This window comes from Eubalaena glacialis, unplaced genomic scaffold, assembly GCF_028564815.1.
Source record: "Eubalaena glacialis isolate mEubGla1 unplaced genomic scaffold, mEubGla1.1.hap2.+ XY H_3, whole genome shotgun sequence".
Taxonomy (NCBI): Eukaryota; Metazoa; Chordata; class Mammalia; order Artiodactyla; family Balaenidae; genus Eubalaena; species Eubalaena glacialis.
The window spans coordinates 1,478,827-1,623,005 of NW_026871157.1; the positions used below are offsets into that span (position 1 = coordinate 1,478,827).

Here is a 144,179-nt window from a genome sequence, read left to right on the forward strand (position 1 = left end):
CCAATAGCAGATCTGCATTAGAATGTTAAGAACTGGGTGTTTCCCTGACTATTCCACTGCATCCTTGCTGACATGGCAGTGACATTTCATCCCCATTTTTGTTTCACAGCATTAGCCCTTGTGTCTTCAGAACTGACCTAGCATCTTTAAACCTTTGGGATGTCCAGGCATCAGAGCTGAATCCATCTAAGGCAGCCCATGACCTCTTGAAGGCCTGACTGTAACTATCAGGACCATCCCATCAGTGACAGACGGGAGGACACATGCACATCCATTCAGTCTTTGACCATCCTCATGTCTCCAGCCAAGAAGAAACTGAGAAGACTGCCTGGGTGATCTGAACAGTTGTCCATAACAAATTGGATGGAAATGAGTTTCCTGAAAACTAGGAATAAATCCAGCAGCTGACTCAGGTGGGAAGGCTGCCGGGTGTGTAAATGGTCAGTCATCATTCTCGTCTTGCTGTATAGCCTCAAAGAGATGAATCATTCCAGGCTACCCGGCTCTCCTGGAAGGTGTCCTCTTGGGTGATACCCCAGTGCCTCATTCTGATCTCTGCTCTCCACTCTCACATTTCCTGCATTGACTCTGCAACAAACTTGAGGTCTTTCTCTGATCAATTTCATCAGAAGAAGAGAGGGTGGAAGAAGAGGAAGAAGAAAACCCTGCACACTGACATATTCCATGTTCTTTTTAGAAGAACAGGAGAATATATGTGCATTACAGGATTCAGATTCCTATAACCAATTACCAATGAAACATTACATAACTAAATTCCGAAGCATAAATGTTCTATTTTGACTGACAGTAAATAAAGCAGTCAATACATAGTTATTGTTCTCATTGAAGAAAAGGTTGTGTCTGTAATTTCTCTATTGTTTATTATTTCTACACAAATTGTTTTCAATGGGACTCTGAAAGGGAAGTTCTGTAACCCTATCTCTAATTTCCTTGAACTTCTCCCACAGCAATTCCAATTTAGGAAGACCAATTGTTTTTTACTGTGATAAGTTGTCCAAGTGTTGCTCAGTTGAATTTATGCTATTTAACATGGTGTTAACTTCCACACCACCACTTCACCCCAACTATTCAATAAAATAATTTTTAAAGATTTGAACTTACATCAATATTCCCCTGAATGTTGTAGAGAAAAACACTTTCAAATTACTAAAATCAGAGAATATGAGGGTTGAAAGGAGCTAATTTAATGTTGTTGTTTAAAGAAACTGAAAAATCATCTAATAAATAGAGGATAAGAACCCTCATTTGTAATCCCAAAAGTTGTAGTCTTGTCATTAATTTGCTATTGCCTATGCAATTTACAGTCAACTTAAGCATCACTTAACACTGTTTGTTAAGTGGTAGCTGCCCAAGATGTTACTTTTCTCACTAAATTTAACTGTAAGTAATTTGGGGGGAGAAGTGTTTGTTTTCTTGTGTAGCAGCTGTTTACAGAACACTCAGAGTGGAAAACTAAAAAGTGTGGGAGGAATTTGCAGGCATAAATTCTAAATTCTGTCTCAGCCTGGATAATCAACATTATTTAACTCTGAATTATCCTGATTTTTGGATATGTATAATTAAACTGCTGTCTTCTGGGAACATTGGTGTCTCATATTTCTGGGGACAGATGTCTCCACCGCCTTTTATCATTAATAAAATTTAATTTTTGAACAGAATATAGGAATTTAGAAGCAGACCTTGAATTTGGGTAATATAAAGCATCCCCCTCTTTCTCAGCCATTAATTGGCTGAATAAGTCAATATTCCTCTCTGTGTTATCTGCTCCCTACAGCAGGAATATGTCTGGTTTACCTATCGCTATATCTGTTACTGAGCCAAACTTGGGTTTGCTCACCCATACACCCTACTGACACCAGGTTGTACTGAAGGAAAGTGCAGCATTTATTGCAAGTGCCAAGCAAGGAGTATGGACACCTGATACTCAAAAGACCCAAACTGCCCATTGGGTTTCAGGAAAGCATTTTTAAAGAACAGGTAAGGGAGGGGTGTCCCAGGGTATTTGATCAGCTTGTACACAATTCTCTGGCTGATGGTGAGATAACAGGGTGGTGTCACAGAGGCTAACATTGTCATTCCCCAGGCTCCAGGAGAGCTGGCTTATGGCATGTTAGGAATCCTGCTGGGTATGAAGATTTGTGATGAAGCAGGACTCTTATGGTGCCTTCCTGGGACAAATCCCACCCATGTCCTGCATGGGGTCAATAATCTCACCATGCAAGTCTGTTTATTCCCTGAAGTAGGCAGATTGTCAGACCTCCAGAGGATGGCTGGATCCCTGAAGAAGTGGCTTTGAGGATACTTATTCTTCCGGAAAGTACACCATGTCTATGTCTGGTTTGGCTTTTCAGTTTCCTGGACTCATTCTTTTGAAGAGAGGGAGCAAAGCCTAGCTAAAAACTACAGCTCAATGAAACCTCACTGCTAAATCCCCATTTCAAATGGTTTAAATCATTGAACTCTCCCAACTCTCAGGAATTTCCCTTGGTTCACTGTAGAGGGTGGGTCTTTGAGTCCCAGGAGAATTCTCACATTTTGCTGTTCAACAGCTGTTTCCAGAGGCCTGTTATCCTCACACCCACACAAGACTAGAAATAGCAGAGTGTGCTTCCCCTTACAGTCCGTGCTTTCAAAGGTACAGTTTGCTCAGTCCTTTCTTTCCATCTCTTTCATTTTCCTTTTTGGTAAACAAGGAAGTAGGCTATTCTGCTTAGTTACATTTTCAAAATGCTTATTTTTTATTGAGTACATTTTATTAAACAGCTAGCTCTCTGGCAAAAAGAAGATTGTATTATGAATTTAGAATCACATTAGAGACACCCACGGCTTATTCATGAAGATTTGTGGTATACTAGGACCTAGTTACCACAGTTTCTGCTTCTTTTGAAAGCTTTTTCTTTCAATCCTTACCCTTCCCTCCTCTTTCCCTCCCTCCCTTCCCTCCTTTCTTTCCTCTTTTTTTTCTTTACTTCTTTTTTTTGTAAAGCAGTTTTTTTATTATGGAGAGACACACATATATTTATAAAAGTTTTCCATTTTAACTGTTTTTAAGTGTGAAATTTAGTGCTCTAACTACGTTCACAGTGTTACCCAGCTAGTACTAGTATCTCCTTTCATAGCATTTTCAATCAACCAAACAGAAACTCTGCAATTGTTAAGAAATAATTTTCCATTTTCCCCTCTTCCAGCCTCTGGTAATATGGAATCAACCTTCTTTCTCTATAAATTTCCCTATACACTTAAGTCTTGAACAAAACAGGGGTTAGGGGTGCAGACCCTCCATGCACTTGAAAATCTGCCTGTAACTTTAATGTCTGCTTTGCATACTAGGTTATGCAGTACCGTAGTATGTATTTACTGAAAAAAAATCTGAGTATAAATGCACCCTCACAGTTCAAACCAGTGTTGCTCAAGTGTCAACTATATAGCTATTTTATATCAGTGGACTCACACAGTATTTGTTCTATGTCTATCTTATTTTTCTTAGCATAACATTTTCAAGGTACATCCATATTGAAGCATGTATAAGAATTATACTACCTTTTATAACAGAATAATATTCCATGGTATAGATATAGCACATTTTTTTAATACATCTGCCAATGGACAGTTGGGTTGTTCCTACTTTTTGCCTAGTGTGAATAATGCTGCAGTGACATCAGCAAACAAGTATCTGTTTGAATCCTTGTTTCCAATTCTTTCAGGTCTATTGTTAGGGCTGGAATTGTTGGGTAATGTGTTAATTCTATGTTTAGAGGAACTGCTAAACTGCTTTCCTGTGGTGCACTGGGGCTGCAACATTTTACCTTCCCAATAGTGCTATATGAAGGTTCCAGTTAACCACTTTCTTGTCAACACTAATTACTTTATTTTATTATAGCCTTTTAGGTGACTATTAAGTGTTATCTCATTATGGTTTTGATTTGTATTTTCTAAATGACTAATGATTTTAATATGCTCTTGGTCTTTTTACATCTTCTCTGGAGAAATGATTATTCAAAATAATCATTTTAAAATCAGGTTGTTTGTCCTTTTGTTGTTGAAGTTTAAGAGTTTTAATGTACTCTGGACATTTATCTTTTATCAGATTTGCAAGTATTTTCTGCCATCCAGTAGGCTGTCTTTTTATTTTTTTGAAGGTATCCTTTAATGCAGAAAAGTTTTATATTCTGATCAAGTCCAATTTGTCACTTTTTTCTTTTATTATTTCTCCTTTGGTATCATATGTAAGAATCCATTGCAGAAAGCAAGGTCATGAAGATTTATCCCTATATTTTCTTCTGATAATTTTATAAATTTAGCTCTTCTATTTAGATTATTTATCCAGTTTGAAATGATTTTTATATATGGTGTGATGTAGGTGTTCGTCATTCTTGTGTATGAGGAAATCTAATTGTCCCAGCACCATTTGTTGAAGACATTATTCTTCCCACATTGAATTGATTAGGTAACTTTGTTAAAAACTAATTGGACGTTAGACATATCAGTTTATTTCTGGGTGTTCAATTCTATTCCATTTTTGTATAATTTTATTTGTATACCTATAACACTCTGCTTTATCAAATTTTTATAGTAAGTTTTGAAATCATGAAGTGTACATCCTCCAAATTTTTCTTTTTCAAGTTGTTTTGGTTATTCAGGACCCCTGGCAATTCCATATCAATTTGTGAAATGCGTTCTATGTTTTTCCAAAAATAGTGGTCAATTTTCCATCTAATCTATAGATCATCTTGGGCACTATTGACATCTGAACAGTATTCTCTTCCTATTAATGAACGTATGAGATGTCTTTCCATTTATTTAGATCTTTAATTTCTTTTGGCTGTATTTTGTAGTTGTTAGAGTACAAGACTTTCGCCTCCTTCATTACATTTATTTGTGGGTATTTTATTCTTTTAGATTCAATTGTAAATGAAATTGCTCTCTTAATATCTTCTGATTTTTCACTGGTGGTGTATGTAAACACTGCTGATATTTGTGTATTGTGTACCACACACTTCCCTGAATTTATTAGCTCTAGCAACTTTCTGTGGATTTGTTTGCATATGCTGCATATAGGATTATGCCACCAGTGAACACAGTTAGTTTTACTTCTTCCTTTCCAATTAGGATGACTTTTCTTTGTTTTTTCACATCTAATTTTTCTAGCTGTAAATTCAAGTACAAAGTTATGTACTTGTAATAAAAGCAGACATTCCTGTCTTGTTTCTGACCTTGGGGAAATCTTTCTGTACGTTAGGGTCACTATGACACTAGCTAGTAGTTTTTGATAAATGCTCTGTATTATGTTGAGGAAGTCCCTTTTATTCAGAGTTTTCTGAATGTCATCATGAACTAGTATTGGACTTGGAAAAAAGGGGTTTATTACATCAATTGAAATGATCATGATTTTTTCTTTAACTCTATTAATTTTTTTTTGGATATTTTCCAACAACAACAACAACCTATTCTTTGATTTACTGGACACTAACTGGGTGTCCTATAATTCAGTTCAATTCTGATACTCATTACCTGGAGTTAGCATCAGACTCTACAGTTTAAGGGCTCACTTCAAAATTCTCACTTCAGATGCCAGTCGCAAATATTGGGTCCCCAGGTCACCCACACTTTTTTCCTATGTGGCTATATTGTTGGAGGATTTTCACAACCTGCTCCTCAGGTTTAATAACTTGCTAAATTGTCTCACATAACTCAAGGAAACACTTCACTTATGTTTTCCAGTTTATTATAAAGGCTATAACTTGGAACAGCCAGATGGAAGAGATGCATAGTGTAAAGAATAGGTACATGTGTATGGAACTGCCATTCCCTCTCCAGGTGTACTGACCTCTCAGCACTTCAGTGGTGCTTGTAAGAATTGAAGAACCTCAGTTCAAATCCCAGAACTGCAGAGTCAGAATCTGCTTTATAACTCAATTTCCAGGTAATCTGAGTGTACACTACAGATTAAGATTTCTGAATACAACCTCAAGTATGCTGGTCAGGAAACGATCTCTATAATGAGATGATATTTCAACTGAGACCTAAGGGATGAGAAGTCCCCAGGCATGTAAAGGTCATTGCAAATAGTAGTCCAAGCAATGAGAACAGCAAAGAAAAATGTATTGAGATAGATGAAAGGACATTTCTAATACAATTCCAGGGACAGCTTGATATAGGACACTGTCTGCCAGGATTCACTGCCTTGGTCCTTTGAGGGACCATGTCTATATCAAAGGCCAGTGCTGCCCCTCACCCTTGGAAATAAATGCCATTTTTCTTCAACGGGATTTGGTGCCAATAAATTTACAGATTTGTATGCATTCCCATTCTTTTTAACATTTTCAATATTATTATATCTTAACACCAATGAAGCACATGCAATCTCAGAAGGTATATTATTACTGATTAGTAACTCCAAATCTTTTTTAATTTCCAAAAATAGTCCAGGGTTTCTTACCATAAACTTAAAAAGTTTACCACTCAAATAATATTATTTGATTGTAGATAAATATCTTTTATTGTGAATCAGTCCCAAGTTCTTATGAGTCCTAGTTTCATGTGTCTAGATATACACAGCATTGCATTTTGAAATTGTTTCTCTAATTTATAGCTATACATATTTAAGCCTGGACTCTTTATTTTTCCAAAAAGGTGATTTTTTTTTCTGTTTTCTATAATTGGAGACTTCTCAATGAAAATCTTAGAATCATCTTTGACTTTTGCTTCTGTGTATTCATTCTGTTACCAAATCTTACTTTTTCTCCTTTGACCCTTTCCCTTCAATTCCTACTGCCAAAACCCTAATGCCCAATTTTTACAGCAATATCCTAGACTCCTAACACTTATGGATTACAGCTAAAACTCCAATTCTATGAATATACAGTATAGCTTTATATAGTTTTCCCAGAAATTTTTTTGCCTCTTGAACTTCAGAATGAAATGATCCCTACATTTATTTGCCAGAATAAATAAAATGCTGAAAAATTCCTCAGTTCTATACCTCTAAACTCAAAACAGCATTTTTACAACATGTAACATATGGGCTGATGTCAAATATCATACTTTGAATATAGTAGTCCTGTCTCAGTCAATTCCAAATTTTGTAAATAATATTTAAACTTACTAAAATCTGGAAATACAGCCTTGCCCTTATCTTTCTCTCCAAATACCTGTTCTTTCTGGCAATTTAAAGCCTGATGGCTCCTATGAGCTGCTCTCGACTCTTTGATTTCTGATGTAAACATTTACAATACTCAGAGACTAATGTTTACTAAACTGGTAACTCTGATGTTAAGTCCCATACAATTCATTGTAGCATTTAAGAGTTACTTTAAATATCAATTTCCTTTTTTATATGTATTAAAGACAGACTATTTACAAAAATGACACGTCTGTGGATGTTCAGTGGGAAAGGAATTTTGAAGGATGTAAAACATTGCCCATGATCTTTGACAAAGTCCTGACACAGAAAATGTTAAACACCCAGTCAAATGTTTGAAACTTTCACTTTAGAATGACTTCAATTTTCTGTCATTGTGGACTTTCCACAATTATAATTAACAGTTTTTGTGTTTCTTGTATCTTCTTCTTTCTCCAAAAACTCAAAGTAAATGAAATTTATATCAGTTGTTTCATTTTCCAGATTTTTTGTGTGTGTTCTTGTTCAAGTTGGGTAAAATGTGTACATTTACAGTGGTTTCATTAAAATTTTTGAAATATCTTCTTTTGGTTTGAAATTCAACTTTAAATTTAACCAAATAGTGGTCAGTTTGGTTTCATGATTTAGGAACCAGGGAGAAATGAAGTCTCTCCCAACTATTTCTTCAAGACGGAGAAACTCTACATGGTTGAAAATAAAATGGAGTTTTCAGACCCCAAATCAAGGCTGACCTGGTAAGATATGACATTTGCAATGGGGGAAATAAAGAGTTTATAAATACAATTGGATGAGGGTAACTGCTTTTATCTCTATAACAGGTCTCAGCAAACTAAGGCTAAATTTGGCATATAGTGTATTTTTGTTCAGCCTGAGAACTAGGGAAGATTTCACAATTTTTAATCTTTGAAAAATAATCAAATGAACAATATTTTATGACACTAGACTGTTACATAAAATTCTAATTTCAGGACCCATATGTAAAGTTTTATAAACACATGCCCAAGCCTATTCATGGTTACAACAGAGAACATATGCTTTTGCAGAACCTGAAATATTTACTACGTGGTACTTTACAGAATTCCTACTCCGCAGGCTCTTTTCTGTCACTCTTTTTGTTTTTTTAACCCTGGTGGTCAGAGTCATGAGGTATCTCCCTCTCAGAAGATTTTAAAAATGGTTTATTTGAATGTTAATTTGTGTAGATTTGTAACAGTCTAGGTACTGAGCAGGAGCTAGACACAGCCAGTGGTGAAGAGGTATAAAGCATGGATATTTGCTTCAGGTGCTTTGAGAGAATTGCCAGGGAGAAGATATAGTTTTCAACATTTGTGATCCTGTTTTATTTTATTTATTTATTTGGCACAACAAGCAGATTATCTGAGCCCAGAATGATAAACAGAATCTCACTAGAATAATCTAAATCACTGGAAAATGGGTGCTGACCACCCACTAGCATAGAAAGCAGATGACTATAAAGAAGAACCCTCTTGCAGCACTGTGATGTTGGGTAATATGTAATATGGGACAGGTATGGTGAAACTTCTCTAAGCAGGAAACACAGAGAACAAAAAGACCTACAAAAACAAACCCAAAACAATTAAGAAAATGGGAATAGGAACATACATATTGATAATTACCTAAAATGTGAATGGATTAAGTGCTCAAACCAAAAGACACAGACTGACTGAATGGATGCAAAAACAAGATCCATATATATGCTGTCTACAAGAGACCCACTTCAGACCTAGGGACACATACAGACTGAAAGTGAGGGGATGGAAAAAGATATTCCATGCAACCAGAAATGAAAAGAAAGCTGGAGTAGTAATATTCATATCAGACAAAATATACTTTAAAATAAAGAGTTTTACAAGAGAGAAGGTAGGATCATTATGTCTACATAATGATCAAGAGATCAATACAAGAAGAAGACATAACTATTGTAAATATATATGCACTCAATATATAAGACAAATGCTAATAGCAATAAAAGGGGAAATAGACAGTAACACAGTAATAGTGGGGGACTTTAACACCTTACTTACACCAGTGGACAGATCATCCAGACAGAAAATTAATAAGGAAATACAAGCTTTAAATGACACAATAGGCAAGACAGATTTAATTGATAATTATAGGACATTCCATCCAAAAACAGCAGAATACATTTTCTTCTCAAGTGCACATGGAGCATTCTCCAGGATAGATCACATCTTGGGTCACAAATCAAGCCTTGGAAAATTTAAGAAAATTGAAATCATATTAAACATCTTTTCTGACCACAATTCTATGAGACTGAAAATCAATTAAAGGAAAAAAAAAACTGTAAAAAATACAAATATATGGAGGCTAAACAGTGTGCTGCTAAATAACCAAGAGATCACTGAAGAGACCAAAGAAGAAATTAAAAAATACATGGAAACTAATGACAATAAAAACACGATGACCCAAAACCCAGGCAATACAGCAAAAGCGGTTCTAAGACGGAATTTTATAACAGTATGATCCTACATCAAGAAACAGAAAAAGTCTCAAATAAACAATCTAACCTTACACCTATAGAAACTAGAGAAAGAAGAACAAAAAAACTAGTAGAAGGAAATAAATTATAAACATAAGGGCAGAAATAAATGAAATAGAAACAAAGAAAACAATAGCAAAGATCAATAAAACTAAAAGCTGGTTCATTGAGAAGTTAAACAAAATTGACAAACCTTTAGCCAGGCTCATCAAGAAAAAAAGGGAGAGGACTCAAATCAATAAATTAGAAATGAAAAAGGAGAAGTTAGAACAGACACCACAAAAATACAAAGCATCATAAGAGACTACTACAATCAACTATATGCCAATAAAATGGACAACCTGGAAGAAATGGACAAATTTTTAGGAAGGTATAACCTTCCAAGACTGAACCAGGAAGAAATAGAAAACATGAACAGACCAATCACAAGTAATGAAATTGAAACTGTGATTAGAGGTCTTCCAACAAACAAAAGTCCAGCACCAGATGGCTTCACAGGTGAATTCTAGCTAACACCCATCCTTCTCAAACTCTTCCAAAGAATTGCAGAGGAAGGAACACTCCCAAACTCATTCTATGAACTCACCAAAACCAGGCAAAGATATTACAAAAATAATTACAGACCAATATGACTGATGAATATAGATGTAAACATCCTCAACAAAATACTAGCAAACAGAATCCAGCAACACATTAAAAGGATCATACACCATGATCAGTGAGATTTATCTCAGGGATGCAAGAATTCTTCAATATACGTAAATCAATCAATGTGATATACCATATTAACAAATTGAAGAGTAAAAACCGTATGATCATCTCAATAGATGCAGAAAAAGCTTTTGACAAAATTTAACACACATTTATTATAAAAATTCTCCATAAAATGGACATAGAGGGAACCTACCTCAACATAATAAAGGCCGTATAGAACAAACCCACAGCGAACATCATTCTCAGTAGTGAAAAATTGAAAGCATTTCCTCTAAGATCAGGAACATGACAAGGCTGTCCACTATTGCCACTATTATTCAACATAGTTTTGGAAGTCCTAGCCATGGTAATCAGAGAAGAAAAAGAAAAAAAAGGAATACAGATTGGAAAAGAAGTAAAACTGTCACTGTTTGCATGATACTATACCTAGAAAGTCCTAAAGCTGCCACCAGAAAACTATAGAGCTAATCAATGTATTTGGTAAAATTGCAGGATACAAAATTAATGCACAGAAATCTCTTGCATTCCTATACACTAACCACAAAAAATCAGAAAAGAGAAATTAAGGAAACAATCTCATTTATCGGAAAAAAAATAAAAAAGAATAAAATACCTAGGAATAAACCTGCCTAAGGAGGCAAAAGACCTGTACTCAGGAAACTATAAGATACTGATGAAAGAAATAAAAGATGACACAAATAGATGGAGAGATATACCATGTTCTTGGATTAGAAGGATCAATATTGTGAAAATGACTATATTACCCAAAGCAATCTACAAATTCAATGCAATCCCTATCAAATTACCAATGGCATTTTTCACAGACTAGAACAAAAAATCTTAAAATCTGTATGGAAACACAAAAGACCCCAAATAGCAAAAGCAATCTTGAGGAAAAACAAAAACAAAAACAAAGGAGCTGGAGGAATTAGACTCCCTGACTTCAGACTATGCCATAAAGCTATAGTAATCAAGACAGTATGGTACTAGCTCAAAAACAGAAATATAGATCAATGGAACAGGATAGAAAGCCCAGAGATAAACCCATGTATCTATGGTCAAATAATCTATAACAAAGGAAGCCAGGATATACAATGGAGAAAAGACAGTCTCTTCAATAAGTGGTGCTGGGAAAACTGGACAGCTACATGTAAAAGAATGAAATTAGAACACTTCCTAACCCCATACACAAAAATAAACTCAAAATAGATTAAAGACCTAAAGACACTATAAAAGACACTATAAAACTCTTAGAGGAAAACATAGGCAGAACACTCTTTCACATAAATCACAGCAAGACCTTTTTTGACCCACCTCCTAGAGTAATGGAAATAAAAACGAAAATAAATAAATGGAACCTAATGAAACTTAAAAGCTTTTACACAACAAAGGAAACCATAAACAAGACGAAAAGACAACCCTCAGAATGGGAGAAAATATTTGCAAATGAATCAATGGACAAAGGATTAGTCTTCAAAATATACAAACAGCTCATGCAACTCTATATCAAAAAAACAAACAACCCAATCAAAATATGTGTGGAAGATCTAAATAAACATTTCTCCAAAGAAGACATACAGATGGCCAAGAGCCACATGAAAAGATACTCAACATCACTAATTATTAGAGAAATGCAAATCAAAACTACAATGAGGTATCACCTCACACCCGTAAGAATGGGCATCGTAAGAAAATCTACAAACAATAAATGCTGGAGAGTGTGTGGAGAAAAGGGAACCCTCCTACACTGTTGATGGGAATGTAAATTGACACAGCTACTATGGAGAACAGTATGGAGGTTCCTTAAAAAACTAAAAATAGAATTACCATATGACCCAACAATCCCACTACTGGGCATATACCCTGAGAAAACCATAATTCAAGAAGACACATGCACCCCATTGTTCATTGCAGCACTATTTACAATATCCAGGTCATGGAATCAACCTAAATGTCCATTGACAGATGAATGGATAAAGAAGGTGTGGTACATATATACAATGGAATATTACTCAGCCATAAAAAGGAACAAAATCTGGTCATTTGTAGAGACATGGATGGACCTAGAGACTGTCATACAGAATGAACTAAGTCAGAAAGAGAAAAACAAATATCATATATTAATGCATATATGTGGAATCTAGAAAAATGGTGCAGATGAACTGGTTTGCAAGGCAGAAATAGAGACACAGATGTAAAGAACAAACTTATGGACACCAAGGGGTGGAAGGAAGGGTGGGATGAATTGGGACATTGGGATTGACATATGCATTAATATGTATAATATACATAACTAATGACAACTTGCTGTATGGCACAGGGGACTCTATTTCACTTCGCTGTACAGTAGAAACTAACACAACATTGTAAAACAGATATACCCCAAATAAAAAAAAAAGAGAGAGAGAGAGATGTCCAACTAAGCCTCCCGTTTTGTACAATAAACCCTCTAAGTCTTCACTACTTAGTAACATAAGATTGCCATCACTCTCCCATGAATGCTAACAGGAAATCTGTCATAAAACTAATTTTATTCTATGATGATGTAAGAAAATATTTATGCTTCAAAGAAAAGCAACACATTCAGATCATTTATTTCCAAATTTTCTGATTCCATTCTTTCATTTTATGAGCTATTTTACAATTCTAAGTTGCAAATAACTGATAGTAATGAAAAATCATTTTTGTTTATGGATATGTAAATTTTGTCCACAGAGATTCATTACTTCCTACTCCTCTGTTAGAAAAAGCAAATTTTTCCTTTATTTGCACATTTATTTCAATATTCCTGATCTATAAATGTGTCTGTTCTTTGCATTATCCTCATAGGTTGAACTGGGAAAATACTCCTCTTCCATTTTTGAAAATATATTGAAAAAGATTAATGTTAATTCTCTAAAACTTTGGTAGAATTCACCAATGAAGAAATTGATTAGTGGACTTTACTTTTTGGAAATATTTTAATTATTGATAAATATCTTTAATGGACATAAGTCTATTCAAATTTCTGTTTCTTTTAGAGTAAGTTTTCATAATTTCTGTGTTTCTAGGTTTGTTGGTTTTATCTATGTTATCAAATTAGTTGACATAAAATAATCTATGCTATAACCTTATCATCACTTTTATTAGTATTATTAAGTAGTATTGTCCCAATATTCAAATCTAATTCTAGTTATTTCCTATATCTCTACATTTTTTTTTTCAGTTAAAGTTTTGTCAGTTGTATTTTCTTTCCAAAGAACCAACTTTTTGTTTCATTGATCTCTCTATTGTATTTCTATTCTTTCCTTTGATTATCTCCACTTTCTAATCTTCATTATTTCCTTCCTCTGTTAGCTTTGGGTTACACATTCTTCTTTTTTTTAGTTCTGTAAGATTTAAAGGTAGGTTATTTATTTGACATCCTTCTTCTTTCCTAATGCAACTGGTTACTGCTATAGTTTCCTTCTAGGTCTGTCTTCACTGCATCCCATAAGCCTTGTTAGGTTGTATTTTCATTTTTCATTTGCCTTTACATATTTTCACTTTCCCTTATAATCTCTTCTTTGATCTGTTTCTTTTTAAAGAGCTAATGTTTAATTTCTACATATTTGTGAATTTTCCAGTGTTCCTACTTTTCTTTAAAATTTATTTATTTTATTTATTTATTTTTGGTTGCATTGGGTCTTTGTTGATGCACGTGGGCTTTCTCTAATTGCAACTAGCAGGGGCTACTCTTCATTGTGGTGCACGGGCTTCTCATTGTGGTGGCTTCTCTTGTTGTGGAGCACAGGCTCTAGGTGCGCGAGCTTCAGTAGTTGTGGCACATGGGTTCAGTAGTTGTGGCTCGCAGGCTAAGTAGTTGTGGCTCACAGGCTCTAGAGCGCAGTTTCAGTAGTTGTGGTGCATGGGCTTAGTTGCTCCGCGGTATGTGGGATCTGCCCGAACCAGGGCTCAAACTCGTGTTCCCTGCATTGGCAGGTGGATTCTTAACCACTCCACCACTAGGGAAGCCTTCCAGTGTTCATTCTGTTATTGATTTCTAGATTCATTCTGTTAGGTCAAAAAAGACTCTCTCCATGATTTCAATCTTTTAAAATTTACTGACTTGTTTTTTCAGCCTAACATAGTGTCTATCCTAAAGATGATTCCATGTGCACTTGAGAACAATACATATTCTGCTGTTGATGTGTAAAATACACATATGTACATGTATATACACAGGTATATGTAAAATAGTATTTCTTATATACTATATAAATATAAATAACTACAAATACGTACATATATTTAGATAGATAGATCGATCAACAGATAGATAATAGGCAAATAATCTGTTAGGTCTGCTTGGTTTATACTGTTGTCCATGTCATCTATTTGTTTATTGATCTTCTGTGTGATTGTTTGGTCCATTATTAAAAATGGGGTTTTGGGGGTTCCTCTGTGGCCTAGTAGCTAGGATTCCAGGCTTTCACTGCCACAGCTGGGGTTCAATCCCAGGTTGGGGAACAGAGATCCCACAAGCCTTATGGCATGGCCAAAAAGAAAATTAATTAATTAATAAATAATGGGGTTTTGAAGTCTCCATTAAGCTATTATTGTAGAACTTTCCTTTCTCCCTTCAAAGCAGACTATATTTTGTAAACAAAATATAGTAAACAAGGATATGTTCAGGCCACATATGTTTATAATTGTTAAGTCTTCTTAATGAATTAAACTTTTTAACAATATATAATGTTCTTTTTGACTCTTGTAACATTTTGTCATAAAACATTCTGTTTGTCTGATATTAATAGAGTCAAGTCTGCTCTCTTTTGGTAACTACTTGCTTATGATTGATGTCTACTTTGTCATTTCACTTTCAAACTATTTGTTTCTTTGGTCCTCAAATGTGTTTCCTATAGACAGCATAGTGCAATCATGCTTTCTTCATTCATCCTGCTAATCTTTACTTTCTAATTGTGTAGTTAGAGCTTCCGATTCACCATGTTGGGAAGTGTTAGCTGATATCTTACAATAAACGATGACTTTTATGTTTGTCATTGTGCAGAAATTAGGCCTTCCAAAGTTAACACCACCTGTATGTTTATTAATGATGTAACTGGGAGATTAACTTTGATTTGACTCCTGAATGCCCAAACCATTTAAGTTTTGAGAATGTATCATAGCAGGATGTCATGGACATCATGATGTCATGGACATCACGAACACTGGACTGGCAGTCCAAAATCCTGGTTGCCATTCTGATACAGCCACTCTTTACAACTACTCTCTGCTGCCCTGGGCAGCAGGTTTTGACCCACCTGTTTTAAAGATGATGTCTCTGATACATCCCCACCTACAATTAAATCAGAATCTTAACTTTGAAAGTGTCTCATTTCCTAACACTACTCACATTGATCCTTTGGTGAAAAAATATGCCTTCAAATGCTTTACCTTATCAAAGAATTAGTAGAAATTTTAGATAAATCAATTGGTTTCTGAGTCTCAGGAAACGTGCAGTTATAGTTGAGCTCAAAAATACATGTTTGGGACTCTCAGGAAAACAGATGTTACAATACTTAGGGTGATGAGTTCTGAAATGCATTTTAGTGGTATTACTGACATCCTGGAGACACCCATCACCAAGTTTAGGTCAGGGCTGGTTCAATTCATTAAGAACAATAAGGAACAGGACATCCCTAATTTAGTACCCTCAGACTGGAAATAAAGCTAAAGAATACAGCACAACTACTATAAATACATTTTTCTTCCTTTGAGAGTGGGGTATCTCATGCTGTCTCATTGCTGACATTTATACTTTTGTTATTTTTCTGCATTTCCTGATGTTGAAGGATCCATTCATTAAGCACTTAGTAATATTAGACTTTAGACAACTGCTTATTGTGTGTTCCAGTATCACATTTGAAAGACACATGGTATAGTTTCTAACGGTCCCCTCCTCAATTTATCCTATAGAGACTAAATTAATGTATGCTGTTAAAAAAAATAACTTTGTAAAATGTTGATTTAAAAGACATATTTTGGAAAGCAAAAGTGGTATAAGTGAATGATCAGTAACAGCCACACATGAGCTAGTGATTTCACCAGTTTCCAATATTTGTCCTTTTTAATCATGAAGCCAGATTAACAAAGGGGCTTATGTATATGTCAGATGTTTGACTTTATAAAAACATCTTTCAACAATCAAAAGCATAAGTTATATTCCTTAACATTTGCCTATTTTTTGTTGTCTGTCTTTCCTCGTTTGAGTAGCCTCCTGTCGATGAGGCATTTTACCTAATTCCCTATTCTATTCCATAGTGCCATATCATAACACATGGTAGATTCTGGGTAAAGCTTTGGTGAATAAATGGGGAAAAAAAAATCAAACTTCACAGTAAACCTTGAGCAGAGCCAAACATTTCCATCAGACCTAGGCTTTGTTGTTAATTCTTAACTGAATGCTGAAGCAATTATCTAAAATGTTTTAGTGAGTAATTCATCTTAGTGGAGCCTGTAGGATATTGTATTTTCATAATCTGTAGAAGAATGTTTAACATCAACAAAAACTGTTCCATATTCTGTTTCTGATGGGAAATAATGACTGTATCTGAAAGATTTGTAGTAATTATCATGTCATCTTTCCACCCTACATTTCCAATTATATTTTAAATTCTTATCCTTGCTACAAATGCATGATATTTGAAATGCATTTGAAATTAAGAGTTCAGCAACTTAAAACAATCATATATATATATTGCTATATCAAAAACCTCATGGTAACCGCAAACTAAAACTCTGTAATAGATATACACACAAATAAAAAAAAGGAATCAAAACACAACCCTAAAGAAAGCCATCAAATCACAAGAGAAGAGAACAAAAGAGGAAAGGAAGGGAAAAAAACCCTACAAACAAACCCAAAACAATTAACAAAACGGCAATAAGAGCATACATATCAATAATTACCTTAAATGTAAACAGATTAAATGCTCCAACCAAAAGACATAGACTGGCTGAATGGATGCAAAAACAAGACTCATATATATGCTGTCTACAAGAAACCCACTTCAGATCTAGAGACACATACAGACTGAAAGTGAGAGAATGGAAAATGTATTCCATGCAAATGGAAATCAAAAGAAAGCTGGAGTAGCAATTCTCATATCAGACAAAATAGACTTTAAAATAAACACTATTACAAGAGACAAAGAAGGACACTACATAATGATCCAGGGATCAATCCAAGAAGAAGATATAGCAATGGTAAATATTTATGCACCCAACATAGGAGCACCTCAATACATAAGGCAAATGTTAACAGCCACAAAAGGGGAAATCGACAGTAACACAATAATAGTAGGGGACTTTAACCTCCCACTTTCACCAATGGACAGATCATCCAAAATGAAAATAAATAAGGAAACACAAGCTTTAAATGACACATTAAACAAGATGTACTTAATTGATATTTATAGGACATTCCATCCAAAAACAACAGAATACACTCTCTTCTCAAGTGCTCATGGAACATTCTCCAGGATAGATCATATCTTGGGTCACAAATCAAGACTTGATAAATTTAAGAAAATTGAAATTGTATTAAGCATCTTTTCTGACCACAGCATTATAAGATTAGAAATCAGGGACTTCCCTGGCTATCTAGTGGTTGAGACTCTGCACTTCCACTACAGGGGTTGTGGCTTTGATCCCTGGTCAGGGAACTGAGATCCCACATGCCACACTGACCAAAAAAAAAAAAAAAAGATTAGAAATCCACTACAAGAAAAAAAGTGCAAAAAACACAAACATGTGGAGGCTTACCCATTTGCTACTAAACAACAAATGGATCACTGAAGAAATCAAAGGGAAATCAAAAAATACCTAGAAACAAATGAAAATGAAAACATGATGATCTAAACCTATGAGTTGCAGCAAAAGCAGTTGTACAAGGGAAGTTTATAGTGATACAAGCTTACCTTAGGAAACAAGATAAATCTCCAATTAACAAGCTAACGTTACATCAGAAGCAACTAGAGAAAGAAGAACAAACAAAACCCAAAGTTAGTAGAAGGAAAGAAATCATAAAGATCAGAGAAGAAATAAATGAACTAGAAGCTAAAAAAAAAAAAAAAAAATAGAAAAGATCAAAGAAACTAAGAGCTGGTTCTTTGAAAAGATAAACAAAATTGATAAACCTTTAGCCAGACTTATCAAGAAAAAAAGGGAAAGGGCTCAAATCAATAAAATTAGAAATGAGAAAGGAGAAGTTACAGCTGACACCACAGAAATACAAAGAACCATAAGAGACTACTACAAGAAACTATATACCAATAAAATGGACAACCTAGAAGAAGTGGAAAAATTCTTAGAAAAGTACAATTTCTAAGCAGACAAATTACAAGTACTGAAATTTATTCTGTGATCAAAAAACTCCCAATAAACAAAAGTCCAGGACAGATGGCTTCACCACAGAATTCTATCAAACATTTAGAGAAGAGTTAACACCTATCCTTCTAAAACTATTCCAAAAAATCACAGAGGAAGGAACAATCCCAAGCTCATACTATGAGGCCACCATCACCCTGACAGCAAAACCAGATGAAGATACCACACACACAAAAAAAGAAAATTACGGGCCAATATCACTGATGAACATAGACACAAAAATCCACAACAAAATACTAGCAAACCAAATCCAACAATACATTAAAAGGATCATACTCTATGATCAAGTGGGATTTAGCCCATGGATGTAAGGATGACACGGTACTATGCATAGAAAATCCTAAAGACGCTATCAAAAAACTACCAGAGTTCATCAATGAATTTGATAAAGTTGCAGGGTACAAAATTAATACACAGAAATCTGTTGCATTTCTATACACTGATTAACAAAAAGTCAGAAAGAGAAATTAAGGAAACTATCTTATTTGCCATTGCATCAAGAAGAATAAAATACCTAAGAATAAAACTACCATTCTGTACCCTGAAAACTATAAGATGCCAATGAAAGAAATTGAAGTTAACACAAACAGATAGAAAGATATGCCATGTTCTTGGATTAGGAGAATAAATATTGTAAAATGAGTATACCAACCTAAGGCAATCTACAGATTCAGTGCAATTCCTATCAAATTACCAATGGCATTTTTTAACAGAACTAGAACAAAAACGTTTTATATTTGTATGGAAACACACAAAAAAAACCATGAATAGCCAAAGCAATCTTGAAAAACAAAACGGAAGTGAAGGAATCCCTAACTTCAGACTATAATAAAAAGCTACAGTCATCAAAACAGCATGGTACTGTTACAAAAACAGACACATAGTTCAATGGAACAGGATAGAAAGCCCAGAGATAAACCCACACATGTATGGTCAATTAATCTAAACAAGGGAGGCAATAATAACAATGGAAAAAAGACAGTCTCTTCAATAAGTGGTGCTGGGAAAACTGGACAGCTACATGTAAAAGAATGAAATTAGAACACTCCCTAACACCATACACAACAATAAACTCAGAGTGGATTAAAGACCTATATGTAAAACTGGATACTATAAAACTCCTAGAGGAAACCATAGGCAGAACACTCTTTGACATAAATTACAGCAATATTTTTTTGAATCCATCTCCTAGAGTAGTGGAAATAAAAACAAAAATAAATAACTGGGACCTAATTAAACTTAAAAGCTTTTGCACAGCAAAGGAAACCATAAACATAACAAAAATACAACCCACAGAATGGAAGAAAATATTTGTAAAAGATGTGACAAACAGGGATTAACCTCCAAAATATACAAGCAGTTCATGCAGCTCAATATCAAAAAAACAAACACCCCAATCCAAAAATGGGCAGAAGACCTATATAGACATTTCTCCAAAGAAGACATACAGATGGCCAAGAGGCACATGAAAAGGTGCTGAACTTTGTTAATTATTAGACAAATTCAGATAAAAATTATAATGAGGTATCCCCTCACACAGGTCAGAATGGGCATCAAAAGTCCACAAATAATAAATGCTGGAGAGGATGTGGAGTAAAGGGAACACTCCTACACTGCTGGTGGAAATGTAAGCTGGTGCAGCCACTATGGCGAACAGTATGAAATTTCCTTAAAAAACTAAAAATAGAGTTACCATATGATCCAGCAATCCCACTCCTCGGCACATATCTTGAGAAAACCATAATTTGAAAAGATACATGCACCCAAGCATTCATAGTAGCATTATACTAACCAGGACATGGAAGTGATGTAAGTGTCCACACACAGATGAATGGATAAAGGAGATGTGGTACATATATACAATGGAATACTACTCAGCCATAAAAAGGAATGAAATAATGCCATTTGCAGCAACATGGGTGGACCTAGAGATTATCATACTAAGTGAAATAAGTGAGAGAAAGACAAATATCATATGATATCACTTATAGATGGAATATAAAAAGATGATACAAATGAACTTATTTATGAAACAGAAGTAGACTCACAGGCATGGAATGCAAACTCATGGTTACCAAAGGCAAAAGAGGAAGAGGGATAAACTAGGAGTTTGGGATTAAGAGATACACACTACTATACATAAAACAGATAATCAACTAGGACCTACTGTATAGCACAGGGAGTTATGCTCAATATCTTTGAATAACCTAAAATGCACAGAATGTTATCAAAGAATATAGATGTATATATGTGTGTGTATATATATTGTATATATATATTGTGTGTATGTATATACATGCATAACTGAATCAGTTTGCTGTGCACCTGAAACTATGACAACATTGTAAATCAACTATATTTCAATAAAAAAAATTTTTTTCAGTTACCACTGTGACTTAGTCCTGCTGAGGAATTCTAGGAGACAGTTTTGGACATGTGCCTTAGAGTTATCACCCCTGAAGGGAATGGAAGTAGAGTATTTGTGTCTCCATCAATCATGAGTTGAGGACTTCTGAGTGTGGTGGGCCTCTGCCACTTTTAGCCTACCATATTAACAGGCAAAGCTGGCTCCTGTCAGCAGAGAATGATCTCAAGCATCTAGAAAGGAGGCTGAGCATGCACCATAATGAACTATCAGAAAATATCACAACTCATATCTTGTCACTAGCTGATAAGACAGGGAATTACCTGTGAGGAATTTGTGCTCCTGATGACAAGTTCCAGGGCACATTTCCCACTGGGGACAAGTGGGGCAGGACATGTAGGTCCTAAGATGAGCTCACAAATAATGGAAACAGAGGGAGGAACACTCCCAAACTCATTCTGCAAGGCCGCTATCACCCTGATACCAAAACCAGAAAAAGATGTCACAAAGAAAGAAAATTACAGGCCAATATCACTGATGAACATACATGCAAAACCCCTATCAGTTCTCTGATAAATCTAAGAAGAATTGTTGGTTTTCAATTTATTCAGCTTTGTTTCTTGTTGTATAGACAAGAATGATGACTTCCAAGCTTATTACATGGTAGAACAGAAACCAGAAGTCCCAGGACTCTGTGTTTCAGTCAATTTACATTATTCATTGTAACAGAGAGAAAGTTATTTCAAAACTAAATTAAATGAAAAGTAGAGTTTGTTACAAAGGATCAGGATCTCTTATGAACTTTAGGGCAAGAATTTAGGTAACCCCCTTCAGATCCTGGGAGAAGGGCCTGCAGAGTGGTCAGAAAGCCATTTTCCAAATGGCGGCTTTATTATTCATATTCCCTGTAGGTCTGCTGTCTCTGTGTTGTCAGGTACATACTACTGTGGCTATCCATAATTCCCAAGTTGACATCTCTTTATTTTTGTACATTAGCTAGGCCCTCTTTGTCCCAATTCCAAACTCACAGAAGAGAATCTCATTGACCCAGACAGGATCAGCTTTCTACTCCTAGGTAGATAAGCCATGTGATATAAACATAGCTGGCATACATGAAAAAAAGTAGTCTTCAGAAAAGAGGAATAGTGTCTGCAGACAAACTTTGAATTCCTCCTGAATCTTATTTACTGCAGTATTTACAGCACCTACCACAGTGTGTGCATGCAGTCAATGTGTATTTGTTGAATAAATAAGCATTGAACTGAATTAATTTTAACTTCCTGCATTTTTAAAATCACCTAAGGGGATAGAGAGTGACACGTGTCTATGCTGCAGGCATTGGAAGAGTTTCGGCCAGGATAATGGTTACACACTAACTAGAGAAGTGCCAGTTGTGTTGGCTCCTGATTCCCATGCCCCCTCTCTTCTGACAGTGGACAGGTTGAAGGAAGGAAGCTATCAGTGTTTTGAATGCTGTGTGGAGAATTCACTGCACCTGAGAAAGAATGTATGTTCTATTATGGTTGGCAGGTCAAAATTTTAATTTTATTACTTCAAACTGAAGAATAGAAATTTGCTCACCAGTGGTATATAGATGAAGGATGACACTCCTATTCTCTCTCTTTTTTTTTTCATTAATAATTCTTGTATAACTTAAGCAGTGAACAAATCAGATTTCTGGTATTTCCTCGTGTATTGAAATTTTACCTGACTTAAGGACTAGGATCAAATGTTCTATATTAGTTTAAGAAATATGCTGATCTTAGTTTCTAGGCAAACTGGAAGAGTGTGATATTAATTTGAAATATTAAAAATTATATGTTGTTAAAATTGTATACACATAAATATTTCAATTTAGGTTGAAAATGTAGATACTGTATTATTTTTCCTCTACCAAATTAGGATAATTCTCCACTTAGCATTTGGTAATGCACTGCTTTTCTTCACATTACATGTTATCTATTCTCACTGATTTTTCTTGAAAGGCATTTATAATAGGCTTTGACTTTGATGTGGGTGCTTATTTTATGCCTTTCTCCCTTTCTAGTACAGTTACACAAGAACACAAATGCAATATTGAGAGCAAATCTCTTATTTTGGTCAGTGCCTTGGGGATAATACCACATTTCTGATTATGTATCTGTCATTTAATTGTCAAGTCTCCTGTCACAGAGTTCTGTGTGTTTTCTTGTATCTTTGTAAAAAATAAAAGCAACTTAATTATAGTCATTATTTATTTTTTAATTGAAATATGAATTTATTTATTTATTATTAATTTTTATTGGAGTATAGTTGCTTTACAATGTTGTGTCTGTTTCTGCTGTACAGCAAAGTGAATCAGTTATATGCATATATATATCCCCTCTTTTTTGGATTTCCTTCCCATTTAGGTCACCACAGAGCATTGAGTAGAGTTCCCTGTGCTATACAGTAGGTCCTCATTAGTTATCCATTTTATACATAGTATCAATAGTGTATATATGTCAATCCCAATCTCCCAATTCATCGCCACCCCGCCATAATCATTATTTACTGTACCTGAGACTCACTTCTAGTGGCTCTATGGCACATTTACTTGTAGCTTTTCATCACGGATACCAGAGGTGATTCCTTTTAGACTATGGCTTGAAGTGGGGTACTAACTCCTAGTGCTCATATCAATAAATGTATTATTTAAAGGAAGAAATCATCAATGTATAGCAACCTCTGTGACTGATGCCTTAGGTGTTTACAAAAGAATATAAAAATGAAAATCCTAATTAGAGGAAGAATCAGACTAGTTCAGTGGTTCTTAAACCTTTGGTATATAAAACAATTCATTCAACAAAGGAGGTAGAGACCATGTATTCAACTTGTGTCCTCCTGCCAGCCACACATATCCAACAACAAATATCTCCCAAACTTGCCCTTAGAGGAAAACTCTTTTAACCCACTCTAGACTTACACTGTCAAATGGATTAAATCAGAAAGTAAGTGATACAGAGACCAGACTATATTCAGTTTATTAAGTGCATTTGGCTAGTGTCTAAGTAATGGAATTATTTTAGGAAGGAAGTTTCTGTATTATTTCTTCAGGTGCTCTTAGAAAGCTAAAACCAAGTACAGTCATATACTTCCCTTGCGTTTGAAGCAGACCTTTGTAGAATACTGTTTTGTTTTGTTTTAATTCTTGGATTTCTCAAAGCTTGCGTCAAGTCAACATACAATTCCATATAATTGTTCTTAAGTAGTTGGTATTAGTGTTTGTTCAGATAAATCACTTTCTCTTAACCATGTTTATAATATACAATTTTCAAGTGGTATTTCATTAGTCAGCCTGTAGATTGCTTGCCAGTTTTGGCCATTATACTTGATATTATTTTGTTTTGAAAGTTAATTTGAATATTCATATACTTTATATTATGGAACTTTATTGGTTTTTTTAAAATAAGATCATGATACAGCCTACTTCACTCTACTTTCAATGGATTTCTGTTTTGTAAATATTAACTTATATTTCCAAGGGTAAAGATAACTTTACTGTTAACAGGAATTAAAAATTAGATATCTTTTTATAAAAGTTAAATTCAGTTAAAGTCAAACTAAAACCTAGTTATTATTTATTTTCAAAAGTATTGTACTATATTCTAAATTGTTCTTTTACGCTTGTCAGAAACCGTCTCAAATATAAACCATTTAACTGGTGAATAAAAAGACTAGTTCGTTAAATTCGTTAAGTGAAAATGAGCGCGCAAAGAACAAAGGCTTATTTAAATATTTGGGACCTCAGTACATTGTAAAAGTGAGATCCTTCTATTGGAAAATAAAGAAACTATATCTACTTCACAAAATGTATGAGGTGGCAAGTAAAAGTCCCTGTGATCTCCAAAAACCTGTATCATGAAACCGTGTGCTCAACTCCATGTATAAAGTGACGAATTGAGAAGAGTTCCCCCAATACCGTTTTATCCCATTACCACTTTCTATTTAGGGATAACAAAGGCAGTATTTTAATAAGATTAAAGGGAAATTATAGAAGCTTAATTTCAAACATTACTGTTATTTCACAGTATCACAGCTGTTCTCATTTTCATCTACTCGTTTGTCTATTTGCATATTCATTTCTCAACGTAATCACAGCATCCTGTGATTGTGCTTATGCGATCTGTTTATTTCCACTTTACGTCAACCTTTGAAGATAACTATTATTTCGTGCTCTCTCTCGCGGAAACGCAGCCGTAGGACCAGAGGAATAGCCGACCGGAAGAAAACCCGGGATTTAGCTAGAACTGACAGGCACGGAGTGGGTGAGGGCTGGGCGAAGGCGACCTCGAGGCCCCGCCTCCCCCGGGCCCCCCGACCAGGCCCCGCCCCGCCTTCTCAGGGCTCCTGCCGGCCAGGACCCGCCCTCTTTTCCCGGGCCCCGCCCCGTCGCCATGTTGTTCCCTCGGTGCTGGACGGGAGCAGCTGTAGTCGGACCCGGGCAGTGCCGCCGACGTCTGCTGCCGGCCGCGTCCTCGACCTTCTCTCTTTCCTCACTGCACCCGGACGGGCCGGCCCGGAGCTCCCGGACTTCCTCCGTGTGGCCGCGAGGTGAGCGGGGCGCCGACTCCCCTCGGGGCCGGGTGGGGGCCTAGGAGGGCTGCGCGGGCGTTAGGGTCTGAGAGGAGCCCGCGGGCCGCGTGTGCGGTTTGGGCCTGGGGCGGACCTAAATGTTTGGGAAAGTGAAACTCCAATCTCCATAGACACACACATGCACACCTACGGGAAAGAGAAACGTGCAGTCAAGTTGGACAGAGACACAGACGCCTAAGAGACACACCTGCATTTACAGACCTGTTGAGAGAGACACAAAAATACACAGAGCCACACCATCTTGGGAAAAAGACACGCATGCAGACCTGTGGAAGTACACACATAGACACACACCCACATACCTGGGGAGACAAACATCCAAGGATACAACAGTCACATACTTAATGGAGACTGAGACAGACACATCTCAAGGAAAGACACACACACCTGGGGAAAGGTATGCAGACAAGCACAACAAGTACACCCAAAGACACACATAAAAAGACCAACACGTGTATCTGGGGAGAGATGCACTACAGACACTCAGACACACAAACTGAGACACACACACACACACACACCTGGGAGGAGAGATACCCAAACATCCAGAGACACTAATACACAGGGAAAGACAGATACATTCACACAGGTGGGAGGAGACATGTAGACACCAAAGAGAGAGACACACCCGAAAAAGAGAGCTGCACAAACACCTGGACACACAGAGACACCCAAGAAAAACACATTATCCACACAGACACAAAGATTCATACACACTATATAGAATGACAGACACACATAATAAGTGACTGGTGAGAGACTTACAGACACCCAGGAGAAACATATTCATGCACACACATACCTGGGGAGAGACACACACAGATACCCAAGACAAACTAGTCACATTCACACCTTGGGAGAGAGACATATACCCAGGAGGCACACACTCATGCACACACAGACCAGGAAAGAAAGACACTTAACAGATACTTACTCTAACACATACACACATATGTGCACACTTACGTGCATCTGAGGAGAGATTCCCTAGATTCCAGGAGATACACATATACCTCAGGGAAAGAGACACACATACCTGAGGGGAGAGACACACAGACATCCAGGAAATTTATATACACACACATACCCCTGGCCAAGACATAGACATAAACAAGAGATAAACACACATACACACACCTCAGTATACACACAACCATAGACACTGACAAACCTGGGGGGATAGAACATACACTTAGATATGGGAAACAGATACCTAAGAGATACACACACACACATATAACCAGAAACACACAAATACCCAGAAGTACACTTCATTTTAGGAAAGACAGACACATATAGTCCTGGAGAGAGACACAGATACCCAGGAGATAACACACTTCATTGCACACAGACACACCCCTTCATCTGTGAAGAGAGACAAACAACCAGAGACACACACACTTTGAGTAAACACAGACACAGACCTGTGTAAAAAGATACTCAGACATCTAAGAGACACACAAATACAGACAGCTGGGGAGAGAGACACCCAGAGACACATATTGGAGGGAAGATATATATACACACAAACCTGGAGAGAGAAACACACACCCAAGAGATACATACTCACATGTGCACACACACACTTAGGAAGAGAAACATACAGACTTGGACTCACAAACACATATGCGCAAACACACACCTGGGAAGGGAGACATAACACCAGAGAGACATACATACCCATGCACACACCTGTGGAATAAGACACAAATTCCAAAGAGGCACACACTTGGGGAACAACACACACACACCTGGGGAGAAAGACACACAGAGACACATATGCTTCCAGGAAAGAGACACATATCCCTAGGTAGGGACACACAGACACTGAAAAGATACAACATTTGGGAGAGAGACGCATGCTTAAACTCACAGGGATAGAAGTGCACAATATCCACAGTAGGCACACACATAGACCCAACTACCTGAGAACACACATAAACACAGACACCAAGAGAAAGACACAAGCATCCAGAAAGAAGGGCGTGCACACACACACACACACAAATACCTGGGTGGAGACAGGCACATATACCAGCGCACAGGGAGATACACCTATGGGCAGAACACCAGCAGCGGGAAAGGCACTCTCTCCAACTTTTGAGGAAGCACTCATACATGCCCAAAGCCCTGGAAACACAAACATCCACACAGAAGCACAACAGATCACCTGGGACAAACACACTGCAGCCTTTCCCACCAACACCTAGCACAAACATACACACCCCAGCCTACCCTAACCAAATTCTACCTTTTAATTATTGTGTGAGAAAATGGACACATACTTAATACTTGATTTTGGTGTCCTTTGACATTCTATCTAGCTGAGCATTTACTAACATGCTCCTATGTACTGTGTGTCTCTCTTTCAAATTTGTGTGTGTTGCATATGAACACTCAGGTGAGGAGTTTGGAATGTAAATCCAATCCTGGTGAGGAAGGTGTGAGATTTGGGGCATTATCTGCTAAAGACTTTGGCTGAGGTTTTCAGAATTGTGATTTTTTTTTTTTTTCCTTTCTTCCATCTTTGTGAGTACAAAGGCAAGAATTAGTGGAAGTATTAGCTTAGTTTTGTTTTTTGAAATGACTATAATTGTTTTAAGGAAAATAACTTTTCTTCTTCCATTTTCAAATGGCACTTGACGATAATCTTCTAATAGGACTTAAGTGTTCTGATAAAATCAATGAACAGAATTTGATTTTTTTTAACATTTATTTCTCTGTTTCTAGCACCCATTGTAATGGATAATGTCTGTTGCCTGAAATCTCAAATTTGTTCAGTGAAGCAAAACTGTAGAAGTAGAGGAAACCTAGAACTGTTCAGTCAGGGACTTTAAAGAATCCTATTCTTAGTTTCCCTGTTAGAAGCTTTTTTGAAGTCATCAGCACTACTTATCTAGAACTCTCTGTGTCTTGTTTAGGTCCCCAAATTGAAGACATTGGTGTGGGAATCTGGTGCTTTCAGTATTTTTTTGTAGACATCACTTGATTGTACTAAAATTTCCTGGTTCGCTGACTTATTTATTTCGGAAGAGTTTTATGATTTGGGTATACTTTGGTTAATTATATGGGAAGTTGGCGTAGACTAGTGTAAACTAGTCAGAGTATTGTGGTCTAGTTCTTGGAGACTAGGAAAATACCTTTGTGATCATTTAATGTCATTCTCTTTCCATTCTTTTTTTTTTTCTTTCTATCTCAACCACCTATTCCATCTAGACTTCAGCACTCTGGTTGCCAGAAGACAAGTTCTTTTAGTTCTAGAAATTTTTTTTAACTTCCTCTCATTTCTTACTGTTTATGGGGTAGCCATTCGGGCACTGGATGTTATGTACATGTAAATCCTGTACATACATTACTTCACTTAATTCTCATACCATTCCTATGATATTATCTTCATTTCACAGATGAGGTATTTGCTGGGGCAACCCAGCTATCCAGAGTTAGCAGGTTTAAGGGCTTAGTCCTATAAGAGTACACTCACTTCAGACACTGTTCAAAAGTTGCAGGTTACCCACACTTCTGTGCAACTTTGTTACAAATCAGAGGTTCCTAAGTCCTCCCCCACCCAGGTGCACTGATTTGCTGGAATGACTCAGGAAGGTTCTGTACTTATAATTTTATAAAGATACAACTCAAGAACAGTTACATGGGCATGCCACTCTCTCAGCACATCATTGTGCTAAACAACCCAGAAGCTCCCATGGCCTCATTGTTTCAGAATTTTTATCAAAGTTTTATACATACACATGATGGAATTCGATCTCCAGCCCCTCTTTTTTGGGATGAGGTGGAAAAAGACTATAACGCTGAAAGTTCCAACCCTCTAATCATGTTGTTGTTTTTTCTGGTGTTACAAAACCAGCTTTGCCTGTTGCACAGCAGGCCAAATGCTGAGACGTTGAGGTTTGTAGCAGAGAAAAGGTTTATTCTCAAGGCAGCCAAACAAGGAGGTGGGAGAACAACTCTCAAATCTGCCTCCTCAAAGGCAAGAGGGTTGGGATGTTTATGGAATAAACAGGGTGGTCTTAGGTGTGGGGAAAGGTGATTGGAGGTAGGGAAAAAGGTTCTGTATAGACCCATTTGAGTTACATGTTTCTTCATGAGATGCATGTTCAGAAGATGATGGTATTAGCATGGTATGGGGTGGAGATTTTGGCCCTCTGACGTCAAAAGGGCAAGCAAGCCTATTCTGTGCAGGCTCCTGTTGTCCACGTTGGTTCTTTCTAGTTTCAGCCAGCTTTGTTGTGTTACAAGAAGAGCGGTTTTTAACATGCTGTTCCCTTAGCTGCTGTTCTGTAAGATACGCTCAAGAATTTGTGTTAATCACCAATTTCTGTTAAATCTGTGAGGCATGGTTACCGGTAGGTATTTTAACCCATGGGGCATCCAGTCCTCATCCTGAAGCTGTCTAGGTGCCTGCCAACAGTCACCTCATTAGCAGAAGTTCAGGAGTGGTCAAAAGCATTCCAGAGACACTCCTTTTACTCAGGAAATTGCAAGGGTTTTTAGGAGTTGTCTGCCATGAACTTGGGACAAAAATTTTTATTTTACCATAGTATTCCTGAGATTTTATGTTATATAATGCCGGACAACAAGGACTACCTGAGAAAGTTCACTGGATGGCGATATTCTCAAGGTGGGACAATGGTTAACTATGAGGGCATGTTTGTAGGAGTGTACACACTTTAGGGCTGCATGTGCCTTAGGGCATTTAGATGAAGACCAAGGAGAAGCCCTGGATTGGCCACTGGTCTCTGTTGACTTTGCTGACATTCAGGAGGATAGAGGGGTTCAGAGGGTGGATGGTTGATTAGGCACAGAGCGGTAATGGGTAGTGATGGCAGAGTAAGTTGGGGCTTGGAATGCCTTTTGTAAGCCAAGTGAGCTTCAGTGCCTTGGTGGGGACAAACTGGAGCATCACTGATGGAGAAGTGGGGTGAAGTGAAATTTCTGGAAAGCTATCTGCAGCACTTTTAACATGTATCCTTATTTTGACCTGGTGACAACTTCCTTGCACATGGAAACCTCTAATTTTCTCTAATTCTATGCCAGACATATCTGTTCTCTTTAACTATATCTTGTTGGGAAATTCCCGTTGCCTGTTTTGCACTTAATGTTAAAACAGCATAAATATACAAACAGTGTCCAGTCTTCTTTATCCATTCATCTGTCGGTGGACACTTAGGTTGCTTCCATGTCCTGGCTATTGTAAATCGTGTGCGCCAGAAACCATCATGGAGACACTGCTTTAGAACAGCCCACACTGGAAACTGGTTCATAGTCTCTCACTAACACAAGTGAACACTGCCGATTGTCCTCTGGCCTTGGAAGTTACCGCTTCTTTCTTTAACTGAGCGGCAGGTGAAGTAGCTCTCTCTGTTACAGGATCATGTTGGATGAAAATGTAATTCCCCTGATGGCTGGAATCACGCAGCTCCGGGAGATGCTCACACGTGGGGCCTGGTCTGACCTAAGGAGCCGCAGGGGCAGAATCCCTGCACTGTTTAAGCTGTTCTTTGGGTTTTGGTTGGGTGTTGTACTCTGTAGCACGTACCTCTCATTGGTAAGACTTGTATCAGTTATAACGCAAGTGGGTTTGTGCCCGGATTGTCAGCTCCCCCAACTACGAGCCCCACCTGCCAGGGCCTGGGTGTGGCCTGCATCCTGAGTGCCTGGCCCGGGGAGGAACGCACTGAGGACGCCTGCAGAACTGCTTTCCTACCCGCTCCACGCACTCGGCTCCTGGGAGGTGCCGCAGGGTTCTGCACATGTGTGATGGCAGTTGCATTTAAAACATGTTCAAACTGTGGAAACTCTGATAGAACTTAGGTAGACTCAGGTGTGCTTTATCTGTGTGTCAGTGGATTGGATACTAGTAGTTCTGCCAGGTTCACTTGTTTTTGTGCAGATCTTGAAGTAAAGCAAGCAGGTGGAAGACTCTTCCCATTGCTACCCCTTCTTTTCATTATACCTACGACAGCAACAGGAGAGCCCTCTGAAATAAATGCAAAGGCAGCTGAGACTGCCGCGCCTGTGGGTTAACTACTGGGCTTTGGAGTTGGTCACATTCCGATCTCACTCCCCACCCCTTGACTAGCTGTGTGACCTCGAGCAAGGACCGTAAAGTCTCTGAGTCAGAGTCTTCATCCATAGGGTAGGGTTAATGAGAGGCTTGTGAGGAGTGAACACAGTGAAGCAGTCAGTGGCTTGCAGGGCTCAGTCAGTGTTAGCGTGGTGGTGGTGGTGGTGGTGGTGATTTTATGCTTAACCCCCAAATATCAAGATTCTGAAGGGTATCATTTTTTCATTGATTGAATTTATAAGTTGAAGGCTGCTTTACGTAAGTCCCACAAAAATGCCCTTTGCTTTTAAAAAAGGGAGGGACAGGGGTTTGGAACTGTTGGTTTAGACCGGAAGAGGCTAGTACTTTAGCACAGCTCTGCCTAGTCGGCACAGGAGACCTTCATCCTGAATTTGGTCTGTAGGACTAGGATCCGTTGGCTTCCTAATGTCTACCTGCGTTGCCCTCTCGTTTGTTCTGCCCATGACTCTTCTGAAATTTGACTGAAGAAATGGCCATAAAAGAAACTACCTCTTTTCTATAAAACTCCCAGTAAAGACTTCTTCATGTGTCCATTCCACAGAAACTCCCTGCACTCCTATAACGAGCCTGGCACAGTGGTGAACCGCTTTCCCTGTTGTCCGTGTCCAAGTGGATCTTCCCGACAGCCCTAGAGGTAGGTACTGCTGTCACCAGAGTCCCCAGAGCTGCAGGATGTCAAATAGCCTGCCCACGAGTCTGCGCTCTTGGCCTCTGGCACAGGGAACCAGTTTTCCTTTTTGACAGTGGGCCTCCATTCGCTCACAAAATTTCCTGTCTGCCTTGGCTGCCCAGAAAGAAGCTTCACGAAATTCTGCACTGCCTTAGTCTTTGCCTGACTTTTCCTGTGTCACATTGGGTGCCTCTCCCTTGAGTGGTCCTTCTTTTTTCCTTGTTTGTGTTAGCTTTATTCTGTGGAATATGATTATTCTAAAACACTCAAAATTTGGGCAGATTTTGAGTAATTTATATTTTACATTTCATCTTAACCAAATTTTACAGCTGTCTAAATGGGATACTTAGAAAGGTAGGATGGGTGGGGGCAGGTGAAAAACTTGTTGGGAAAAAAACAATGGTTAAAGTGTAGTATTTGATTCTAGGACTATTTTTAGGCTGAGAAGGGTCATGGGCAGCTTTCAGGTGCAGTTTTCCTTTTAAATTAAGAATCTAGCTACTAATGGAAGTCAGACATTTCTTTTGCATTTTAATTCTTGTGTTTACTCTTAAAGTTATGAAAGCAGATTGAGTGTACATTGCTAAGGTGTGCTTTTTTTTTTCTGATTTTTTCTTTGCAGATGATGATGTTTGAACTGAACAATTAAGGTAAGATTATGGTTTTTGTGACATACTTTTCTTATTCAGATTTCTTTATAGGGTTTAGCTGATTGCTAAAGTCATGTTTTAGCTTGGGTGAAGATTATTGCCTTTGGGCAGTCCTTCTAAACTGGAGTATAAAAGGCCTTCATATTACATTTTAAGGTAAGTTTTGAAAAGAGCGTTATCAGGATACCTTTATTCATTCAGCTTATACTAAAGAAGTTTCAAAGCATTTTACTGTTTTCAGAGAAGAAAAAGGGAACATTTTGAATGTTCATAAACTCATTATGTTACGTTAATGTAGAGATTGCATGAAGCTAGCTTTTGTTAGATGTCAGTGGGAAATAGTCTGTATAATTATCTGTATCACCATGCGTATTTATGTTCAATGCTGCTGTTAGACTCGGAGAGCTGTTTGTGCCTGTGTTAGTTGTTTGAGCAAAGGCCAGCGTACCCCCAAATAGGATACCTGGGAGGCCCTAAATTATACATGAGAAATGTAAAAAATTGTACCCTATTTCCTGGTGTGTGGGGCTAGCGTATCCCAAATTTGTGTGATCAGAATAAGGGCACAAACTAGGAAATCCCACATTATTATGAAAAAAGAAAAGAACTATGAAAGTGTCCTGATAGAGTTATGAATTACAAATCTCAAGGAATTTCTAAGACTTAATTTGGTAGATGTATGTAACCACGCATCTGGGTGGAGGTTGTCAGATTGCACAGTCTGGTTTATAATTTGATGTACAGATCCTAACAAGTTGATGCTGTACAATGAAACTTTGTGTCCAGTGAGGCAGTTAGAGACTTACTAAAATCCTGAGATAAATGATAGACTAGAATTCAGCACATCTGTTACACCCTTGTACCACAAGGTGGAACGTCTGTGTTTATGTAGCTTCAAAATCGTGGGAAAGGAACAATCTTGGGATAGGGGGCTGCTGGGGGAGGTTCCCAGTGTAGGGGAGCGGTTCTGAGGGCCCAGCGGTTAGTGCGTGTAGGGGATGACGGTGCTGAGCGGTTCTGAGGGCCCAGCGGTTAGTGCATGAAGTGGGGTTGGGTTCGCCAGCAGGGGGAGCAGCACGTGCCAGGACGGAGGCAAGGGCGAGCGTGAGGGCTGAGCCTGTGGATCGGAATCTCACTTCCATCTGGCAGTGCGTTTCTGAATGGCTGATGCCGAGAATGGGGAGCAGGGCCAGGTGTCTTGCCGTAGAAGTTGGACTTAGAACTGAATCTCTGGAGAAGCACTGAAGAATGTTAAGGAGGGAGCGTTAGATGCTTTCCTTATGTCAGAATAGTTGGTGTGCTTTTTTGGTTTTGCTAGTCTTTTTTCCTAAGTTGAAGTCGTGTAAGCAAGATTCCAAAGAATTAAACAAAGGAACCGATTTAGTGCACTGTTACTATGTCAGGAAATTAAAGGGCTTGAGATAGTTTCAGTTTCCTCTCTAATATTAATTTAGCCTGAGCATTGGGCAGAGCCATCCACTGAAGTCGAAAAGCCTCCAAGTAGTATGCACTTTAATTGCCTCACACTTTGTTGGCCAATTTAAATTGTATTAATTATAGTAGTAATTACTGTAGTAATTTAAAAGAGCTAATAAGAGTTAGGGACAAGTTGCCACATATTTATAAGAGTAGTGTGTAGCTTGTAGTAGGAAATGCAGAATTCTTGCACATTATACTGGGTCATACTTGCATATAACCAGGCGATTGCCAGATAATGTTTGTTTACTGCAGTGATTTTGCAAATTCATCCTAGTCAATGCAACAATTATTGTTCATGCTTTTATTACCTTCCCATTGAGGGATTCACAATATCTACTTTCATGTTCAAGTTAATTACCATTTTTGCTCTAGGGCTGTGCTGTCCAATACAGCTGTTGGCTCTTTAAATGTGACTATTCAAATTAGTGAAAATTATATAAAATTTAAAATTCATTTCCTTGCTCCCACTAACCACTTGTGGGTAGTGGCTGACATATCAGACAGTCCAGATGGAGGACATCTCCATCGTTATAGAAAATTCTGTTAGTGCTACTCTAAAGGTTGTCTTCTTTTACAAATTTTAATATCTTAAAAGCCATTTAATATTGAAATATTTACAGATTAATTGATATAATTTGATTCAAAATAATTGGGCAGAAGGGAGAATGGGACGCTATGGAGGAAACAAGATTTGCTGTAAGTTTATAAATGGTGAAGCTAGGTTTAGGGTCTGTGAGGTGTCATCATATTATTCTCATTATTCAGAAATTGTGTATGTTTGAAAATTTTCATAATAAAGAATTAAAACAGAAGCCTTAAATAGGAACAGTGCTCCCACCAGCCTACACAAGGGCATCTGAATCTCCGTACCCGCCCCACCCCGCCCCCCGCCGGGGGACTGGTGGCGGGGAGGGAGTTAGTCCTGCCCCAGGGCTTCCCCTAAAGGGTACGCATGGTACCACATTTTTGTTTAATGTTCACTTCATTCCCCCTCAAAACACGCAAGTAACAGCCCAGGCGCGCATTTGTTCAGAAGAGTTGGAGCTGCCCAAATGAATCTTGTGGGTAGAATGTGCTAGGTTATGATATTATATCAAAAATTCGAGTGGTGCTGACATTAATGTTAGCCAACTCAAAATAGTGTTCCTAATGAAAAGAACAGAGTCCTTTACTCGGTGGTTGGCTTCGATCTGTTCACAGCCAGATCAGTCAGTTGTGTCTCTGGTTTCCTGCTTACCAGCTCCTATGGGGATGGCGCTGGGAGAGAGAAAGAGGGGGTTGTCTAGAAACCCCCTGGCCTGAGAGGAAAGCCATCAGTGAACACTGTCACCGTGCCACCAGAGAGCTGTTTGCAGTTGCTACAGAAACGTGCCCACTTCGGTCTCCCACTGCATCTGTAACAAATGGTGGCAGGGCTTATTGTGAGCCAAGAGGAACGGTTGAGAGGACAGTCTTTGGGGTCAGACTTGGCCTTGAGTGCTAGCCTCAGTCAGCGGTGACCCGAGGAAGGGGAAGAATGAGCCCTCAGCAGCTGTCAGAGAGAGTGACGGTCGGATGGTGCCTGGCACGAGGCGGAGGGCTCAGTAGGTGACGTCTCTTGCCGTCCGGTATTCCCTGCGCAGAAAGGAATTGGGGCTCTGTGTTTTATTTCCCTTAGACACTGACATTCATAGAGGCATGTAGAGCCATGTACAGGTCTAAAGGAATGTAATGGTACCCTTTTATTTTACAGGGTTCCGAAATCAGAGATCTTGAGATTAAAATGGCAGGAAAATCATCGCTTCTTAAAGCAATTCTCCTTGGAGATGGTGGAGTTGGGAAGAGTTCTCTAATGAACAGATATGTGACTAATAAGTTTGATGCCCAGCTCTTCCATACAATAGGTGTGGAATTTTTAAATAAAGATTTGGAGGTGGATGGACATTTTGTTACCATGCAGATTTGGGACACGGCCGGTCAAGAGCGGTTCAGAAGCCTGAGGACGCCATTTTACAGAGGTTCTGACTGTTGCCTGCTTACTTTTAGCGTCGATGATTCTCAAAGCTTCCAGAATTTGAGTAACTGGAAGAAAGAATTCATATATTATGCGGATGTGAAAGAGCCCGAAAGCTTTCCTTTTGTGATTTTGGGTAACAAGGTTGACATCAGCGAGCGGCAGGTGTCTGCAGAAGAAGCTCAAGCCTGGTGCAGGGACAACGGCGACTATCCTTACTTTGAAACAAGTGCAAAAGATGCCACGAATGTGGCAGCGGCCTTTGAGGAAGCAGTTCGAAGAGTGCTTGCTACCGAGGATAGGTCGGATCACTTGATTCAGACAGACACAGTCAGTCTGCACCGAAAGCCCAAGCCCAGCTCATCTTGCTGTTGAAGTTCGAGAGGTTGCCCGTGCGATCTAACCAGCTCACACACATGCACAGATAAGCACAGGGTGGAGACGAGAATTCGTGTTTGCAGCGATGGATCACGTACTCATGAAATTAAACTAGCCATATTGCTGCCTTGTTAGTGGGTGGGAGAAGGGACACATCCACTCCCAGGAGAATCTCTTTACTCAGTAATGGCACCTTACCTTTATAAGTTGTAACGGTTGTCTAATAATGTTTAATTTAAATATGTATGTCACAGAGCTAATAAATGAGATGACCAAGACTTTATAATTAAAACAAAACACTTGAGTATTCTAGGAGTTACTGTTTTTTCCCCGGGAAAATGGAGAACTACTTTTTCTATGTGTATATTTTTATGTAATTAGCACTCTGTTCCTGGTTCAGGGAAAACACGTCCTAAAGCAATAATGTTAGATATTAAAGATTAAAATCCAGTGCATTTGCCGTGTAGTTGTGTGATTTGAGGACGTGTTCATTCGGTTTAGAATTATGTGCGTGTTTGCTTTTTCATTCTACGTATCAAGAGTGATCTCACTCATAATCACTTGTCGTTTGTGTGCCCTCCCCCGCCCCCCAACACAGAAGCCGGCTTTATCACTCTTGGAGGAGGTACTGCTTCTGGATTGTACTGTGTGTGCGGGTAAATGAAGACATCTTTATCTGGTCATGTGTTTATTCAGTGTCTTCTGCGTCACTGAGCTTTGTTTAGTGATTTGGTCTCGAGATTTTTTGTCATTCTGCTGCAATGAGCAGCCTTATCGATAGAGCAAGTTGTGGTCTTCTGTGGGTAAAGTTCATGCGCTGCGCCATTCATGCGGATCCCATCCCGCAGAGGCACACCAATGCCAGGCACACGTGTTAGTGAGGACAGGATCCTTGGCTGTGGAGCGGTGGGTTATCAAGCCACATGCTTTTGGGGGGTTGTCCTGTGTGGGGGGGTACATTTTGGAACAGCTAGGTTGAGAGATTTCTCTCCCTGGCCCTGCTCCTTGGAACCACTTGACACAGAACACCAATACAGTAAGCTCAGCTTTTGAAAATCTAATTTCCTAACACAACAGATTTGGCTCTAAGCAAAACATTTTCACATTTTAAATTTGGGGAAATTAAATCTCTTTGTAGTCTCAGGTTAGAGAGAGCTGTAGTTTTTATTATTTATAATCAATTCCGCTCCCGCCCCACCAAACTATAATCCTCCATTCAGAAAACAAAATAGGAATCCACCATTAACAAATGAGTGTATATTATATATTCCCTTTGTTTTTTTCTCTAGGGGACTTGCCTTGTTATTTTAAATCAAGTGTACCCATTGTTTAGTGACTTGCCCTTTTCTCTTAATCTGTCTGGATATATTTCCATTATATAGTAGACCTCCCTCATTTATTTGCTGCATGGATGTCTAATAACAGTTTGTTCAAACCGTTCTCTGCTGATAGCTAGCTAGCAGTAGTATATTAAAGTTTCCCACACCTTGCTCACCAGTGGATATTAGGAGTACATTTTTTGTTGTTTATCATTTGAATAGATGATAGAGTCACACGGTTGAACATTATAAGGCACAAGGGACAAATATCTACCCTTGCCACCGAGTTCCTGTGCATGGAGGCAGCCACGTGTCAGTTTCTTGGGTATCCGTCTAGATTTTTAGTACGTAAGGAAAGCATATTGTGTTAGTTCGCTAGTGCTGCCATAACATGCAGATCAGGCAGTTTCAACAATGGGGATTTCTTTTCTCACAGTTCTGGAGGCTAGAGGTCCAAGATCAAGGTGTTGATAGGTTTAGTTTTTCCTGAGTCCTCTCTCCATGGCTTGCAGGGGATCTTTCCTCTGCACACAACGCTTCCCCAGCTACCCCCCGGCCCCCCCCCCCCCCCGTCTCTCTGTGTCCAGATTTCCTCCTCTTATAAGAACACCAGTGAGATTGGATTAAGGGACCACCCTAATGGGCTCATTTGAACTCACAGTAACTCTTTAAAGGGCCTGCCTCCAAATACAGTTACGTTCCGAGGGACTGGGGGCTAGGCCTGTTGATTATGAATTTTGGGGGAGGGGGACACAATTCAGCCCGTTATACGTCTGTGTGTGTGTGTGTGTGTAGGTATTTACAAAATGTATAATTTTGATACTTGTATAGATTTAACTAATACCTTAGTGGTTTTTCTAAACTTCTAAGCATCTTTTCAATAACCTTCTTTTCAGCTAAATATTCAGGGATTAGATTAGTTGGCATTCCAGAGGTCTAGAACTGGGCAGCAAAAAAAGGATCAAAGGACCGAATCCTCGTGTGTGTAGACAGGCTGATGGAAGGGAGAGTAATGCAGCTCCACAGCGTGACTTAAAGGGACCCGGTGAACAGAGGCTGACCAAACCCAGCACTGAAATGGGATGAGAGGAGGAGGAACAGGACCTGACTGAATAGCTTCCGCCTTCACAGCAACGACAACTCGCTGACCTGACGGAGGAGCTCTTCAGACAGCAGCAGAAGGTAGCTGAAAATCTGAATCTTTTAAGAAAGTAACACGGGCGTTGCCTGGCAGGTGTTATTGACACAAAGATGAGAACTAGGGAAAAAGTGAGAGCTGGGGAGCAAAGCAGGCAACTGCGGTGGCGGTGGTGGTTGCAAGAGGGGCGGAGCAGCTGCGGAGCCCGAGGGAGCAGGCGGGAGGGAAGGACTGGGGAGCGCGCTGTCCCGTTCAGGGCCGGGGCCCCGGTGTTACGGGGCCCGGCGGCTGCCGCTGTGATGACAGGTGCTTTCGTGCTGTCTGCGCATGTAAAGCCTTGGAGACAGAGTTCAGGGTTAAGAAAAAGGCAAACTACGGAACTTGGGAGGATGGACAGATGTACACTTGCCATTCGATGTAGCAATTACAATGTGCCGCGTGGAAGATGGAAAAGTGCACGTTCCTCAATGAATTACTGCTTTTGTCACCTTCTTCCCCCTTGGGGAAAACTCCCTAGTTGAAGTTAAAACATCCTAGATGGTCCTCATGTTAAAACCTGGCGTTTTACATTTCTATAAAACCTTGTGTAAGCTTTCACTTTAATAGCATGACCCTGTGACGGCAGTTCCATCCACAGTGCCAGCGGGGCTTGTGGGGCAAGGAAGCGTTAGGTAGAAAAGAGGATCTGTGTAGTCAGTGGATTCTGAGAAGTTACCACCGTGGACTGTCAACCAGGAAGTGCTGTCGTGACCATAAAGTGAAAGGACACGGGTGTAGCAGGGTGGAGGAGAGACCGAAGGTCTCTGCGTATGTGGAGAATGTGGGCGCCACCGAAGCGTCCTAGGCAATGAAAGAGGACCAAACCCGATTTGTGCATTCTATTTGGATCACTTCGGGAGTGCTAACGTAGGTTACAGGTTTAATGCTGACTTGGCGTGTGGTCAGTGGAGCCCGATGCCCTGGGTGCTACTGATGTCCCCCAATTGGTCTTGTGTTCCAGAGCTTTAAGTGACGGTCACCTACTACCAGAGCTGAGTTTTGCTGGCTCTTTTGCCGTTTTTTTTTTTTTTTTTTTTTGGTTTCTTTTGCTTTCTTAATGGTCAGCACCTGGTTTTCCCCTTGTACCGGCCCTGGTTCCATCCTTTCAGCTGTCCTGTCCATGTGCCCACAGGCTTTCCCAGCACGGCCCACCTTTGAGGTCCTACCCACTCCTACGCTCATCGCTCATCGCTGAATCTGCCTTCAGGCTCCTTCAGAGGCAGTCATACGTGAAATCTGACACTTAACTACAGTGATCTACTCCCACAGGGCCTGTGTTATTCATTCCCATCTCACCGTCACAAGCCTAGTGACAAGGCTGTTTGCAGGGCACCGCTGTTGTGTGGCTGAGCTGGGATCCAAACCATCTCCACCCTACAGCCTCCTGCTGAAGCACCACGCCGCTGCTCCTCACCGGAGCATTGCCACCCTCTGCGCTATACGCTCACTGAGGGCAGAGCAAACTGTATACAATAAGTACATGTGTGGGTCTCTCCAGTGAGCATGGCGGACATTACGCCTGGATTTCTAGCTGAGTATCTTTTTCTGCTCCCAAAGCTCTGGCACCTAAGTTTGAGGCGATTTGAATCCTGTAAAATGAGTTGCAATATATGTTAACATGCAGACTTTCATTAGGGGAAACAGGCTTAAAATGGTAGTAGTAGTGGTGGGGTGAGCAGCACTTTAAAAATTCAATATTGGGAATCTCCTGGCGGTCCAGTGGTTAGGGCTCGGCGCTTTCACTGCCCGGACCCGTGTTTGATCCCTGGTCGGGGAACTAAGATCCCGCAAGCCGCGCAGGGTGGCCAAAAAAAAAAGAATAAAAAAAATCGATATTAAACTTCCACAATCTTGGACAAACATCTTTATTTAGGAAATCAAATAAATACGGTAAAAAATTATGCTAGCAACTTCATACAAAGATACAGGACCAAACTTAGAATTAATTGCTCAGGTTTTTCAGAATGGAACAAAATTCTTCAAGTGCTCACAATTAGAACAGAAAATACGCAGTTATATTACTTGCTTTTCAATGGACATTTACTGGTTTACTGTAAGATCCCACGCTGTTACAGTACAAAAAAGAGGCTACTCCTGCCCCCTCCGGTATACAGCCTAAATGGCCAAGAGCGCAAGTGTTAATGTGATGCAAGCTTTTCTTTGTTTACAATTCTAAAACTGCCTTACAACTTTTTACTAGTACAGCTATCAACGGGTTCACTTAATCTTCAGTTTACTGTCTGAGGGAAAGGAGACATAAGAACATAACCTGTCACTTTGGTCCTAGCCTCCCACTTTACAAACATGGATCCAGGATTCTAGTATTACAGCAGGATCACTGTTCCCAGTCTCTGACAGGGGCAGGCCTGTGGCATTTGGCACTGCAAAGCTGTCTGCTGTGGCTTCTTGGCTTCTTAGTGTACATATACTACTTCTATGTATACTACCTATACGTTTTCATAACATCTCTAGATGTATAGATGAACCCATGTATGTGCTATCAACTTCATTCCCTACTGCAGAAGCTTTTGGTTTTAAATCTGCCTACCAAATCTTGACAATGACATTTGGTTCTGGATTGTTAAAACAAGATCAAGCTATCTGAATGAGGAAAGTCAAAAGCTTATTCTCAATTTTCAAAATAAAAATATTTCAAGATTACCAATAAAGAGCTCTTCATAAATAACACTGTTCACAAGCAAATATCAATCTGTTGATAATCGTAAGAAACTGAATATACTATTTTTAAATATAAAAGCAATTTCATTAGGTTTAGATAGATTGAGACTACAACTAAAACTTTTCCATGCTGTTTAATCAAGTTACTTACAATGTACACATTCCTGAGTACACCCCATTGTAGTGACACTGTTTACTTCCGAATTTTTTGCTTTCAGCTTAAAAGGTGTTTCTTCCCAAGAAACTGAACTTTTCTGTCAAATGCGCTTGATCGAATAGGAGAATTGGGTTCATAAAATGGATTCATTGCAAACTAGAAGAGAAGAAAGTATTAAGGTGAGCTTGTCAAAGTAAAAAGGCTGACATCATAAGTCTCTAAAAGGAAAATCTTTTAAAGTTTTAAATTAAGTCATTAAAGACATTCAAAGCAAAAGTCTGAAGACCACATTTTTAAGTTTCAGTGAAGATGTTCCACTGTTAAATATTAACAGCCCCTTAAGGAAATTTCTGTCTTGGTGTTTAAGGGAAGTACCTGTGGCAGAACCCATGGTGGCACGTATGGTAAGTGCTGCCTGTGTGAGCAAAACCAACTCCCGGGATCCACCCTGTGTGTGAAATACAACTACATTCAACGTTCATTATCAAGATGTGGATTCAGCCGGTAGGCCCTTTGGCTATATAAAACACATGAAAAATCTGATACGCTCAGAGTGAAGGAAAAGTTATACCACACTGCTCTTAAAAGTTACTCTTGTGCGGTAGTTTTTAACAATTAGGTTTTTAATACTCTCCTTTAACACAAGGTGAGTGATCAGTTTCTCAGATAATGTAATGAGTATATCATAATATGTGTGAGGGAAATTAGTACTGGATGGAATCACAAATGAGGAAAGGCGTTACCAACTTTTACACCTTCATCACTTGATGTTGTCCATCTTTATAAGAGGGCTAAATATTCTTACTTGCTACTTCTGACTAGGAATATTGATTGTTAACTGTGCTGATATGCAAAACATCTTGTCCAAATAGAGAATGTTTAAATTATTAAGAATATACTGTCAGCACTGCAGTTTAACCACTCACATCTTATTACTATTTCATTTTTTCCAAATGAGTATCAAGAAATGCGCGTGGCCCCTTTCTCCTTGAGTGACTTTGATAATACATGAATCACTTCCTGTTTATGATCTACATTCATTGCACTGTAACTTACTTGTTAAGTAGATGGAAAACATTTTACATTAAAATTATGAAGCAACTTCCCTTATACAGACTGCTTCTGTCTCTCGCTTTAGGGTTCCCTCATAAAATCAACTATATGCACCAAAAGGGGGAGAATGAAACCGATTTAAAAATAACTACGACTTGTTGTCCTGCCTACGTGGTAAGCTGGTGGTAAAGACCTGCCTGGTGAGGGAGCTGCCGGGAACGGTCCTGCTGGGGGAGAGCTCTGCTGAGAGGAGAGCTGTGCGGTCTAAGGGGCCTGCCTCAAAAGTTGGAATCTCTTTTATAACCAGATTTTACAAGGTACAGAACATACCATACCTTTATATATAAATCATAGACATCAGTAAAGAAGTTCTTTATCCCGTCTTCTTGCCTGATGTCATGCAGCATAATAAATATCATATGTGAAATAATTAAGGTATAATCTTCTTTAGAAATGAAAACTGAAAAGCGATCAGTCGATACAATATTCTTCAAAAGAGTCACATGCAGTGTATTTTGCGATGGAAAAGGTGAATCCGTACACTGGGTTCAAAGTTAGGTTAGTTTTATCTTGAAGAGAACATAAACTTTTTAAGTTAGAAAATAACTACAAAATAAAATCACCATTGATATGGTTCAGATAAACCTTAACTTTATATATGAGACTTGGTTTTAACATTATCTGTTAAACAAAAGGTGTTTTTTCCCCCTAAAAAAATAAAAGCCCCATAAGTGGCAATGTTTACCTAATATTTTGCAGTCCACAGACTCAGAACCTGGCATCTAGGTCCCACCTTGGTCTAGTCTGTTACCCTGACCCTTTGTTAGAGCTCTTCAATAAACAGGTAAGGATATGACCCGCAGTGACGAATGCTGAAACGAACCACTCATTGAACTTGCCCACCGTCTTCAAGTACATGTTGTTTGACAGCCACATGTTCTCATCTACGAGGTCGAGAGCCGCGTGAGCTATGAACTGGTTCAGATGGCAGTGATCGTCCTAGGTGGCAGTGAGGAGCACCAGATTAACATTTCCTTACAGCGTCAAGACCAGCCACACTTCACTCTGCAAATTCTAGACACAGCTTTCGGGAGGGCGGGGGGAAGTTTTCTGCTTTTACTTCGATTATTGCCATGAGACTTACAGAGGTCTTCAGTGCTTTCACATTATTTTCTATTTTCTAATCTGGTTTCAAAAGCTCAATAAATAGAAACAGCCAATTACTTAGTAAATTAAATGTGTCCAAGAAACTATATTTTTAAAATTTTGCAAGAAGGAAGTTACCAAGTTCTGTAACCATTTAAGCATGTGAAAAAAGGATACTACATTTAAAAAAAAAGTAGATCCTGCTTTTTTTTTCTTCCCCCTCACCATTCCTCCCTTCCCCTCAGCTCAGATCCTGCTTTCAAGAAGCTCGCATCTTTTTAGAGGAGGAAGACAGGAGAAAAACAAGGTAGGCTGGGGCTGGGGGTAGGAGGCGGGGCTTTGTGCGCGGTGGCACCCGGTGAGCAGTGGAGACAGCCTGGCACAGGGTCTTGAGGTACAGGGAGCTCACATGGCAGGGACCTGGGAGTGGCAGGCGGCCAGGCTCAGCCCCAGCTGCGTATCCCCTGTGCCGACAGCGCCAGGTGGTCCTGTCAAAGCCGGGGGTGTCCTTTTCATGGACTGTAAAGGCCTAACTGAAGAAGGTGGGACTGTCCCAGCAGAATGTGGAGAAGGAATTCACAAGCTGGAATGCAGTCTCACTCCTGTGGAATTCTTACTTTCAAAATGCATTTTTCAAAGGACACCTCTGTTACAGGTTGAATTTGTGCCCCCTCCCCCAATCCCTATGTTGCAGTCCTAACCCTCAGTACCTTAGAACGTGGCCGTATTTGGAAAGAGGTCGTTGCAGATGTAATTAGTTACCGTGAGGTCATGCTGCAGTTGAATGGGTCCCTAATCCAATGACGGATGTATTTATAAAAGGGGGAAATCTGGAGACAGTCGCACACCTAGGGAGACTGGCACGTGAGGACTGCAGTTCTGCTGCCACAAGCTGAGAACTGCCAGAAGCTGGGAGAAAGGCCTGGAACAGACCTTCCCCAGCGCCTCTGGACGGGCACGGCCCTGCCGACAGCTTGGTCTCAGACTTCAGGCCTCCCCAGCTGTGAGACAAGACATTTCTGTTGTTCTAAGGCACGCAGTTCCGGGTACTCTGTGACGGCGGCCCTAGGAAACGAACATAACTTCCTTGCTGAGGAGGCTATTCCCGTGACTGGGCAGCCAAGTTGCCCTGGGAGCCCTCGCGTAGGTAAAGCATGTTTATACTTCACCCACGGCACCGTGACGGAGCTAATTTAACCCTCAGAGGAATGGACATGTTTTGTCTGGCTCACAGTAGTGTTTTCCCTTACACTGATGATCAGTCTTGAGACATTAGAAGAAAACTGTAGAAATGGTTTACAGAGGTGAGTGGTAGCAGGAGAAAGAAGATTAAGTCATGCGACACTATTTTTACATGCACTGCTTTGCCTACCACAAGGCCACTGGAGTGAGAGAAAAACTGTAAGCAGCCGTATACCACCCAAAGCAACTGTTGCTGCAGGGATGCCTCACATCCAAGTTTTAACGAGCAATGTGCTCATGTGAATGTGGGAAAATAATGTAGCAACAACACCTGCTAGGATAATACCTTGGATTTCTATCATATTTTAGTGGCAAGATCTGAATAGTTGAAAAGCGTCTTACACTGGACATTACACATCACATCTAATTTCAAAGATCAGTTCTGGTCTTAAGGGACAGTCAAGCCTATTTTTGGAGGTTGGGAGAAACATAGCATAACCTGTCAGCAATTTATTTGGAATATGCACTTGTACAGGGAGATGGAAGGGACCAGCTATGCTCATCCCAAGACTCTATGGCTCTGTTTACTCTCCGTGGCAACATGTTCTTGAAGCTTGTTTTTCGGGAACCACTCTTGACAAGAAGGTTGGGTGGCGTCACTGGAGAGGAGAGCACGAGGGCACCACGCGGCCAGTGGGTGCCACGTGGGGGTCGCCGAAAAAGGCCTCCGTCTCGGGCAGCAGGAGGACGTGTAAGTCGGGGTCTCTTTTAACCCTCCCAGGGTAAGTGGATCTAGCACGTATGTCCTGCTGAAAAAGGTGATTCACAGGGACAGAAGGGACTGTCCTGGCATTTCAGGGCAGCACCACGTGCTCCTGCAGACCCACTGCAGGTGAGCTATGTTTCTATGTGCTCAAGGAGCCGCTGTCACAGGGGGTGACACGGGGAACTGATGACCAGGGAGGGGAGACCCAGGGCATCTGCTAGTGCGTGCTAAGTGTGTGCTGAATTAGAGCACGAACAATTCAGAGGATGCTCCTGGCTGGCGTCTATCAACCTGTGGGACTGCAGGGCAAGCCTAATTTAGTTGTGCTGGGTTCGTAGTTACCTCATCTGTCCAGATCTCTTGCAGTTCTAAAATCACATCACACCATTATCGTTACAACAACAGAACAATTGTTATGGAATTTTTTAAGGTTCCATACGCACTTTGGATTCTGCTTTTCCAGCTGGCAAAAACTCCATTCCAAGAATTGGATTATCATGGTGATGAACAATGGCAAAGTAGAGGCTTCCAGACACTGTCTTCAATATATAGCTCCTAATTAAATGAAAATAACACATTTTTAGTACTCAATACTGAAAATCAAAAACCAGGAAGTGACGAACTCCATTTTTTAACTTAAACCTGAATTGTAGAGTAGGTGGCCCCTAAGCTCAGCATGCTTTCCAGTATGCCACCATAGATACATGGCTTTTGGATGATACAAATTAATCTGTGATATGTCCTGGAGAATCCACTACTACCTTTTCATACGGAAACTGGAAGACCTCTAATATGAGATCATAAAAACAACATTCTCATGATCCGAAAGTGTGGAACATTTAGGATAAGCTGGCTTAAACTTGGGCTAGATCAGTCAGCCTTGGCGCTAACACCTGGGTGCTGATTAGGAAATACCTGACTTGCCTTGGAAATTTTCAGGAAGGATGCTTCCAAGGAAGCTAAGAACCACTCTAGCGCATGTCCTTTACAGAAAGGAGAGCTCCTAGAGCGGTCAGCTACAGACTGTATGGTACATGTATTCCCACCTGAAGGGTCTATGCTATGAATATAACTCTGCACATAAAAGAGCCTGTTATATGCCTCTTCAAACGCCATTTATGAGAGAGGAAGAAACAGTTTTGTACTCTAGAAGAGATGGAAGAAGTCATAATCCAAAAGGAAGACATTCTGAGTCATTAAGAGGTCTTGGAACAAGGGTTAATAGGTTTGCTACAGGAATAAAACAGCGAAAGTGGGGGGAGTGGGGGAGAAATCAGTGATTCTGGGGCATTTAGCACAATTGAAATCTGGATGGATGGACGGACAGACGGGCAGATGCATTTATGTATGTATTTTTCATACGAGGTCTTTGGAATCAGACCAAGCTAGGTTCACGTCTAGCTCTAGCGACATGAGCGCAGGCACGTGGAGACATGGGGCCTAGGAAGGCCTCCTCATGGGGCGGGGATCTGCTTCACTGGGAGCGTACAGTAAGGTGTGTCCGAACCCAGGGCCCATCGAGCCTCACTGGGACTTCCACGTGACGACGTCTGAAGACCTCGGAAATGTATTTCCTGATGAGTACAACATTTTGTAGAGGAAATCACGGCACAGCTGGCCCCTTTCACTCTGGAATTGTAAGGCTGTGACTGGAAGAAAAGGAAGATAGGAGACTCGTGGCATGATGAAGTGAGTCAGATTTAAAAGGTTATTTGGGGCAGCGGTTGGCACACTATAGCCTGCGGGCCCAATCTGGCCCGGTCTGTCCTCTCACTACCATCTAAGGCTGCTCCTGCCCTACAATGACAGAGTGGGGTGGTCGCCACAGAGACCATCTGGCCCTTTACAGAAAAAGGGGAAAGATGAGAAAAAGACCCAAACAGTAAAACTGGACAACAGAGGCAGGCAGGAATGATACAAAAGCTCCGCAAAACTAGGAGAATTGGCAGTAATTCTCAAGCACAAGTGAGGGGAAGAGGGATGGGAGCCTGAAATTTTAACCAAGTAAACAATGACATCATTCATTCTTGCCGGAATAGGTTTCATAGCTGGAGTTTGCCAAGGGAAGGGCTTACTTTCTTCAGCACAAACATTTAAGCAGCAGCAGGGGGAAAAAAAAATACTGTAAGGAAGATACTTCTCCCCCTACACATATTTAGAAGCAGCAAGAGACAAAATATGTATAAGGAAGATTACCCTTCTCCCCGCCGCCTTCCCCCAAACCCACTCAACCCTATACGGAGACCCGTGTCTGGGAGAGAAGCACATCCTAAGAACAGCGTGAGGATAAACAGAAAGGCAACTGCAGGAAATACCGCATAAAGGGTCGATCACAAACTGCTCAGCTACGCAGAACCAGAGCTGCCAATCGTGTGATTTCACACACAGCTGAAGAAGGTATGCAGCTCTCAATTCCATTCTGACAAGGAAAAGCTGAAAGGTGTAGTGGAAGAAAAGGAAGCCGTAGGAGAACATAACCATTTTGTCTCAGGAAGGGAATGTCCACAGTCATTTAATACTTGGGGCTTCTCTGCCTAGGTGGTGAGCAGAGGTGAGACACGCTCCAGAATTCCGTGCTGTCTGATATAGGGAACTTTCTGCGAGGATGGAGATGATCTACACCTGCTCAATTTTTCCGTCACCTAAAATAGGGGCCCTTCAGGTGTCTCCAAGGTCTCGAGGTATGGAGGCAGTCACACAGAGCTTGGCAATGGATTAAACTGGGGAGCTGCGGGAAGAATCGAGCATGTTTCCAAAATGTCTGGCTGAGGTGATCAAGCAGAATATCAAGATGATGAACCTATTCACTGAGAACGGAAATAAGAAAGGGAAGGAAGAGGGATGAAAATGAACAGGTCAGTGTTGAATGTGTGGTGGTAGCCAGAATAGCTACCCCGAGCCCCACCAAGATGTCCACATCCTAATCTTGGGAAACCTGTGAATGTTAATCTATTCAATACATGGCAAAGGGCATTAAGGCTGCAGATGGAACTAAGGCTGCTCATCAGCTGATCTTCAGATAGGGCGAGGATCCTGGGCTACTCAGGTGGGCCCAATGTAATTACAAGTGTCTTTAAAAGTGGCAGAGGGCAGCCCCAGAGGAAAGTCCGGGGGAAGCGTGGCTGTGGAAGGATCGCCACGGAGATACAACATTGCTGGCTTTGAAGGTGGAGGAAGGCGTCGTGAGCCAAGGAATGCGGGCGGCCTCTAGAAGCTGGAAAGGACAAAGACAGATTCTTCCGGAGAGCCTCCAGAGGGGATTTCAGCCCAGTGAGACCCGTGTTGGACGTGTATGCTACAGAACTGTAAGATGATAAATTTGTGTCGTTTTAAGCCAGTAAATTTGTGGTAATGTGTTGTGGCCACAATAGGAAACTAACACACGTCAAAGCTGAAAAAACCTGCAGGTATAAGAAAAAAGGAAATACACCAGGAAGTGTCAGCAATAAAAGTAGAAGGTGCATTCTATAGAGACTGGGGGCAAAATGAGTTTATTTTCCGTGGGACGCGGGTTTCAGAGCCCTGTGGCAAGCGGGGGGAGGGCGGGCCATGGTGCGGCGAGGTGAAGCCACTCGGAGCAGTGGGGGGATGAGAGTATGGAAGAGAACAGCGGCTGGGGCTGGGTTTTTCCAGCAAGTATCCCCTACGGCTAACAGCCCTTCCCCCGCCCTTGCCAAAAGGACCTGTGAGGAGGGGGCCATCGGCTGGGGCTGGGTTTTTCCAGCAAGTATCCCCTACGGCTAACAGCCCTTCCCCCGCCCTTGCCAAAAGGACCTGTGAGGAGGGGGCCGTCGTTTGGGCAGTGTGTGTGTGGGGCGCGGGGGATGGTGCTGGAATCTAGGAGAGGGAATGCAGGAAAGAGAGGCGTTGGGGGGATTAACTCTTCTCAACAAGGATGAGAACCTTCTGAAAGTTCCAGTGCCGAGGCCCTCGGGGCCTCAGGGGCCTGATTGATGAATGCTGTGTCTGGGTGATGAACAGCACGTTTGTGAGAAGTTGCCATAGTTGTTAAAGTACCAATGAAGAAATCCTCCCTTGTAAGGGCAGGACTTGTCGGCTGAAGGGAGGGGAGCCAGGACTCCCATCTGTGGTGAAAACAGCTGTTTGTGGTGGCTAGAGCGTCTTGAGCTGACTTGAGAGAGGTAACTAAAGAAATGAACAAGGAGCTCTGGATTTCACTGAAAAGACCGTGTACAGGATGTAAGAAGGAGGGCACTAACTAGTAATGAACGTAAAAATGGGACCAGAAACCTGTGAGGCTAGCATTAGAAGGGCAAAAGCCCAAAACAAGCTGAAATGCGTGGAAGGCTTTCAGGCTACCACAGGAAAAAGCAAGGGAGAAAGGTCAATTAGTTGAGGCACCTGGTACATAAATAACACGGGACACAGGTGTGCTGAACTTGAGTTTTCTCAAAGAATGATTCTCACACGGCAAGTGTGGAAGCAGTTAGGTTAGGCAGGCTGTGAACCCCAAGACAGGTATGTGAAAGAAACAGTTGGGTTGACAACTGACGGTATAACTACTGGTCAGTGACGTTTGAGAAATCACAGGAACAGAAAAGAGCCAGTAACTGTTACTCCAACTTTGAGAAACAAAGAGGCTTGCCTCCCAGTCTGAGTACTTCCGAAGAGATTAAAACACCAACAGAAATAGGTATTAAATGCCTGTATTCAGTCAGACACCATGCTGGGAGCTTTTATGACAAACTAAGTCATTTAATGTGACTCCCTAGACAAAAAGAGTGGGTTACGACTCACTCGCTTGTTCTAGGAGAACAAGTTATGTCAGACCTACACTCGCTGTTGAGGAAGGGAAATACGGAGACGGTGAGTCACTTTCTGAAGTCCTGTGGTTCTCTGCCTAAGAACCCAGGGGAGACCTGTAGCCTGGATGACAGCCTGTGGTACCCCCAGAGCCACGGCAGTGCCGGGGCCCAGGAAGTGCTCGTTCTCTGCTGAAGGAGGGACAGTGCAGGGCTGACGGGAATGTTAAAGTGCTCCATGTCAGTCGACAGCATGGGGTCTCGAGGGAGCCTTGGAGGTTGACCTTAACCTAGTCCAGCTCAAGGTTTGCATCAGTAACTGAAATGAAGCCAATTTACCACACCCAAAGATAACATGCTAAGGGCACCTAATTTATTTGAAGGCTAAAGTTAGGATTCAGAAGATCTCCACGGCTAGGAGAAACAGGTGACATGAACAGGATAGAATGTAAAAGGATTTGGAATAAAGTCCTGTACTTGGGCTTAAATCAGCCGCACAACAATAGGATGCGGGAGACCTAGTGTAAGAGCCGCTCATCTGTGAGAACCCGTTTTCATTTACTGCCAGCTAAATCGGAGGCGGCAATCTGATACAGCGGTCGAAAGAGCGAATGCAAGTCTAGGCTGCACAAAGAGAAGATGATGTCCTCATCACTAATAATACCGTCTCTGGGGGACATGCTCAGTTCTGGGAATCACATTTTAAAACCATTAACTCTGAGCTGTGTGTGCTGGGAGGAGGGAGGCATCTAGGCTAGGGAATGCAGACAGAAGCTACTGAAGGAACTGAGGATGTTTAAACCGGGGGCGGGGGGAGACTATTTTGCGGGGGCAGTGGGCTATGGTGCACTCTTTAAATATGATGCTGTCTAATGGGAAGGGATTTGACTAGGGATGGCAGATGGGTTTTTTCCCTTGAGCCCATTCTAATCAACTAGCAGTGAAGGCCAGGAACTGGTGCTGAGAGAGATTCTGAGACTAAGGGTGGTCAGGGGGAAAGGCTGCTGTGATCAGTTACCCACATCTGCTACGGGTTTGGGAGAGGGCAGTGCCTATGGGAGCGCCAAGTATTTGCTAGCTCTGAACTAGACAGACTTATTCCAAACTGTTCCAGAGGCCAAGCCTAGGGCTGCTCCTTTGAGGTTACATGCAAAGACATTTGGGTCAATATAATTGAGAACTTTGTAACAATTAAAGAACTATCAGGCTGCCTTGTGAAGTGACACCGCCCCCCGCCCCCAATCACTAGACGTGTGTTAAGGGGAGGCTGGAAGACCACTAGTAGTGCCAGAGTGGGAGGATGAACCCAATGAACTTAGAAGGCCCCTCCGAGACAACTCATGGATGCCAGTTCCAAAACCACCCATTTTTACAGCAAACCTCTTTACAGCCTCTATAGAGGAACTTCTGGAAAACTTCCCTGTGCTCCCAACAGCAGTGGCTTCAGTTGTTCCATAGACCTGGGGCTGGAAGACTAACCTAGTGTGGCACAAGACATGTCCACTGCAATAAGCAGGATGAATACTGTTGATAGTTCTCTAATAGGACATTTTTCCTATTAATATTAAAAGCAATTCCTCTACCTCACCATAAGTGAGGTTATGCTGGCTTTTGGACATTTAATCTAAATCTATTCAATTTGGGCACCAAAGGTTGGGGGTAAGAGGGTCTTCAGGCACAGATGTGTTTTTATTTAACACTACTTGCAACATATTAACATCGTCTTAGAACATTTTTCATCATCTCACTATTCTGCTCAAAAGCCTTAATGTTTCTCATCTACAGGGATCAAGTACCAGTATCAAAAACATAGTCCCACGTTACTCTGTACAGCTTTTCTCAACCTCATTGCTCTACCCTGGCTACAGTGGACTGGTATACTTTTTTTCTCCCCAACTGATTGTGTCCACTCCAGATTTATTTCTCTCTTCATGCCTGGAATACTCTCCCTGATTCCATGTGTAAACCTCACCCATCTTTCAAAGCCCACCCAAATTCCTCCTCCTCCAGGTATTTCCCAACACCAACCTACATGCTCTCTACCTCCTATGGAAGCCCTGTCACTCTTGATGCCTCTTAAATTCTCTAAGCCTTTCACCGCCAGGGGTGAAAATTCATTGTACTCATCAGTGCTGTTCACAAAACCATCACTGGCCCAATTTTGTCCTCATGGGGCTTAGATACCTTATACCCACAGCATGAGGCTCTGGAGTCAGGCCAGATGCCTCACTGCTCTTGAAAGGGTCCTGATTTTTTTTTTTTTTTTTAATTCCTTTCAGAATGTTCCCTCTTCCTCCCATGCTTTTTGCCCACCATCCAAATTCAACCCAACAAGGCCCTGATGAAGTCACACTTTTCAGAGATGTGCCCACTCATGTCCATCTCCAACCACTTTTCTAAAATCGTTACCCAGTCTACAATGCATCTTAGTTCTTAGTCAATTCTCTGGCTGTAATGTTTTCATTATTGCTTCTTGAGAGACTGGTTCCTTTTCTTTCTAATTAGATTTAAGTATCTGGGGGACCCGGCTCACCTATCTTCACAGCACGTACAACATGGGTACTCAAAGTTTAGCTCACTGGTTTTCAACCAGGGGCAATTTTGCCTCCCAGAGGACACGTGGCAATGTCCGGAGACATTCATGGTTCTCAGAACCGGGGGCGGGGGAGAGCAGGTGCTACTGGCATCTATTGGGTAGAAACCGGGGATGCTTGCTCAACATCCTGCAGTACACAGGACAGCCCCACAACGGAGCATTTTCCGGCTCCAACGGCAATAATGCCGCGGTTAAGAAACCCGGGGTGAGCTGAATGACCCAGTGAAAGGTACAAGAAGCAAAGCCCCCGAGCAGGTGGACGTTTGCAGGGTGAATCGCGGTGTGGACTCGCCCGGTGGGTTGTGAAGAGCTCAGCCGGCCCCGGGGCAGAGGGGAGAGACAGGGCCAATACTCGGATCCCGAGGGCCCGGGGACATCCCCCAGAGTCCCGGAGCGCCAGCCGCCCACTCGCTCCATTCCCTACCTGCGGCGAGACGCCGGGAACGGAAACGCCCAGTCAGTTCCCGCGGCCGAGACCCGCGTTCCGCAGCTTCCGTAGAGACTCTGCAAGCAGCCCTCGGGAGACTCCGCGGTTGCGCTCTCGCGATAGTGGGCGGAGCTTCCAGCCGCAGCGCGGCGCAGCTCCGGGCTTGCGCTGTAATGCTCCAGACTAGGGCGGCTGGGCTTGGAGGACCTCGGGGAGGGGTGGGATCAGGTCTGAGCGGTTCCAACTTCGGCTAGTGCCGCGCCTTCTCTGGCCTTCTGTCTCCGGTCTCAGCCCTCCAGCCGCCCGTGAGAGTCCCGCGTGGGCCACAACCACGCCCACCTATCACAACCGCGGAGAAAGGAAGTGCGTGTCTCTGCCTGAGTTCTTAGTTCGGAGTTCAGCTTGTTCCTCCCGTTTTTCTGGGACAGCGGCAGGGCTCTCCGGCCAGGGATTCCTCTAGGCCTGGGCTTGCACCCCGGTCTCGGGCTCTAACTCTGGGCACAGTGGGGAGGGCTCGGGAGGAAGCGGACACCTGATACCTCAGGTAGATACATCTGCCCCCTCCTCGGGGCGGGCGGAAGTGAAGCCTTTGTTTCCGTTAAACCGCCTTTGGCTTCCTTGGAGGCCACCGATCCGTCTTCAGAAATTCACGTCCCCTCTGCCCGCCAGGTAACCCGTAACCGTTTTCTCTTCTAGGCCACCATGCTCCCCACATCTGACGTGTTGAGTCAAGATGAACTGCGCAAAAAGCTGTACCAGACGTTTAAGGATCGGGGTATACTGACTCACTGAAGGTATCACTTTTAGGCATAGCTGTTACATAAATTTTACAGGTGTAACCTGTAACAGGTAGTCCACATGTAAATACATCCATGTGTTGGGCTTTAAAAATAGCATGATACACAGATTGTATTGGTGAATTACACTGCTCTGTTCCTGTGCAACTCTTAAATCGTAAAACAAACACATTTTAGTAAGGTTAGGTTTGTTTTAAAAATTTGGCTTACAGGTTCCTGAGTTAGTAAGTGATTTTGTAATACTCATATTTGAATAGAGGATATTGTCACCATATAGAAAACATTAAGGGACTGCTTACTGTAGAAAAGTTGGGGGAATGAGAAATTTCTTCTTTAAAGTATATTGAAAGGTATAAATACTTGAGCAGCAAATATTTCTTAGTACACTTCATGTATGAATTAACAGCAAGGAGTAGGATTAGCTCAAATGTGTTTTCATTACTATATTCATTTCAAAAGACCATTTTACACTTAAAATGGGAAACTAAGGACAATTTTTTCTTGTGTCCTCCATTGTTTTTGTAACTTAAAAATACTATAGACTCATGTGAAAAATACTTTAAACTCATCTGAAATATAGAAAAGCATACAAGAGAAGTCATCTCTAATACAAGTACTAATTGGCATAATGTTGTATGTATTTGTGTATCCTCTTTACTATTATATGGTGAGCATTTTCCTGTGTCCTTAAATGTGTCTTGAAATTCTCATTTTCATTGGCACCAGGCTCATCTTTGGATCTTTGGACATATGGGTAATTTATGCAGCATTCCCCTGTTACTGAGTATTTAGGTTATACCCAGGTTTACACATTCCTTCAGTGGCATCTCTCACTTTTTGCCTAGGATAGATGAAGTGGTATTAATGAATCAAAGGGCGTGAACATTTGTAAGGTTCTTGGTGTACACGTCTTGTTTTAGAAAAGTTGTAATACAACTGACCCTTGAACAACACGGGTTTGAACTGCTCAGGTCCACTTATATGTGGACTTTTTCAATAAATACCTACTACAATACTACACTGTCTGTGGTTGGTTGAATCTGCTGATGCAAAACGGGGGATATGGAGGGGGCTCCTAACCCCCGGTGGTTCGAGGGTCAACTTCGGTTTGTATTCTACCAGCAGTTTGAGAGTGCACATCTCTCTCCAATAGTATGATCATGACATGTTTTAAACCAATCTAAGACTGAGAAACTCTATTATTTTAACATTCTTTCTTTTGTTTATCAGTGAGGTTGCATATATTTTCTGGCCATGTGTATGTTTTCCATGGATTGGTGGTTCATGTTCCCCTTGCCTGTTTTTTTTCCCTAGGGTGTGGGTGTTTTCTTATTGATACGAGTTCTTTTAATGGAAGCTTAATCTTTTTTCCCATTTTTGTGGCAATACTATCTGTCTTCAATTTTAATTTGGCTCTAAAAATACTGAAGTTACATTTTTATGTGGTCAAGTCTCTTGTTTACTTTTTTTGTGCCGATTATTCTCAGTCATTTTCCACTGAGAATGAATATTCACTTAAGTTTTTAAAAAGGCTCTTTTTTACGGTTAATTCCTTAACCCACCTGAAATTAGTTGTAGTATATCACGCATTAGTCCACTTTCTTAGGCGGAATGGTTCTTGCGTCTGGGCATGGCGTTTGTTCTCTTACTGTCCTTTGGGTTTGGTTTGGTAGGGTTTTACTTCATGTCTATAGTCCAGTTGATAATGACGTATCATTATCCATTTTGAGCTATCCTTGTTAGGCTTTGGTATCAGGATTATGCTAGCCTTGTTCACTTTACAGCTGCAGCCTATCCTAAGGAGAAATACTGTTTCTTGTTTGCAGCTGGCCATTCAGTTTGTTACTGTAGCATGATCAATGGCGGGGGGGATTTTGGCAGGGGAGATTTTTACTTTCTCAGTCTGAGCTAATTTACTTTCTCAGTTTAATGACCTGAGTGAGTTCTAATTTTTACAATTCATTGAAGTTTTGAGTGGCCTAGTTCACTTTCTCTTTGGGTGTTTGGAAAGAATTTGTATTTATGATTAAGTACAGAGTCATATGGGTATCTGGTAAATGAAGTTTATGAAAAATCTTCTTTTTCCTTATTTTGAGTCTATTCTGTCAGTTGCTGAGAGATGTGCTGAGGGTTCCGGGTCCCTAAGTCTTGTCCCTCCTGCTTCCCCTCCCCCAACAATAATTGGCCTTCTTTCTTTCTTTTTTTTCTTTTTTTTTTTGAGCAGAGAAAGGTTTATTGCAGGGCCAAGCTAGGAAAACAGGTGGCTCATGCTCAAACCCAAACTCTCTGATGGTTTTTTGGGGAGAAGTTTTCATAGGCACAATTTGGAGGGAGGGCTCTGTCGTTATTTCTGTTTTAGGGACGTTGCAAGCTTTAATTCTGAATGGATTTCCCTCTTTGCACTGGCTGCTGGAAAGCCCCCAGCCAGTTTTTGGATTCCTTCCAGCAAGTGCTAGATGGCATGCTTTTTGGGTGTGTCAAGATGGAAATTCATCTGTAATGTCATTCCACTGTTTGCTACTCTTCCTTTTACCCTGCTTCAATCCCTCATTTAATTCTTAGCCATTTCAGTACTTGTTTGCAAGACACCCTAAATCCTTTTGTTAATTAAGCTGAATCTAAGTATATTTCTTCTTTACTGTGTTACAAATTTAATTAAACCGCTAAATTTTACTGGTGGAGGAGGCTTTAGTTTTCTCTTTTCAGTTACTTAACTGTATCAGATGAGGCAAAGCATATATATTCTGTTTCGTGTAAATGTGGTTTTTACTATAGGATTTTATTTTATTTTTATTTTTGAATTTTTGAATCTTAGTTTTTTATACAGCAGGTTCTTATTAATCATCTATTTTATACATATCAGTGTATCCATGTCAATCCCAGTCTCCTAATTCATCCCACCACCACCCCACCCCCTGGCCACTTTCCTACCTTGGTGTCCATATGTTTTTTCTCTTCATCTGTGTCTATTTCTGCCCTGCAAACCGGTTCATCTGTATCATTTTTCTAAGTTCCACATATATGCATTAATATACAGTATTTGTTTTTCTCTTTCTGACTTGCTTCACTCTGTATGACAGTCTCTAGATCCATCCACATCTCTACAAATGACCCAATTTTGTTCCTTTTTATGCCTGCGTAATATTCCATTGTATATATGTACCACATCTTCTTTATCCATTCATCTGTTGATGGGCATTTAAGTTGCTTCCATGACCTGGCTATTGTAAATAGTGCTGCAGTGAACATTGGGGTGCATGTGTCTTTTTTGAATTATGGTTTTCTCTGGGTATATGCCCAGTACTATAGGATTTTAGAGACACGTATAAGTTCTGTTCTATACTACTAATATACAACTATATATAGAACTAATATATTTTCTTTAGCTAAAGGATAGAAGAAAGAGATGTAATGAGAAGTTCATTTGTTTCTTGTTTGTATTCTATTAATAACAATTCCTTAGATGTTATTTACTGCTGAACCCCATGAATCTAGGCAGTGTACTCTTAAGCTCCGCCCAATTGTATGTTTCAGATTATGTGCAAAATAAATTAGAACAAATATCCAGCAGTCTGATTAGGGGATTTTTTAAAAACCAAAATGAATAGTAACACTGGTGTTATAACTTTGAGAAAATTAGCCACCTTGAGCCTAAATTTCCTCATTTATAAAATAGGGGGAAATTATTATATTTCATAATGTCTAGAATTGTAAATAGTCCACATGAAAGTGAATCTTAATAAGCCTTTTTTGGGTTTACTGATTTTTCTCTTGTGTATACTATTTCCGTTTTGGGAACCTAATTTTATTTTGATCAATATACTTGAATGTATTTAACCCAGTATTAATTTCGTATCCTCCAACAACTTGCAGAGAGGTGAGGAAGTAGCAGAGTTTTCTCCTGTATTTGGTACCCCAATGAAAAGTTGCTGAACTGGGCTTGTAGGGAAGCGAAGTTAGTCTCTCCACGTTCTGGCTCACCACCAGCTCACTTGGAAGGTGATGAAAGCAAGCTACTCTTTCTAGAACCCACTGGGCTGCTTGTCTCACAGGGTAAGACAGAGGGTCCAGGGGAAGGTTCCTAACTTGGGGCCATGGATTTAGAACCATTCTGGAAACAAAAGGAAGGATTCTAATTCATGTGACAAGTCTGTGTCCCGCCAGTGGAAAAAATGCTGCTGAAATTTTTTTTCCCTCTTGTTTCATTTTGTATTTGATCTAGACGCAACTCCGAAACCAGCTAATTCACGAACTGATGCACCCTGTACTGAGTGGCGAAGTGCAGTCCCTCTCCCTCTCAGTGGAAGGGAGCTCCCTCTTAACACATGCTTCCAACTCTCTAGTGGCAGATCACTTACAGAGATGCGGCTATGAATGTTCGCTTTCTGTCTTCTTTCCCGAAAGTGGTTTGGCAAAAGAAAAGGTAACATCTTTGCTTCTCTGTCTCTGAGTTTTCTGTTAACAGCTTCTCCCTCAGGTAATAGCTAAGTGCTCCTTGGCTAGCTGGGTCCCTTTCTTGTTTATCTTTGAAATTACATAATGTATTTGTTATAATGTGACAAAGGAGTATGAAATCTGACATTGTTACCAATTCCTTGGTATCTTGATTTGTCTTTATAAAATTGTGATGTTTTGGAGCTAGAAGTGATCTGACACTCCATGTGGTCTGAGGACGCAAAAGTGCCGTTTATGTTGAATGTCTGTGGGGAGGCTGGCACTGCTGGTCACTCTGCAGGTGGTACATGTATTACAGATGAGGATCCAGAGTCTGGAGAGGTGGGGTGATTTGCTCAAGGTCACATGATTGGTAAGTGGCAATGCAGGGCAGTAAATCTAGATCAACAGTGTGCCGTCTTCAGTATGCTACAGTCTCTTCAGATATTTGTCGTCTTTGTGATGACATAAGAGAAGTGAGGGATAAGTAACTTTTGAAAACCTGTGGAGTTCTTAAATATTACAACACCTTTTACCACTTTCCTAATGATGGTGACTATCTTTCCACCAACCACTGAACATACTAGTCACACTTGGTTGTTTTAAAGGCAGATATAGCACACTTTCTGTATTTTTTTTCATAGACTTAACTTGTTAGAGCAGTTCAGGTTCACAGCGAAAATGAGCAGAAAGGGAGGTCGCCCTTCTGCTCCCGAACCCCACGCGCGCAGGCCTCCCCTGCCATCAGCATTTTATGTGCAGTGAACCTGCATTGGCACGCCATTAGCACCCAAAGCCCATACTTTACATTAGGGTTGACTCTTGGGGCTGTCCTTATGTTTTAACTCTTTATCTTGGCCATAATTGTCCAGAAGTGTGGTATTCAGCTCTTTTAAGAGAACAGCAGTGTTATTATTGGAAAAACTTAAAATTTAAATATGCTGTATTTATTCATTAACAATCAAATTTTACCAGCATTAGGAATTCTTTGTTGATCCTTCTATCTAACTTTCTAATTACATTTCACAATTTTGCTTCTAGAATGAATAATGTGTCAATTATATGGTTATAGCAGTGATTATCTAGTTCACACACTTAAAGGTTTCTATACTCTAAAATACTGTGCAGAATATTCTTTAATGGAAAACTAATTGTACATTGTATCAATGTTCTCAGGGTAGACACAGCATGTATTTCTATAGTATGTATTGTTTACTAAGAATACTCAAACTCTTTGACCATATATCTAAAATAGTTTTAAACATTTTGTAGTTGTAAAGATAGTACAGACTTAGTTTATTTACATTTTGAAGCAATAGTAATTTTAAAATGTCATTGCAATTGTAAGACCCTGGAATGCACTCATATATTCATTGGTGCCTCAGATGTTTGAGTGTTTCTTATCTGTAAAGCATTAACCATTTCTGTTATTTCAGTTAGGCACATCTTTTTTTTTTTTTTTTTTTTTTTAATTTTATTTATTTATTTATTTATTTATTTATTTATGGCTGTGTTGGGTCTTCGTTTCTGTGCGAGGGCTTTCTCTAGTTGCGGCAAGCGGGGGCCACTCTTCATCGCGGTGCGCGGACCTCTCACTATCGTGGCCTCTCTTGTTGCGGAGCACAGGCTCCAGACGCGCAGGCTCAGTAGTTGTGGCTCACGGGCTTAGTTGCTCCGCGGCATGTGGGATCCTCCCAGACCAGGGCTCGAACCCGTGTCCCCTGCATCGGCAGGCAGATTCTCAACCGCTGCGCCACCAGGGAAGCTCAGGCACATCATTTTTGATGTGAATTATTTGGAGGTTAATTACGTGATCAAGAGAAAAATTTTATCGTTTTTTGACTGCAGCGTTTATTGTAACTTAATATAAGAAAGGTTATGGGGCTTCCCTGGTGGCGCAGTGGTTGAGAATCCGCCTGCCAATGCAGGGGACATGGGTTTGAGCCCTGGTCTGGGAAGATCCCACATGCCACGGAGCGACTAGGCCCGTGAGCCACAATTGCTGAGCCTGCGCGTCTGGAGCCTGTGCTCCGCAACAAGAGAGGCCGCGATAGTGAGAGGCCCGCGCACCATGATGAAGAGTGGCCCCCACTTGCTGCAACTAGAGAAAGCCCTTGCACAGAGACGAAGACCCAACACAGCCATAAATAAATAAGTAAATAAAATTTAAAAAAAAAAAAGAAAGCTTACGTGTTACATTATTAGCATAGTTATAATCTTATTTAGTCTGAATCATGATTTTTAGTCTTAAATTGGGATGTTTCTGAATATATCACTTACACATTGATGTTAAAATCTGTGTACTTTTTTTTTTTCTTCAGGTATTTACTATGCAGGATCTATTACAACTCATTAAAATCAACCCTGAATCCAGTCTCTACAAATCACTGGTAGGATTGTTTCATTTTTATAACCTACTTTGGTTTGTTAATAATAACTGAGTAGTTGAATAAAGGTAAAATATTTTCTTTTAACAGATTTCAGGATTTGATAAAGAAAACCAAAAAGGTAGGAGCCTTCATCTTTGTAGAGAATAGGAACATTTTTGTTATGTATTGTTTTGTATAAAAGTATGAAACTAATAATTTTCAGGTGGAAGAATAGGGAATTTGAATTGAATCATTTGACTTTTCTCCTTTCTGGCAATACCTTTTTAAATAGAATGATTCATCTGTTTTACAAATGTGGATCGATTCCCCCAAGTTTTAACCTCTTAACATCACTATTACTCAAATGAGAAAACTGGAGACAGCATCAAGAGCCCTACAAACGGATTGAAAGCTGGTCTTTGTAGAGATACCCACTTTTTGGAACATTTCCAAAACAAAAACAAATAACGTTTAGGCCACTATCTTTGTATCCTAGATATGCCGTTAAGTACAATATATCGAGTATTGCATTCATATTGGCTTAAAGAATGAAATATCTGTTCAGTAATGTGCTTTTTTGTTTGTTTATATAGGCCTGATAAATTGCTTTAATTTTGGCCTTGATAATAACCTTCAAAGAGTCCATAACTACTCTGAGATAATAGAAAATGTATATATTGATCTCTGCCCCCAGCTCCTGGCACACAGCTCCCCAAATCCTTGTAATTTCCTAAGTGGTAAGAACACAAGGAGCATATCTTGTTCTAGTATTGGTCTTTGACCTCCATTCTTGACACAGGTCTCCTGAAACCCTTGTAATTTCCTGGGTGATAGGAGTGTCTTGTGTTCGCATGAGCCAACACTACGTGGGTCCCTGGATGGCTCCTGGATGAGGCTGGTCACTGGAAAGACCAAGCCATGATTAGAAGCTTGAGATTTTCAGCTTTCCTCCCCATTCTATTGAAGGGAGGAGGACTGAAAATGAATAATCAATCATTTTTGTGAATAATCGATCATGAATGTGTGATGAAGCCTCCATAAATCCCAAAAGTATGGGGTTCAGAGAGCTTCCAGGTTGGTGAACACATGGAGGTGCTAGGAGACTGGCACACCTGGAGAGGGCATAGAAGCTCCGGGCTCCTTCCCACATGTACCTCGCCCTGTGTATCTTTTCTGTTTAGCTGTTCAACTGTATCCTTTATCATATCCCTTTTTTTAATATATAAATTTATTTATTTGTTTTTGGCTGTGTTGGGTCTTCGCTGCCGTGTGCGGGCTTTCTCTAGTTGCGGTGAGCGGGGGCTACTCTTCGTTGCGGTGCGCGGGCTTCTCGTTGTGGTGGCTTCTCATTGCGGACCACGGGCTCTAGGCACGTGGGCTTCAGGTTGCGGCATGCGGGCTCAGTAGTTGTCGCTCATAGGCTCTGGAGCGCAGGCTCAGTAGTTGTGGCGCACGGGCTTAGTTGCTCCGCAGCATGTGGGATCTTCCTGGACCAGGGCTTGAACCCATGTCCCCTGCATTGGCAGACGGATTCTCAACCACTGCGCCACCAGGGAAGCCCCCTATCATATCCTTTAATAAACTGGTAAATGTAAGAAAGTGTTTCCCTGAGTTTTGTGAGCTGTTCTGGTACGTTAATGAAGCCCACGGAGGAGGTTGTGGGAACCTCTATGTATAGCCAGTTGCTCAGAAGCACAGGTGACAGCCTGGGCATGTGACTGGCACCTGAAGAATATATAGGTATGGTGGCAGGGGGTGGTCAGTGTGGGACTGAGGCCCTTAACCCATGGGGTCGGATGCTGCCTCCAGGTGGACAGTGTCAGAATTGAGTTCAAGTGTGGGCCACCCATCCGGTGTTGCGGAGAATGGCTTGGCGTGAGGGAAAAGCCCCACACACTGGGTGACCAGGAGAGTCGGGAGTAAGTGTTGTGAAGTGTTCTGTGTAAAAGTCAAGGGGCTCACAGGGAGGGGAGAGATGGGAGGGAAGAGGTGGGTTTTTCCCTATACAGAAGGAGGGAGGCTGAGGTTTTTTCCCTTTACAACTGCTGTGGGTGACAGGCCACAGGCTGGACTTGATGATGGACTTGGTAGTATGAACATAAGCTGGTAACTTGCCTGCAATGCATAGTTGTTATTTAGATCTTTTCCAAAAAATTCGTAACATCATGTAATGGCCTTTTTGTGTTAGTGTGCTCCTTGATTTTGTCTGTTGCCAGCATTGCTACCCTCCCTGCTGGGACATTAATTAAGGACTTGCCATTTGGCGAACACTTGAGTACCTACTTTCTGCCAGTCATTATTCTGTGACTTAACTGCCTGGTCTCCCGGGAGTAATGTTAGCAGAGGATAAGTAAATTGGATCAAAAGACATTCTGTTTTTATTTTACTGTATTATTGAAGTATACTTGACCTACAATGTTAATTTCTGCTGTACAGCTAAGTGATTCCGTTATACATACATGTACATTCTTTTTCATATTCTTTTCCATTATGGTTTATCACAGGATATTGGATATAGTTCCCTGTGCTCTACAGTAGGACCTTGTTGTTTATCCATCCTATGTATAATATTTGGATCACAAGACATTCTAGGTCACCTGCAAAGTAGGTCATCCTTACTGAAGTTGAGGATGGTAGGTGATCCTAGGTTGTAGATTCTGTGGCTGTGTTGTTTAGTGTAACTCTGTGATGGGAATGTCTGTATGTGTGTTGCCCGATATGGTAGCCACTGGCCACATGGGGCTGTTGAGCATTTGAAATGTGGCTAGTGTGACTGAGGAACTGAGATTTTAATTTAAGTAGCTACACGTGACTAGTGGCTGTCACGTTGGACAGCACAGTTCTAAGTAAATAGCTGCTGTCTGTAGTGTAACTATTTCAGAAAGGAATTTAGGGCTTGAAGGGATATTAAGAAATAATCCATTTATTTATAGGTATTTATACTATTAAAAATAGCTTTTCACCTTTAAGCACTCTTTAAATCTTTCTAGTTCAGAAAGACATCTGGCTAACATTTCTTACCAGCTTTACCCAGTATCCTAGTAAAATTTCTGAAACTCAGAAAAACTGAGTTGCAGACATGTCATGCATCCTAATGACATAATTTGGATAGAATTATTGGCTAACAGTAAAGCAGCTACTGTTAAAATGAAATGCTTTAAAAATTGGTGGCTCCTCATTAAGAGATAGAGACCATCAGAAAACATGTAAGAAGATGTTTTGTACCTAACTGTTGTGTATTCCCTGACAGAGATCTTTGGTCTTATCTTACTGTGCCTATACTTTGAGGGTGCTGATCTGTTGAATGGTTACAGTACTTTTCACCTAGATTCCACTCACACATCCTTCCCACCCCTCATTTTTCCTTTCAAAGATAATGATACCCAGAAAAGAGCTGGCCAGAGAATTTGGACACTGGCTCTTTTCTTTCTGGAAGTTAAAATCCTTGCCTGTGATTGGCAAAAGAATAGATAGGTAGATAGATAGATAGATAGATCAGTGGGACAGAATAGAGACCCCAGAAATAGGTCTACACAAACATAGTCAACTAACCTTTAACACAGGCAATTCAATGGAGGAAATATAGTCTTTTCAGCAAGTGGTGCTGGAACAGTTGGACATTCATATGCACAGATATGAACCTGGACACAGACCTTACACAAAAATTAACTGAAAACGAATCATATATCTAAATGTAAAACACAAAAATGTAAAACTTCTGGAAGAAAACATAGAAAATCTTTGTGACCTGCTGTTTGGCGATGATATATAATGCCAAAAGCATGATACATGAAAGAAAAAATAGACCAGTTAGACTTTATTAAAATTTAAAAACGTCTGTTCTATGAAAGAGTGAAAAGGCAAATTACAGACTGGGAGAGGGTATTGGCGAAAGACATCCAGTAAAGGACTTGCATCAAAAATACACAAAGAACTCTGAAAACTCAACACTAAAGAGACAAGTCAGTTAAAAAATGGGCAAAGGATCTGAACAGATAGTTCTCCAAAGAAGATATACAGGTGGCAAATAAGCATATGAAAAGATGCTGCACATTATTTGTTAGAGACATGCAAATTAAAACAAAAATGAGATAACATGGCCAAAATCCAGAACACCTTCAGCACTAAATGCTGGTAAGGATGTGGAGCAATAGGAACTGTCGCTCATTGCTAGTGGGAATACAAAATGGTATAGCCACCTGGGGAGATAGTTTGGTAGTTTCTTTTTTTTTTTTAATTATTTATTTTTGGCTGCATTGGGTCTTTGTTGCTGTTTGCGGGCCCTCTATAGTTGTGGCGAGCAGGGGCCACTCTTCGTTGTGGTACACTGGCTTCTCATTGTGGTGGCTTCTCTTGTTGTGGAGTACGGGCTCTAGGCGCACAGGCTTCAGCAATTGCGGCACGCAGGCTCAGTAGTTGTGGCTCTCGGGCTTAGTTGCTCCGCGGCATGGGGGATCCTCCGAGACCAGAGTTCGAACCCATTTTCCTCTGCATTGGCAGGCGGATTCTTAACCACTGCGCCACCAGGAAAGCCCAGTTTGGTGGTTTCTTACAAAACTAACGTAGTCTTACCATACAATCCAACAGTCATTGTTTTAGGTATTTACCCAAGTGACTTGAAAACTTAAGTCCACGCAGACACCTGCACGTGAATGTTTGTAGCAACTTTATTCATAATTGCCAGAAGTTGGGAACAACCAAGATGTTATTTGGTAGCTGAATGGATAAACAAACTGTGGTACTTCCAGACAGGGAAATACTATTCACCTAAGAGGAATGAGCTACCAAGCCATGCAAAGAGATAAATGAATCACAAATGTGTATTGTTAATGTAAGAAGCCTGTCTGAAAAGGCTACGTGCTATATGATTCCATTTATGTGACATTCTGGAAAAGGCAAAGCTATAGTGATAGTAAACACATCAGTGGTTGCTAGGGATTTGGAGGGAAGGGGTAGGAGGTTGAAGAGGTGAAGCACAGGATTTTTTTTTAGGTTAGTGAAAGTATTCTTACGATACCTGTAATGGTATGATATAGACATTTGCCTAAAACCTGTAGAACTGTACAAAGAACAAGCCTTCATGTATGCAAATTTAGGAGGTCAGGTGATCTCAGGATGGAATGCGGACTGTGACAAAACAATCTAACTGTAGTAACCTCACTGCAGGGGGTGGGGAAAAATATGCTGAGCTATCTGACTTTGGAAAGAATGACGACTAAGACGAAAGGCAGAAGGAACTGTACATAGGCTGTGTATTCAAGGTGAGAGTTATTTCTCATGGGAGTGCTGGCTAACAATTCTGAAACCATGATACACGTATGCTGGAATTGAACAATTAAGTAAGTGGATAGAAGATGGCGGGAGCCAGGTGTTCACTGCTGGAGTGGGAATTTACAGGTAAACAAGGGGAGGAGGCTAGGATGATCCATATGGTAATGGCTTAGTTGAAGACATTAGTATGAACTCACATTTAGTTTAATATAGATACAGATGATACATTGAGACATTTATAGATATGTTTGTGTACACAGGTTAGTGTACATTGGTATTTCCTTGCTGTCTAGGCTGAGGGGCTGGAAGCAGTGATAGCCCAGTTGCAGTGAGCACACCTCGAGCCCAGTTTGCAGCACTAAGATTCGGTTTCTAATACCGTTCCATAATAACAGGAACCAGGGCTCCTTGGAGCAGCGGTTGATTCCAGGAGTGGAGCAGAGACTGTACAAGATGAGCCTGGAGCCCCTTTCAGTGCAGAACCTAAGGAAGTGCTTAAGACAAAATCCCACGATGAAAGTGCTCCCAGAGGCCAAAGCTGGAACAGTTGGAGCAACAAAATAAAAGAGCGGGTTTTATCAGTGAGTTGTAGAATTACACATGAATTATAATTACCAAGGTATAAAACAGCAGTCCATACTGATATAAATAAATGACTGGATAAAGGTGGAGACTAGACGTTTCCTTCTTGGGTGGGAGTGTGGAGGGGAGAGAGGGGAAGTGGAACTAGTTAGGGGCCTGTGGAAAGCACTGCAGAACTGGAAAAAGGCACCAGCATTAGAAATGCTGCGGTGGAAGAGCACACCGCCAAAGATGACCTCCTGCAGGATCTTGAAGATTTCTGCCGAACGTTGACCTTTGTCCATAGAGGGAGCCAAGATCTGGCCTCAGCATGACAGCAGGAAGGGATGAGGTGAGAACAGGCTGATAGGAAATGGTCAGAAGAAGAGGGTGGATGGGACAGAAGAGTTGCAAGGCAATGAGTATGAAAGAACAGAGTTTATATCTGCAGTAGGGGAAGTAAAAGAGAGTATATTGTATGGTATCACTTATATGTGGAATCTAAAATATGACACAAATGAACCTATGTATGAAACAGACTCAGACATAGGGAACAGACTTGTGGTTACCACGGGGGAGAGGGGATGGGAGAGGGATGGAGTGGGAGGCTGGGGTGAGCAGATGTGAGCTATTATATATGGAGTGGATAAACAACAAGGCCCTACTGTACAGCACAGGGAACTATATTCAGTATCCTATGATAAACTATAAAGGAAAAGAATATTTAAAAAAGTGTATATATGTCTAACTGAATCACTTTGCTGTACAGCAGGAATTAACACATTGTCAATCAACTATACTTCGATTTAAGAAAACAGTATATTGTAGTATCTTCAGTAGAAAAGAAAAATAAGCCCTTAACTTGGCTGATGCAGAAGTCCATTCATCTGTTCCAAGAAAGTGAAAACTTCTAAAATTTATACTCATGACTTAAAAAAAAAAAAAAAAAAAAAAGTTTCAGTGAATTTCCTGGCGGTCCAGTGGTTAGGACTCTGTGCTTCCACTCCCAGGGGCCTGGGTTTGATCCCTGGTTGGGGAACTAAGATCTCACAAGCTGCACGGCGTGGTCAAAAAGAAAAAAATTTTTTGAACTATTCAGAAGGGTATGAAGTGAAAGAAGAGTAGGAATTTCTGTTCATATTCTCTAATTTCACTTTCTGCTGATAACTAGAACAAAGAGTGTCTTGTTTATCCTACCAGAATTTAGTTCACAGGTGTCAAAGTCTATATGTAATTAAAACATACACTCATACATAGAATCATATTATAGATATTGTGCAATTTGCTTTCTTTATCCACCAGTATATCTTTCTCTAGCCGTGTACTCAGACTAATTATTTTTTAGAATGTAATTAATTAACCCCCGTTGATGGAGATTTTATTGTTTCATCGCTTGGTTTTTGCCATTAGAAACATGAGGCGTGTGGTGCTACACCCTTTGGGAAAGTATAGCTGTGTGAATTCAGAGAGGTGGAATGGCTAGGTGAAAGGGTGCTTGCATTTTGAATATCCATAAACACGGACAAATTTCCCTCCCAAGTGAAAGAGCACGCCTGCTTCCCCGCTCCCTTGCTGACACTTAGAGTGCTAAGATTAAAACTTTGGTAATACGCTTATCGGGAAAATACGATCTTTCTGTCGTAGTATTAATTTGCATTTATTTTGCATTTATAATTTTGTTCATGTTTATTCAACATTGAAAATTTTTTTCTGTGAACTTTGTCCATGTCTTGCCCTATTTTTCCATTTTCTTACTGATTTGTAAAAACTCTTATGTTTATGAAAATTAGTCCTCTGTCTCTGTATCATGCCAAATAGTTGTTTCCAGTGTATCGTTTGTCTTTTGACTTTGCTATTTCATGCCACATATAAGTTCTTAATTTGCATGTTTGATGAATATTTCTCCTTATTGCTTGTAGGTTTCTGTATCATGCTTGGAAACGTCTTTCCTCAAATTATTCTTAAAAGATACATGGTGTAAAAAAGATAATGTTATAAAACCAAGATTGCATAAACAGTGATTGAGCAACAGTTGAATGAAAGAAAGTTGTGAAACGAAACTATACACGTTGTGTCTTTTAGGTTTTCTCATGCAGTTTCTGAAAGAATTGGCAGAATATCATCAGGTTAAAGAGAGTTGCAGTATGGGAACTCAGACAACTTCAACATTTCCCGTCAAAGACTCCCTTGGTAATTATGGTCTTCCATAATTTCACTTCTTCCGTTTTCTCTTTTGAATGAAGGAGATGACCTGATGTACCGTATTATGCATTTGTTGCTTGACTGGGAGGGATGCAGGCTGCTGGCGGCAGGGGCGCTCATTTTTTCCGGGATCACTGCTGGGAGGGACCAGGAACTGCTCTCCAGGGCTGCTCCTCCCTTCATGACTGCCAAGGCTACGCTTTCCAAATCTCGTGGGGATCCAAAGGCCCACTTGTCTGTTGGGTTGAACTTCTCTTGACTGGGAGGTTCTTCCCTGTGTCTCATCTAACTTTATAGCCACTAAAGTGAGAAGATCTTAGATTATTTGCATTGCAGAGAACTAGAGAAGTCAGTGGGCCATCCCTTCATTTTATAAGTTGAGAAAACTGAGGTCACCAGAGGAAGAGCAACTTGGCAATGCCAAGTCTGGGTCAGAACTGATAATAGAGTCCAAGTTTTCTGGTCCATGATCCAGAGCTTTTCTGCTGTGCAGGCTTTCTGTAATACCATCCTGCCCTTGAGTTGTGTGCTCAGGAGAGAAGGGAAACAGCTGGCTAATAGGATATGGTTAATCGATTTCTTGGCCCTTCCTTACTCTTAAACTGCACTAGTGCCTTTAACTTGTAAAAAGATAAGTTCATAACTTGTAAAGACCGTATTGTATGACTGCGCCTTTCATTTATTTAGGTGTAGGTTTTATTCCATTAGAAACATAGAACATGCTTATTCTACAGCAGTTCTGTTCAATAATATGAGCCACATGTGTAATAAAAATTTTCTAGTAGCCGAAGTAGAAAAGGTAAGAAGAAATATGTGCAATTTGTTTTGGTAGTATATTTTATATAACTTAGTATGTCTAAGGTATTATTCCAACATGAATCAATATGAAAAATATTAATGAGATATTTTACATTTATTTTTTTGTACTCAGTCCTTGATATCTGGTGTGTCTTTTACGCTTAGAGTACATCTCATTTTGGACTGGTCACATTCCAAGTACTCAGTATGGCCAGATTTGGCTAGCGGCCTGCATTGGACAGTCCAGAGCATTTGGAAAATCCAGAAAAGGAGATGGAAAGTCATATCTAAAGTTTTGCTGACCAGAGACATACCTGCCAATATTTTAATCTGCTTCTGCCAGCCTTTTCTTGCTATGCCTGCTTTTTGGTGGTATCGGTGTTACACATGATTGAGATTGTACGGGAGGGCCAGGTTTGCAGTGTGCTACGTGGTTGGTTTCAGATCCACAGTTGGTTTGAGGGCTGCAGGTCTGCTGGAAAGAGTGCCAGAATGCGAGGCAATTATAGACCTGGCTTTAGCCCCATTGATGCCGTTATAGAGTTGCTTAGCCCTCCGGACGTCACTTCAACTGTATGGGCGTCTGTTTCTTTTTCTGTGGAGTGGAGGAGTTGAAACACAAGATCTTTGATTCATCTTAAGGTCAGTGTTTTGAAAGTGAGTCAGCTTTAACCAAAGTCCAATGAAGAGTTCTCTCCCATGGCATTTAGACACCGGAAAGAGATGCCAGTGTTTTCTGACTTGAACTGTACTTTTTGTTTTCTTTTCCCCTGACATTTTATGATGAGGATTCTCAGACATTCAGAAAAGTTGGCACAGTTTTACAGCACACACTTGTACACCTCACGTCTGCCATGAAATTTGCGTTACGCTCGCTTGACCACTTACCTGTCCATCCATTAAGCTCTCTCACGTTTCTGATGCATTACCAAGTCAATTGCAGACATCCTTGCACTTTCCCTTAAGTGCACTCTTCGTGTTTGAACAGAGCTCTGGCCTCTTGCTCACCTGCCCACGTTTCTCTAACCTCCTTTCCTGTGTTGTTTTTTGATAGCTGAGAAGCTTCAGCTTATTGACGATGAGTTTGCAGGTGCTTACCCTCAGCATCCAAAGTTAGAATCTTTAGAAATCAAGTTAAACGAATATAAGAGAGAAATTGAACAGCAGCTACGGGCAGAAATGAGTCAAAAGGTAAGATTTATCTTGTTATTACCAAGAGTGGTGTTTTCACTTGTCTTTTAATGTCTTCATCTTAGGTATGTGGGGAAATAACTAGAATCTTTACTAATGAATGTGATACTATACTGCTGTGCATGTTATTTCTCTTTCCAGATGATGTCATTTCTTTATGACTTTTGAATGCACCCTATAAGTACAGTGAATGAGACGAAACATAAAGACAAATTAAAACTAAATATATTTAGGCAGCATTAATGTTAAACCCGACAGTGAAGAGAGAATGTTACTGTTTCTTTAGTGTAGTTATTGGCATTTACAATTATTTGTCATTAATTGGCAGCTGAAGTATTTTAAAGATACTGAAATAGCGAAAATTAAAACAGAAGAGAAAAGAAAGTGCGAGAAGGAATTAGCCGAGTTGCGGAACGAATTTGAGAGAGCTTGTGAAGCAAAATCTGAAGCCCTGATTTCTCGGGAAAAGATGACCCTTAAGAGAATTCAAAAGCACCAGGAGGTAATATTCTAAAATCATTTACTGGGTGGCTGTTTCCGGGCCGTTTCCCAAGTAGGGACTGGGGTCAAGAGCACACATAGAAGCATTGGGCTTGGAAAGGATGTGCAGACACCCTTCCTCTGAGATGGCTGGAGGGAAAGGACTGGGGACGGGACCATCCATGCTGGGAGTGGGAGAAACTCATACCAAAGAAGCAGCAGATTTGAGGCTTCGGTAGCAGCCTGGGGGAGAGGATCCGAGGTGTGGAATTGCCGCTTGCAGTAAAGGAAGAGCAGCCCTGGGAAGCACACGGGGCTGCCTGAGCTATGTTGAGGCCCCAGCCGAGGTGGGCAGCCTGGAATGGCAGTAGACCAAATCCAGTGCTTACAGGCGATGGCTCTGGCGCAGCTCTCGGGACGATGTGTAGCGTCGGTGAGGGTGGAAGGATAGAGGTGCTCGGGGAGAGGATCTTGATTGCGCCGAATTTCTTTGGCTTTGGAAAGGCAGCCCATTTCGTGGAAGACATTGGGGTTGGGTGGGGTGGGGAAGGCAGCCCAAGAGGAGGCTAATATAGGGCAGCAGGGAGGGTGACGTGGCCGTCTGGAAGACATCGAGAAGCAGGTCTGGGGATTCCTATGGGTGGAAGAAGGATGGGCCAAGAGGACAGAGTTGCAGGTGGAGGTTTCAGGTCAAGACTGGAAACAAAGTGCAGCGTGCTGCCATGGGGGCAGAGGTGAGGTCCCCGGAGTGGAGGCGTCCAGGGCTGCCAGGGTCATCCATGTGGCCATTTGATCTTGTCCCCCAGGAAGGTGGCTGGACGGGAGGTGGAGAGGTTGCCAAGTGGCGGGAGGGCGTGTCGGGAGGGATTGTTGGATCCATTGCTTTGGGAAAAACAGGTTCCTTTGCCAAGGGCATGTCTTAGACTAGGCTGGATCTGAGGCCTTGTTTCCTATGGACAGCAGGAGCTTCTATCAGGAAGTTCTGTTAAAAGTAGAAGGCTTCCTCCCAGTGTCCACCCTTGCTTAGAGCTTCTCAATAAGACCCAGTTATTTCATGGTAATTGTACCCCCTCTACAAGTTTTATATAGCAGTTCTGGGAATTGGGCTCACTTAGCTGTAAAATAAATGTTGGAGGCACAGGTGTTTGAGAAGCTTGGATTATGTTTATGCTAACAGCATCATCTTCAAGATAGGTGATTGACTAAGTCAGAAAGAGAAAGACAAATAGCATATGATATCACTTATATGAGGAATCTAAAATATGACACAAATGAACCTATCTATGAAACAGAAACAAAATCAGGGACATAGAGAATAGATTGGTGGTCCCCAAGGGGGAAGGGGGAGGGGGGATGGAGTGGGAGTTTGGGATTAGCAGGTGCAAACTATTACATACAGGATGGATAAACAACAAGGTCCTACTCTAGAGCACAGGGAACTATATTCATTATCCCTGTGATAAACCATCATGGAAAAGAATATGTATTTGTATAACTGAGTCACTTTGCTGTACAGCAGAAATTAACACAGCATTGTAAATCAACTATACGTCAATAAACTTAAAAGATGACTGACTAGATGAGATCAACCAGTTAACAGACTCGAACCCTCGTTTAGTCACCTGATTCTCTGAAGACACTAGCGAAGGTAGCCATCCTTGTGAAGAGCACCGTGCCTTGATTCCACCACCTGGAATGCCCCTCCCCTTCTCTGCCTGATACAACTGTCCACTCCTTCAGACTCCAGCCGGAGTGTCACGTCCTCGTGATGCCTTTCCTGACCCCCACTGATGGAGTCCTTTGGGCTTTGTTCGTGCTGTCTAGTCTTTATGTACCTTGGTTGTGAAATCATCACACTGTAGTGTGACTGTTGGTTTGTCTCTCCCTGACTAAACTGTGAGTTTTTTAAAGGTGGGGACCGTCCTATATCTGTCCATCGTTGTGTATCCAGCTCCCAGTGTGCCCTTGGACATGTGACAGGTGTTCAGGAAACCCTTGCTCAGGGAGCACACACATGGAAGTGTGGCCGTTCGTTCCGGACACCAGGCGCGCTTGCTGACTGAGCCAGAACGACCTCTGAATTGAAACTTTGAGACAGCGACGGAACTATGGGGATTCTTTTAAGTTTTATTCCTGAATGCACATTTTGTTTCATTTTTTCTTGCTGAAGAACTTAGCGAAATTTTGTAAGTGTCTGAGAGATGTTAATTAAGTAATAAAATAACGAGACAAGGGATGTTAGGAATATAGGGTAATGTGGCTTAACAGTCCTTGGGGGAGGAGGGAGTAAATTTTTGTGGAAAAAAAGGCAAAACGTATACCTCGCATTGGAACCTCTTGAAAGTGAAATTGTTCCTCTAAGTGTCCGTACTTTGCTTTCTGGAATTTAGGAAGCAGGGTATTCAAATCTCTTTTGTTTTCTTTAGCTTGCTTGCTAAAAATTAATACTTCCCTCTACAGAATGAAACAAAAGAAATTTATACTCAAAGGCAGCTTCTGCTAAAAGATATAGATTTTCTGAGAGGCAGAGAAGCTGAGCTGAAGCAAAGAATTGAAGCTTTTGAATTGTAAGTAATGTGTATTCATTTTGGACATTCAGAATGAATGAGATGAAGAAGAACTACTAAAAATGTCTACATAGTCTAATATTAGCTGCAAAATAGAGTTCTTGGTTGTGAAGGTGATGGCACCTAGCTTCAAAAGGCACAGGTTAAGAGAAACAGGGACGAGGGTTTCACTTTTGAAATATTAGACACTGGGATGAAAGCAGAAGGAGACACCGTCGTCAGGCTTCAGTGAGACCGGACAAATGATTTGCAGAAGCGAATAACGCTTTAAAAGATCATACGTTTCGCGTTTATGTTCAACTGTTCAGATCTCACAGTTTCATGTGCGTGTAGTAACTGAATTCCAGAGAGCCAGACCTGCCACACTGACGTGCTCTGCTGGCAAAAAGGGAAACACGGTGGCTCTGAGTTGACGTGTACTGGGTGAAAGTATTTCTTGTGATATGTGTGTGTTGCTTTTCCTAAGTGCTCACCAGCGTTTCATTCTTCACTTCTTACCTGGGATTCATAGCAAGCTCAGCAGTTTTGTAGTTTATGGAATAAGCCTTCTTTCCCATTTGGTATGTGCCATTAATGGGCACTCACAGATACTCCAGGAACCTTCTTTCATTAAAGGATTTGTCTTCATCTTCATTGATGTTGTTTTCTCATTTATGTAGGCTCGGTTCGTTTGATTTCTTCTCTCTGCCAACCTTACTCTCTTTTTGGCAATACCAAAGAGGTAAATTGATCATTAGAGAGAAAAGGAACACAGTTTGGGTATAGATGGTTCATGATTATGTAATCACTTATTTACTGCCTCTTCTCCTCCTCCTCCTACTCCCTTCTAAGCATAGTATGTAAGCTAAATAAACGTACTGGTTTACTGCTCCTTTGTGTACAGATGAACCAGCAGAGGGAGCTAACACAAAGAGCTTTTATCCTTTGCTTGGAATAGTCTGGTTCCGTAGCACTTCTCATTATGGCTTGATCTAAGTCCCTGTGAACCCAGTTCCCCAGCTCTGGAATTGATTTTGTGCTTGATTTAAGGCCTCACCAGGAAGACCGTGCCTTTCTTCAGTGTTGGGACTTTCTGACTGATCCATCGATCTTTTGCTCTCTTTTCAGTACTTACTTTTCCGTATTGAATTAGTAGACTATGAAATGCCAGAACGAATCTTCTGTCTTTAATAGCTTTGGGCTAGTCAATTAAATCTTACAGTTAGAAACAATATTATAGAAGAAACATGCACGTAAGTGCACTAGCTGAAGTTTGGTTTGTAGCTTTGTAACTAAAAACATCATTCTTTCACCCCTGAATTGATATGGCTACTTAGCACTTATGACCTTTTTTTTTTTTTAAAGTGTGAACCATCTCCTGTGAGAAACCACTTTGGTTTTGGCACTTTCCCACTCCCGCCAGCCAGATGCCACCGTAGAGCTGCATTTGCTAGTTCAGATCCATCATCACTAGGTCAGCCCATAAAAGAGGTGGGAGGCTTCTGGCTCTTTGCATTTACTCCCCACAGCGTGACAGTCACATAACAGTTTGAGTCTGTGGAGCTAAAAACACATGGTATCTTCTCCCCCTAAATTCTTTACTTCAAGTATTATAGTTTTCTGATTTGCCTTATCTGTTTTTGCTAATTTCAGGGCCCAGAGGCTACAAGAAGAAGAAAACAAAAGCATGACTGACGGGCTTAGGAGGCGCGAGCTGAATATAAAGCGTATTGAGGAGACCTATGACCTAAAGCTCAAGAACGAACTCCTAAAGTAATTGTCTGGCATCTTTAAAAAAGTATCGTGTTTGAATTAAGTTGATGAAACACAGAAACACTAATGAAGTAGATAAGACTAATATTTTATGGCAAAATCCAGTATTTAAAAAAAATACGTGTTTTCATTGACCAGTCAAGCCTTTCCCATGAGTATTTGAGTTAAGATGGTTTTAAAAAGATACAGTACAGAGAATAGCATCCTCTGTTCACTCTTGTCTCTCCTCTAGTATTTATTGAGAGCCTGTGATTTGCTTGAATTTCTTAGGGCACCTTGTAACTTGCTGAAAAGCTATAAAATGGGAATTATAGTCACTTTTGTCTCTTCCTCTACCCCACTCATACTGCCATTAAGATGGGGATGTCTAATGATTTATGAATTATTCTGCTTATTGGTTAAAGTATTTGTCGATCTGTATTCCTTCAAGATTCTGCAAAGCTGGAATCGAAAGAAACTAGAATTAACTATATAAAGCAAAAAATGATATAGGAAAAGGAAAATATGGACAACTGTGATACTATGGCTTTCCTCTAGTCTGGGTTTTGCTGTGTTCTGGTGAATAGTATCTTAGCGCAGAGCCATTAAGCCCATATACGGTAACTTTTCTCTCCAGTGCTCAGTGTAACGTCTGGCACAAAATAAGTGTTCAGTTAATTGTTTATTGAGTCAGTGAATTCATAGCAGTGAGATGGCTCAACTCAGCAGCTCTGGGTATTTCTTAATCATTGGCCTCTCTTTACTGCTTTGTCCATAATTTGGCATTGGTAGTCCATTACGTGTAGTACCTTCAAAGGGTTTTTGAGGTTATTCTTTAAAATAATTGTAATAAAAAATATAGCAGTTTTCCGTGTATCAGTTTTGACGTGATATAGACTTCATCCAGATATTTTATGTCCGCTCCTCTAATACAGCAGTAAGCTCTGAAGAATCTGTAGTTGTTAAACTTCTAGGAATAAATGAATAAAAGTGTGTATGTTAGCTTGACATAGCCATGGAGTAGGGAACTGTTAGGTATTGATGTCTTTGTCTGGCCGTGGGTGTCCTTAATATGATTTTGGCAATTGTTGGGGTTTGGAGGATATTCACCACAGGAGTGCTTCTTTCCTTTCTCTCATCTCTGAACCAGAAAGGCAGCTGGTAATAGCTGGTGGAGATAGTAAAATTCCATGAAAACGTGCCTTTCGGTATCGCCAATCCATATATAATTCTGTTGGCAGTGGCTCTCAGTACTGTGCTCAGTTCCTGAGGGGAAAAGTTCTTACCCTGCTTGGGGGTGGGGAGGCAGGATAGGTGGATTGGAAGTGACTGACTTGTTATCCTTTGGGATTTAGGGTCTGTTGGGTACAGTGTAAAAGTAACTAAATTTACTTTCTTGCGTCAGCGGACACCAGCTGAGAAACAGTGCCGTCTGTAACCTCGATAACACGACCCTGTATCTTGTGCTTGAGTTTACAGGATTGCAGCAGGATTTTACTGGACCTTTTATAGCCAGGATTCGGATCCCTGGCCTTAGTACTGAGTGACCTTGAAGTTCATGCGTTGTCCTGTTCAGTGCCCTTCGGTGCCCTGGTGCCATAGATAAGCTCAGGCACTGATAGCAGTCTGTCTAGGGAGGTGACCAGGAACTCATTCTCCATCCTTCTGATTCTCAGGTATCAACTTGAACTGAAGGAGGACTGCGTCGCTAGAACTAATAGATTGATCGAAGATAAGAGGAAGAATAAAGGTGACCCTTGGGGGGGAAAAAGCTGTACTTCTCAGTTTCGATGCAGGTTATCAGCTTCCTAAGTTGGGTCTGTTCTGTAATCCGAAAAATATGTACCTTCCACTTCATTGTTATTATAAACTGACACATTTTTTGTCCTTTTAATTTTACAAAATGAAAAAAATAATCACCGTCTTTCACTGTTTTTACAAACCTTCATGTTTAACCTTTTGTATATTCACAAAGATCAGTAATTCATCAGTAGAATTTTATTCAACTTTATTTCAGTATATTTTGATGAATAAATCTGTGATGGCAAGAAGGTGGCAGCAACTTATTGCCATCAGTTAATATTACTCTAAGCCACAAGATATTTCATTTTTTACTTTGGGGCTGCTCCTTTGCAACTATCTTGCTGAGACTAATACCTCTTGAGGAATTAGTACCGTCCTGTAGTCAGGATGTGATTTTTCTGGTGATATATCTATAGAGACTTGTGTTAGATGAAGTGAAAATGACAAAATAATAACTACAAATAACTACAGTCTTACAGAGCAGTCTTTGTCTTTAAGGAAGTTCAGAGCCGTTGGCATGAGGGCCCCGCACTCTGTGCAGATGGTGTAACTCTGGTGACTTGTGTAGCAGGAGGTTCACCACGTGTATGACCATTACAACTGACTTTCCATCACCTATTGAGTAATGGGGCTTACTTATCGCTCGCTGATTTTTTTTTTGACCCAAATATCTGCTATTTTACGTGTGTGTATGTGTGTGTGTGTGGTGTTTTTTTTTTTTTTTTTTTTTTTTTTTACTGTGCCACGCAGCTTGCGGGATCTTAGTTCCCCAACCAAGGATCAAACCCGCACCCTCGGCAGTAAAAATGTGGAGTCCTAACCTCTGGGCGGACAGGGAATTCCCTCTGCTATTTTAGATGATGAAATAATGGTCATTAGGTCTGACATACTGGCTATAAATGATTAAATGATTTTTATATTCACTGGGAAAACTTTATGATCTTTAGTTGGTTGTCTCTGTCTTTCAGAAAAAGCTATACATTTCCAAGAGGAGTTTGCGACTCTTAATTTTAAAAAGGAAGAACTGGATCGTTCTGTAAATCGTGTGAAAGAACTTGAGGTAATTGTTAAACCTATTGGTTTTTTTGAAATAGTTGTTAGACAACACGGGAAATTGTAGCTTCAGTCATACATAATTTATCTCGAGTTATCCTCTTGGTATTTTTGGACTGTTTATTATATGACTCAGAGGGTGATGGCTGAACTTAATTCAGTAGTTCCTTATTTCAATCTTAGTCTCCTAGAGAAGCATAGAAAGAGCATGTCCTTTGGGGCCCAGAGTCGTCCTTGAATCCTGTGTGTCTCCCTCACTGCTTTTGTGCCTCTGGGCAAGGTCTGTGACCTCAAATCCCTTCTCCGTAAACTCTGGGATAGTGCCCACATCCCATGGTTGTTGAGGGACTTCAGTGAGCTGGCTTACTGCGCCTGGCCCATAGCAGGTGGCTGGTGTATACTAGTATCTACTCAGCCTCTTCTCCCTTCCCCTCAGCAGCAGGTGAAAATTCTTATCACTACATCAGGATCTCACAGATTAAAGCAAAATGAGAGGCATTTTTCCCATGATACTGTTACTTTTTTACTGTCCATTTGTGTGCTTGCTGTCCAAAGGACAGGACTGGACCTTCAGGAACTTAAAATACGTTCTGTATATAAAATTTATTTTTCCAACTGTGATGACTTGTTTAAGAAATTTATAGGCTCGTGTCTCCAAACATGAGATATATTAGACTAAGAAAAGGAAAGCACCTCACAGCATGTTATTGGTATCTATCTTACCTTTTCATATTAAAAAATAGACACATTATTAACTCTGTGATGGCTTTTGGGTCCTCAGTTACATCTGGAAAGTGGGGTGATAATCCAAAGGACTTGCTTTGTAGGACAGGGTTCTGCATAAATCGAGTTGGATGAGCTTGCCCCATCCCCAGCTCCAGGGCAGAAGTTGTAGTTAGGGTTGTCTTGTTGAAGAGAACCACACTTCAGTCAAGTGACCGTAATTAAATTATGCTGCCCAGCTGAGAGCAGCCTGCCAGCATTTACCTATGCAGTCCTGTAAAGTCACTGTTCAAATACAAGTTTTCCTTTTCCAATTCCAGCTTCAGTTGGAGTCTGTCAAAGCTCAGTGTTTGGCATTAACAAAGCAAAACCACGTGCTGAGCAAGAAGGTTAAAGAGATGAGCAACTATTCACTACTGAAAGAAGGGAAGCTGGAACTTGAGACGCAAAATAAACTACTTAAACAACAACTGGAAGACATGAAAAGTGAAAACTTGAATCTCCTAAACCGTAAGTCTTTTTTTTTTTCCGATTTGCCTGTTTTTGTAATTCATGTTAGGTTCATATTAGGGAACTGCTCTAAGGGAGGCTACAATTGGGAAGATTTTATAAAGTTAAGATTCTCAGATTGAAATTCCTTTCTTTTTGCTTGCTATTCCATAATTCGTAGTGTAAGAAGAAACATTTTTTTTAATTTAATTTTTATCATATATTATAGTTGATTTACAATGTTGTGTTAGTTTCAGGTATACAGCAAAGGGATTCAGTTATACGTGTACACATATCCATTCTTTTTCAGATTTTTTTCCCATATAGGTTATTACAGATCATTGAGTAGAGTTCCCTGTGCTATACAGTATGTCCTTGTTGATTATCTATTTTATATGTGGTAGTGTGCATATGTTAATCCCAAACTCCTAATTTTATCCCTCCCCCCACCTTTCCCCTTTCATAAGTTTGTTTTTGAAGTCTGTGAGTCTGTTTCTGTTTTGTAAATAAGTTCATTTGTATCATTTTTTTAGGTTCCACATACAAGTGACATAATAAGATATTTGTCTTTTTCTTTCTGACTTACTTCACTTAGTATGATATTCTCTAGTTGCATCCATGTTGTTGCAAATGGCATTATTTTGTTCTTTTTTATGACTGAGTAGTATTCAGTTGTACATATGTAACACATCTTTATCCATTCCTCTGTTGATGGACATTTCAGTCGCTTCCATGTCTTGGCTATTGTAAATAGTGCTGCAGTGAACATTGAGGTGCATATATCTTTTTGAATTATGGTTTTCTCTGGATATATGCCCAGGAGTGTGGTTGCTGGATCATATGGTAGCTCTATTTTTAGTTTTTTAAGGAACGTCCGTACTGTTCTCTGTAGTGGTTGAACCAATTTACATTGCCACCAACAGTGTAGGAGGATTCCCTTTTCTCCACACCCTCTCCAGCATTTATTGTTTATAGACAGTTTTTTTAAAGGAATTTTTTCTTTTTTTTTTTTAAACTTATTATTTATTTTATTTTTGGCTGCCTTGGGTCTTTGTTGCTCCACGTGAGCTTTCTGTAGTTGCATAGAGCGGGGGCTACTCTTTGTTGTGGTGGACAGGCTTCTCATTGCAGTGGCTTCTTTTGTTGTGGATCATGGCCTCTAGGTGTGCGGGCTTCAGTAGTTGTGGCATATTGGCTCAGTAGTTGTGGCTCACGGGTTTTAGAACACAGGCTCAGTAGTTATGGCGCATGGGCTTAGTTACTCCGCAACATGTGAGATCTTCCCGGACCAGGGCTCGAACCCATGTCCCCTGCATTGGCAGGCGGATTCTTAACCACCATGCCTCCAGGAAAGCCCTGTTTATAGACATTTTGATGATGGCCATTCTGACCCATGTGAGGTGATAACTCATTGTAGTTTTGATTTACATTTCTCTAAATACTAGCAAAGTTGAGCATCTTGTTGTGTGCCTGTTGGCCATCTCTATGTCTTCTTTGGAGAAATGTCTATTTAAATCTTCTGCCCATTTTTTGATTGGGTTGTTTGAGCTGTGTGAGCTGTTTTGTATATTTTGGAGATTAATCCTTTTCGGTTGCTTCATTTGCAAATGTTTTCTCCCATTCTGTGGGCTGTCTTTTCATTTTGTTTATGGTTTTCTTTGCTGTGCAAAAGCTTTTAAGTTTAATTAGGTCCCATTTAAAAAAAATTTTTTTATATTTTCGTTACTCTAGGAGGTAGATCCAAAAAGATATTACTGCAATTTATGTCAGCGTGTTCTGCCTATGTTTTCCTCTAAGAGTTTTATAATATCTGGCCTTACATTTAGGTCTTTAATCCATTTTGAGTTTATTTTTGTGTATGGTGTTAGAGAATGTTCTAATCTCATTCTTCTACATGTAACTCCACTTTCCCCAGCACCACTTGGTGAAGAGACTGTCTTTTCTCCATTGTATATTCTTGCTCCTTTGTTGTAGATTAATTGACCATGGGGCATTCTGTTTTTTGGGCTTTCCTGTTTTTTGAACTATATTTCTGGGCTTTCCTGTTTTTTGAACTATATTTCCGTTTTTGTGCCAGTACCATACTGTTTTGATTATTGTAACTTTGTAGTATAGTCTGAAGTCAGGGAGTCTGACTGCTCCAGTTTCATTTTTCTTTTTTCTTTTTTTTAAAAATTTATTTAATTAATTAATTTATTTGGCTGTGTTGGGTCTTCGTTCAGTGAGCGGGCTTTCTCTAGTTGTGACGAGTGGGGGCTACTCTTTGTTGCGGTGCATGGGCTTCTCATCGCGGTGGCTTCTCGTTGCGGAGCACGGACTCTAGGTGCGCGGGCTTCGGTAGTTGTGGCTCATGGGCTCTAGAACACAGGCTCAGTCGTTGTGGCGCATGAGCTTAGTTGCTCCGCAGCATGTGGGATTTTCCTGGAGCAGGCCTCGAACCTGTGTCCCCTGCATTGGTAGGTGGATTCTTAACCACTGCACCACCAGTGAAGTCCCTCCAGTTCCGTTTTTCTTTCTCAGGTTTGCTTTGGCTGTTCAGGGTCTTTTGTGTTTCCATACAAATTTAAATTTTTTTCTTCTAGTTCTGTGAAAAATGCCATTGGTAATTTGATAGGAATTGCATTGAATCTGTAGATTGCCTTGGGTAGTATAGTCATTTTGACAATATTGATTCTTCCAATCCAAATACGTGGTATATCTTTCCATCTGTTCGTGTCATCTTTAGTTTCTTTTATCAGTATCTTATAGTTTTCAGAGTACAGGTGTTTTGCCTCCTTAGGTAGGTTTATTCCTAGGTATTTTATCCTTTTTGATGTAATGGTAAATGGGATTGTTTCCTTATTTTCTCTTTCTGATCTTTCATTGTTAGTGTGTAGGGATGCAAGAGATTTCTGTGTATTAATTTTGTATCCTGCAGCTTTACTGAATTCACTGATGAGCTCTAGTAAGTTTTCTGGTAGCATCTTTAGGATTTTCTAAGTATAGTATCATGTCATCTGCAAACAGTGACAGTTTTACTTCTTTTCCAATTTGGATTCCTTTTATATCTTTTTTGTCTCTGATAATTTGGAAGTCCTATCCACAGCAGTGTTGTATAAAAGTGGTGAGAGTGCACGTCCTTGTCTTTTGTCTTTGATTTTGTTTGTTGATAGTTTTTGTGTGTGTGTGTCTTTGCTCTGTTGGATATTTTTTTTAATTTATTTTTTATTGAAGTATAGTTGAATTACAATGTTTCATTAATTACTGCTGTACAGCAAAGTGACTCAATTATAGATATATATACATTCTTTTTCATATTCGTTTCCATTATGGTTTATCACAGGATATTGAATATAGTTCCCTGTGCTATATAGTAAGATCTTGTTGTTTATCCATTCTATACATACCAGTTTACATCTGCTAATCCCAAACTCCCACTCCTACCCTCTCCCACCCGCCCACCCCCTTAACAACCACCAGTCTATTCTCTATGTCCTGATTTTGTTTCTCTTTCATAGATAGGTTCATTTGTGTCATATTTTATTTTTTACTTCTTTCAAGTCACTTCACCTTTTATTTTACTTTTTTAAAGTTAATTTTTATTGGAGTATAGTTGCTTTACATGTGTCATATTTTAGATTCCACATATAAGTGATATCATATGGTATTTGTTTTTCTCTTTCTGACTTACTTCACTTAGTATGATAATCTCTAGTTGCATCTGTGTTGTTGCAAATGGCATTATTTCATTCTTTTTTCTGGGTGAGTAGTATTCCATTGTATGTATGTACCACATCATCTTTTATCCATTCATCTCTTGATGGATACTTAGGTTGTTTCCATGTCTTGGCTATTGTGAATAGTGCTGCTATGAACATAAGGGTGCATGTGTCTTTTTTAATTAGAGTTTTCTCCAGATATATGCCCAGGAGTGGGATTGCTGGATCATATGGTAATTCTATTTTTAGTTTTCTGAGAAACCTCCATACTGTTTTCCACAGTGGTTGCACCAACTTACATTCCCACCAACAGTGTAGGCGGGTTTCCTTTTCTCCACATCCTCTCCAGCAATTTGTCATTTGTAGACTTTTTAATAATGGCCATTCTGACTGCTGTGAGATGGTACCTCACTGTAGTTTTGATTTGCATTTCTCTAATAGTTAGCCACGTTCAGCATCTTTTCATGTGCCTGTTGGCCACCTGTATTTATTTTTTGGAGAAATGTCTTCTGCCAATTTTTCAGTTTGGTTGTTCTTTTGTTTTTGAGCTGTGTGAGCTGTTTGTATATTTTGGGAATTAAGCCCTTGTCAGTCTTATCATTTCAAATATTTTCTCCCGTTTTGTAGGTTGTCTTTTCATTTGTTTACAGTTTCCTTTGCTGTGCAGAAGGTTGTAAGTTTGATTAGGTCCCATTTGTTTATTTTTGCTTTTATTTCTGTTGCCTTGGGAGACTGACCTAAGAAAACATTGGTATGATTTATGTCAGAGAATGTTTTGCCCCTGTTGTCTTCTAGACATTTTATGGTGTCATATCTTATGTTTAAGTCTTTAAGCCATTTTGAGTTTATTTTTGTGTCTGGTGAGAGGTCGTGTTCTAACTTCATTGGTTTACATGTAGCTGTCCAACTTTCCCAACACCACTTGCTGAAGAGACTGTCCTTTTTCCATTGTATATCCTTGCCTCCTCTGTAGAAGATTAATTGACCATAAGTGTGTGGGTTTATTTTTGGGCTCTCTATTCTGTTCCATTGATCCATATGTCTGTTTTCTTGCCAATGCCATGCTGTTTTGATTACTGTAGCTTTGTAGTATTGTCCCGACAGGTTTTGATAGAACACTCCTTATCTGTCTCTGAAGGGAGAAGAGGTGGGCTTTCCAGTTAATATGAGGATTTGAAAGAGTTCTGTTATGTGGAGAAGGACGCAAGAATGGTAAAATTTGCATTTATGTTCATTAAATTATTTTGTTTTGAAATTTGTGAGTCAGAATTGCTTGTAGTACATTTGATAGACTACAAAAAAAGGAAGAACAATTTGAAACTTGTTTGGCTGCTTTTAAAAGTCAAGCGGCATAAATCAGAAAGAGAAAGACAAATATGATATCACTTGTATGTGAAATCTAGAAAGATGGTGCAGATGACCTTATTAGCAAAGGAGAAATAGAGACACAGATATAGAAAACAAACTTATGGTTACCAAGGGGGAAAGGGGGTGTGGGATGAATTGGGAGATTGGGATTGACATATATACAGTACTATGTATAAAAGAGGTAACTAATGAGAACTGACGGTGTAGCACAGGGAACTCTACTCAGTGCTCTGTGGTGACCTAAATGGGAAGGAAATCTAAAAAAGAGTGGATATATGTATAACTGACTCACTTTGCTGTACAGCAGAAACTAACACAACATTGTAAAGCAGCTATACCCCAATTTTTAAAAAAAAGATAAACAATAAGGACCTACTGTATAGCACAGGAAACTATACTCAATATTTTGTGATAACCTATAATGGAAAAGAATCTGAAAAAATATATATTATGTATATGTATAACTCAGTCATTTTGCTGTATACTTGAAACTAACACAACATTGTAGATTAACTAAACTTCAATTAAAAAAAAAAAACTAAAAGAAAAAAAAGTCAAGCGAAATGAGAACACTTCGGGGTGGTAACGACCAGGCTCTTCTACCTTCTTAGGCATAGCTCAGCCATCTCCTAAACTGCTGATTTTTCAGAAAGAATTAAAGAAAGGAGAAGATGCTATCACCTTTGAGCATAAGGAGTTTGAAACCCAGAAACAAGCTCTGCAAAAACAGCTGCAAAGTGAAGTGAGTATTTCTCCTTGAGCACCCAGGGGTCAGGCCAGTCCACTGCGTAGACGTGTGAACTTGGCACACGCCACACTGGTGTAAGTGGGATTTATTTTAACATCAGAGATCCCTCAAGGTGCTAAAGGGTGTCCTTTCTCATCTGAGAGAACTGTCCAGTGGTCATGTGACTTTATATTCATAATAGTCACAAAATCCAGAGGCAAGCAAACTCAAACACAACATTTTCCAAGTCCTGATGGTGCCCACAGTGGAAGTGTCGCAATTCTCACCCTGTGACTTGGAAATACTGCTGCCCTCACTCTGGTGTCTGCCCATGCCCTGGAGTAGCCGCTCTGACATGCGTGTAAGAAGAAATGGAAACTTGTGTTATCGGTCGTCATTTTAAAGGGACCCTGTGGGTTACGGGTGTAAAGCTGCTCAGAATTGGCAAAACAAAAAAAGAGAATAAGCGCAACGAGAGAATTGTTCCCTTTGAAGTGAGCTGTGATCTGTTTTACGTTGATTTCTTCTTCTCTAATTCTCTGCAGGTTGAGCACTCTGCCCAGCTGAAGGCCCAGATACTAGAATACGATGCTTCTGTCCAGGGATTAACTGTGCAGCTTACCGATTTGAAATTGCAACTGAAACAAACTCAGATAGGTTAGAGACATTTTTAACCTGTGTGTGTGTGTGTGTGTGTAAAACTTCTGACGTTTGTGGAAATGTAATAATTGTTACTCGTTGAATTTTTAGTAATTCTCATAGTAGGGGTAAAGCCGTAGAGACATGGGCCATCTTAGAAGTCAAACTCCGTGTCCGTTTCATGGATACCAGCCAGGTCGTCAGCTAAAGTGACTTGCTTTCACAGGTGCCCCATGCTTGGGGGAGCCTCATACCCCAGATAGGAAAGGTGTGGTAGTGATGCAGAGGCCCCCAAATTCATCCTGGACCTAGGCTTTCCTTTTTTATTTGCTACCCTGATAATAAGAGCGGTCTACTCTTTAGTGGTTTTATATACTCCTTGACAGGTGTATACACCTGTCGGATAAGCAGAGTGCCCTGGCAGAAAGAGCACTGCCACTGGAATCAGAAAATTGGTTTTGTACTCCAATTTTGAAGTTAGTTGTTTGGCCTTGGACATGTTGCTTTTAACTTCCTTGGGCCTCAGTTTCCCCCTTTGTAATGAGGATAATAATACCTTCTGTGCCATGGAGGACGAAGGGGAAAGGTGACTGGCTCCAGTACAGTGCCTGGGGCATATAAAACACTGGGGAAATGGCCACTGCTATCATCTTATTACTATGTCTTCCTGTGGATGCGTGACATCTGCCCCTCTTCCTTCATAACAAGTGTTCCTAGGCTTAGACACTTTCTTTAGCTGCTTTCAAGCTCAGTGGAAGTTCCTGAGTGTTTGTGATTTTGAGCCTTCCTCAGTTCCTTCTTCCCACTCAGGCCCTTGGCCCCTTCTCCCCACACCACTTTTATTTTGGTCTTTTTACTCATCTCCGCTCTTTCCCGTTCCTCATTTTCCTTCCACAATTCTGCCTTTGCCAAACTGCCCACAGCTGAAACTGTACCAAGCTCGTATCATTAGAAATAGTTGATGGATGAGGATGGAAGCTAATGAGGATGGAAACTTCTGGAAGATGGACATCACAAGCATCTGTCCCGTGGTATCATCAAGGTGGCCTTGCAGGAGAGGAGTGGTCACATTTGCTGGCTTTATTAGGCCAGCGCAGTGACTCGATGCCTCGCTAACTGGGGGATTCAGCTGCAGTCCGCCATCCACGACGTGGGAACTGTGAGAGTTCTGGGCCCACAGTGGTGGCCTGACCGCATGTCCTCCTTATCTGAGACTCAGGCTGCAGGCAGTGGATTTTGCCGCAGCCCTGAGAGTTTGGGAGCGGCATCCTGTAGTGAGACACATTATTTTGAAATCAGATGTGTGAACATTCATGCTGAGTGGAATAATTGTAAAGATTATAAATGGGTTTATATCAGTTCAGGTCAGGTTTTTCAACTACATGAGTTCAAGTCTGGTTAGGCTTTGTCCCCTAATTGTAAATACCTTTTCATTTCTCAAAGCTTTTAGATTTCAAGGTCATGCATAATGGATTGTGAAATAATAACATACGTTACGAATGAGGGCATATGAAGCAGTAGCTGGTACACATAAGCTCTCAAGTAAATGTTAATAATTACTGTTATGACCGTGGTTTCACAAACTATTTTTTTATTTTTGTTTATTGAAGTATAGTTGATTAACTGTTAATTTCTGCTGTACAGCAGCGATTCAGTTATACGTATATATACATTCTTTTTGATATTCTTTTCTATTATGCTTTATCATAGGATACTGAATGTAGTTCTCTGTGCTCTACAGTAAGACCTTGTTGTTTATCCATTCTATATATAATAACTTACATCTGCTAACCCCAACTTCCCGTTCCATCCCTCCCCCAACCCCCTCCCTCTTGGCAACCACAAGTCTGTTCTCTTTGTCCGTGAGTCTGTTTCTGTTTTGTAAATATGACACAAATGAACATATCTTAGATTCCACATGTGATATCACATGGTAGTTGTTTTCTTTTTCTGACTTACTTCACTTAGTATGATATTCTCTAGTTGCATCCATGTTGCTGCAAGTGGCATTATTTTGTTCTTTTTTACAGCCGAGTGACATTCCATTGTGTGTGTGTGTATATGTGTATATATACCACATCTTCTTTATCCATTCATCTGTTGATGGACATTTAGGTTTCCATGTCTTGGCTATTGTAAATAGTGCTGCTCTGAACATATGGGTGCATGTATCTTTTTGGATTAGAGTTTTGTCTGTATACGTGCGCAGGAGTGGGATTGCTGCATCATATGGTAATTCTGTTTTTACTGAGGAACCTCCATACTGTTTTCCATAATGGCTGTACCAACCTACATTTCCAACAACAGTGTAGGAGGGTTCCCTTTTCTCCACACCCTCTCCAGCATTTGTTATTTGTAGACTTTTTAATGATGTCTATTCTGACCGGTGTGAGGTGGTACCTCATTGTAGTTTTGATTTGCGTTTCTCTAATGATTAGCAATGTTGTATGTCTTTTCATGTGCCTATTGGCCATTTGTATTTCTTCTTTGGAGAAATCTCTACATAGGTCTTGAGCCAGTTTTTCGATTGGATTGTTTGTTTTTTTGTTGTTGAACTGTATGAGCTGTGTGTATATTTTGGAAATTAAGCCCTTTTTGGTCGCATAGTTATAAAATATTTTCTCCCATTCTGTGGGTTGGCTTTTGTTTTATGGTTTCCTTTGCTGTGCAGAAGCTTGTAAGTTTGATTAGGTCCTGTTTGTTTATTTTTGTTTTTATTTCTATTGCCTTGGGAGACTGACCTAAGAAAACATTGGTAAGATTTATGTCAGGGAATGTTTTGCCTGTGTTTTCTTCTAGGCATTTTATGGTGTCATGTGTTATGTTTAAGTCTTTAAACCATTTTGAGTTTATTTTTGTGTCTGGTGAGAGGGTGTGTTCTGACTTCATTGATTTACATGTGACTGTCCAACTTTCCCAACACCACTTGCTGAAGAGTCTGTCCTTTTTCCGTTGTATAAGTATATTCTTGCCACCTTTGTTGAAGATTAATTGACTGTAGGTGTGTGGGTTTATTTCTGGCCTCTTTATTCTGTTCCATTGATCCATATGTCTGTTTTTGTGCCAATACCATGCCGTTTTGATTACTGTAGCTTTGTAGTATTGTCTGAAGTCTGGGAGGGTAATGCCTCCTGTTTTGTGTTTTTGCCTTAGGTTTGCTTTAGCAATTCTGGATCTTTTATGGTTCCATATAAATTTTAGGATTATTTGTTCTAGTTCTGTGAAAAATGTCATGGGTCATTTGATAGGGATCGCATTAAATCTGTAGATTGCTTTGGGTAGTATGGCCATTTTAAAAACATTCTTCCAATCCAAGAGCATGGGATATCATCCTATTTCTTTGAATCATCTTCAGTTTTCTTTACATAATTCTCAGCATATAAGTCTTTCACCTCCTTGGTCAGGTTCATTCTTAAGTATTTTATTTTTTGAGGTGTGATTTTGAAAGGTATTGTGTTTTTACATTCCCTGTCTGATATTTCATTGTTAGTGTAAAGAAATGCAACAGATTTCTGTCTGTTAATCTTGTATCCTGCTGCATTGCTGAATTCGTTTATCAGTTCTAGTAGTTTTTGTGTGGCGTCTTTAGGGTTTTCTGTATATAGTATCATGTCACCTGTATATAGTGACAATTTTACCTCTTCCCTTTCAATTTGGATACCTTTTATTTCTTTGTCTTGTCTGATTGCTGTGGCTAAGACTTTCAGTACTGTGTTGAATAGAAGGGATGAGAGTGGGCATCCTTGAGTTGTTCCAGATTTTAGCAGGAAGGCTTTCAGCTTTTCACTGTTGAGTATTACACTGGCTGTGGGTTTGTCATAAATAGCTTTTATTATGTTGAGACACGCTCCCTCTATACCCACTTCGGTGAGAGTTTTTATCATGAATGGATATTAAATTTTGTCAGATGCTTTTTCTGCATCTATTGAGATGACCATGTGGTTTTTGTCTTTTTTTTGTTGATGTGGTATATCACATTGATTGATTTGTGTATGTTGAACCATCCTTGTGAAGTTGCGATGAATCCCACTTGGTCGTGGTGTATGATCTTTTTTATGTGTTGTTGGATTCGGTTTGCTAATAGTTTGCTGAGGATTTTTGCATCTGCATGCATCAAAGATATTTTCCTTCTTGGTGATGTCTTTGTCTGGTTTAGGTGTCAGGGTGATGGTGGCTTCATAGAATGTCTTTGGGAGTGTTCCCTCCTCCTCAAGTTTTTGGAAGAGTTTGAGAAGGATCAATATAAGGTCTTCTTTGTATGTTTGGTAGAATTTGCATGTGAAGCCATCTGGTCCTGGACTTTTGTTTGTAGGGAGTTTTTTGACTACAGATTCTATTTCACTTCTAGTATCGGTCTGTTCAAATTATTTATTTCTTCTTGATCCCATTTTGGTGGGATATGTTTCTAGAAAGTTGTCCATTTCTCTAGGTTGTCAAATTTGTTAGCATATTAATTGCTCATAATATTCCCTTAGGGTTTTTTGTATTTCTGTGGTATTGGTTGTTATATCTCCTTTTTCCCTTCTTTATTTTGTTTATTTGGATTCTCTCTCTTTTCTTCTTGGTGAGCCTGGCCAGAGGTTTGTCCATCTTGTTTACCCTTTCAAAGAACCAGTTCTTGGTTTTATTGACTTCTTCTATTTTTTTTAATCTCTATTTTATTTATTTTCTCTCTCATCTTTATTATTTGCTTCCTTCTGCTGACTTCGGGTTTTGTTTGTTCTTATTTTTCTAATTTTTTAAAGTGGTAGGTTAGGTTTTTTATTTGACATTTTTCTCTTTTTTTTTTTTTTGAGGAAGGCCTGTATCGCTATGAACTTCCGTCTAAGAACTGCTTTTGCTATGTCCCATAGATTTTTTATGGTTTTGTTTTCATTGTCATTTGTCTCGAGGTATTTTTTAATTTCCTCTTTGATTTCATCATTGATCCATTGCTTTTTTTGTAGCATGTTGTTTAGTCTCCATGTAATCATTTTTTCTCATTTCTTTTTCTGTGGTTGATTTCTAGTTTCATGCCATCGTAAAAGATTCTTGAGATAATCAGAAAAGATTCTTGAGATAATCAGAAAAGATTCTTGAGATAATCTCTGTACTCTTAAATTTGTTGAGGCTTTTTTTGTTCCCTAGTATGTGGTCAATCCTAGAGAATGTTCCATGTGCACTTGCGAAGAATGTGTATTCTGGTTTTCTTTTTGTTTTGTTTTGGATGTAGTGTTCTGAAACTGTCAGTTAAGTCTAACTGTTCTGTTGTGTTGTTTAGTATCTCTGTTGCCTTACTGATTTTTTTTTTTTTTTTTGTCTACAAGATCTGTCCATTGATGTGAGTGGGATGTTAAAGTCTCATACTATTATTGTATTCTTGTCAGTTTCTCCCTTTATGTCTGTTAATATTTGTTTTATGTATTTGGGTCCTCCTGTATTAGTGCATATATGTTGATGTCTGTAAAATCCTTTTCTTGTATTGATCCTTTTATCATTGTATAGTGTCCTCCTTTATCTTTCTTTATGGCCTTTGTTTTAAAGTCTATTTTGTCTGATGTGAGTATTGCAACCCCTGCTTTCTTGTCATTTCCGTTTGAATGAAATATCTTTTTACATACCCTCACTTTCAATCTGTGTGTGCCCTTTGCCCTAAAGTGGGTCTCTTGTAGTCAGCCTATTGTAGGCTCTTGTTTTCTTTTTAATCCAATCTGCCACTTTGTGTCTTTTGATTGGAGCATTCAGTCTGTTTACATTTAAGATGATTATTGATAGATATGTAGTTATTGCAATTTTAAGCCTTGTTATCCCATTTATTTTATATTTGTCCATTTGGTTTTGTTTTTCTTTGTGTGGTTTGATGATTGTCTTTTGTATTATGCTTATGTTCTCTTGTTTTTGTTTTTTGTGAATCTGTTGTATGTTTTTGATTTGTGGTTACCCTGTTTTCAAGTATGTTAACCCCATTCTGTATCTGGTTGCCTTAGACTGGCAGCCATATAGGCTGAAACGCATTCTAGGAAATGAAAAAATAATCTACATTTTCTTAATCTCCTCCCCCACATTTTAAGATTTTGATGTCCTCTATTACATCTTTATATTCATTCTTTTGCTGTTCATTATGGTTATCGTCATTTCACAGAAATTTTTTGATTCTTTCTTAATCTGTGTACTGGCTTATTTAGTTGATTTGCTTTTTTCCTCTTTTCTATTTAGAGAAGACCTTTCAATGTTTCCTTTAGGATAGGTTTAGTGTTGCTGTATTCTTTTAGTTTTTACTTGTTTGAGAAATTCTTAATCTCTCCTTGTATTCTAAATGATAATTTTGCTGGGTAGAGTATCCTAGGTTGCAGATTTTTCTGTTTGAGAACTTTGAATCAATCTGTCACGGGCTTCCCTGGTGGCGCAGTGGTTGAGAATCTGCCTGCCAGTGCAGGGGACACAGGTTCGAACCCTGGTCTGGGAAGATCCCACATGCCGCAGAGCAACTAAGCCCGTGCGCCACAACTACTGAGCCTGCACGTCTGGAGCCTGTGCTCCGCAACAAGAGAGGCCGCGATAGTGAGAGGCCCACGCATTGCGATGAAGAGTGGCCCCCACTTGCCGCAAGTAGAGAAAGCCCTCGCACGGAAACGAAGACCCAACACAGCCAAAAATAAATAATAAATAAATAAATAAATGAGTTCCTTTAAAAAAAAAAAATCTCTCGCCACTCCCTTCTGGCCTGCAGTGTTTGTGTAGAGAAGTCAGCTGATAGCTTTATGGGGGTTCCCTTGTAATTAACTCCTTGTTTTTCTCTTGCTGCTGTTAGCATCTTCTCTTTAACTTTTACCATTTTTATTATAATATGTCTTGCTATAGGTCTCTTTAGGTTTACGTTGTTTGGGACCCTCTGTGCTTCCTGCATATGGATATCTGTTTACTTCTTGAGGTTTGAGAAGTTTTCAGCCATAGTTTCTTCAAATACATTTTCGATCCCCTTTTCTCTTTCTTCCACTTCTGGAATCCCTATTATGCATAGATTGGCATGCTTTATATTGTCTCATAGTTCTTTTATATTGGTTTCATTTTTTTTTTTCATTTAGCTTTCTGTCTGCTGTCCTGATTGGGTGATTTCCATTATTCTATCTTCCAGATCACTTATTCGTTCTTCTGCATTATTTGTTTTGTTGTGGCCATGCTGCACAGCTTGCGGGATCGTAGTTTCCTGACCAGGGATTGAACATGCGCCCTCGGCAGTGAAAGTGCGGAGTCCTAACCACTGCACCACCAGGGAATTGCCTGTTCTTTTGCATTATTCATTCTGCTATTCATTCCCTTTAGTTCAGTTTTCATCTCGGTAAATGAGTTTTCTAATTTTTCTTGGTTCCTCTTTATAGTTTCTAGTTCCTTTTTACAGTACTCTGCATTTTTGTCGATATCCTGTTTTAATTCCTTCAGTATTTTCCTTATCTCCTTTTTGAAATTGGTGTCTATTAAACTGAAGAGATCTGTTTCTTTGTTCTTTTAGGGGAATTTTCTTGGTCTTTTAACTGGGAGCGGTTCCTCTGCTTCTTCATTTTACTTATATTTCTCTTATTCTGTGAGTTTAGGAGAATCAGTTATCTACTGTGGTCTTAGAGGGCTATTTATATGTGGCATCATCCCTGTGTAGCGTCTGTGGGTTTAATATTTTTTTGGCATGAGAGCTGTTTTTAGTATGGATGCCTGTCGCCTCTTTCCTCAACGTGTGCTGCTCATTATCCCCTTGATGGGGGGGGTGTGCAGACGCGGCAGCTGCTGCCCAGTCCCGGAGTTCTCGGCAGCAGTGGGGTCTCGTGCACCCCTGGAGCACACAGTGGGAGCAGAGGCAGCTTGCGGCCACTCCTGGAGCCTGGGAGGGCGGCGGTGGTGGCTTGCAACTGCTCCTGGAACCATGCGAAGGCAGCTGTGGTGGCTTGCGGCTGCTCCTGGAGCCTGGGAAGGCAGCGGTGGTGGCTTGCGGCCACTCCTGGAGCCTGGGAAGGCAGCGGTGGTGGCTTGCGGCCGCTCCCGGAGCCTGGGAGGGCAGCGGTGGTGGCTTGCGACCGCTCCCGGAGCCTGGGAGGGCAGCGGTGGTGGCTTGCGACCGCTCCCGGAGCCTGGGAAGGCAGCTGTGGTGGCTTGCGACCGCTCCCGGAGCCTGGGAAGACAGCGGTGGTGGCTTGCGGCCGCTCCCGGAGCCTGGGAAGGCAGCGGTGGTGGCTTGCGACCACTCCCGGAGCCTGGGAGGGCAGCGGTGGTGGCTTGCGACCACTCCCGGAGCCTGGGAAGGCAGCGGTGGTGGCAGCTGGAGACTGCTCCTGTAGCTCGTGTAGGTGGTGTCCTGCTGCCTTAGAGCATGCACAGCGAAGAAGGCTGCAGTGGTGGGTCCCACCCCTCCCCTTGCGCACCCCCCAAACAGTGGCGCCTGGCTTCCTCTGCATACACCCTCAGGTGTGGTTGCATCAGACGTCAGCCCCTTCAGGCTGTTTGCACACAGCCCACCCCAGTCCTCTCCCCGGGTCTGATCTCCAAAGTGTGAGCTTCAGCACCCAGCCCTGGCCCACGCTGGCGGGCGCGCATCTCAGACTGGGGAGTACAGGGCGGTGGCACAGACCTTTTGTGCAGGTCTCTCTCCATCCTAGCTGCTGCAGACTGGTTGCTGCGTTCTCCTCCGAAGCTCTCTGTCTGTCCCGGCTGATCTCCACGCTGGGGAAGGGACTTGCTGGGGTGCAGGAACCTGGCCTCTTGCACAGCTCCCTCCCAGGGTGCAGGTCCTGTCCCGCTTCCTTTCTCACTCTTTTTTTTTTCTTTTTTCTTTTGTCCTACCTGGTTGCACGGAGATTTTCTTGCTCTTTCAGGTGTCTGAGGTCTTCTGCTAGCGTTCAGTAGGTATTCTGTGAGAATCGTTCCACATGTGGATATGTTTGATGTATTTGTGGGAGGAGGTGAACGTCATGTCCTGCTATTCTACCATCTTGATGGCTCCCTCCACAAACTGTTTAATGTGCCAGTTTGCCCTTATTACTTTGATTTTTTAGAAGAGAAATTCTCAATGTATTTTAATTTGATTCTCCACCTTTTCCCTTTCTGTCTCACACTGTCTGTCTGTTTGTAACCCATAGCTCTGGAGAATGAAGTGTACCGCAACACGAAGCAGTCTTTGTTAAATCACTCCATCAGTGGGTTAATGAGTGGCAAGGAGGGACCTCGTGATGATGACGTAAGTGGGGATTTCTTGAAAAATCCTCTGAGACAAGAGGAATTGATGGCAGTCCCAGTTATACCACAGATCCCCAGTTACCCAAATGCCAGCACGGAGAGTAGTTCCCCCGATTCCGACCTTGAGTTTGTAGCCAATACCACGGCAAGGGTGAGAGAGCTGGAGCAAGAGGCCGAGCGCTTGGAAAAAGCTTTCCAAAACTACCATCGAAGGGTCAGTCGGTGCCCCGCCAAGAGCCCATCGGCAGCCAGGAGCCTGCCCTCCCTGCACCTGCTGAGAGCTCTCAAGAATGTTCCTGCACGTGCTCCTGAGAAGTGTGTTTTTGCAGAGGACAGAGTTGCCTCTCAGCAGCCTCTCTTGAATGCGCATAGAGGGGACGAGAGTGAGGTATCTGAGGTGCCAGGCAGCACAGCCTCAAGGTCACACAAGGACACGGACTCCGGACGCCTCTCCTCCACTCCCCTCCCCAAAGCAAGGAGAAGCCTTGATAGTGAGATGTACCTGGAAGGTAAGCTACTGCCACAGGGGTTGCAGGATGCTCTGGATGTGGGTGGATTGGTCCTCATCGGCCCTCTCCTCTGAGTGAGAGCGCAGCCAGGACGGCAGCAGGTCGTGGGAGCCGGGCCCAGGAGAGCCCTGCCTTTGAACCGCGGGCTCCTGGGGAACCACGGCGTCTCCTCCGAGTCACAGTTGCTGTGGGAGGCCATGGTATAGAGCATCAAGTGCCAGCGTTTTGCTTGGCACAGAAAGGTGTTCAGAGACTGACAGTGGCTTTTCCTTGGCTGCTGGTTAGTTTCATGTGTTTCCTTGTTACCACTGCAGTTTCATTCAGGTGCCTGAATTGTCCGCTCTGTGGATCATTCACACATACTCCACTGTTTGCAAGGATGATAGAATTCATTTTCAAAGCAATAGAACTCTTTAGAAACCACACTGCTGTCTTCTCCACACAATCTGTAACATGCTCACCCTGGTTCCTCCTGCCTTGTAGGTCTGGGCCAGTCCCCCGCTGCTGTCCCCAGTCCCGACAGAACGCCGCAGCCTTCACCTGCCGAGTCCAGGCACAGCCTTTCCGTGCACTCGCTCTCCAGCCCTGCAGAGCAGAAGGCCGGGTATGTACCACCTTCTGCCCAGCCTCTGCCAACGCAGGTTGCTGCCTACGATCTCAGTCATGGCGTGTTTGGGTCTTTTAGGTGATATTAAAGACTGTGTGGCAGTATAGAATTTGCAGTCAGATTGTGAGATGTGTGATCTTTGAGAATCATCTGAATTACCTGGGGGAAAAAAAGACTCCTTTTAGCAAACGAGTAATTTTGACTCATTTGCTAAACTTGATGTATAGAATAGGTACTGTGGTATTAATAAGCATTTGCATAGTTCCATGAATAGACTTGGTTTATAAAGATAAAACAGACGTACAGACTGCAAAACCAAATAAATTGAGTGTAAACTTAAAATAGTTTCATACATCATTAAAAAGCCACAAATATTTAGGCATTTAAATATAAGCAAATAAGGTTCCACTTTGTAAATCATTGAAATAAATTCGAAAGTGGTATTGGGTCCTAGGGTATGATGGCTGAAGCAGGATGCGGTGGGTGTGTTGAGAAGCTCGGGGGAGGGAGGGGCAGGCTGGCATTCGAGTCACGTGGGGGACTCCTGCCTGGGCCCAGTCCCCGTGGCAGGAGATTCTGACTCCTTCATTCTGGGCTCAGGCCTAGGCATCTATGTGTTGATGCAGTTCTACTGTACAGAGTTGAAAACTGCCACATGTGCCTGTCCTGGTCCTCAAGTATGTAATATTTTTTATATCACTCCTTCTGTGCTAAAGCCAAGAGGAGAGGCAGGACACACGTGGGCCGAGGTAGGGCACTGTGGTGTGTTGCATCTTCAGCTGGCTCACGCTAAAGGTGTGCACAGCTTTTCAAAAACTTGCTTTCAAAACTTTTTGGTTCTTTTAAAAAAAAAAAAATTCCTCCTAGGAACAGCCTTGTTATCCTCTGTGAACAATGGTAGTACCTACCTCACAGCATGAGGTGGTCTGGAGGAGTGACTGAGTTAAAGTGTATTAACTGTTTGTAATGATGCCTGGTGCGTGGAGAGCGCCCAGTGCACTGTAGCTTTTATTCTCTATGAGTCCACGAAAAATTAATTTTCTAAAGCATTTTCTCGAGTCACAAAAGGCTTTTTCATCACCCTGTGCTCTTGTGTCTTACATTATTAAAGCTTCACATTCTTGAATTTTATTCTTCCCATCCAGTCTTTATCAAAGACAAACAGAACTTCAAGACACAAGTGAATTTTCAAATCTGGCCAAACTAGCTTTTAAGGATCGTGAGGAATTTGAACCATCTTTTGAATGTAAGTTTAAATATTAATACTTGTTTTTGTAAGTTCAAAATGTAGAAATTTAGTTTTGGTAAAACATACCCCTTGTTATAAACAACAAAGCAGTTACGAATTAGGCCATTTTTATTTTGTGATAAAACCACACGTACAGATATAGTGCCTCGTTTTTGTATCACAAAGATTTTCAGGTTCTGAGTTCCATTTATTAAAAATTTCATGATAACTAATTGCAAAGTCAGAGCTAAGCCCATAAATGAATCCTTAATTTATGAAGTTTAGGATTGCCTCAGATTTAAAATACCTATTTAAATAGATTTAAATGACTTCTTAATTTTGCTTTTTTTTCCTCTTTTATGGAATGTGAAAAAGTTATTTTTTAAAAAATTATACTGATTCCATCAATTGCCTCAGATTTAGAAAACCCTTTCTTAGAGAGTGGAGGTAAAAGAGTATTTAGCTTAAGAGTCTAGAAACTGGTCTCCTGACTTTGGCCCTGCCTTATACTGAAGCAGGAGGCTCCGAGGTAGAACAGTCTAAACTAAGGATGTAGAGTCAACCAGCTCTGAGGTTCTTTCTGGCTTGGCAAGTCTTGTGTTATTTTTGGTTATAGAAGCTTTATTCATGATAGCCAGAAACTTGAAACAACCCAGGTATCCTTCAATTAGTGAATGGTTAAACAAATGATGGCAAATCTGTACCATGAACTACCACTCTGCAATTACGTGAAACGGAGTATTGATACATGCAACAGTTTGCATGGATCTCCACGGAATTAGCTTAGTGAGAAAAATCAATTCCAAGATTACATACTGTAATAGCTTATATAACATTCTTTTTTTTAATTGAAGTACAGTTGATGTACAATATTATATGTTACCATGTACAATATAGTGGTTCACAATTTTTAGAGGTTATACTCCATTTACAGTTATTATGGAATATTGGCTTTATTCCCTGTGTTATATTGGGAAGTCTTTTTTTTTTTTTCTTATTGGGGTATAGTTGATTTGCAGTGTGGTGCTAATTTCTGCTGTACAGCAAAGTGACTCAGTTATACGCCTATATACATTTTTTTATATTCTTTTCCATCATAGTTTATCCCAGGAGATTGGATATAGTTCCCTGTGCATATAGTAGGACCTTGTTGTTTTATTCATTCTAAATGTCATAGTTTGCATCTACTAACCCCAAACTCCTAGTCCATCCCTCTCTCTCCCGCCTCTTCCCCTTGGCAGCCACAGGTCTGTTCTCTATGTCTGTGAGTCTGTTTCTGTTTCATAGATAGGTTCATTTGTGCCATATTTTAGACTCTATGTTCAAGTGATATCCTATGGAATTTGTCTTTCTCTTTCTGACGTACTTCACTTAGTATGATAATCTCTAGTTCCATCTGTGTTGCTGCAAATGGCATTATTTTGTTCTTTTTTATGGCTGAGTAGTATTCCATTGTATATATGCACCACATCTTCTTTATCCATTCATCTTTCAATGGACATTTAGGTTGTTTCCTTGTCTTGGCTAATGTGAATAGTGCTGCTATGAACATAGGGGTGCATGTATCTTTCTGGATTCGAGTTTTGTCTGGGTATATGCCCAGGAGTGGGATTGCTGGACCATATGGTAATTCTATTTTTAGCTTTCTAAGGAACTGCCATACTGTTTTCCATAGTGGCTGCAACAACTTACATTCCCACCAACAGTGTAGGAGAGTTGTTTGTTCTCCACACCCTCTCCAGCATTTATTATTTGTAGACTTTTTAACGATGGCCATTCTGAGTGGTGTGAGATGGTACCTCATTGTAGTTTTGATTTGCATTTCTCTGATAATTAGTGATGTTGAGCATCTTTTCTTTTTTTATAAATTATCCCAATATTTGATTCATTAAAATTTGATTCATTATAATTTATTAAAATTATAATTTACAAAATACTTTGATTTACATATTATTTGGTCTACCTGGTTCTAACCTTACTCTACTAAAATATGTTCTCAGCAAAATAGAGTGTTAAAACAGTCAAATAATGATATATCACTCCTCTGCTCAAAACCCTGTACTGGCTTCTCAAGTATCCCACTCAGATGAAAAGTCCAGGTCCTTACGCTGAGGTTAACAGTTCTCTCTGTGGTATTCACTCTCCCCGCAAATCTTCCCTTTTTGCCTATAAAGGGGTCTCAGATTATCACCATTAGTATTACCCATTCAGTTCAGGGCCATTAAAACCAATTAAGTCATGGGACTTCCCTGGCGGTCCAGTGGTTAAGAGTCTGTGCTTCCAATGCAGGGGGCACAGGTTCCATCCCTGGTTGGGGAACTAAGAATCCCACTTGCTGTGGCCAAAATAAATAAATAAATAAAACCAATTAAGTCAGGTGATCTGGAACATGCACTCTGGCCCTCTTGATCTAGTTCCCTTTACTTCTCAGATCTCAGCTCACTCTCCTGGCTCATTCAGTTTAGGCACCTGGGCTTCCTTGCTCTTTTCCCAACACTGTACCCTTTTTATATATTGTCACATTCAATTTGCTAAAGTTTTGTTAAGAATTTTTGCATCTAGAGCATCTTTTCTTTACTGGCCATCTGTATGTCTTCTTTTGAGAAATGTCTATTAAGGTCTTCAGCCCATTTTTCGATTGTGTTGTTTGTTCTTTTGTTGTCGAGTTGTATGAGCTGTTTGTATATTTTGGAGATTAAGCCCTTGTTAGTCGCATCACTTGCAAATATTTTCTCCCATTCTGAGGGTTGTCTTTTTGTCTTGTTTATGATTTCCTTTGATGTGCAAAAGCTTATAAGTTTGATTAGGTCCCATTTGTTTATTTTTGTTTTTATTTCTGTTGCCTTGGGAGACTGACCTAAAAAATATTGTTACGATTTATGTCAGAAAATATTTTCCCTAGGATTTTTCCTAGGATTTTTATGTTGTCATGTCTTATGTTTAAATCTTTAACCCATTTTGAGTTTATTTTTGTGTATGGTGAAATGGTGTGTACTAAATTCATTAATTTACATGCAGCTGTCCAACTTTCCCAACGCCACTTGCTGAAGAGACCGTCTTTTTCCCATTGTATATTCTTTCCTTCTTTGTCGAAGATTGACCGTAAGTGTATGGGTTTGTTTCTGGGCTCTGTTCTGTTTCATTGATCCATATGTCTGTTTTGTGCCAGTACTATGCTGTTTTGATTACTGTAGCTTTGTAGTATTGTCTGAAGTCTGGGAGGGTAATGCCCCTGCCTTGTTTTTTTGCCTCAGGATTGCTTTGGCAATTCTGGGTCTTTTATGGTTCAGTATAAATTTGAGGATTATTTGTTCTAGTTCTGTGAAAAATGTTATGGGTCATTTGATAGGGATCACATTAAATCTGTAGGTTGCTTTGGTTAATATGGCCATTTTAACAACACTCTTCCAATCCAAGAGCATGGGATATCTTTCTATTTCTTTGAATCCTCTTTAATTTCTTTATTTATGTTTTGTAGTTCTCAGTGTATAAGTCTTTCACCTCCTTGGTCATGTTTATTTTTCGGTGTTTTTGTTTTTTGGATTCTGGTGCAATTTTAAAAGGTATTTTTTTTTACATTCCCGTTCTGGTATTTCATTGTTACTGTAAAGAAATGCAACAGATTTCCAAATGTTAATCTTGTATCCTGCTGCTTAGCTGAATTCATTTATTAGATCTAGTAGTTTTTGTGTGGAGTCCTTAGGGTGTTCTATATATTGAATATAGTGTCATGTCATTTGCATATAGTGACCATTGTACCTCTTCGCTTCCAATTTGGATATCTTTTATTTCTTTCTCTTGTATGATTGCTGTGGCTAGGACTTTCAGTACTATGTTGAATAGAAGGGGTGAGAGTGGGCATCCTTCAGTTGTTCCAGATTTTAGCAGGAAGGTTTTCAGCTTTTCACTGTTGAGTATTACATTGGCTGTGGGTTTGTCATAAATAGCTTTTATTATGTTGAGACACGCTCCCTCTATACCCACTTTGGTGAGAGTTTTTATCATGAATGGATGTTGAATTTTGTCAGATGCTTTTTCTGCATCTATTGAGATGACCATGTGGTTTTTGTCTTTTGTTTATGTGGTATATCACATTGATAGATTTGTGTATGTTGAACCATCCTTGTGAAGTTGCGATGAATCCCACTTGGTCGTGGTGTATGATCTTTTTTATGTGTTGCTGGATTCGGTTTGCTAATAGTTTGTTGAGGATTTTTGCATCTGCATGCATCAAAGATATTTTCCTTCTTGGTGGTGTCTTTGTCTGGTTTAGGTGTCAGGGTGATGGTGGCTTCATAGAATGTCTTTGGGTGTGTTCCCTCCTCAAGTTTTTGGAAGAGTTTGAGAAGGATCAATATAAAGTCTTCTTTGTATGTTTGGTAGAATTTGCGTGTGAAGCCATCTGGTCCTGGACTTACGTTTGTAGGAAGTTTTTTGACTACGGATTTCACTTCTAGTGATCGGTCTGTTCAAATGATTTATTGCTTCTTGATTCCATTTTGGTGGGCTGCGTGTTTCTATAAAGTTGTCCGTTTCTTCTACGTTGTTGAATTTGTTGGCATATAATGTTCATAGTGTTGTCTTATGTATTTCTGAAGTATCAGTTGAGATTTCTCCTTTTTCATTTTTTTATTTTGTTTATTTGGATTCTCTCTCTTCTCTTCTTGGTGAGCCTGGCCAAAGGTTTGTTAATTTTGTTTACCCTTTCAAAGAACCAGCTCTTGTTTTTACTGATTTTTTTCTATTTTTTAAATCTCTATTTTATTCATTTCCTCCCTGATCTTTATTATTTCCTTCCTTCTGCTGACTTTCAGTTTTGTTTGTTCTTTTTCTAATTCTTTTAGGTGGTATATTAGGTTATTTGAGATTTCTTTTTGTTTTTTGAGGAAAGCCTGAATCTCTATGAACTTCCTTCCAAGAACTGCTTTTGCTATGTCCCATAGATTTTGTATGGTTGTGTTTTCATTGCCATTTGTCTCAAGGTATTTTTAAATTTTTCTTTTTTTAAAAAAATATTCGTTTATTAATTTATTTGGTTGCTCCAAGTCTTGGTTGCAGCACGTGACATCTTTGTTGCCACGTGTGGGATCTTCGTTGCAGCATGTGGGATCTTTAGTTGCGACATGTGGGATCTAGTTCCCTGACCAGGGATCGAACCCAGGCCCCCTGCATTGGGCATGCAGAGTCGTAACCACTGGACCACCAGGGAAGTCCCTAATTTTCTTTTTGATTTTCTCGTTGACCCATTGGTTTTTTAGTAACATGTTGTTTAGTCTCTGTGTAATTGTTTTTTTCTCATTTCTTTTTCTGTGCTTAATTTCTAGTTTCATGCTGTTGTGGTCAGAGAAGATGCTTGAAATAATTTCTGTATGCTTAAATTTGTTGAGGTTAGTTTTGTGCCCTAGTATGTGGTCAGTCTTAGAGAATGGTCCATGTGCACTTGAAAAGAATTCATATTCTGTTCTTTTTCTTGGATGTAATGTCCTGAAAATATCAATTAATTCTAACTTTTCTACTGTATCATTTAGGACCTCTGTTGCCTTACTGATCTTGTCTAGAAGATCTGTCCATTGATGTTAGTGTGTGTTAAAATCTCCTGCTACTATTGTATTCCCATCAATTTCTCCCTTTATGTCTGTTAGTATTTGTTTTATGTATTTGGGTGCTCCTATATTACGTGCATATATGTTGATGCGTGTAAAAGCCTCTTCTTGTATTGATCCTTTTACCATTATATAGTGTCCTTCTTTATATTACTTTATGACCTTTGTTTTAAAGTCTATTTTGTCTGTTATGAGTATTGCAATTGCTGCTTTCTTGTCATTTCCGTTTGCATGATATCTTTTTCCATCCCCTCACTTTCCATCTATGTGTGTACTTTTCCCTAAGATGGGTCTCTTGTAGGCAGAATATTGTAGGCTCTTGTTTTTTAATCCAGTCTGCTACTCTGTTGTTGTTTTTTTAATTAATTAATTAATTAATTTGGTAGTGCTGGGTCTTAGTTGCAGCACATTGGCTCCTTAGTTGCAGCAGGTGGGCTTCTTAGTTGCAGCATGCATGTGGGATCTAGTTCCCTGACCAGGGATTGAACCCGAGCCCCCTGCATTGGGAGCATGGAGTCTTAACCACTGCACCACCAGGGAAGTCCTTCTATGTCTTTTTATTGGAGCATTCAGTCCATTGACATTTAAGGTAATTATTGATACATATGTATTTATTGCCATTTTAAATCTTGTTTTCCAGTTAATTCTATGTTTCTTCTCTGTTCTTTCTTTTTGTGGTTTGAAGATTTCCTTTTATCTTATGCTTGTGTTTTGTTTCTGGTTTTTGTGAATCTGTTGTATGTTTTTGACTTGCAGTTGCCCTGTTTTTCAAGTATGTGAGTCCCTTCCTGTATCTGCTTGTTTTAGACTGATAGTCATATAGGCCCAAACACATTCTTAAAAAAAAGTCTACATTTTCTTACTTTCCTTCCCCACCTTTTATGGTTTTGATGTCCTTTTTTTTACATCTTCATGTTTATCCTTTTGCTGTTCCTTGTTTTATCGTCACTTTCACAAATTGGGTTTTGTTTTTTTCTTTTTGATCTATATACTGGCTAATTTAAGTGATTTACTTTCAATAGTGATTTCTTCTTTCCTGTATCTTTTTTTTTTTTTTTTTCTATTTAGAGAAGACCTTTCAATATTTCTTTTCAGGTAGGTTTAGTATTGCTGTTTTCTTTTCGTTTTTGCTTGTCTGAGAAATTCTTTATTTCTCCTCCTCTTCTAAATGATAATCTTGCTGGGTAGAGTATTCTAGGTTGTAGATTTTCCCATTTCAAGACTTTGAATATATTTTGCCACTCATTTCTGGCCTGCAGCGTTTCTTTAGAAAAATCAGTTGATAGCCTTATGGGAGGGTTCCCTTTTAATTAACTCTTTGTTTTTCTTTTGCTGCCTTTAGAATCCTCTCTTTAACTTTTGCCATGTTTATTATAATATGTCTTGGTATAGGTCTCTTTGGATTTACCTTGTTTGGGACTCTTTGTGCTTCCTGTATCTGGATATCTGTTTCTTTAGGTTTGGCAAGTGTTCAGCCATAGTTTCTTCAAATACATTTTCTAACCCCTTTTTCTTCTCCTTCTGGAATCCCCATTATGGGTAGATTGACCTGCTTTATATTATCCCATTGGTCTCTTACATTGCTTTCTTTTTTTTTTTTTGGTTTTCTTTCTGCTGTTTTGATTGTGTAATTTCCATTATTCTGTCTTCCAGATCACTTATTGTTTCTCCTGCATTATTCATTCTGGTATTCATTGCCTTTAGCTCACCTTTAGTCTTGGCAAATGAATTTTCTAATTTTTCTTAGCTCCTGCTTATAGTTTCTAGTTCCTTTTTATAGTTATCCACATTTCTGTTGATAGCCTTTCTTAATTCCTTCAGTATTTTCTTTTCTTTTCTTTTCTTTTTTTTTAACTCAGTGTCTGTTAGACTGAAGAGGTCTGTTTCATTGTTTGTTCTTTCAGGGGAATTCTCTTGGTCTTTTATCTGGGAGTGGTCCCTCTGCTTCTGCATTTTACTTATATTTCTCTTACTCTGAATTTAGGAGAAACAATTATCATCTACTGTGGTCTTGGAGCGCTATTTATATGCAAAAGCATCCCTGCGTAGCTTGTGTGAGTTTAGTATTTTTTTGCGTGAGGACCGTTTTTGGTTTGGATGCTTACCATCTCTTTCCTCAGTGTGTGCTGGTTGTTATCCCTGTGATAGGGGTGTGCAGGTGTGCGGCCCATGCATCCTCCCAGGAGGGCAGGGGCAGTGGTTGGTGCCCGGTTGTGGGATCCTCGGCAGTGGCAGCGGTTGCACCTGCCCCCAGAGCTTGTGTAAGCGGTGCCCTGCCACCTGAGAGTGCACATGGAGAGAGAAGCTCCTATGGTGGTCCTGCTCCTCTCCTTGCACGTCCCCCAACAACGGCACCTTGCCTATCTGGCCGTCCCAGGCTTCTTCCTGTACTCCCTCAGTTGTGGCACACCACACCCTAGCGCCCTCAGGCTGTCTCCCCGGTTCTGACCTCTGAAGCCTGAGCCTCAGCACCTAGCCCCCACCCGCCCCAGCAGGGTGAGGGGTGCCGGGTGGCGGCACCAACCGTCTGTGCAGGTCTCTGTCTGTTTTGCCCTCTGCAACCCGGTTGCTGCGCTCTCCTCCAAGTCTTCGAAGCTCCCCCTCTTTCCCAGCTGATCTCCCCACCAGTGAGGGGACTTGCCAGGGTGCAGAAACCTTTCCTTTTTCGCAGCTCCTTCCCGTGGGTGCAGGTCCTGTCCCGATTCCTTTCTCTTTCTCTTTTTTTTTTTCTTTTATCTTTTATCCTACCCACTCACCTGGCGTTTTCATCACCCTTTTGGAAGTCTGAGGTCCTCTGCCAGTGTTCAGTCGATGTTTTGTGAGAATTGTTCCATGTGTAGATGTATTTTTGATGTATTTGTGGGAGAAGGTGAGCTCCATGTCCTCCTCCTCCACCATCTTGATCCGATCCCCCAGGAAGTCTTTATATTTGTATATTAACCTATTGTTGTTTGCCTTGTGAGCTTCATCCTCAAGTCTGAGTGTATAGTATTTTGAACAGGTAAATGAAAGGGCTTAGTATGTTTTACCAGATCTTTGTAACCAACTTCATTAACTTTGTTAAATCATTGATATTTAAATAGAATTCAAATGATTATCTGCCAAGCCAGGTGAATTCTTCTGTCACTGGATTGATTTTCCTACTGGGTAACAAATTCAGTTTGTAAATGAATCTCCTAAGAATGCTTTGAGAAACAGATACATTGGCAAGTGGCTAGGATGACTTCCTAGAATCCTGTAAGGAAAGAGCTGGCCCAGTTGCTTTGTCTGAAACTTAAGTGCTCAGCAAGGAGTCATCCCCACCCTCCCTTCTCTTGCTGCTACTGTTAAGGACTCATGGGAGACTCGTTTGCACCTCATGTAGATGCAGGGAACGTGCCGAGGCAGTTTGAGATGGACGGCCTCCATCCTGCTGGCAACATGCCTCACGTGGAAGGTGCTGCAGCCACTGTGCCTGCCAGACCTGTCTCTTATCGGTACCCAAGTAAGTTTTGCTTTAACTAATGAGATATGTTAATAATAATATTTAATATTATTTTTCTTTCTGTCTCTTTGCTTCCTTCATGCCTTAAAAAGTTAGGAAAGTTAACCCTTTATATTTCAATCTTCAGAAAAGCTGATGATACTGGAGAAAAAGTGATCATCGGACTTCACTTGTCTGGCCCACTTTGTCTCTCCCCTTCCCTTCTCCAGACTCCCCCTGTCCCTTACCAGCATGTGGACGGGGAGATGGGAGCTTTGGTTCGGGGCTTGGCCAGTAGCCAGGTCCTTTTCTCCTTGGACCAAAGTGCTGAAGCCTTATACTGGCAATTCCTCAAATGAAACCACCTACTAGGCGTTTGTAAACGTTGGGAGAACATCATCCCCCAAACCTACGTAAAGCCTCTTGTAAGCAGGTTGTTTGAAGTCACAGTACTCAGGAATATGTGAGTTGCTGACAGAAGCAAGAGATTTTTGAGAGGGTTGATTTTGCTGATTCCAGCGTAAATCATTCTGGAAAGCACTCTTTCAGGGCAACTTGATCAAGAGCTTTTTCTGTGCTGGGCATTTTCATGGGGGCTGGGAATTCAGCAGTGAACCAGCCCAAGTCCCTGCTTCACGGAGCTTCTAGTGAAAGGGTGGGACGGTCAGCAAGCCGTCACCAAGGACCTCCAGTCGGATGGGTACTGAGTAGGGATGGTGGTCACCCGAGAGCGGACCTGATGGGCAGCCACCTGGCAGAGATGGGAATAAAAATAATAGAATAAGGGAAACCAACTGAGTAGATAGGCGTTCTGCCTCTGAGATGGAATGGAGATTATAATAATGGCTTTTAAAATGATTATTAAGTAGTGTGTCTACATTTTGATGACTGAGAAATTCTCTGCTGTTCATTTCACCTCTGCATCTGGGCCCAAAGAGAAATGAAAAGGCTGAAACTTGGTATCTTTGAGGTGCCCAGTGGAAAAGCTTCCTTTTTTTTTTTTTTTTCACTCTTATGTGCAAAGAGGTTTTTGTCCAAGAGGTTTTTGTATGCCACTCTGCAGCCACAAAGTATACCCCACGGCCAAGAAGGAGCCCTTTTTTCTTCCTTCTTTAACTTTTTGAATTGGTACCAAACAGCATTCCTATCTGAGATCACGAGAAAGCGACACCATTTGGGAGCGAACCTTCTCCCCCAGCAAGGAGGCAGAAGGGTGCGTTTCTGCCTGTGGAAATGACCAGCTGCCACCTCTGGTGTTCAAGTTCATGGCCGGGGTCAAGGGACAGAGAAGATTGTTACCTCTCTCCTATTAGGAAAGCTAGCTCAGTTGTGTTGGTGGTGTAGAACAGGGCATGGCGAAGAGGTTCAGAGTCCTCTGGTGAGTCTACGAGTTTGTCTGTTTCTCAGCATTGTTTAGGGGGGAAGAAATGAGGTTGCAGGCCGGAGCTGGAGGAGAAGGGTCAGCATAGTCATCAGCGGGGTTGGAATGTAATGAAACCTGTGAGGCACAGGGACTTGTGCTGTGGGCTCTAGGGAGTCGACAGATAATTAAAGCATGGGCCTCGCCTGGAAGGAATAGAAGGAGTAAAATGATACACAGGGTTTTGGACGAGGCAGGCACAAAATACCGTGTGAATATGGCGCTGGAGAGGCTGGCTTCCTGTCCCTGTGGGGACACGTAGGTGCGCTTGGGTTGGGGCTCGCGGGGTAGGTGGGGTTTTGCGGGAGAGGTGGCGGGGGCGGGAGCGCGTCGGGTCAGGGAGCCCGCGGACGCGAGGGGGGAGCAGGCGAGAGAAGCTGGGGGTCGGGGAGTGCGCTGGTGCACGTATAGGGTGTTTCAGGTGCAGGCGTGGTGGTGACAGGGAGGAAGTCAGTGCAGAAGGAAAAAGGCAGCGTGTCGGGGCCTAGGCTGCCACGGGTGTGGACCCTGCTGGAGCAGAGACGGCGCACAGCAAATCCTGGCCTTCAGGGAGTGACTGGTGCTAAGGAAGCGGGGTGGCTTGAAGGCCGAGCGACTGGTGTCAGGGAGAGCGTAGACTCCGGTATTGGAGCTGTGCAGGAGATGGTGGTCAGGACCCTCGCTGCAGCAGCGGGAGCGGGAGGCAGAAGCCGTAAGCCCTGGTGGCCGTGTGGACAGAGCGTAGAAAGAGCACAGTGAAAGGGACGGGAACGCAGATGGCAGGGCAGTGCCCCGCCGACAGCATGGATTTGAGGCCTGGGCGAGAGGTCAGGACGAGAGAAAATGTGTGTGCATGATCAGGACGGAGGTGGGAACCAAAACCCCAGGGGAGGGGTCAGCCCGGAGGAAGTGGGGTGACGGCAAGGTGGCCCGAGCGGGGAAGCAGGGAGGGTGGTGGTTTTGTCGTGCTCCGGGCCCAAGACACTCGAGTGCCTCTGTGGGAGTGGGTGGCGGGTGGGGAGTGACAAAAGTGCTGTGGAAATAAATGGGGACGAATGTCTGCATCAGAATCCTAAGGATGGAGCGGGCTTGGAAACCAATGCAGAGGCAGAAATGCAGGGCTCACCTTGGCAAGGATGGAGGAGGGAGGAGATGGGGGCGGAGGGGAGGACAGTGGATGTCGTGGTGCTGAGGATGACCTGGGTTCATCTCAGTGAGGTGAGAGGTGGGCGGGGCTTGCTGCCGGGAGTGGGTCTGGAGCCTCGAAGGCCGTGAGGGGGGAGCAGTTGCTCAAAGCAGGTGCACAGAGGCGGCCGAGAATCACGCGGTCTCCCTGGGGCTTGGCAAGGCCCCTGCCAAAGCTGATCCCACGTTTGTTTGAAAAATCTGCTGCTGGAAGCTGTTGATTCTTTATTTTCTGTCCCGTTAGGTGTAGATCAGAAACCACTTGGAGAACAGGAGGAAGAAGAAACAATACGGGAACAACAAGCAAAGGAACGAAGTCAGGGAGAAGAGCAGAGGCAGAGCGGGTGGCAAGAAGCTCTGGAAAGGGAACGGCAAGAAGTAGAAAAGCTGGACCAGGAAAGGGTGAGGATGCCCAGTGAGTTCTCTGTCCTAGCTGCTTCGTGGCCCCCCTGCAGCAAGCGCCCTGCTCTCGGGAGGGTGAGTCCTTCGTGTGTCCTGAAGTCCTAGGAGTGGCAGAGAAGTGAACAAGCCACTGGTGGCCCCTGACCCTCTTGTTCGCTGGAGAGCACTGAGGATGGCTGCAGGGCATGCAGGCCTCGTGCCTTTCCTGGTTCAGGGTAGCATGGCCAGCCCCATTCATGTGCATCCTCATCTGGTCCTGAAAACAGGCTCGTAAATGAGGAGGACCTTGTTTTGCTGTTGATCTTCTCGTTGTAAATGAGGTTGAAAGGAGAGACTCCCAGGGTTGGCTAGCTGGGACTCAGGGAACCCCGGGGAGGTGGCTTCCGGGGCGCCCCTGCCCTCCGCCTTTGGTGCTCTTCTGGCTCTGATTCTAGTCCCAGATGGATGACTCGGGCCACTTCGCCTGCCTGCTGAGGCTTATGTGAATTAATCTTCCATGTGGAAGGTCCTTGGCCTCCAGGTTAATCTGGGCTACAGCACGGGACAGTTGAGGCAGATTAATCCCTTCCTTCATTGAGATGACAAGTTTTTGTCCCCCTTTGATAGTAGCAATGACTTCAATTAAAAAAAGAAACAGTTCTCTGGCATGCAGGTTGTACTTAAAGGGTCAGGATTATATTACTGTGCATTTTTCAACCCTTAGAAGTTTTAAAAGATGTCATTGTATATTTCTTATTTTGGTCCTCACCTATTTCAGAGGCTAATTGAAGAATCATTGAAGATGGAAATGGAAAAAGAATTCGAAATGAGCATTCAGGAAACGAAAGACAAATCTAAATCTGTCTGTAGTGAAAATCTTTTAGAGAAGTATATGAAGATCCTCCAACAGGGTCAAGACCAGGACACCACAGATAAGGTGCCTATGCTGTGGACGGGGTGTCTGTGGGTGCGGGTGCCGAGGGCTTCTGTGGTTTACTTGAAACCTGGGGGATAAGGATCTGCCTTCTCCAGTGGGGACAAAGGTAAAAGCATAGAAAGTCCAGAGTTCACATGCAGCCTCAGTACACTCCTGACAAAATGTCATCCCTTTGGCTTGGGTAAAAGATTGAAGAGATTTTGATTTGTCAAAGTTTGTGAAAGTTGGGATGTCTCTTATTATTTTAAGAACAAGAAATAAATGTAATGAAAGCCCTATGAACGAATACTGAACGCATTAGTCCTAAGACAGTAATATTTTATGTAAGTCTAAAGTACTATGGGTGTTGAGAATGCCTTCCAGGTAGTTTATTCTGATGTGCTTGCTAAATGTCATGTTTAAAAGTCACTGCTTTTTTAGACTCTTAAATTACATATATATTTCAAAAATAATTCTTAGAGAAATCATAAAGTGTTTAATAAAATGAATCCACATCTAATTGCAAAATTCTTCTCCCCACCCCTTTGTGTCAGAGTTCAAAAAAGGTGGTCATAGAGGGCTCACAGGTGGACACACTGCCATCTAGTGATGCCATCAAAGATGGAAGGTATGGCGTCCCCTACGTTGTGTTCTTGTGCAAACCATTATCATTATTGCTGCTTTTGTCAGCCAGGGAAAGGTTCAGATATTTGAGTCTGCCTTTAAGAAACTGAATCAGTCAAAATGATTGACTTCAAAAAAAAAAAAAAAATCGATTGTATTTTGTAACCTGTGAAATTGCTACTGATGCAGATCGTAAGCAAGGGCAGAAACCCCACAGGGAAGGAGAGCATGACAGAGATCCCTGAATAAACTTAACAAGAATTTAACAAATTTTTAAATTTTTTGTTTTTCCCTAATTTAGTTTGACAGGCTTTTCTCACGAGGAACCAGATGACACTTGGTAACCGTGTTTTTGCTGCGCAGCTTCTTACTCAGATATCGTAACTAAAGGCTTGTGATTTCTCTGTGATAAGACAAAATTCTCAATAAAAAGTCATGTTTGATCCAGTGTGATTTTTTTTTCCATAATTCTATTTGGTACTATAGTGTATAAATGAAAAATAAGCTAGTTAAGTGACATCTCTGTGGGGGGATGGGGTGGGATGAATTGGGAGATTGAGATTGACATATATACACTAATATGTATAAAATAGATAACTAATAAGACCCTGCTGTATAAAAAATAAAACACATTCAAAAAAAAAAAAAGGGACACCTCTTCAGCATGTCTCATTCTTAGGCCCTTCATTACACTGGAATGAGCTGCTGGGTTTTTTTTCCATTTTTGTCTTAGGTTATGTCTACTTGAAAACTTACCTTATTGGTCAAGTTCTAGGCCTGCATTTTGGAAGTTTCAGCTGTGTTCCTTCCTCTCCAGAGTCGGGCTACCAGCTGTCAAACAAAAAGCCGTCTTCCCTGACACTCTGTGATTTGTCCCTGAACATAGAGACACGGGTTTTTCTATTCTAGGCTCTAGAAATAGTATTATATCACCTCTGGTCTGTTACTTTTGACATCTTTTTCTTGAGAATCAACACAAACCCTTCTGAAGTGATAAAAGAGAAGGTAACATTTATCGAGCACTTGCTGTGTGCCAGGTATAGTTTTAAACCTTTATAGGTATTAACTCAGTTAGTGCTCGTGTCAGCCATAAAAAGTGTAGGTACTGTGAGTGTCCGCATTTTACAGATCAGGAAACGCGAGGCACAGAGAGGTTAGTGACTTGGCCAAGGTCTCATGGCCATCAGGTCACAGATGTATACCCAGGTGTCGAAACCGGTACTGCCTCTGACCTGGGCTGTTCTGGAGCTGGTCTGGTGGAAGACATCCCGGGACTTTCAGTGGGTCACCCATCAGATGTCCCTCTCCAGAATGACCTTTAGAAACTACACATCGCCCAAATCTAGGAAACTGCACTCAAATGCAGCACCAGCATAACTTCCACAAAGGGAAGAGGGGACTCATTTGCTCGCTTTCCCCTTCATCTTTGTACCCGTGCAGCTCTCAGCCCAGCATCTTGCTTGCACGTGGCAGCATCTCGGAAAAGTTCTTTAATGACACTGCCAGTGTAGTCACCAAAAAGTGCACACAGAACTCCTCTGAGGGTGCCTGGCCTTAGGGGTTTTCCAGCATGTGAGACTTTCAGTGCTAACCGGTGGTCACCCAGCATCTAGCACAGGCAGGGCTGGTCTGGTCTGTCTGGCCAGTAAAACTCTAGAGGATTCCTTTCCCTTTACATATACAGACTGGGCTCAATTGTTGCCGGCGAAACTTGTTTGGCTGTTAGGTTCCATAACAAAGCGGGAAGGAGATTTGGGGGTGTTTATTATTCCTTAGGCTTCTAAGGAATTATTCATTTAAGTATACCTTTGAAAATAGTGTGAAGAAATAAGTTGTCCAGGCATCGTTCATTATTACACGTAGCCCATCCTACATTGAGCCTCATTGCCACCAAGAACTTGGCATGTTCTCTTTCAACAGCACCGCAGATAACTTTTTTTTTTCCTTCCAGCTTTGAGATATAATGGACGTATAACATTGTGTGAGTTTAAGGTATAGAACATGTTGATTTGATATATTGCAAACTGATAAACACCATAGCATTAACACCTGCATCATGCCACATAATTACCACTTGGTGACAACATTTAAGATTTACTCTCAGCAACTTTCAAGTATATAATACAGTATGAACTATAATCACCCTGCTGTACATTAGATCCCCTGAACTTACTCATCTTCCAACTGCAAGTTTTTGCTATTAGACCAACATCTCCTCTTCCCCACCCCCAGCCCTTGGTAACCACCATTTTTGTCTCTTTCTACGAGTTCAGCTTTTTAGATTCCATGTATAAGTGACATCATACAGAACTTGTCTTTGTCTACCTTGTGTCACTTAACATAATGCCCTCAAGGTCCAGCCACGTTCGTGCAAATGGCAGAATTTCCTTTTGTCTCATGGCTGAATAATATTCCATTGTGGGTATGTATACCACGTTCTCTTCATTCATCCTTTGATGGACGCTCAGGTCGTTTCCTATCTTGGCTGTTGTGAGTAATGCTGCAATGAACATAGCAATGCAGATATCTCTTCAAGATCGTGTTTTCATTTCCTTTACCCAGAAGTGGAGTTCCTAGATCATATGGTAGTTCCATTTTTAATTTTTTGAGGTAACTCCATAGTGTTTTCATAGTGGCTGTACCAATTTACATTCCTACCAGTGGTGCACAAGGATCCCCTTTTTCCCACATCCTCAACACTTGTTATCGCTTATCTTTTTGATGATAGCTATTTAAACATGTATAAGGTGACATCTCATTGTGGTTTGGATTTGCATTGCCCTGATGATTAGTTAAGTTGAGCACCTTTTCATGTACCTGTTAGCCACTCGTATGTTGTCTATGGAGTAATTGTCCATTTAGTTCCTCTGCCCATTTTTTAGTTGAATGGCTTGGGGTTTTTTTTGCTATTGAGTTGTATGAGTTCTTTATATATTTGGGATACTATCCCCTTATCAGAAACATGGTTTGCAAATATTTTCTCCCATTCTGTAAATTACCTTTTCATTTTGCTGATTATTTGCTGTGTAGAAGCTTTTTAATTAATGTAGTCTCACTTGTTTGGTTGGATACAAAAAGCAAAAATTAAAATCATCATCAAGACCAATGTTTACCCCCTATGTTTTCTTCTGGGAATTTTATGGTTTCAGGTCTTATGTTCAAGTCTCTAATCCATTTAGAGTTGATTTTTGTGTATGGTGTAAGATAGGTGTCAAGTTTCATTCTTTTGCACTCGCCTATACAATTTTCCCAACACCACTCATTGATGAGACTATTTTTTCCCTCATATAGTCTTGGCTCCTTTGTTAGAAATCAGTTGACCATATATACCTGGGTTTATTTCTGGGCTCTATATTCTGTTCCATTGATCTATATGGCTGTTTTTATGCCAATACCATACTGTTTTGATTACTATAGCTTTGTTGTATAGCTTCAGGTCAGGAAGAGTGATGCTTCCAACTGTGTTTTTTCTTAAAATTGCTTTAGCTATATGGGGTTTTATTTTATTTTGTGGTGTAATTTACAATTACTAACTATAGCATTGGTTCTTCTATTTCTGTGAAAAATGCCTTTCAAATTTTCATAGGGATTGCATTGAATCTGTAGATTGCTTTGGGGGGAATGGACACTTTAACAGTATTCTTCCAATCCATGAGCATGGAATATCTTTCCATTTATTTGTATTGTCTTCAGTTTCTTTCATCAGGGTTTTACAGTTTTCAGTGTACAGATCTTTGAAATCCTTGGTTAAATTTATTTGTAAGTGTTTTACTCTTTTTTTAAAAATTTATTATACAGCAGGTTCTTATTCGGTATCTATTTTATATATATTAGTGTATACATGTCAATCCCAATCTCCCAATTCATCCCACCACCACCAACGCACCCACACACACACTTTCCCCCCTTGGGTCCATACATTTGTTCTCTACATCTGTGTCTCTATTTCTGCCTTGCAAACTGGTTCATCTGTACCATTTTTCTAGATTCCACATATATGTGTTAATATACGGAATTTGTTTTTCTTTTTCTGACTTACTTCACTGTGTATGACAGTCTCTAGGTCCATCGACGTCTCTACAAATGACCCAATTTTGTTCCTTTTTATGGCTGAGTAATAGTCCGTTGTATATATGTACCACATCATCTTTATCCATTCATCTTTCAATGGGCATCTAGGTTGCTTCCATGACCCGGCTATTGTAAATAGTGCTGCAGTGAACACTGGGGTGCATGTGTCTTTTTGAATTATGGTTTTCTCTGGGTATATGCCCAGTAGTGGGATTGCTGGGTCATATGGTAATTCTATTTTTAGTTTTTTAAGGGACCTCCATACTGTTCTCCATAGTGGCTGTATCAATTTACATTCCCACCAACAGTGCAAGAGGGTTCCCTTTTCTCCACACCCTCTCCAACATTTGTTGTTTGTAGATTTTCTGATGATGCCCATTCTGACTAGTGTGAGGTGATATCTCATTGTAGTTTTGATTTGCATTTCTCTAATAATTAATGATGTTGAGCATCTTTTCATGTGCCTCTTGGCCATGTGTTTGACTTCTTTGGAGAAATGTCTATTTAGGTCTGCCCATTTTTTGATTGGGTTGTTTATTTCTTTAATATTGAGCTGCATGAACTTGTTTTACTCTTTTTGATGTAATTGTAAATGGTATGTTCGCTTAATTTCTCTTTCTGATAGTTCATTGTTAATATTCATTGCCTATTTGCTCTGGCAAGGTCTTCAAGTACTATGTTGAATAAAGTGACGAGAGTACACATCCTTGTCTCGTTCCTGATCTTGGAGGAACAGCTTTCAGCTTCTCACTGTTGAGAATGATGGTACCTGTGGGTGTTTCATATGCAGCTTTTATTATGTTGCGGCACATTCCCTCTATACTCAGTTTATCGAGAATTTTTATCATGAAAATATGTGGAATTGTGTCATCTAATGCGACAGTCATGTTATTTTTATCCTTCATTTTGTTAAGGTAGTATTTTGCATTGATTGACCTGCCCATGTTGAACTGTCCTTGCATCCCTAGACTAAATCTCATTTGATCATGATGTGTGATCTTTTTAAGGTCCTGTTGAATTCTGTTTGCTAATGTTTTGTTGAGGATTTTTGCATCTATGTTCATCAAGCATATTGATCTATAATTTTCCTATAGTGTCTTTGTCTGATTTGTGTCTTGGGTTAATGCTAGACTTATAAAATGAGTTTGGAAGTGTTCCCTCCTCATCTATTTTTTAGAGGAATTTGAGAAAAATTGGAGTTAACTCTTTAAATGTTTAGTAGAATTCACCAGTGAAGTCATCTGATCTTTTTTTGTTGGGAGATTTCTGATTACTGATTCAGTCTCCTTACTAGTATTTGGTATCTCCAAGTTTTCTACTTCTTCATGATTCAGTCTTGGAAGGTTGTATGTTTCTAGGAATTTATCCACTTCTGCTAGGTTGTCCAGTCTGTTGGCATATAATTGTTCACTGCCATCTCTTATGATCCTGTGTATTTCTGTGGTATCAGTTGTAAGGTCTCCTCTTTCATTTATAATTCTGAGTCCTCTCTTTTTTTCTTGGCTAATCTAGCTAAAGGCTTGTCAGTTTTGTTTTTAAAAAACCAGTTCTTAGTTTCACTGATCTTTTCTATTGTCTTTTTAGTCTCTATTTTATTTATTTGCACCCTGCTGTTGAGTAGACTTCTATATCTTGGGTTTGTAAAATAACCAGTGGTACATGGACCTTTATGAAGGTTCCTCGTTGTTTCCACTTTCCCCAAACTTAAAGCTTTGTGTTAATCCCATAAATAAGTATGAAGCTAGTCAGAAAAATTATATACTGAAGTGTTAGTAGCACTTGATGTAAAATACAGCCCAGTGGGTTACTGTGTTTTCTCAAATTGCTCTTGCTTTAAAAGAGGTTTCCGTCAGAAATGAAACATGTAGCAGTTAGAAACTTCATTTCCATACAAATGTGGAATCTTGATTATGCATACTGTTTAAAAATGACACTGTACCAAGGACAGAGAAGGACAGTATTTATGTATGGTAAAAAGGCAAGTGAATGAAGCTATAATTTTTAATTTCATTTCTCTTAATACATCCACAGCTATTGCCACCTAAATAGATCTTTAAAATAAGCATACACAAGTACTGACTTTTATCTACAAATATTTATTGTAACACTTGAATAGAACTAGAGGAAGTCCTTGGCACTGATAGAAAATATTGATTCACTGTTAGGTTACAAAAATTTATACATAAAATTTAATGCTCTTTACATAAAAAATATTAAACTACTTAAACAAAACTTTCCAAAATTCCTGGTAATGGCTACCAGAATTAGAAAAGTAAAATTAGGCTTTAGACACTGCCTCTTCTAGAACACTGGACTCAAAACAGCACCTCCACTGCTAGAAAAAAATATTTGTCATGCAACAGGAAAACAAAACAAGCTATTCTGGAACAACTGTTATACACAGAAGAGAATGTCTCCCAATTTAAGAAAAAAAAGTCAAGATCCAAATAGGCATTTTTTAGGCATTAACACCACCAACAAAAAGAATCCAAATGAACTACTATACTTGGTGTTCAATTTTAATAGCATCTGATAAAGGTATGCTTCCTTTCATTTTAACACATGGATATGTTTTAAAATCCAGGAAACAGCCAAACCACAAGTTAATTCTTAACATGAATATACAAAGTTAACCCTATATTATGCAGCCCCCTTTAAAAAGCGCTGATGCCCCCAACAGTTATATGTATCATTTCATAAAGAACAACACAAGGTTTACCATCACTAATACTCGATACCTATAGTCACAATGTTCTGAAACACAATGATTTAGAAGGCAAGTTTCTTTCAAAGATGGCTTAAAACTCAAGCAGTTGAGTTTTTTTGTTGTTTTTGTGGGGGTTTTTTGGGTTTTTTTGTTTGTTTTGCTGAACATTGAACTTTATTATTCCAGGAAACTAAGATTTAGATAAGAAAAAGTGAAATAAATACCAACCCTAATTGAAATTACTTCAGTATTCAAGTCTATAAAAGTAGGAGGTCTGCGGTCTGTTGGTAATTAGGTTTTAGATAGTTGGTATGAAACTGTAAACTCACTATTCAGACCACGTAAAAATGGTTTTGAGTGGTGGTCATTTTAATAAGGTAACACTTCTTCATTAAGAAAAACATTTGTGGAACAAAATTCTATGAAGAATTTGGGGTTGCCTGTTGTAACTTAAGTTCTTAGAAATTTAAAGCAAATAAATACTCATTAAGGCAGAGCTGACATTTCTCAAGAAGAATGTGACACTTTATTAAAATGAAATCTATTATAAAATTGATTCTGAAAAGTTTGTCAGTTGAAATCCAGCTTCTTCCACGGTAGGTGTAGCAGAATTATTACAATGGGCTTATTTTAATATTCTTGGGGAAAAAAGATTTCTGATTGGATCAGGAAATTGATATGTCCTGCAGGCGGGGAGGTCAGCTATTTTTTTAAAAAAAGGTCAACTGTAAGAATCACTTTATCTTTGAGCCCCGGCTTCATAAATGTCAGCTGTCAGAAATGGAACTTCACGTCAATTCCACTTTATTTCCTATTTAGATACATTTATTTGAGAAGGGTTGGCCTAAGTGAATCTATGGTCACACCCCCTGATGCTGGTATGGCATGGTCCCTATCAAGATAGAGGTATGATGTATTCTTACAGCCTGTCTTGGTAGGATTATTAACATGCCACAGATTTTCAAATGGATGAACAATCATTTTGTCAGTGTTGCCTTTTAAAATGGCTCCCATGAAACCTCCAATATCTGTTCTAAAGAAAAATATTTACCTACTGGAAGGTTTTCCTAGAAATACATCCCAGCAGCTTGAGACAGAGAGTGAAGTGTTTGGACTTCTACATGAGTTTATTTGGTGGGGTACATATCTGTACTGCAGAGCAGCTGTCTGATGATTTGTCAGAGCTGTAAATTCATCAGCTGAGACCCTCTGGCAAACATTTATGTGTAAGAATTGAGTTTTTCTTTTGACCGAGACTGAATATCTTGCAGTTCCTGTTCTTCCTTTGCTTTGATATCCTGGTAAGCCTGCATTTTGCTTGCATCCTTTAAGTAAGCTCAGTTAGAAGACAGTATCATGCGGAAGTGGATCTGGAAAAGAAGGGTGAGCATGGTGGCTAGTGAGCATGTGAGAAGGCAAAGCGAGCTGCGAGGTAGATTAGACGCTCTGTACTGGAAAAAGGGAGAGGTGGTTGTTTCCGTATTAATACTCATTCTGCTATCAGAGGCATCGGAGACTGAGCGCAAGCTCTGCTAAGACGCTTCATATTAAGAGGCTGAAGAAAAGTTAGTACACACACAAACATAATGAACTTGGAAAAAATGGCCAAAAAGTTACTGTTAAGAAAAGGCAAAAGTGAAATACGACAGGGTGCTTTTTACCATTTTGAGGGTAACTAACTTTAAGGCAGAAATTCAGAAACACCCGTGTGGTTATTTTAGAATCAGTGTTGTGCAAAGATCTTTCCTATCTGTGGATAAAAATAATTCCCCCAAAGGCCTGAAAGTGTGAACAATGTTTATTTTGAGTAAATAATATAAAACTACATATTTAACATGTAAAAATGAAGTGAATGTCAAAACCAAAATGAAGAACTATAAGCAAAGCATGCAGTCTCTGTGTTAACACATTTTGGTGGTGAAACTACAGTTTTCACTTTGTAACTGCCATGATTTCATTTCACAAAACGTCAGAATCTTTATTACCATTCTTGACAGTTGATGTGGCAAACACGTCTTTCCCGCTTATTTTCCTCATCTTTCCTGCAACACCTACATCTCAAGTTCCTTATATTATTTCCTTCTCGACATATTTGAGACTTTCCGATCCAAGCACAATTACTCTCCCCATTAAAATCTTACGTGCAGTTTGAGAAGTGGCTATGAGGAATCAGTTACTACTCACCCAAACCCAACACTATGAGGTTATCAATCAATTCTGGGGGCTCTGAAAGGAATGATGGTGTTGTGTAAAAATAAAACTACATATAAATCCTTTTTTTAGAGATAACAAATGAGTTCTTTTTCTTCAAGTTTTCATAGGCTTATTTGAGGGGCATTTATTTGGTAGTGAGCCCTGTAATCATAAAAAAAAATGTAATCAAATTTAAAATAATGTTGTAATCATATTTAGAATACATTTGTAGAATATTTTCCAGAGTCTGACAAGATCAAATCCAGATGAAAACGGTTCTCTTCCATTTCATCTTTAGCGCTTGTTTTCGTCACTGAAATTGGTTATCAAACAAGCAAAAATAATGGAAAATGCAGGTATCCCAAAGTTTTAATACTTAGAGATACTACTGCTCAAAGTTTAAGTTCAAGAAAAATTGTTCTTCAGTTGATGCTCACCAATGTCAGTAAATAACTGAATCCTTTCCAAAAGGTGGAGAGAGCCAGATCTCATTATTTTGTACTTCATGTACGGTAAGTCATTTCATTAATCTACCATGCACAATGAGTTGATTAAAGCGATTTACATATTACTATAACAAAACTGCAGAAACCTAGGCTCTGCTTTAGTCTGGGGGTCAGTGATATTTCATGCTACCGAATATAGCTCTCTAAAGCTCCTTATTGGCCTTATGCAATTTAGAAATTAGTGCAGCAATCTTCCCGACTCTTAAACTTCAAAACCACATAGTTATATGTAGTAGCCATCATGCAGATCAGCTGGTGGAAGACAAAAGAACAGGATAGTAAGATACAGGCAATGAGGGCTGGCGCCCTGATGCTTCTAAACTCGGGTGGGGATGAGCACTAGCTCAGAGCCTACGGTGTTTCTTTTTTCCCATTTATAATTGCAAGAGAAGATTTTTCATAGCTGGCACACACAAGTTCATAATTGGCATTTCACATATAAGTCCTCTGCTCTCCCCTCAATACGTTTATGAAAAAGACTGGATGTATGTAAAAAATAACAGAGCTGGGTGAGCAGCATGAGAAAGATGAGGGTAAGAGCCCTTTCCCCTCATTCTTTCCCAAGCTGCCCACTCAGCAGCTGTTAGTTCTCTGCCTGCCTGTTGCTCAGCAAAGAGAACAGGTCACTCCTGTGATGGAGCAGGTAGTTCTTTCCCTGGCTGGAATGGGAAGGGATGATGTCAAGGTTGGAAAAACTGGGAAGGACTCATTTCGGAACACATGAGATTTCCCCTTCTCTCTACGAGTCTTAGATTTCTCGACACCACAAGCCAAGCCCTCCCAAGTTATATACACACACACACACACACACACACACAAACATACACCTGTGTGGTTGCACCCTCCCTATGTGTGAATTTGCCTTCATGTTAAAATTTCTCTGCAACTCCCAGGTCAGGACTCATGGCACTGCCACGGCCATTTGGACATGCAGAGTGGGGAAAAAGCTGAGGCAACCAAGGCAACACTCTGCCTTCTTGTGGCAACTCTTGGGCTGTAAACAAGCGTCCTTTTCATAATCTACTTAGTGCCATGTAGTTTGCATTTCTGTGATTTTGCTCTTTACATGTTCCCTCACCGGCGTGCTGAAGGGCTGTCTAGGGTCCCTAAGCTCAGGAAGGCTGCGAGGGGCCTTATGGAGAAAACACGTGTGTTAAACTTCATTCAGGTTTGAGTTACAGTGCTGTTGGCCATGAGTTCACTGTTCATGAATCGGCAATATATACTGAATAAGATGTCTTTAAACAGAAGCAAACTGATTCTTTCCACAGAATCCAAATTTCATCACCTACCATGGATGCCAAGACCACCACCTTGTACTTCCTGCCATCTAGACATGGGGGTAAGTTTACACCAGGGAAACTGAACCAAGGTCGAGTCTCAGGCTTGTTGGCGGGAAGCCTGGAAGGGAAAACTGTTAATATAGTGACTGCAGGGAAGGGGGAGACTGCACTAGGCCCGTCCTGGGGCCAGTACTCACCAATGACCGGCACAGGCCATGATGAACAGGTGATAGGACATGTAGAACTAGGAAAGAGCAGGGCACCAACGTTAGCATTTTATGTGGAAGGAAATGGCTTCCACCGTTCCGGGCGTGGCTCCCTCTTTCTCCTCTAGGGCTGTTTTGCAAAGGCTGGGCACCTGCTGGAATCACCTGTGGGGCTTTCCAAACTTCCTGCGGCCCAGGCTGGACCCCAGACCAGTTACATCGGAGTAGCTGGGGGCTGGGCCCCAGCGTCAGGATATGATACTGCTCCAGCGTGCCTGCGGCTGGATCCTGGATATACACGCTGAGCAGCCAGGTAGGTGGGCCCTGCTGATCTCGGTCGCTCACTGGCTTCCAAAAGCACGTCAGGATTCTCTTGAATATGCAAGCTTCCACGCGTGCATGGGAGAATTTGCTTTTTTTTTTTTTTAAATCAATTTTATTTTTGGCTGCTTTGGGTCTTCATTGCATGCAGGCTTTCTCTAGTTGCGGCGAGCGGGGGCTCCTCTTCCTTGTGGTGCACGGGCTTCTCATTGCTGTGGCTTCTCTTGTTGCAGAGCACAGGCTCTAGGCACGCGGGCTTCATTAGTTGTGGCACGTGGGCTCAGTAGTTGTGGCTCGCGGGCTTAGTTGCTCCGCGGCATGTGGGATCTTCCTGGACCAGGGCTCGGACCCGTGTCCCCTGCATTAGCAGGCAGATTCTTAACCACTGCACCACCAGGGAAGTCCCAGAATTTGCTTTTATAAACAGTTATAAACCACTGCCTAAAGACTATTCTAGGGCAGAGAGATTTTAAACCATAGTGTGTCAGGATTTATTGCCAATTAAGGATGAACAAGAAATAGCAGCAACTCCGTCTGGAAACGTGAGCCGAAGTGCCAATGTATAAAAATTTGCTTGTATACAAATTCAGGGCCATCTTCTCTATGACAATTTGCCTTGGTTCTGTGACAGGTGTCCTACTTTGAAAAGCTATCTGAAGGTGAGAAAGAAGAGTCTACATGTATATTCAGATCTGCAGGACTGGGGTCACTCTCGAATTATTGCCGAGAGAGAAAGAGAAAGCGCTCTGCTGGCGCAGGCTCCTCGCTCAGCGGGCTGGGCCAGGGCCACTTTCTAGGTCAAGAATGGAGGCAGAGCGCCCGCTCTCTGTCCCTAGGAGAAGCCCTTCGCTCAGCCTCTGCTGCCCCGCGGTCATGTAGGAGCCAGTGCAGGGGGCGGGGCTTACCTCACTGATGTTGCAGACGTTCTCCAGGGCCGAGCCACACATTCTTCCTGGGAAGGCATTCCAAGGTATGATACCTGGGAAGCGAATCCCAACAGAAGCTTAGGGATTAGTACCGAGTCCAGCGCCCCTGCTCTCAGCGGGCCCCACCTCTTTCAGTGGCAGTTACAACACAATGACCGGCCACGTTCTTCAACAACCGATGTACCTGCTCCCTATAGAACAAGCTCTTGGGAATAAAAAGTCCTATTTGGACAACAGGGCAAGAGCAAAGTCAGCTAACTAGTCCATAAGGGAATTAGACAACTCAATTTTTTTCCCTACGAATTCCGCTTTGGTTAGTTGAGCTGATAGTCCTGAACTCTAGTTCAACAGCTGCAGGACAGCCCCCCTCACAGGCATTTCCTCCTCCTGAAGCCAAACACACCTCCCCCTGAATTTCACGGTCTGTGGCCTCACCCCTCAAGCTCTTTGTCAGTGGTCCGCCCCAAGATCCGTTCTGAAACGGGCAGGCTGTGCTCAGAAAGGTTCACGGCAATTCGCCAGAGTAATTATGTTCTAGAGTTTGGGTTTCCATGTTGTATGTATGTCTGTCTTTGCTTTTTCTATTCATTTTTGTTGTGTTTTACACGTATCTCGGAAATGCTTCTGGACTGAAGCTCCAGTTGGAAACTTGGAAAACCACTGTCCTTCCGCACAGAGAGCGCAGCCCGGGGTGTCTCCCACTGTACCCAGCTCACCTCTGCAGGCACCTCGTCCACTCGGCGGCGGCTCTTGCTGCCGTGAATGCCTAGGTGGGTGCTTAAATACGACGTGGGTCAAGTTCTCCTTCTCCCAGGAGGTAAGGAAGGAGGATTTTATTTTTACAAGAGATAAATAGACTGACACCAAGCATTGTAAATGGATGACCACAACAAAAGCAGCAATGATTGCAATTACCAAACACGAAACACACTCATACTATGTCATAATATTGACATTCAGTCCAGTAATCCTCCACTGTAACAGCTCCTTTACTTTGCAGTGAAAATTGATTTGTATATTCTTTGCTTCTGAGTCCTTGTGCGATTTTTTAAAAATAATTCAAACAGAAAGTCACAAAAATTATACGCATCCTCATCAGTTCACTCAGTCCCATGTAATTAATTTTTTTTTCGTCTTGCTCTTCTGTTAGCACTTTTATGGTTCATCAGTTTTCCATTAGAGTTCTGAAAATGCTTATTCATTCAGTTCAGCAGTATAGTCAGTTACCAGAAACCTGTACTTGTCAGAGTCTTTTCCATGAATTCCTTGAAGATGAAACCCTTTTATAGGAACATTTGCAAAAGCATCAGAGTACACCAAGAACTGTCTGTAAATGACAAAAGACTGAAAAATGACCATGGTTAAAGATTTTTTTGTGTGTGTGTGGGGGAAACTTTTATTTTTTTTTATTTTTTAAACATCTTTATTGAAGTATAATTGCTTTACAATGGTGTGTTAGTTTCTGCTTTATAACAAAGTGAATCAGTTATACATATACATATGTTCCCATATCTCTTCCCTCTTGCATCTCCCTCCCTCCCACCCTCCCTATCCCACCCCTCTAGGTGGTCACAAAGCACCGAGCTGATCTCCCTGTGCTATGCGGCTGCTTCCCACTAGCTATCTATTTTACATTTGGTAGTGTGTATATGTCCATGACACTCTCTCACCCTGTCACATCTCACCCCTCCCCCTCCCCATATCCTCAAGTCCATTCTCTAGTAGGTCTGTGTCTTTATTCCCATCTTGCCACTAGGTTCTTCATGACCTTTTTTTTTTTCCCCCTTAGATTCCATATATATGTGTTAGCATACTGTATTTGTTTTTCTCTTTCTGACTTACTTCACTCTGTATGACAGACTCTAACTCCATCCACCTCATTACAAACACCTCCATTTCATTTCTTTTTATGGCTGAGTAATATTCCATTGTATATATGTGCCACATCTTCTTTATCCATTCATCCCATGATGGACACCTAGGTTGCTTCCAATGAATATTTTGGTACATGACTCTTTCTGAATTATGGTTTTCTCAGGGTATATGCCCAGTAGTGGGATTGCTGGGTCGTATGGTAGTTCTATTTTTAGTTTTTTAAGGAACCTCCATACTGTTCTCCATAGTGGCTGTATCAATTTACATTCCCACCAACAGTGCAAGAGTGTTCCCTTTTCTCCACACCCTCTCCAGCATTTATTGTTTCTAGATTTGTTGATGATGGCCATTCTGACCAGTGTGAGATGATACCTCATTGTAGTTTTGATTTGCATTTCTCTAATGATTAATGATGTTGAGCATTCTTTCATGTGTCTGTTGGCAATCTGTGTATCTTCTTTGGAGAAATGTCTATTTAGGTATTCTGCCCATTTTTGGATTGGGTTGTTTGTTTTTTTATTATTGAGCTGCATGAGCTGCTTGTAAATCTTGGAGATTAATCCTTTGTCAGTTGCTTCATTTGCAAATATTTTCTCCCATTCTGAGGGTTGTCTTTTGGTCTTGTTTATGGTTTCCTTTGCTGTGCAAAAGCTTTTAAGTTTCATTAGGTCCCATTTGTTTATTTGTATTTTTATTTCCATTTCTCTAGGAGCTGGGTCAAAAAGGATCTTGCTGTGATTTATGTCATAGAGTGTTCTGCCTATGTTTTCCTCTAAGAGTTTGATAGTGTCTGGCCTTACACTTAGGTCTTTAATCCATTTTGAGTTTATTTGTGTGTATGGTATCAGGGAGTGTTCTAATTTCATACTTTTACATGTACCTGTCCAATTTTCCCAGCACCACTTATTGAAGAGGCTGTCTTTTCTCCACTGTATATGCTTGCCTCCTTTATCAAAGATAAGGTGACCATATGTGCGTGGGCTTATCTCTGGGCTTTCTATCCTGTTCCATTGATCTATATTTCTGTTTTTGTGCCACTACCAAACTGTCTTGATTACTGTAGCTTTGTAATATAGTCTGAAGTCAGGGAGCCTGATTCCTCCAGCTCCATTTTTCGTTCTCAAGATTGCTTTGGCTATTCGGGGTCTTTTGTGTTTCCATACAAATTGTGAAATTTTTTGTTCTAGTTCTGTGAAAAATGCCAGTGGTAGTTTGATAGGGATTGCGTTGAATCTGTAGATTGCTTTGGGCAGCAGAGTCATTTTCACAATGTTGATTCTTCCAATCCAAGAACATGGTATATCTCTCCATCTATTTGTATCATCTTTAATTTCTTTCATCAGTGTCTTATAATTTTCTGCATACAGGTCTTTTGTCTCCTTAGGTAGGTTTATTCCTAGATATTTTATTCTTTTTGTTGCAATGGTAAACAGGAGTGTTTTCTTAATTTCACTTTCAGATTTTTCATCGTTAGCATATAGGAATGCAAGAGATTTCTGTGCATTAATTTTGTATCCTGCTACTTTACCAAATTCATTGATTAGCTCTAGCAGTTTTCTGGTAGCCTCTTTCGGATTCTCTAATGTATAGTATCATGTCATCTGCAAACAGTGACAGCTTTACTTCTTCTTTTCCAATTTGGATTCCTTTTATTTCTTTTTCTTCTCTGATTGCTGTGGCTAACACTTCCAAAACTATGTTGAATAATAGTGGTGAGAGTGGGCAACCTTGTCTTGTTCCTGATCTTAGTGGAAATGGTTTCAGTTTTTCACCATTGAGGACAATGTTAACTGTGGGTTTGTCATATATGGCCTTTATTATGTTGAGGAAAGTTCCCTCTATGCCTACTTTCTGCAGGGCTTTTATCATAAATGGGTGTTGAATTTTGTCGAAAGCTTTCTCTGCATCTATTGAGATGATCATATGGTTTTTCTCCTTCAATTTGTTAATATGATGTATCATGTTGATTGATTTGCATATATTGAAGAATCCTTGCATTCCTGGAATAAACCCCACTTGATCATGGTGTATAATCCTTTTAATGTGCTGTTGGATTCTGTTTGCTAGTATTTTGTTGAGGATTTTTGCATCTATGTTCATCAGTGATATTGGCCTGTAGTTTTCTTTCTTTGTGACATCTTTGTCTGGTTTTGGTATCAGGGTGATGGTGGCCTCGTAGAATGAGTTGGGGAGTGTTCCTCCCTCTGCAATATTTTGGAAGAGTTTGAGAAGGATAAGTGTTAGCTCTTCTCTAAATGTTTGATAGAATTCGCCTGTGAAGCCATCTGGTCCTGGGCTTTTGTGTGTTGGAAGATTTTTAATCACAGTTTCAATTTCAGTGCTTGTGATTGGTCTGTTCATATTTTCTATTTCTTCCTGGTTCAGTCTCAGCAGGTTGTGCATTTCTAAGAATCTGTCCATTTCTTCCAGGTTGTCCATTTTATTGGCATAGAGTTGCTTGTAGTAATCTCTCATGATCGTTTGTATTTCTGCAGTGTCAGTTGTTACTTCTCCTTTTTCATTTCTAATTCTATTGATTTGAGTCTTCTCCCTTTTTCTCTTGATGAGGCTGGCTAATGGTTTATCAATTTTGTTTATCTTGTCAAAGAACCACCTTTTAGTTTCATTGATTTTTGCTATTGTTTCCTTCATTTCTTTTTCATTTATTTCTGATCTGATCTTTATGATTTCTTTCCTTCTGCTAGCTTTGGGGTTTTTTTGTTCTTCTTTCTCTAATTGCTTTAGGTGAAAGGTTAGGTTGTTTATTCGAGAAGTTTCCTGTTTCTTGAGGTAGGCTTGTATTGCTATAAACTTCCCTCTTAGAACTGCTTTTGCTGCATCCCATAGGTTTTGGGTCGTCGTGTTTTCATTGTCATTTGTTTCTAGGTATTTTTTGATTCCCCCTTTGATTTCTTCAGTGATCATTTCGTTATTAAGTAGTGTATTGTGTAGCCTCTATGTGTTTGTATTTTTTACAGATCTTTTCCTGTAATTGATATCTAGTCTCATAGCATTGTGGTTGGAAACGATACTTGATACGATTTCAATTTTTTAAAATTTACCAAGGCTTGATTTGTGACCCAAGATATGATCTATCCTGGAGAATGTTCCATGAGCACTTGAGAAAAATGTGTATTCTGTTGTTTTTGGGTGGAATGTCCTATAAATATCAATTAAGTCCATCTTGTTTAATGGATCATTTACAGCTTGTGTTTCCTTATTTATTTTCATTTTGGATGATCTGTCCATTGGTGAAAGTGGGGTGTTAAAGTTCCCTACTATGATTGTGTTACTGTCAATTTCCCCTTTTATGGCTGTTAGTATTTGCCTTATGTATTGAGGTGCTCCTATGTTGGGTGCATAAATATTTACAATTGTTATACCTTCCTCTTGGATCGATCCCTTGATCATTATATAGTGTCCTTCTTTGTCTCTTATAATAGTCTTTATTTTAAAGTCTATTTTGTCTGATATGAAAATTGCTACTCCAGCTTTCTTTTGATTTCCATTTGCATGGAATATCTTTTTCCATCCCCTCACTTTCAGGCTGTATGTGTCTCTAGGTCTGAAGTGGGTCTCTTGTAGACAGCATATATATGGGTCTTGTTTTTGTATCCATTCAGCCAGTCTGTGTCTTTTGGTGGGAGCATTTAATCCATTTACATTTAAGGTAATTATCGATATGTATTTTCCTATTCCCATTTTCTTAAATGTTTTGTGTTTGTTACTGTAGGTGTTTTCCTTCTCTTGTGTTTCTTGCCTACAGAAGTTCCTTTAGCATTTGTTGTAAAGCTGGTTTGGTGGTGCTGAACTCTCTCAGCTTTTGCTTGTCTGTAAAGGTTTTAATTTCTCCATCAAATCTGAAAGAGATCCTTGCTGGGTAGAGTAACCATGGTTGTAGGTTTTTCTCCTTCATCACTTTAAGTATATCCTGCCACTCCCTTCTGGCTTGCAGAGTTTCTGCTGAAAGATCAGCTGTTAACCTTATGGGGATTCCCTTGTGTGTTATTTGTTGTTTTTCCCTTGCTGCTTTTAATATGTATTCTTTATATTTAACTTTTGATAGTTTGATTAATATGTGTCTTGGTGTGTTTCTCCTTGGATTTATCCTGTATGGGACTCTCTGTGCTTCCAGGACTTGATTAACTATTTCCTTTCCCATATTAGGGAAGTTTTCAACTATAATCTCTTCAAATATATTCTCAGTCCCTTTCTTTTTCTCTTCTTCTTCTGGGACCCCTATGATTCGAATGTTGGTGCGTTTAATGTTGTCCCAGAGGTCTCTGAGACTGTCCTCAGTTCTTTTCATTCTTTTTTCTTTATTCTGGTCTGCAGTAGTTATTTCCACTATTTTATCTTCCAGGTCACTTATCCGTTCTTCTGCCTCAGTTATTCTGCTATTGATCCCGTCTAGAGTATTTTTAATTTCATTTATTGTGTTTTTCATCGTTGCTTGGTTCCTCTTTAGTTCTTCTACGTCCTTGTTAAATGTTTCTTGCGTTTTGTCTATTCTATTTCCAAGATTTTGGATCATCTTTACTAGTATTATTCTGAATTCTTTTTCAGGTGGACTGCCTATTTCCTCTTCATTTGTTAGGTCTGGTGTGTTTTGACCCTGCTCCTTCACCTGGTCTGTGTTTTTTTTTCTTCTCATTGTGCTTATCTTACTGTGTTTGGGGTCTCCTTTTCACAGGCTGCAGGTTCGTAGTTCCCATTGTTTTTGGTATCTGTCCCCAGTGGCTAAGGTTGGTTCAGTGGGTTGTGTAGGCTTCCTGGTGGAGGGAACTAGTGCCTGTGTTCTGGTGGATGAGGCTGGATCTTGTCTTTCTGGTGGGCACGTCCACGTCTGGTGGTGTGTTTTGGGGTGTCTGTGGCCTTATTATGATTTTAGGCAGCCTCTCTGCTAATGGATGGGGCTGTGTTCCTGTCTTGCTAGTTGTTTGGCATAGGGTGTCCAGCACTGTAGCTTGCTGGTCGTTGAGTGAAGCTGGGTCTTGATGTTGAGATGGAGATCTCTGAGAGATGTTCGCCATTTGGTGTTACATGGAGCTGGGAGGTCTCTTGTGGACCAGTGTCCTGAAGTTGGCTCTCCCACCTCAGAGGCACAGCCCTGATGCCTGGCTGGAGCACCAAGAGCCTTTCATCCACATGGCTCAGAATAAAAGGGAGAAAAAATAGAAAGAAAGAAACAAAGAGGGTAAAATAAAATAAAATAAAGCTATTATAATAAAAAATAAGAAAAAAATTATTAAGAAAAAAATTTATTAAGAAAAAATTTTTTTTAATTTTTTAAAATAAAAAATATGAAAAAACTTATTAAAAATTTTTTTAATTTTTTAAAAAATAGAAAATAAGGAAAAATTATTAAGAAAACATTTATTAGGGGAAAAAAATTTTTTAAGTAAAAAAACAAACAAAAAACAAAAACAAAAAAACGGATGGACCTAACCCTAGGACTAACGGTGAGAGCAAAGCTGTACAGACAAAATCTCACCCAGAAGCGTACACATATACACTCACAAAAAAGGAAAAGGGGAAAAATTAATATATCCTGCTCCCAAAGTCCACCTCCTAAATTTGGGATGATTTGTTGTCTATTCAGGTATTCAACAGATGCAGGCACATCAAGTTGTTTGTGGAGCTTTAATCCGCTGCTTCTGAGGCTGCTGGGAGAGATTTCCCTTTCTCTTCTTTGTTCGTACAGCTCCCGGGGTTCAGCTTTGGATTTGGACCCGCCTCTGCGTGTAGGTCGCCTGAGGGCGTCTGTTCCCCGCCCAGACAGAACAGGGTTAAAGGAGCAGCTGATTCGGGGGCTCTGGCTCACTCAGGCCGGGGGGAGGGAGCGGTACGGAGGAGGCGGGACGAGCCTGCGGCAGCAGAAGCCGGCATGACGTTGCAGCAGCCTGAGGCGCGCCGTGCGCTCTCCCAGGGAAGTTGTCCCCGGATCACGGGAGCCTGGCAGTGGCGGGCTGCATTGGCTCCTGGGAGGGGCGGTGTGGAGAGTGACCTGTGCTCGCACACAGGCTTCTTGGTGGCGGCAGCAGCAGCCTTAGCGTCTCATGCTCGTCTCTGGGGTCCGCGCCGATAGCCGCGGCTCGCGCCCGTCTCTGGAGCTCGTTTAGGCGGCGCTCTGAATCCCCTCTCCTTGCGCGCCGCGAAACAAAGAGGCAAGAAAAAGTCTCTTGCCTCTTCGGCAGCTGCAGACTTTTACTCGGGCTCCCTCCCGGCTAGCTGTGGTGCGCTAACCCCTTCAGTCTGTGTTCACGCCACCAACCCCAGTCCTCTCCCTGCGATCCAACTGAAGCCCGAGCCTCGGCTCCCAGCCCCCGCCCGCCCTGGCGGGTGAGCAGACAGGCCTCTCGGGCTGGTGAGTGCTGCTCGGCGCCGAGCCTCTGTGCGGGAATCTCTCCGCTTTGCCCTCCGCACCCCTGTGGCTGCGCTCTCCTCTGTGGCTCTGAAGCTTCCCCCCTCTGCCACCTGCAGTCTCTGCCCGCGAAGGGGCTTCCTAGTGTGTGTAAACCTTTCCTCCTTCACAGCTCCCTCCCACTGGTGCAGGTCCCGTCCCTATTCTTTTGTCTCTGTTATTTCTTTTTTCTTTTGCCCTACCCAAGTACGTGGGGATTTTCTTGCCTTTTGGGAGGTCTGATGTCTTCTGCCAGCGTTCAGTGGGTGTTCTGTAGGAGCAGTTCCACGTGTAGATGTATTTCTACTGTATCTGTGGGAAGGAAGGTGATCTCCTCGTCTTACTCTTCCGCCATCTTGCACCTCTCTCACGGTTAAAGATTTGATGAAAGTTCATAGTAATGGAATTGACAAGGAAATTTAGTTATTTCTGAGATATACATTTTAAAGTAATAACTAGAATTATGACATAACATTATACCAGAACATATAAGATTTTTAGAAATTTCATGTAATGTCTGAAACATTTATATTAATGTATTTCCCTACAAATAACCCAAAGAAAGTTTAGTATTAGTTGCTTTGTTTTTTTATACTGCAGGTTCTTATTAGTCATCAGTTTTATACACATCAGTGTATACATGTCAATCCCAATCGCCTAATTCAGCACACCACCATCCCCACGCCACCGCAGTTTTCCCCCCTTGGTGTCCATATGTCTGTTCTCTACATCTGTGTCTCAACTTCTGCCCTACAAACCGGCTCATCTGTACCATTTTTCTAGGTTCCACATACATGCGTTAATATACGATATTTGTTTTTCTCTTTCTGACTTACTTCACTCTGTATGACAGACTCTAGATCCATCCACATCTCAACAAATGACTCAATTTCGTTCCTTTTTATGGCTGAGTAATATTCCATTGTATATATGTACCACAACTTCTTTATCCATTCATCTGTCAATGTGCATTTAGGTTGCTTCCATGACCTGGCTATTGTAAATAGTGCTGCAATGAACATTGGGGTGCATGTGTCTTTTTGAATTATGGTTTTCTTTAGGTATACACCCAGTAGTGGGATTGCTGGATCATATGGTAATTCTATTTTTAACTTTTTAAGGAATGTCCATACTGTTCTCCATAGTGGCTGTATCAATTTACATTCCCACCAACAGTGCAAGAGGGTTCCCTTTTCTCCACACCCTCTAAAGCATTTGTTGTTTGTAGATTTTCTGATGACTCCCATTCTAACTGGTGTGAGATGATACCTCATTGTAGTTTTGATTTGCATTTCTTTAATAATTAGTGATGTTGAGTATCTTTTCATGTGCTTCTTGGCCATCTGTATGTCTTCTTTGGAGAAATGTCTATTTAGGTCTTCTGCTCATTTTTGGATTGGGTTGTTTGTTTCTTTAATATTGAGCTGAATGAGTTGTTTATATATTTTGGAGATTAATCCTTTGTCTGTTGATTCGTTTGCAAATATTTTCTCCCATTCTGAGGGTTGTCTTTTTGTCTTGTTTATGGTTTCCTTTGCTGTGCAAAAGCTTTGAAGTTTCATTAGGGCTCATTTGTTTATTTTTGATTTTATTTCCATTACTCTAGGAGGTGGATCAAAAAAGATCTTGCTGTGATTTATGTCAAAGAGTGTTCTTCCTATGTTTTCCTCTAAGAGTTTTATAGTGTCTGGTCCTACATTTAGGTTTCGAATCCATTTTGAGTTCATTTTTGTCTATGGTGTTAGGGAGTGTTCTAATTTCATTCTTTTAGATGTAGCTGTCCAGTTTTCCCAGCACCACTTATTGAAGAGACTGTCTTTTCTCCATTGTATATCTTTGCCTCCTTTGTCATAGATTAGTTGACCATAGGTGCGTGGGTTTATCTCTGGGCTTTCTATCTTGTTACATTGATATATGTTTCTGTTTTTGTGCCATTACCATATTGTCTTGATTACTATAGCTTTGTAGTATAGTCTGAAGTCAGGGAGTCTGATTCTTCCAGCTCCGTTCTTTTCCCTCAAGACTGCTTTGGCTACTCGGGGTGTTTTGTGTCTCCAAATTTAAAGATGATTTGTTCTAGTTCCGTAAAAAATGCCATTGGTAATTTGATAGGGATTGCATTGAATCTGTAGATTGCTTTGGGTAGTATAGTCATTTTCACAATATTGATTCTTCCAATCCAAGAACATGGTATATCTCTCCACCTGTTGGTATCATCTTTAATTTCTTTCATCAGTGTCTTATAGTTTTCTGCATACAGGTCTTTTGTCTCTCTAGGTAAGTTTATTCCTAGGTATTTTATTCTTTTTGTTGCAATGGTAAATGGGAGTGTTTTCTTAATTTCTCTTTCAGATTTTTCATCATTAGTGTATAGGAATGCAAGAGATTTCTGTGCATTAATTTTGTATCCTGCAACTTTACCAAATTCATTGATTAGCTCTAGTAGTTTTCTGGTGGCATCTTTAGGATTCCCTATGTATAATATCATGTCATCTGCAAACAGTGACAGTTTTACTTCTTCTTTTCCAATTTGTATTCCTTTTATTTCTTTTTCTTCTCTGATTGCCGTGGCTAGGACTTCCAAAACTATGTTGAATAATAGTGCTGAGAGTGGACACCCTTGTCTCATTCCTGATCTTAGAGGAAATGCTTCCAGCTTTTCACCATTGAGAATGATGTTTGCCATGGGTTTGTCATATATGGCCTTTATTATGTTGAGGTAGGTTCCCTGTATGCCCACTTTCTGGAGAGTTTTTATCATAAATGGGTGTTGAATTTTGTCAAAAGCTTTTTCTGCATCTATTGAGATGATCATGTGGTTTTTATTCTTCGATATGTTAATATGGTGTATCACATTGATTGATTTGCATATATTGAAGAACCCTTGCATCTCTGGGATAAATCCCACTTGATTGTGGTGTATGATCCTTTTAATGTGTTGTTGGATTCTGTTTACTAGTATTTTGTTGAGGATTTTTGCATCTATATTCATCAGTGATATTGGTCTCTAATTTTCTTTTTATGTAGTATCTTTGTCTGGTTTTGGTATCAGAGTGATGGTGGCCTCATAGAATGAGTTTGGGAGTGTTCCTTCCTCGGCAATTTTTGGGAAGAGTTTGAGAAGGATGGGTGTTAGCTCTTCTCTAAATGCTTGATAGAATTCACCTGTGAAGCCATCTGGTCCTGGACTTTTGTTTGTTGGAAGAGTTTTAATCACAGTTTCAATTTCATTACTTGTGATTGGTCTGTTCATATTTTCTATTTCTTCCTGGTTCAGTCTCAGCAGGTTGTGCATTTCTAAGAATCTGTCCATTTCTTCCAGGTTGTCCATTTTATTGGCATAGAGTTGCTTGTAGTAGTCTCTTAGGATGCTTTGTATTTCTGCGGTGTCTGTTGTAACTTCTCCTTTTTCATTTCTAATTTTATTGATTTGAGTCCTCTCCCTCTTTTTCTTGATGAGTCTGGCTAATGGCTTATCAATTCTGTTTATCTTCTCAAAGAACCAGCTTTTAGTTTCATTGATCTTTGGTATTGTTTTCTTTGTTTCTATTTCATTTATTTCTGCTCTGATCTTTATGATTTCTTTCCTTCTGCTAACTTTAGGTTTTGTTTGTTCTTCTTTCTCTAGTTCCTTTAGGTGTAAGGTTATATTGTTTACTTGAGAGTTTTCTTGTTTCTTGAGGTAGGCTTGTATAGCTATAATCTTCTCTCTTAGAACTGGTTTTGCTGCATCCCATAGGTTTTGGATCATCGTGTTTTCATTGTCATTTGTCTGTAAGTATTTTTTGATTTCCTCCTTGATTTCTTCAGTGATCTCTTGGTTATTTAGGAACATATTGTTTAGCCTCAATATGTTTGTGTTTTTAACGTTTTTTTCCCTGTAGTTCATTTCTAATCTCATGGCATTGTGGTCAGAAAAGATGCTTGTCCTGTAAATATCAAATAAATCTATCTGGTCTATTGTGTCATTTAAAGCTTCTGTTTCCCTATTTATTTTCATTTTGGATGATCTGTCCATTAGTGTAAGTGAGGTGTTAAAGTCCCCCTCTATTATTGTGTTACTGTCGATTTCCTCTTTTATAGCTATTAGCAGTTGCCTTATGTATTGAGGTGCTCCTATGTTGGGTGCATATATATTTATAATTGTTATATCTTCTTCTTGGATTGATCCCTTGATCATTATGTAGTGTCCTTCCTTGTCTCTTGTAACATTCTTTATTTTAAAGTCTATTTTATCTGATATGAGTATAGCTACTCCAGCTTTCTTTTGATTTCCTTTTGCATGGAATATCTTTTCCATCTCCTCACTTTCAGTCTGTGTGTGTCCCTAGGTCTGAAGTGGGTCTCTTGTAGACAGCATATATATGGGTCTTATTTTTGTATCCATTCAGCAAGCCTGTGTCTTTTGGTTGGAGCATTTAATCCATTCACGTTTAAGGTCATTATTGATATGTATGTTCCTATGACCATTTTCTTAATTGTTTTGGGTTTGTTTTGTAGGTCCTTTTCTTCTCTTGTGTTTCCCACTTAGAGAAGTTCCTTTAGCATTTGTTGTATATCTAGTTTGGTGGTGCTAAATTCTCTTAGCTTTTGCTTCTCTGTTAAGCTTTTGATTTTTCCATCAAATCTGAATGAGATTATTGTCAGGTAGAGTAATCATGATTGTAGGTTCTTCCCTTTCAACACTTTAAGTATATCATGCCACTCCCTTCTGGCTTGTAGAGTTTCTGCTGAGAAATCAGCTGTTAACCTTATGGGAGTTCCCTTGTATGTTATTTGTCGTTATTCCCTTGCTGCTTTCAATAATTTTTCTTTGTCTTTAATTTTTGCCAATCTGATTACTATGTGTCTCGGCGTGTTTCTCCTTGGGTTTATCCTGTATGGGACTCACTGCGCTTCCTGGACTTGGGTAGCTATTTCCTCTCCCATGTTAGGGAAGTTTTCAACTATAATCTTTTCAAATATTTTCTCTGGTCCTTTCTCTCTTCTCCTTCTGGGACCCCTATAATGCGAATGTTGTTGCATTTAATGTTGTCCCAGAGGTCTCTTAGGCTGTCTTCTTTTCTTTTCATTCTTTTTTCTTTATTCTTTTCTGCAGCAGTGAATTCCACCATTCCGTCTTCCAGGTCACTTATCCGTTCTTCTGCCTCAGTTTTTCTGCTATTGATTCCTTCTAGTGTAGTTTTCATTTCAGTTTTTGTATTGGTCATCTCTGTTTGTTCTTTAATTCTTCTAGGTCTTGTTAACCATTTCTTGCATCTTCTCGATCTTTGCCTCCATTCTTTTTCCAAGGTCCTGGATCATCTTCCCTATCATTATTCTGAATTCTTTTTCTGGAAGGTTGCCTATCTCCACTTCATTTAGTTGTGTTTCTGGGGTTTTGTCTTGTTCGTTCATCTGGTACATAGCCCTCTGCCTTTTCATCTTGTCTATCTTTCTGTGAATGTGGTTTTTCTGCCACTGGCTGCAGGATTGTAGTTCTTCTTGCTTCTGCTGTCTGCCCTCTGGTGGGTGAGGCTATCTAAGAGGCTTGTGTAAGTTTTCAATTTTATTATATTTTGATTCATTCGGTTGTTCGTTCTATGTTTTGTTTTTTTTTTTCTTTTTTTTTTTTTAGTCTTTTGGGATCTCCGTGTTTTATAACATATTTTTAATTTTTAATTTTTTTTATATAGTTCTATTTTTACTTTGCTTTTCTGTTGTTCTGTGTTCTTTTCTCTTTCTCTCTTCTTCTTTTTCTTTTTTTATATTTCCATTTCTACTTTGCTTTTCTGTTGTCCTGTGTTTTTTCCCATTTTATTTTATTTTATTAACATTTAAAAAATCATTTTTATTGGTTTGTTCTGTTTCCTTGCTTTATTCTTCAGTTGGCACACTGCTTTGGTTTTGTGTTTAGCTTATGTGTTTTTGTTAGTTTTAATCCTAATTTTTTGATTTCATTTTTCAGTTCTTCTATTTGTCTTGTTGTTCTCTTGCTGTTTGTTTCATTTGGCTCTGTTTTTGTTTCTTTTATATGTGTGTTTGTTTCCATGTTACTCTTTTTGTTTGATTTCATTTTTACAATTCCTCTGCGGTTTTGCTTGTCTTTTTTTTCTTTGATATATTTTCTATATCTTTTTATATTTCTATTTCTATGTTTCTATTCTGTTATTCTGTCTTCTTTCCCCTTTCTGGTTTTCTTTTCTTCTTTTTAAAATAATTTTTGTTGTTTTGTTTTGTTTCTTTGTTTCATTCTTCAGTTGGCACTCGGCTTTGGTTTTGTGTTTTTATAAGTTTTCCTGTTAATTGTTTCATTTTGTTCTTGGGTTCTTTTGTTTGTCTGGTTGTTCTCTTCCTTTTCGATTTATTAGGTTCTGTTTTTGCTTCTTGTGTGTGTGTGTGTTTCCTTGTTTCTGTTGCTGTTTGATTTTATTTTTACCATTTGTCTGGGGTTTTGTTAGTCTTTTGTTTGTTTGTTTGTTTTTTAATCCCCTTTATTGCCAGGAGGAGCAACTTATGGGGTCTTAGTTCCTCGACCAAAAGTTGGGACTGAGGCTCTGGGGTGGGAGTACCGAGTCCAGGACACTGGACCACTAAAGAATCCCTGGCCACAGGGAAGATTAATCACTGAGAGCTCTCACTGAGGCCTCAATCGGAATCCAGGACCCAGCTCCACCCAACTGCCAGCAGCTCCCAGCGCTGGACACATCACCCCAATCAAGCATGACAGGAGCACAAACCCACCCACTGGCAAACAGACTACCTAAAGTCACATTAAGCTCACAGACAATCCAAACACACCACCTGACATGGTCCTGATCATCAGAGGGAAAAGACACAGCTCCACCCACCAGAATGCAGGCAACAGTCCCTCCCATCAGGAAGCCTGCACAACCCACTGAACCAAACTCATACCAGGGGCAGACAACAGAAGGAAGAGGAGCTACCCAGCAGCCTAGGGAAAGGAGACCTAAAATACTGTAAACTAGACAAAAAAAGAAGACAGAGAAGTATCTTGCAGGCAAAGGAGCAAGATAAAAACCTGCATGACCAAATAAATGAAGAGGAAATAGGCAAACTAACTGGAAAGGAATTCAGAGTTATGATAGTAAAGATGATACAAAATCTCAGAAATAGAATAGAGAAAATACAAGAAACGTTTAGCAAGGACCTAGAAGAACTAAAGAGCAAACAAAAAGTAATGAGCAACACAATAATTGAAATTTAAAATACTCTACAATGAATCAATAGTAGAATAACTGAGGCAGAAAAACAGATAAGTGAGCTGGAAGATAGAATGGTGGAAATAATGGCCACAGAGCAGAATAAAGAAAAAAGAATGAAAAGAATTGAGAAGAGTCTCAGAGACCTCTGGGACAACATTAAACACACAAACATTCGAAATATAAGCAACCCAGAAGAAGAAAAGAAAAGGTCTGTGAAAATATTTGAAGAGATTATAGTCAAAAACTTCCCCAACATGGTAAAGGAAATATTCAATCAAGTCCAGGAAGCTCAGAGAGACCCACACACGATAAACCCAAGGAGAAACATGCCGAGACAGATATTAATCAAACTAACAAAAATTAAACATAAAGAAAAATGTTAAAAGCAGCAAGAGAAAAGCAAAAGATAACATACAAGGGAATCCCAATTAGGTTAACAGCTGATCTTTCAGCAGAAACTCTGCAGGCCAGAAGGGAGTGGAAGGATATATTTAAAGTGATGAAAGGGAAAAACTTACAACCAAGTTTACACTACCCAGCAAGGATCTCATTCAGCTTTGATGGAGAAATCAAAAGCTTTACAGACAAGTAAAAGCTAAGAGAATTCAGCACCACCATACCACCTTTACAACAAATGCAAAAGGGACTTCTCTAGGCAGGAAACACAAGGAAAATACCTATAAAAACTAACCCAAATCAATTAAGAAAATGGTAAGAGGAACATACAAATCTATAATTACCTTAAATATAAATGGATTAAATGTTCCAACCAAAAGACTCAGACTGGCTGAATGGATACAAAAATAAGACCCATGTATATGCTGTCTACAAGAGACCCAATTCAGACCTAGGGACACATACAGACTGAAAGGGAGGTGATGGAAAAAGATATTCCATACAAATGCAAATCCAAAGAAAGCTGGAGTAGCAATACTCATATCAGATAAAATAGCCTTTAAAATAAAAACTGTTACAAGGGATAAGGAAGGACACTACATAATAAATAAGGGATCAATCCAAGAAGATATAACAATTGTTAATATATATACAGCCAACATAGGAGCACCTCAACATATAAGGCAAATGCTAACAGCCATAATAATATTAGGCAACTTTAACACCCTACATACACCAATGGACAGACCATCCAAACAGAAAATAAATAAGGAAGCACAAGCTTTAAATGAAACAATAGACCAGATGGACTTCAATGATATTTATAGAACATTCCCTCCAAAAACAACAGAATACACTTTCTTCTCAAGAGCACACGGAACATTTTCCAGGATAGATCACATCATTGGTCAGAAATCAAGCCTTAAAAATTTAAGAAGATTGAAATTGTACCATATATCTTTTCTTACCAGAATGCCATGAGACTAGATATCAGTTACAGGGAAAAAACTGTAAAAAATACAAACACATGGAGGCTAAACAATACGGTACTAAACAACCAAGAGAACATTGAAGGATCAAAGAGGAAATAAAAAAATACCTAGAAACAAATTACAATGAAAACATGACAACCTAAAACCTATGGGATGCAGCAAAAGCCATTCTAAGAGGGAAGTTTACAGCAATACAATCCTACCTCAAGGGATAAGAAAAATCTCAAATAAACAACCTAACCTTACACTTAAAACGATTAGAGAAAGAATTTAAATATCCCAAAGTTAATAGAAGGAAAGAAATCATAAAGAACAGATCAGAAATAAATGAAATAGAAACAAAGAAAACAATAGCAAAGATCAATAAAACTAAAAGCTGGTTCTTTGAGAAGATAAACAAAATTGTTAAACTTTTAGCCAGATTCATCAAGAAAAATAGGGAGAGGACTCAAATCAATACAATTAGAAATGAAAAAGGAGAAGTTACAACAGACATTGCAGAAATACAAAACATTATAAGAGACTACTACAAGCAACTCTATGCCAATAAAATGGACAACCTGGAAGAAATGGACAAATTCTTAGAAAGGTGTAACCTTCCAAGACTGAACCAGGAAGAAACAGAAAACATGAACAGACCAATCACAAGTAATGAAATTGAAACTGTGATTTAAAAACTTCCAACAAACAAAAATCCAGGACCAGATGGCCTCACAGATGAATTCCATCAAACATTTATAGAAGAACTAACACTCATTCTTCTCAGACTTTTCCACAAAACTGCAGAGGAAGGAACACTCCCAACCTCATTCTACGAGGCTGCTATCACCCTGATACCAAAATCAGACAAAGATACTACAAAAGAAGATAATTACAGACCAAAATCACTGATGAATATAGATGCAAAAATCCTCAACAAAATACTAGCAAACAGAATCCAACAACACATTAAAAGGATCATACACCATGATCAAGTGGAATTTATCCCAGAGATACAAGGATTCTTCAATATATGCAAATCAATCAATGTGATATACCATATTAACAAACTGAAGAATAAAAACCATGTGATCATCTCAATAGATGCAGAAAAAGCTTTTGACAAAATTCAACACCTGTTTATGGTAAATACTCTCCAGAAAGTGGGCATAGAGGGAACCTACCTCAACATAATAAAGACCATATATGACAAACTCACGGCAAACATCATTCTCAATGGTGAAAAACTGAAAGCATTTCCACTAGGATCAGGAACAAGACAAGGATGTCCACTCTCACCAATATTATTCAACATAGTTTTGGGAGTCCTAGCCATGGCAATCAGAGAAGAAAAAGAAATAAAAGGAATACAAATTGGAAAAGAAGAAGTAAAACTGTCACTGTTTGCAGATGACATGATACTATACATAGAGAATCCTAAAAATGCCACCAGAAAACTACTAGAGCTAATCAATGAACTTGGTAAAGTAGCAGGATACAAAACTAATGCACAGAAATCTCTTGCATTGCTATACACTAACAATGAAAGATCAGAAAGAGAAATTAAGGAAACTGTCTCATTCACCATTGCAAACAAAATAAAATACCCCAGAATAAACCTACCTAAGGAAGTAAAAGACCTGTACTAAGAAAACTATAAGGCACTGATAAAAGTAATCAAAGATGGGCTTCCCTGGTGGCACAGTGAGTAAGAATCTGCCTGCCAAAGCAGGGGACACGGGTTCAAGCCCTGGTCTGGGAAGATCCCATGTGCCGCGGAGCAACTAGTCCTGTGAGCCACAACTACTGAGCCTGCGCGTCTGGAGCCTGTGCTCCGCAACAAGAGAGGCCACGATAGTGAGAGGCCCGCACACTGCGATGAAGAGTGGCCCCCGCTTGCCGCAGCTGGAGAAAGCCCTTGCACAGAAACGAAGACCAAACACAGCCATAAATAAACAAATACTTTAAAAAATAATGACTCCCTTCTTAAAAAAAAAAAAAAGTAATCAAAGATGACACAAACAGATGGAGAGATATACCATGTTCTTGGATTGGAAGAAACAATATTGTGAAAATGACTATACTACCCAAAGCAATCTACAGATTAAATGCAACCCCTATCAAATTACCAAGGGCATTTTTCACAGAACTAGAACAAAAAATCTTAAAATTTGTATGGAGATGCAAAAGACCTTGAACAGCCAAAGCAAACTTGAGAAAGAAAAACAGAGTTGGAGGAATCAGGCTCCCAGACTTCAGACTATACTACAAAGCTACAGTAATCAAGACTGTATGGTACTGGCACAAAAACAGAAATACAGATCAATGGAACAGGGTAGAAAGCCCAGAGATAAACCCACGTACCTACGGTCAACTAATCTATGACAAAGGAGGCAAGGTAATACAGTGGAGAAAAGACAGTCTCTTCAGTAAGTGGTGCTAGGAAAACTGGACAGCTACAAGTAAAAGAATAAAATTGGAACACTCCCTAACACCAAACACAAAAATAAACTCAAAATGGATTAAAGACCTAAGTGTAAGACTGGACACTATAAAATTCTTAGAGGAAATATAGGCAGAACACTCTTTGACATAAATCACAGCAAGATCTTTTTTGAACCACCTCCTAGAAAAATGGAAATAAAAACAAAACTAAACAAAGGGGACCTAATGTAACTTTAAAGCTTTTGCATGGTAAAGGAAGCTATAAACAAGGCAAAAAGACAACCCTCAGAATGGGAGAAAATATTTGCAAATGGACAAAGAATTAATATCC

At 40.4% G+C, this 144,179-nt stretch overlaps 2 protein-coding genes and 1 long non-coding RNA gene across 3 annotated transcripts; 2 read left to right on the forward strand and 1 right to left on the reverse strand.

Moving 5' to 3' along the window:
* The first annotated feature begins 25,582 nt into the window (after window positions 1-25,582).
* LOC133082996 (ras-related protein Rab-9A-like) lies at window positions 25,583-37,437 on the forward strand. The gene is made up of 4 exons (XM_061179662.1): window positions 25,583-25,743; window positions 32,430-32,522; window positions 33,181-33,208; window positions 36,420-37,437. Exon 4 carries the CDS (start codon window positions 36,450-36,452, stop codon window positions 37,053-37,055), a length of 606 nt encoding a protein of 201 aa, XP_061035645.1. The 5' UTR covers window positions 25,583-25,743; window positions 32,430-32,522; window positions 33,181-33,208; window positions 36,420-36,449; the 3' UTR covers window positions 37,056-37,437.
* Window positions 37,438-44,299: 6,862 nt separating this feature from the next.
* On the reverse strand, window positions 44,300-54,418 carry LOC133082998 (uncharacterized). The gene is made up of 3 exons (XR_009699103.1): window positions 54,321-54,418; window positions 46,981-47,092; window positions 44,300-44,442 (listed from the first exon to the last, which is right to left on the reverse strand). It is a non-coding gene; the product is annotated as an uncharacterized LOC133082998 (long non-coding RNA).
* Window positions 54,419-54,551: 133 nt separating this feature from the next.
* Window positions 54,552-112,783, forward strand: LOC133082989 (centriole and centriolar satellite protein OFD1-like). The gene is given in 24 exon segments (XM_061179654.1): window positions 54,552-54,686; window positions 55,020-55,117; window positions 57,238-57,250; window positions 59,343-59,543; window positions 61,876-61,944; window positions 62,032-62,062; window positions 69,838-69,945; window positions 71,810-71,946; window positions 72,275-72,448; window positions 74,887-74,993; window positions 76,626-76,745; window positions 78,401-78,474; window positions 79,496-79,587; window positions 80,624-80,813; window positions 86,470-86,600; window positions 87,131-87,242; window positions 96,329-96,934; window positions 97,418-97,538; window positions 98,687-98,787; window positions 107,737-107,856; window positions 110,664-110,821; window positions 111,579-111,737; window positions 112,271-112,344; window positions 112,642-112,783. Coding segments are annotated over 23 exon segments (3,033 nt in total). The 5' UTR covers window positions 54,552-54,686; window positions 55,020-55,025; the 3' UTR covers window positions 112,685-112,783.
* The last annotated feature ends 31,396 nt before the right edge of the window (window positions 112,784-144,179 follow it).

What these genes read in the sequence shown, in the direction of transcription:
- LOC133082996 (XM_061179662.1), top strand. Translation starts at nt 36,450, where the DNA reads ATGGCAGGAAAATCATCGCTTCTTAAAGCAATTCTCCTTGGAGATGGT.